This window comes from Ambystoma mexicanum, chromosome 9, assembly GCF_040938575.1.
Source record: "Ambystoma mexicanum isolate Mex_15411 chromosome 9, UKY_AmexF1_1, whole genome shotgun sequence".
In the NCBI taxonomy this organism is placed as follows: Eukaryota; Metazoa; Chordata; class Amphibia; order Caudata; family Ambystomatidae; genus Ambystoma; species Ambystoma mexicanum.
The window spans coordinates 413327593-413471771 of record NC_090931.1 but is presented as its reverse complement, the minus strand read 5'-3'; positions in this window follow the sequence as shown (position 1 = coordinate 413471771).

Sequence of the window (144179 nt, the reverse complement as noted above, 5' to 3'; positions counted from 1 at the left end):
TTGAACATGATACAATCACCGTCAGGCAGGGATGTTCTATAGGACTCATCATGCATCTACATGGCACTAGTACAAATGACATCCGTTCATGTAGATATTTTATGACATATGAGTCAATGAAGGACAACCATTTCTTGCTTTTCTTCTTCAATAAGAATTAAATAAAATGTAACATCACCATTCCATCTCAATGCTGCCTCTGTATACAGGTATACCTATAGCAGTACACAGACTGAATCCCCCACTCTTGTCTTCTTGTGTATACTGTTTTCTCATGTGAATCATTCATTCCCTATTTGTAATTTATTATGAATTCCCCAGTTAGTTGTGTATTATTCATAGGGAGGGGTAGCACTGCATTCAATCTTGCAGTGTAAACGCTGATGCCTGCAGGAAGTGCTTAATTTGCTGATCTATTTGTCCTATTTATGAGATAATCAGTTGCTTCTTTACATGGGCGATTGGCAGAGCGAGGGTCTGCAACAACGTGCTTTACACAGTGGATATATTGAGGCACGTTAGTAAGGATGACTTTTATTGCATTGTGTACGGGAAGCCTAGGCCTACATTGTTTGGGAGGGGAGATGCGGCTGGTGATCACATCCTGCCCTTAAAAAGCAGTGTGGCCACCTTGGTTTGCCCAGTGAGGCTATTGGTCCATCCACCCAGCAGGTAGGCTGATTGGGAGTAAGGGACGTTTCCAAGGTGGGCAGGCTCACAGACTGTGCAATGCACATAGCTACTTAGGTTTTGTTTGATGCTCCATAGGAAATGTTTATAGATAGTGGAGAATGGGCTCCCCTCAAGATAAGTCAGCGCTCCCCTCAGAGATGTTTCTATGTAAAGCTATTCCTGTTCTAGAGTTCCTGAGCTGCATTTACCCATTTCAGCTCAAAGGGGGTAGCAGTGAGGGATCTAAGCCCAAAATGTTTCTCTTTCGTCATGGCTGCCAGAAGACTAAACAGTGTTGCATGATGGAGGAATTACATTGGAATATTCTCACCCCCATATAGAAAATTACCCAGCATTCCATTACCTGCCAAAGGCAGGGTTTAAGATTTTCTCATAGGGTAGCAGGGAGAGTGGGTGTATATTACTAAACTCCTGAGAGCCGTGAAGCTCCTCTTGGAAGAGTAGACTCTAGTACCATCCTCATGCAAGGTTGCTCCCCTTTAAAGTGTGTTGCTTTCTTTGTATGGTGTGGTGCTGCTTGGCCATATATTTCCTCTTTATTTCAAGATATTATGTTTGTTAATGCTTATTTCTAGGCTTCCATTTTCTGATTTATTTTGGATTGTTTTATTCTGTTCTTTGTAATTGTATGTATTTCCATGTTATTTTCTGATTGGCACACTTATAACTTGACATCCACTACCCACCTCCTGGTGATGCACTCCTGAATGTGCCACTATCTCACCAGTTGATCTTCATGCACTACTCTGCCTCCTGATTGTGGAGTCAGAGAGTGCAGCACTCCCATCAAGCGCATGCTGAATGCAAACCCTGTGTTAGCCAGCAAGTGCCAGTTTATTTCCAGACTGGATATGACATGGTATGTTGATGTTCTGCCAATTGTAAGTGCACACAACCTAACCCCCACCCTCCCATCCTGGGTTAATCCAGGCAGTTTTGCTCTTTTTACTTAAAGAATACAAAATATGTTCCAAATAAAATTAAGAGATTTAGTTTTGATGTTAAAATAGACTTTTTGGCAACATTGTACATTGAGTTGTATATTCAAATGTTGTGTAAAGAGAACAGTTGAATATTTAGTGTAAATCAGCATTGTGGGGCTCACAAGATGCATACACAATTAGTCTTGTACATTTGACTTCAGTAGGTCCATCAATGAATTGTGTGGTCTTCTTTAAAGTTAAACTTTTCCAAAAGACTACATGTATATCGCTAGGCTCATCATTTGAACTGAGTTTGGTGAATGTATTCAATTTGGAGAGGTTATCTTTAAAAACGTTCTCATCTATTTTTAATTTTCTATGAACATTATATAGATCATTTTCTGATTGTATGGAAGACTTTAGAAGAACTACTGGTGGTGTTCCAAATCTGCATACATACTTTAAATACACATTTGCGCTTTACATCTTCAGTAAACAAAGAACAGATATGATTTCTAAATGTGATTACCAAAAATAAAGTATGCTTAATGTAGCCTTACATAGGAAACCTACAGAAAGAAACACTGCTCTTCCTTTCTTGACCCAGCATCCTAGTGCATTGAGACAGATGTACCTATTGGGCAGTGTCTCTGAACTTGGAGAAACTGTTGCATATCAGAGGATTGATACCAACTAGTAAATAGGATTACATCACCCCTGTGAAAAGAGGCTATCGTAGTCGTCTATTACAAGATCTAAGAAGTGAGATATTTTAACATATAGGGATTATCTCATGTATTTAATTAAACAGGACCACATAATCAATAGAATTGTTTGTACTACTTCATTCTGCACATACAGCAACAAACTATGAAATCTCATTTTGTGAAATTAGTTAGACTTCATTGAACTAATCTGTCAAAACCCCTCTTTGAATTACAAATGGAAAATAGTGTAAAACAAATACTTTTGGGGATAAGAAAGATCAGAGTGAACTTTGGAACTTAGAGTCGTTAAGGGGTTATCTAGCGTGTGGCTATTGTTCTGTGTATACATTTACTTTAACAGTAAAGAATTCAGACATTTTGATTTTAGGTGGGAATTACATACACACACGATCTGCAACAGTAGTTCCGTTATCTATGTAGTATGTAGGCAAGGCACAGGTAAATGCCTTGCATTGCATAATTGACATTACATTGCATAATAGAGCACACATCAAGGATAAACAGAAAATAATGACAGCAGTGTTAATGAAACATTTTGTTATTGAAGGACACAATTATGATGATTTACAGTAGTTGGTTATTGGAAATGTCTTCAAAGTTGCAAGGGCTGGATATCAGAAAAAATGAGACTTTTCCATAAAGAGCAATTTTTGGTCTATCATTTACGGACAGCAACATATGGTTTGAACCGTCAGGAGAAATGGATGGCCTAAATTGCATAACACCATTAACTGTAATTATTGTAAATAGTGTTTTTCAGAGAAGGGAGTGCGAATGCATCAAAAATAGCTTATTAAAGGAAAGAAAGATGACCACTGTGGAGCAAGGTGATGGTCTAATGTCTTGCAGATCGATTGAGATAGAAGACGGAAAAGTTAAACTCATTTCTGCTTCCCGATTCAGGTTTTGCGAACAATCTACACTCAGCGGACTGTGATCTAAAGAGACGAAGAAATGTTGTAAGCAACTTGAAATGTAAGTTTAATGAAAAATGAGGGTCTCTCGGAGTGGAAAGAAGTGATTCAGTATTAAGTTTAGGTTCATCCTCTCCAGGCCATACAGTGACCAAAGAAGTCGCGTTAGTGGAATACAGTCTACATTATACGAAATTGGATGTAAAGTACACTTTGTTTATGAAAGTGTGTGATTTAAAGAATTATGAAGTTTAGAGCGCACATGTTTAAATAGCTCCTAAATGACAGGTATTTTTTTAAAAATTTTATTTCATGCAAGTAAAGACTTTTGGAAACTTCACACAATAAGATGTGGTTTGGTGAGATTGTTAATGGCAAGCCTGTATATGTATGTATACTCAATAATAATAATTTTCAAATGCAATTCCTTTTCATGTCTGTGTTCTTTGATGTCTTTTCAGCCTTGAATTTTGAAACATGTATTTTGTATTAGTGATTGTGTAGTCGAGGTATGACCTTAAAGGTAAGGGTACTATAAACTGATAATATTCTCAAATATGTTCACAGCTTGGTGTGTTGCCTGATGAAGAGGAAGCCCTTTCTTGAATACATTGTGGGGCATATCAAAACTAATAATCAGTAGGTGGTAAAACACGAAGATTTAATCAGAAGAATTATGCATATCAGCAGATGGCCCAATAGTGATTCATTGATACCTGACATGTTTGAGTTGTGTGTATGTAAATGAATTAAATGTTAGTAGGGTTACAATTTGTGTTTTTGATAATGCATTTGCATGGTTTCAAGTAAATGCAGAGTTTTTTTTATGGAATTTTTAAATACATGCAGATTGTGAGCACTTAAGAAAGCAGATCCCTTTTGCATGTTTATGCAATTTCAGTGCTGAACTGGAAAAATATAAATATGGTGTGGTAAGAGTTGAAAGATAGAGGAGATGGAGGGCCCCAAAAGCCACGTGTCAAACCTCCTCTGACACTCTAACACTGACTGAAAATAGGTTGATCTGTAGGAAAGGTTATGTGCTAAGGATTGTGTGCAGCACATTGTATTATGTGTGTAGTGTAGTACATGGGTTACTAACATTTAGTATTGTGGACAACAAGGGGTGGTGACATTGGTTACTAACATTTAGTATAGCAGTGAATAAAATGGGCTAGCCTTGTAAGGCCACAGACTCTGAGTGTGCAACCACTGACTGATTACTGCTAATCTCGGAAAAAATACTAAATTCAGAGCTGGACAGCAGTGTTTTGTCTGAGGCAGAACTTGCAGTGTAACAATAATATGGGCCTTGAGAATAAAAATGCATTGTTTATTTATTTATTTAATGTGATATAGTTTTACATAGAAAACTTTACACGTAATATTAATAAAAGAGAACTAAAAAAAACGAAAAGAACATTCCATAAAATCAATTTCCATAACGATAATCAAAATGTGTTAATCAAATAAAATAATTTAAAATAACAATAATATCACCTAAGATGAAATCGACACCATAAGAAAAGAAAGAAGAAATATATTCCTAAAAACAAAATATATTCCTAAAATCAATTAATAAGCAAACATTCCAACATAGATATGCAGCAAGATCCCAATAATGAGCCCAAGGTATTGTTCATCATACTTCTTTTAAATTCATTGTAGGAAGCAGGAAGAGGGGAAGGAGATGGAACATTATCAGGAGGTTGTGGTATGCAGAATATTGTCCAAAGGTCATGAGGCCTGGGTGTGAAATTACATGAGAAGAATAAGAGGGGGCAGGATAGGTGCTGGAAAGTTCTGGCATGTGGTGTGACAGATGACGATACGAAAGAGGTTGGAAAATGGTAAAGGAAATGTAAGGGGACATAGCATAAGAGGAAGTTCCCAATGAAATGATTGAAAGAGGGTGTACAGAGGAAGGAGGGGTCTTCTTCTGGGTTCAAGCTTCCTAGTTCTTCCTGGTCTGCTGGACTGGTGTCCAGTACAGCTGCGAGTATTTCTCAAATCAGTGGCAGTGCCATGGCAGAGGTTGGCAAATCGTACTTGGCTTCGAAAAAGGCCTGACTGGCTGAAAAGAGGGTCTCTCACAACACAATGAGACAGGAGGTTTATTTAAAGACCTGAAGTAGTGACCACTCTACAGGATAATGCCCTTTCTGATACACAAATGCTCAAAGGTCTAATTGTTTCAAAAGAAAGGAATGACTCTCCTGCATATCTGTTTCAGAAGTTTTCTCCACTGTGTCACTAGTGTAGCTGCAGTGAGTTTGTGAGGGCCGTGTTCCAAATCAGGGGCAGTGTCTTGGCAGAAGGTGTCCAGCAAGTCAAGGGTGGCGAGACCCCAGTGAGAGTATAAATAGGTCAACAATAATCAGTTAGGACACCCTTCTGCAGGGTATTCTAATTGGCCAAGTGTCCAACATTTTTAATCCTTCTGGTACCAAAGGACTAACAAAGTAGCCAAAATCCAAAATGTTAACTAGAGCTTTCTTAATTCATGCAGAATGGGTCACAATCTAACAATCTTGTAATCTCACAATAGCTTAAATTTGCCACTAATCCCACGTTGGATAAGGGTAGGGGAGTAAATCTAAACTGTATTCATAGTGCATTGCTTTCATATACAAAATGTGCCAGCTAGGATGTCTTAGCTTAGAGGGAAATCACTTAAATTTGAGGTGCTATGCTGATCCAACATAAAACAAAATTTGGTGTGAAAGTGTGTTTTCTTGCTTTCTCACATGTGCCCAGTGAAAACACCTACCACAAAATATTCCATGTTTATGAACTGGTTTGATTATGTATCCGTTCCTTCTGATGAACATATATAACTGAGTTTAGCTGTGAAAGTGTGTGGTGGTTACTTATTATGTCTGGTTTGTTGTTGGTTTTTCTAAAATACAAATGCGCAGTACAAGGTCAGTATATATATATATAAAAACATATATACATATATATGTATAGTCAGTAAAAAAATGTTGTTAAAGGGACATTATGGTTAAGTTGCGCTACTAAAACCTATGAAATTCAGTAAAAAAATCTTTGTTAAAGGGACATTATGGTTGCAAGTAAAACCGAAAAACCCTTGAAATTCGCCAGTTATGGTAAGCTAAGCAACCATAACTCGCGCCACCACTGTGCACTGCTAAGACTAACACCCAGGACATCAAAGATGACATCACAAATGTCATTGATGACATCCCGGATGACATCACATGTGCATTTATTTTAATAAAAGGTCTGTACAAGGGATTCCTTATAGTAATGTTGATCAAAAAGTGTGAAAGGTTATTGGAATAAATTTCATGAGGTACGTAGTGCATTAAGTAATGCATTGATACGAATACCATTCTATTATCAGGTTCTTTCTTGACCCTTATAGCTTCAGTGCCATGTGTGGGCTTCCTTAGCTTGCAACCAAAAAATCAAAGCTGGTGACCTTCACTCAGAATCCAAATACATTCTCACTTTACAACAACATGGCTCAACGCATTCACGAGAACTGGTACTCGCATACACGTGCAGAGCCGCTGTTTCCATCAAACATTGCAGGTGGCTGCCTCAGATGCCAATCTCTAGGGTGCGCCAGTCTGACTCCAATATTATTTTAAAAATATTGTAACAAACACTCATTAGTCCTTCACCTGTACTTTACACACATTATATTGTGGAGCATCTCCAAATGTCTGGTATAACTTTCCTGACAAAAAACACCACTTTTTTACTTCTTGCTGCCACATCCCATCCCAGCCTTTTTAAACCCTCATCTTCCGAAACAGTGTTTGATACGTTTAACAAGCACAATGTTGTGTTTATTTATATGTTTTTGCTGCGATGTCCGCGGACATCAAAACACGGATGAAAGATGGCGGACGCATCGAAGCAATCTGACACACTTCATGCTCTTCACCATCCAATGAGCGAATGTGTCACATGTCCGCAGACATTACGTGCCCGATTAGCCAATTGATATCTTGTCCGCGTAGCGAACAAGGAAGTGTGACCGCGGAGCGGACAGAGATATCACTAATTTTTTTAGACCTACTTTTTGATCGTTTACAAAAAAAAGTACTGTACAGATTTTCACCAAATTTGCAAAAGCACGCTTTCGGGACCAAACCGCTGCTCATGCCGCAAATTTGGTTAAAATCCATCCAGCGGTTTGATCTGTAGCTGTGCGCAAAGTTTTTCCCCCATCCAGTCAATTGGAAAAAAAGAAATGTTGGGACCCCCCCTATAACTTTGCCCCCCTTGGACCAAACCTCACCAAACTTTGCAAACAAATTCAGAGTGGGCCATATACTTTGCAAAGTTTAGTGAGGATTCATCCAGGGGGATCGAAGTTATAAGCCGTCCAAAAAGTGCTCTTCCTATGGGATTAACAACTTAACCATAACTGCACGGCCACTACCGTGGCCGTTTAATATATATAAGATTCTATGGTAACATTCTGGCAGAAAATAAAGTGTCTGAATTTATCCTACAGATCCCTTAGAGTGATTTTGGTATATTTGATTGAATAACTGGGAAGAGAATGTTCTGTGTGTTGCATGATTGCCATGTAGGCTTAAAATGTGTGAGAAGCATGTCAGCCTAAAAGGTGCAGAGAATGAGGTTAAAACACAACTAAGGTGTTGGATGCCAGGATGCAGTATTATCTGTGTTGGTAACTTGTTACAGGGACTTGGTAGATTAAAACATTATGGTTTCATTAGTTTTACATCCTGCAGTTCTTGTTTGCAATCCGTAAAATATCACAGCTTCTGATGGTGTGCTGGCCCTGGAGCTGGTGAGTTTCTGACTCATGTAGATTGTTTGAGTGTGACTACTTTGTAGGTAGCTCAGGGTGTCTTGAACAAGATGCATGCTTGAAAGGGTAGTCAGTGGAACCTTTTGAGGATGGGAAGTTATGGTTCAAACAAGAACACAGACCATTAACTTCTATTTATATTTAAGAGCATGCAATCTGGCAGCATTGCACACATATAGATGCATTGCCTATGATTCTCTTGTGCAAGCAACTGTACATTAAAAGGAATACCTTTTCCTTGATTAAAGACTTGGCTAGACTCTGCATAATCCTTTCAGCTGTAAAAGGTTCTGAACAAAAACTAGATTTGTAACACTAATATTTACAATTTGTTCTACCTTTGCTGCAATACTTTGCTTCTCAAAAGACCTGTGCTCAAAGCAACTGCTTTCAGGGAGGACCACCACATTTGGTGTAACAAAAGTCCTACTGAACTGACGCTCATTATTTGAAAAAGAAAATTTAGAAATGTTAATATCCCCCAATAAAGCAATAGTAAATGTTAGCAATATATGATAGTCACACTTAGGAAACGCACAGTTAATTGTTAAAAAAGATGATTCGAGTGAGCACGTGTCTCTAGCTTAACTTTCAAGCATATGTGAGTGCACTGTGTCATGCTAAAAAACACATGTTGGGCCACATAAAGAGTGGGCCATGTGTCTGCTGCTTTCTAGATGAAAAGAACTGGAATCTTTAATGGGTTTTCTCTGTCAGGCAGGTGCAGAAATGTTAAAAAAGAAGAAAAAAGGATATTCTTCGGTGAATCTTTCTCTCTCGATTCTTTCGTAAAGGTGGGACCCTCTGGGTTAATTGGTTTGGGGATCCATAGTCCAAATGCACTGATCCGGGTGATCTTATTGTCCTCTAGGTCAGGTCATTTCATAGCCGACCGGTTTCTGTGGTAAGGGGTAGTTAGACCACATTCATTAGGGCTTAGATTGTGGGCATGTGGGTGAGTGCCCTCTTCGTTACTATTGCAGCATTGTCTTCATTAATACGGTTCCTCTACCCTATCCATGTAGATAGTAGTTTTTGCACAGAGGGGTGAGGTGGCCTGAGACCTGCTGCTCGTGTCTGGTGGGACTGGCGGGCCACGCGCGAGGAGTTGAGAACTCTAAGAATCATCTTTTTTAACAAAGAAACTGTGCGTTTCCTAAGTGTGACTATTGAATTGGGCAACCCACAGTAGGCAATCCCAAAACGGTCCTTGTTTTTATATATATAGGAATATATGATAGACTCCTTATAATGGTGTCATGTGCCATTAATGAAAATTCATACATTGCTGGTTATTTTCAATTTTTCCATTTTAATTCCTAAACCATCTGGCTGTTAAACTAATCAAACAATGCGCAATGTGTTTCTATCTATACTGCACATGTTGTGCCACATATTTATTTTTATTCAAGTAACAGGAAATACAATAACTTGCTGTGATAGTTGTTAATGGCATATTGCCATATGCATTATGCCTTATTAAATGAGCATACACCTTGTGAATTTCTGCAGTTATGATTAAAAATGTGAGAAATAACACTTGGCTCGGGTCCTGATTGGGTAATAAAGGAGTGCTTCATTGGAGACTGATTTATAGGGCAGGGGCGGTGAACACTGATGGAACAGTAGCCGGAGATGCATCCCATTTTTTAAAGGGTTGTTATAGAAGACACTACATTGATTTAACTAGATTTAATCACAAATATGTTTTGATAAAAGGGTGCGTGGTGTTGGTGTCCCGCTCCAGCCTTCCTCTCTGAACTGACCCTGGAGGGCCTCCATACCGTGGCAATCTTGGCCACGCCCCCTTCCTCTTTTTCTGGTGCCTTGCCAGCTCGCCAGGGTGAAGCCCGTGGGACAAGGGCGCGGGGTGTTGGCATCTCGTGGGGGTGTTCGCGGACTCATGGGTGTGTACCCCCTGGATATTGAGGTGTGACCCGGACTTTGAGGTGAGGTTGAGGTAACCACTGTGAGGAGGGCAAAACGCCTACACCATTCTACATTAGGGCTGGGACCCAACTACTCTCCTACATGTGTTTAAGGTCCGGCACAGCAGCCCAACAGCACATCAGTCCAACCTTTGAGTGTTGAGAACCTCTTTCCCTACCTGGAACTGATCTGTAAGACCCTAAGCCCTCTCTCTACCCCCCTCTTCTCAGGCTGCACCATGGTTGGCCTTCTCCTGGGTGTTGTTATTGGAGCAATGGAAGGAGGAGCCATTTCCTCACCTTTCTCCCCCCTCTACCTCTCCAAATCCTCCCTTTTAGCAAGTCTTCAGGGCACCCTAGCCCCACTGGTATCCCGGAAGCCTATCATGGACAGAAGGCTGAGGGGAGGCACGTCGAATAAAGCACTGGGAGTCACGCAGGGGGAGGGAGTTTATACTGGGACCCCATGTGGGAATGGAGCACCTGTTCAATCGTCCTCAGCCATTGCTTGTGATAAAGTGGGAGACTCAGGGGAGCCCACGCCCAAACTACCCTGCTCCTCCAGACCACAGGTGGGACCCCCACTATGGGGCTATGGGAACTACTGTGGACCTGCTTCACTTTCTCTCCCTATGACTGGCTCTGTAAGCACCTTCCTGGAGAAACTTGGGACCCCTGAACCTACTAACACCTGGAAGGGGTCTTAACTGTGTAGCCACAGCTGGACTTTTGGCTACCTTGGCTAATGGCTGTGAGAGGATCTCAACGGACATTTCGATACTGACTGGAGGGGATGTGTCACTGGCCCCTTCTTTGGCTCCACCTCTGTCTCCGATTTTGTCGCTGGACCCTCTCTATCCATCTTCTGGTCTAAACCATGATGCCACAGCCCCACTGTCACCACAGGCTCCCCCTGAAGCTGAATTGCACTCCCTCGCTGCTTCGGTGCCTGTGTCTTTGGATTCTGGGGCCTTGGTGCCAGATGGCTTGGGTGGGGGAGAGAAGCACAGCCTCTCGTCCAGAACTGGGAGTAAGTCTGCGTCTGATGTTCCGCCAGGGGGCCAGCTCCCTTCTCCGTCTTAGCCCTCTTTGGGCTTCTAAACCCCCCCAAAAAGCAGACCACTGTCTACCAGCCCCACCTTCCCCAGTTTTTGCAACTCTGCCAAGCTGTCCCTGCCACCTCTTGCTATCAGAGATGGCTGTGATTAAAAACATCTTACTAGTCTTGATTAAGTAGTTGCGGGGGCAGAGGCGAGGAAGGTATGGGTAGGGAAGGAGAGAGTTTAGCAGTGGCTGGCACAGGGGGGCTGAATCTTGTCTTTGACAAAGGGATTCATCCCCCAACCCCCTGCCCGTCCCATCTCCCATGGTCAAGACTTTCCCATCCATAAGGAGTCAACCAGAGATAGGTCTTCCATCATTGCTACCCCTACAGAGGGAGACCACCGACCTAGTCTCAAGGGCTAAGCCCCCACCTTTGCAGAACCCTGTGGGGAGAGCCTTGGGAAACATGCGCCTAGTGGGGTGGCGGGATTGTGCCGTAACCCCTGGTCAGGGGATGCCTTGGTCGGGGCATCGTACATCTGAAGGCTTTAGTAGTTCCACGGTCCTTCCCCATGGTGTCCCAAAACCTTTGACTGGCACAGGAGAACCAAGGGACGCCCTGCAGAATAACAATTACATTGGGTGCGGGCATTGGGGGAGTGTGGGTTTGTGTCCAGGGGTTCTCTGTTGGAGTGCTCTAGACTGTCCATTTTTTTAGCCAAATTGGCTATTGTTAAACTGGTTTTTGCAGATGCCCATTTGGCTAGGGACGTATTGGACAAATGCAATGGCCACGGGCGGGCGGGCAGGGAAAGGTGGCATCACTGTCAGCGCACCCCCATACATGTCCTTGTATGCCCCGCAGGTGTCCCCTCTGTTTTCAATCCCCTTTCAGGGGCAATTTTGACTGGCCTGGGCCCGAGGTGCTACGGGATCTACCAGAGGGAAGGGGAGAATGGTTCCTGATCATTGGCCAAAGATCTGTTCAGGGGCACTCATGGAGGGCCCGGTCTTCTGCATAGTCTTGTTGTTTTTTTTCTCTGATGTATTTTTTGTAATCATGTATTAGAACTGTTTTTAGGATGCACCTTGATGGCCTTTCAGGCTGAATAAAGGCTGAATAAAGTTGTTTGATGATATTATTCCATATATGTTTTGATAACGTTGGTGTGTTGAAACTATGCAGATATCTCCTCAGATTTAAGCCACACTACACCTCACCATGCATGAGGATACTGAAAACCGAGTGTTTATATTCAGTTCAAATACTTTAGTTGAAGAACCCTTAAAATAAAACAACCTTATTCAACAAAACCCTTGAAATCTGTCGAAAAAGAATTTTAGTTGGAGTGACTTTAAGGTGCCAATTTAATGCCACAAAACCCTTGAAATTCAGCAGGTGTTGGAAGCTGTGCCTCCTTAAACATGAGGCCCCCATTGCACGAGCCCTTCACACATGGGTGGCATTACAAAGGACATAACTGATGATATCACATATGACATCACATAAGGCATGATCAATTATATAGTTGGTACAATAGATCATGCATGTAAGTAAAAGAGATGCAACATTTACAAATCATGTTTCTAAACATAAGAATCGATTCAAGCACAAAGCTTGATTGTAGTTTGCATTTAAAAACAGTTTCCATTTGCAACCATGGTGTTCTAACACACCAAAGCTACTCTGGTACCTTTATCACCTTAAAGTCACTTCAACTAAGGTTGTTTTCAATGAATTTCAAGGATTTTGTTGCATCACACTGTTTTACTTTAATGGTGCTTCATATGAATTTCAGGTTTTTTGTGTCACTGAAGTTATTCACCTTAACAGTCCCTTGACTAACATTTCTTTTTGTTTCACTGAATTTCAAGGCTTTTGTTTTGCTGTACAGCCCACCACCTGTAATTCTGCCATTTTTTTCTGATAACATTACTGATGGCATATCATGTCTTATAATGTTCTGTTCTTTACCTACTCGGCATCAAGTTTGTCAAGTATTTCATCTTTTTTGTGTCCACTCGACTAGAAGGGATTGCTAATGGTGTTCTTTGATGAGGAAGAGTGAGTTGGGGTTAGTGAGGTACTGTGAGGAAGAGGACTGACTGTGGGTAGTTGGGGACCGTGATGAAGAAGAGTGAGGTGAGGGTAGTGAGGTACTGTGATGAGGAAGAGTGAGGTTGCGTAGTGGGGGACTGTGAGGAGAAAGAGAGAGGTGCGGAGGGGGGACTGTGTCAAGAAAGAAAAACAAGGGGGTCTATGGGAAAGATTGCAATTCAGTACTGGGACGAGGAAAATGGAAGTAAGGGTTGAGGAAGGATTACAAATTATGCACTGTAATGATTAAGAGGGAGGAAAGATAAGGTAACTATCTTTCTTGCTAACATCATGCGTGAATCGAGATATTCAGTGTTAAATCACATGAAAATCTTGTCCAATCAAAAAAAAAGGATGTAGTAAACAAGCATCAGCTTCCCTCAGTCTTAAATTGCACACTTTTTTTCCAAAGGAAGTACATGGATAAATGATTTGTATGCAAATGTAACACCCTCGAACACTAATAGAGCCCTAATACCTCCCTCAGAAACATGTTAAGTTAATTTAGAACGCTATCCTTGTTATTGTTTTATATTAAAAACATACATTGCTTCCTAAATTAACTTAAAATACTCTTCGTCTCCTAACTTGCAATCACAGTGATTTCCAAATACATATATATTTATTAAATTTTGAAGTATCTACTTTTTCTTTTTGCTACACAAAGAGAATCAAAATCTTGTCAAAAAACGTTTGGGAGAAAAAAAACTACACTACCCCGAAGACCTAAAACTACACACATCGTCTTTTCTTACCCTACCAACATGCTCCATAGCCTCAAAACATCCCTACTTACACTCCTTATATCATTGTATGCCATAACCAAATGTTTGTGTACAGAGACACCCTGTTCTATGCCAAATTAGAAAGAAAAAAAACCTACTGGACAAGGTTTGCCAAATCAACTAAGGATTTCCTTATTTGGTGCCAACCTGTCCATCGGTTTGTTCATTCACTTTGGGAATCAATTAGACATTTTCCCCAGGTGAAAATTAATGAAAAGATAAAAATACGCCTTTCTTTTTTACCCTTTATATCTTCTGAACCATAAAACAGATTTGCACAAGATATATTAGATTTTCGGGGGCTCAGATCACAAATTGCATTGCATTTTGTGATGATCCGTTCTACTGCTCAAAAGTTATTAGACATAGAAAGTTTGCATTTCCTACGCATGATACGTGTTACTTTAGATATTCAATATAATGTGATAGCATTGATGAAGTGCTAACTAAGTCCAAAGGCTTCAAGGCGCTGGACAACCAGTGAGACAAAAACCCTGCAGATAAAAAAGTAAAGGAAGAAAACAGTAGCAACTCAAAAGAAATGTTTTCAAGGCTTTGCGAAAACTAAAGGGGTCAGCACTTTCCCAGAGCTGAAATGGAAGAGAGTTCCACATATATTGTGCAAGAATAGATAACACTCACCCTATACCTCGCACGGCAGTCACCCTATAATATACATGACAAAGACCACGTTTAAAAAGCCTTGAAAAAAACCTTAAATCTGAAATGTGAAGCAGCATATTCCATTTGGCCAAGTCACATGGCACAACGCCACCTTGCAGTGTTTGCCGCCCTACACTTAAGGTGAAACCTGTTTACATAAATGTTCTCAAACTTCTATTGCTATTAACTTTTGACTTCTTTCTGGACAGAACTGCATGAAATGTTCTCTTAAAAAAGGCTGTCCCAGCACCCTAAACCAGGACATTTTGGGGAAAATTCATTAAAAGGTGGAAAGTTATCAGGAAAACAAAAACATGCTGTTATCCACTAAGTATCATTCATTCTCCCATTGAAAAAAAAGTGCTTTCGTTGAACACCGCTAGCAAGAAAAATCACTTGACCAATTAGCACCAAATAAGAAACAGGTTGGGCAAAAGCACTGCAGATATGCCTTTTGCACGTTTTTTTAAATAGTAGATGCAGAAAAGGTTGTACATGCTTTTGAAAACCTTTATATATCACGCAGTGTTTTTTAGCAGAGCAACCCAGAGGCATGTACTGTAGGAAAAGCTGCCATTTTCTTTTTTTTTACTAAATGCAAGCGATTCCCAAGATAATACAGAGGGAAGCCGAATATGACAAGTGCTCAAAATGATATGCAGAGGAGGACAAAGGCAGTATTAAAGTCAGGCTACAGTTGGGGTGGGGGAAAGATGAACACATGTGAAGTGGGAGACTTTGGGGTGGAATGGGAGCCTCCATGGAGGTGAACATTTTGGGTTTATCGGTGGAATCCGACTGGAATCTCCAAGATTAAGATAGTAATGCTGTAAAATGCGTCTGCTGAACCCAGAGAGTGAAAGAGGGTAATTATACTGGGTCAGGGGGAAAATACACATGGATGTTTGGGGATTTAGAAAAGAGGAGAGGGACACATGGTGAGTGCCAGCAAGGACAGGAATGACACTTTAATTTACCAGTGTTTTTCCATTACTGTAGTAATCTACAGACATTACGTTACTTCAAGAATCGCAGTGCATTATCCCAGGAATTAATTACTTGTGAAGAAAAGACAGCATCAAAGAAGCTATTCATTGCTTGCAAAATAAATCATCACAGGAATAAAAAAAGGGTGGAATAATGAATAGCCATAGTCTTTTAAACTTGCACAATGGTGTGATCTACTACATGAGTAGTATACACTGGCAGGTGCCGAATGATAGAGGAGCCTAAAGCCACGTGCATGGATGTAGGGCATGGCTTGTGAGATCTAGATAAGTACTTGGGAGGTAGGTATGGGTTTTGCCCCATTAGCCGTGCCGCTGGCCATGGCCAAAAGTCATAGTCAGTGGCCTTATATTTTTTTTAAAGTCATTGTTGCAAAATGGACAATGGTCACAGCCTTGGCCAGCAGCCCCAAAGAAAACATAGAATAACAAACCCCTTGAAATTCACTGAAAAGCAGTTCAGTTAGGAGAAATTTAAGGTGAGCTGATTTATCAGAACCAAGCACATGAAATTCTGTTGTTGTGGGAAGTGATGACCATCTTAACTTGGCGCCCCCCATTGCACAGCCCAGGAGCACATACCCATGTCCATTGCTTACTAACTTCTCTACCAAAACTCTAGTCTCCACTCTTGTGCTCTGCAAACTTGATTAATTCTCAAGCCTACTCTGTGGCCTTCCTCTCTACTCCTTCCTCACTCTAGATAAAGTCCTCAACTTTGCTACCAGCACTCTCTACAACCTACCCGGATCCTACCTCATGTTTACCTACTGACAACATGCTAATTGTCTCTTCATGCACAATCACTCTCTTTCAAAGTTCCTTCTCTTAGTGCACAAACCTATCAGTTCTTGCTCCTCAGTACAGGTCTGATTGTATCTCAGTTTCTTCAATAGCTTTTTCCCTCCAATCCTCCTCTGAACTCCACACCACTTTCCCATACGCTCTGTTCCTCCTCTCGCTTCCTTTCTTCCCACTCATCCCTCTCCACTGAAACTCACAACCCATAACAATCAAAGACGGCCCAAGTGTGTTTCTCTTCAAAGCTCAGCTTAAACTTCACTTACGTGTCCTCTACCCCATCCTCCCTGACTGACTCCAGTGGCGTTTAATATTGTCATTGTGTATATTTAAATAGCATTCCTATTTAGATTTGAAGCACTTGACCCCTTAGGTTAAAGTTACCTTTGTAAGAGGCCTCTTTATGTATTCATATTTTGTTCTGTTTGTTTTGTCTTATCCTTGGAATATCTCTCACTTGTTTACAACATTATACATTTCCTCACCACCTGTTCTTATCTCTGTGCTATTGTACTGGCACCCTCCATAGGAATGCTTCCACCATCTGTAAATGTTTTATAATAAGTCATTTCTGATGGAAATGTACATCAATGTTATTCAAATAAATTCAAATATAAATTCATGATATCACAAAAGAGATTCACAATGACATACAAATTTACATAATGCGGAACACCTATTGGGGGACGCTGAGTTAAGATGGTCCTCACTTTCTACACTTGCTGAATTACAAAGGTTGTGTTGCTGTAAATGAACTCACCTTAGCTGTCTCTTCACTTTATTTTTCAGTGAACACAAATGTATATCATTCAAGAACAAATCTTTAGTTAAAAGAGAGTGAAGGTCAGCTGATTTATCACAACAAAATATAAGTTGTGCTATGGTATTTAGTATGTGTAAAGTGCTTAACTGTCTCTATTGTGGTCTCATAGCACTGAGTGCTGCACTTTTTTAGTTGATCCCTCTTTTTGTAATTAATCCCAGAATTAACAGTTTGAACTTGAACATAAGGCCTTGGCGTGTGTCTTGGTCACAGGCAGCCCTGTGACAAGGCCTTGCAAGAGCCCTGAACCGATAGATTCAGTGGCATCTTTCTGAAGGAAGGGGTCACAAAGCCGCACTACAATGAATCCTTCCACCTAAACGTGACCATTTATCATCTCTTGGCAAAAATAAGATCTCAGAATATGCCACTTACCCAAGTTCGAAAGGGCTGCTTGCTGCTGTTTAAGACACATACATGCACCAATGCCAACACCATCACATGATGCTGTATCTAAAATGCAATACCACATAGTATATGTTGTAGTCATTTTGATGCATACATTTGAGGTCCAAGAAGTATTGCACTCTTGCCTAGTTGAACTTTTAAAGTTATTCAGTATTTATATTTTTGGATACTTCTTTCAAAGTGCTTTTCCACACTTTACATTGCATTTTGTTCTTAACATGGGACATTTAGGTCAAGCAGTATCATAATTACTAAGCCATACATTTAATTTGTTTTAAGGTTTTGAAATTATTTATAATTATTGCTACTCAAAATAGCAAAGTGGTCCAAAACACTTGCTCTGTACATTTATTCACCAAGATTGGATAGTTGCCACAAACTGGAAACAGTAGCAATGCCACTGGATTGTGTACCAACTGTATTTGATTCTATACAAAACACCATAGAAGTCTGGTTTCCAAGGATAGCCATCAATGCACGTCCATCATTGGTTAAAAAACAAAGCAGCCATCAGTCCCCCTTTTCAATAAAGAAATGCTGTGATGTGGAACCTAGCAAAACATAGACTCCCGTGATTCACACATATCTGAACGATTCTGTAGGTAAAAGATATCACTAACCCTTTGAAAACCTTTGACCCTGTTTATATTACTTTGACTGTTATAACCCTGATAACGCCAGGACCAGACTTTAAATACATACTAGACATTGTGACTCTGTGTTTGCTTCTGCCTTGACAATTATTATAATTATCAGCAGTCACTTATGACATATCCAATAGCATCTCGTGGTTTTTAGGTAGCTTAGCAGTGTTTTTTTTTTCAAGGGATCATACTGTAGGTGACCTTCTACAGTGCATTAGCATTGCTGACATGAGTTTGTTGTTTTACAAAAAATCAATTTTGTTTGACAGGAAGGAGATAGCAGAGCAAATCAGTGTGAATTGAATTAATGTTATTTTAAGAAAAGTGATGCCTTGGTCGTTTAAATAAAGCTGTAGAGGTATATGTAGCACCCCTAATGAGAAGGAAGAGCGCTGAAATGGAGGAGAAATAGACAACATCAAAAATGAGACAGTGATTGATAGCCCGTTAGGTTGAGATCATACTGTACTGTCCAATTATGCATTTTTTCTTGTCTTTTCTTCTACTTTAATAGTTATACACTATGAGGGAACAGGTTTGACTGAGATGGTAAAGAGGGACAATTCTTGCGAGAGAACAGATCTCACGCACAGTGTTATATCTTGCTAGACAGAGAAATACTTTGTAATGGGAAGACACCCTTAGGTGTTTGATTGAATGTCCTGGCGGAAGCACATTGCTATTGTACTAGGCGTGTTCCCATGAAGGGCCCTGCGTGCCAGACAGATGATTTTGAAAATTCAATTAATTTATTGACAACGATTCAATCCAGGAACAACATAGCCGATGTAATGTAAACTATGAGGCAAAGACACATGTGAGCAGCTGGAGAAAGGAGTGGAAATGATTATGGGAGCCTGGAAATGCTGCCTGCTATGCAAGATTGACAACAGAGCCTCTCCCCATCACCTCCCTGCTCGCCATATTTAAATATGCGTACTGTGAGGGGTCAGAAATGAGAGGTGGACACAAAGTTGCAATATTTTCAACAACCAACATCTTTATTAAAGAAGGGGGTTGGATAAAGTACTTTCTGTCCCAGTCCTAAAGAGAATTTCCCTTCCTAGGAAACTAAACCTAAAGATCACTCGGTGTCTCGTCATAAAAACTATGTACACTTTGCTTGTGTCCAAAACGTAACTGACCCTCACATTAAAACAGACAAAGGTTTGAGGTAAGTGTCTCTGTTTTGATTTAGCAAAATGTGTACAAAAACCAAATGAAAAATATAATCAAACAATCTTGGTTCGAGAAGGTGGTACACTTCCCCTCGATTGTTTCAGGTAGAATGGAAAAAGTGTCCTTTTCAACCAATGATTCCTTCAGAGTAGCAGAAATGTCTCTTTCACACAACACTTTCTTCAGGATGGAAACATTTCTTTTGGAAAATTAACAAAAGTGTTTCTTTTATACAATACTTTCTTCAGGACGGCAAACATTTCTTTTGAAGAAAAAATGTCTCTTTCATACAACAATTTCTTAGAAATGGTAAAAGAGTGTTTCTTTTACACAAAAACCTTTAAAGGATGGTGACAGTGGTGAACATGTCTTTTCAAACAATGACGCCTCAAGATTAGCAGAAATGTCTCTTTCACTCAATACTTTCTTGAGCAGGGTTTCCTGGTATACTCCACTGCCAGGAATCCTTCTGTGTTTTGCAGATCCCCATGTGTACTCCCCCACCAGTTATCTTTCTGCTAAAGGCTCACTGCCTGATTTGCTTCTTTCACCAGATCTTCTTGCAAAGTTCTCTTCAACATATTCAAAATTAAATACCTGGTATACGCCCCTGCCAGGAATCCCCTCCTGGGTGTTGCAGATTCCCTGATATACTCCCCTGCCAGGTATCTTTCTCCCAAAGGCTCAGTGCCTGATGTGTGTCTTTTGCCCGGACTTTCTACAAAGTTCTCTTTCAGTATAATGTTCATTTTCTCTCGATACCATTACTCCATGTTTCCCTATATTCACTTCTCTTATTTAGGATGTGTCTAAATGAAGTTATTTGGTTGGTATTCCAAAAACATTTTCAATTGTTCATATGCCTTTCTGCACGCGTCAGAGTCCCTAACACCTATGGGCAGACTCACTGGTGTTTGATGGCATTTCCAAATTGCAACACGTTGATGCAGCAAAGTTTTTACTTTTGGAAAGCTTCCCCTTTGTTGCAGATCCTCATTCAGTTCTCTTGCTGGCTCACTGTTCCTTTGCCGGTAGAACGGTTGTTGCTCAGCAAGAACGAATTTCCAATAGCGCTGCTGCTGGTCTTCTAGTGGTCCATTCAAGGCATCCACTGTGCTTCTCTCAGTCTCATGCCTCTCTAGTAAGTTATGCTTTCAAGCAGTTTCTTGGAAGCGCTTGACTCTCTCAGCACGTTCTGTTTCCCAGAAGCTGCTTCTTCCTCTGGTTCTTCTTCCGACTTCACCTGCTTTGCATCTCTCTTCTTCACCTTTGCCCTTTTATTTTAATTGCAGGTGTTCACAATGTCTAAATGTCCCATGCAGCTATTAGTCCATACGTTTGGCTTGGGGTTTAATGAAATCCACATTGGCTCCTTCTTCCTCTTCATCGTCTCACTACTTGAGGCTTTATGGGAGTTGGAGTGCATAGGATTTTGGATCTTTAAAAGTTACATTGTTTTGGGTCTTTGTTTAAATTAAATACACCAACGACCAGAGATGTTAAGTGAGTATTATGTGTACTGGAAGTATAAATGGTATTCTGCTTGAATTGATTTGCAAGAAAGGGTTTTGGGGGTTTACAATGAGAGGGATTTTTAAAGTGTCAACAAGCCATCAGGAATTTAGGAATTATAGGGTCTTCTTCATTTGAAAAGGAAGAATACTGTATCCCTCCTGATGGTGTCAACACGTGTTCCTGATAGCATCTCCTCCTATGTGATCTTCCCTCATAATTCCACCCCCCCTGGCTAAGGATCAGGTAGGGGCTGCCTTCCCTTGGCCACATGGGAGGAGTTCTTAGGCAGGGGTTTAGTGATGACTCCACAAGATTCATCAGAATACCCAGATTTCTTCAAAGCGAGAAACACAGAAATGTTAAAGACTTTAAAGGTGGATCACAAACTCACCTAGATCCCTACAGGGAACACTCACAAGGCTGCGTGGTCCTCGAGTAGGTTTCTATCATGGCAGTTATTCTCCACAGCTTGCCCTAGGCAGCAGAGAGACTGGGGCGGGGTACAGTGGACCCAAAGGACAAACAGGCAAGTAAGGGGAAGCTGTGGAGGAGTTGGGCAGCTGCCATGATGAGGCCAACACGTGCTAAAATGGTAGCCTCCCTATTTATCCTTTCAGCCCACAGAGCAGTAGGTCAGCTGGGAGTAATATCTCAGCATCCAGTATATTTATGGGGGACAATCCCAGGGTGTCCATTCAACAAAACAAGCCTCCAACAGAGGCCAGATGACCCCAGTGCCCCTCTATTCTTACAGGCCATTGTGTAAAATGGGTGGAGCAGCACAAAAGGAGGGAGTTTGGAAAAGAGCTCAGGAAAGAACAAGAAGTGAGTTAGGAAGAAGGAGGAGGAAAAAGCAATCATGAGGAACAGGCAGAAGGTGGAGGAGAGAAAGGCTGAAGAGCAAGGACGGAGTGCAAGCAAATGGTTAGAGGTGGATGAGGGAAGGACCAGGAAGAAGGAGTACGACAGTGTTTCAAAGAAAAGTTTGGAAACAGAGGCTGTAAAGATTAAGGATGAAGTACAAGGAATGACAACAGGCTGGATATGAGGGACGGAAAGGTCAAGGACGATGGGGAAAGAATGAGTCCATGGATGATGTTGCAGTTTAAAAAGGGAAAGGCTAAGGTAGCGGAAATAAGCAGAGTAGTGAGGAGGGGGCTGCAATTGAAAGAGAGAGAAGGAGAAAGCGTGAGAGGGAGAACAAGAGAGATAAATAGAGAAAGAGAGAGAGAGAGAGAGATAGAAAGAGAGAGAGAAAGAGAGAGAGAGAGAGAGACAGAGAGAGAGAGAGAGAGAGAGAGGGCAAGATAGAGAGAGAGAGAGAGAGAGAGAGAGAGAAAGAGAGAGAGAAGGAGAGAGAGAGAGAGAGAGAGAGAGAGAGAGAGAGAGAGAGAGAGAGAGAGAGAGAGAGAGAGAGAGGAAATCAGCCAGAATTTTAGTGGGGCAACTCAGTCTCTATTTCAACTGGAAAGACACGATCACAATGTTCTAGGGGTTTCAGCCCCATATCAGGGTTAATCTAAAGCCCAGATCTTTGAGGAAGTGAAAAGCAGAATAAGACTTGCTGGGCGTGGGGTGCCGAGATAATGGGAGATGATATGGGAAACCTGAGAATGGGTGAAAAAAAGGAGGGAAAAGGGAACCAGCAAAGAGAGGAAAAAAGGGCAATTAGACCTGGGGTAATACACATCAAATAATCCTTTGATGGTCTATTGAAGGCCATATCACTAGTGTGTGTAGGAGACAACTTTGGAGCCTGAGCCAATGGTGGGCTGCTTAAGGAACTTTAGTGTGAGTTTGTCTCTTGGTTGGTCTACACATATGTGTCGCTCCATCTCTGCATATTGCCATTCGCTGGCTGACGTTGGATAGGGTGTGTGTGCAGAAATGTATTTTTCAACACAATTGAACCTGGTCAGGTTTAAAAGAAATCAGCTGTAAGCTGGAGACTTCTTTATTTATTTATTTATTTATTTAAATTTATATAGCGCGCAAGCAGCCCACGGGCATTGAAGTGCTGTTACTTGTGAGAGCTTAGTTACAGAGGCACAGGAATGGTAGCAGTTGTTGGTACATTATAAGTATTACATACATAATACAATACTTACAGCTTCTGCGATTGGTCATTACATTCCAGCTTATGCAGTGGGTCAAATGTATAGTATTCATGCTGATGCGAGGGACCTTATGTGAAGAGGATGGTTTTCATAGCTTTACGGAAGGCGATGAGGGAGGCCTCACCTCGGATAGTGGGAGGTAGGGCATTCCAGTGTGTGGGTGCAAGATATGGGAAGCTGGAACCACCCGCTCTGGCTCTTTTTACTAGTGGCACTAGTGGCACATATGAAGCCCAGGAGAGTGAGTGTTTTCCATAAACTGCCACAGAAATGTCCCAAGCAATGACAATCTCATGGACCCATGAGTGACTTTGTGACAACCATTTAGGATAATACAGCCCTGAACTGTTTTAGAATAGGAAAATACATGGGATTTAGGAACACAGTCCTTTCTGAGAGTAGGGTTTTTGGAACATACCAATCACACTTTTGTTTCCTTCTGCTCCTGCACTGTTCTATGGAGATATTTTCATGTATTGTTGTAGCCACACCCTTATGGACGTACAACCTTTCTTCAACCTCTGTGCTTTGGCCTCCATAGATAACTGTTTTTTATACCTATATGGCCCTTTGCCATCTGTTGATCCCCCAACCCTGACAGCTGCTGGAAGAAATGATCTCAGATTAGTCCACTGATCATTGGAGCATTGTCTGGGCACTGAGCTAAAGTTCCTTTCTGCATTTTCATTTTTGGGTACACTTGGAGAGGAGGTTCACTTTGTATGCAGTATCTATCATTTACAATCTTCAACGCATAAGGTATTGAGATGCTCCCCAGATGGAAGCTTGAGTTTCTTAGACCGTCGGCACACGACACACGCTGCCATGAATGGCCACAACAAGCACAATCAACCAGACCTCAGAAGGTAATCCAACTAACAGTTAGCTACATAGAAACGGCCCTCGTTCGGCCTCTCCACCAGACACCAGCCCTTTCCCCTGCAGACAATCCGGGTCGGGACAGCCACCTGCCCGATACCCGGATTGGTCAGGACGGCTCGAGAGCGCCCGAGCACCACAACGAAGATGTAGTCGCTGGGCGCACCAGTTTGAGTTTTGTTAATAGTTTTGTTAGTTATACAGTCTTCACACCACTACCGCTGAAGAAGCACAGGATGGGTGCATGCTACAACTTGGGGGGCGAAGGACTTGATTACTCCTGTCTACGGTCTCATAACCTCAGATTGGCATTACTGCAGGCTCCAGTAGAGGAGCTGCCAGCCGGTCTCAAAACATCGACCCGATGGCGTCACAACTCAAGGTCATGACGTGGAATATGAGGGGGATGAGCTCATACTTGAGACGAAATCGAATAAAATCGTATCTCCACAGGAATAAGGTCTCGATTGCAATGTTGCAAGAGACGCATCTTACAGAAGACGCCATGTCCAAATTAATAGATTGATGGGCTGGGACTGGGAGAGGATCCCCCTACTCCAAATAGTCAAGGGGGGTGTTCACATGGGTGAACCCGAATGTGCCCTTCCAATTGCAAGGATTCAAGTCCGATAAAGAGGGAAGGTATGTGATAATGTGGGGCACTATCGAATAGACTCCAATTTGCCTAGTCAACTCGTACCTCCCGCAACACGGAATACCATCACACCTCAGAGCAATAAGCTCAAGGATAGCATGCCACCGAAATAGGACCTTTGTATGGGGGGGGACTTCAACTGCGTCATTGATGACTCTATGGACAAGTCAGCACAACCCCCCCATCCAAGCAACCCCGCAACATGTGCCCTGACGGAAACACTGCAACAACTTGATTTGGTGGATATTTGGAGGGAACAACATCCTGTTGAAAAGATCTATTACTATTATTCAGCCCCGCATAAGATCCACACGAGGATCGACTATCTGTTCATCGACAGAGAACAAGTACCATTGGCAGAAACCACGGCATACTTAGGAAGATCAATCTCAGACCACTCCCCACTGATCATGCAATGGCAATTAATGGGGCCTAGACCACCAATCCCCATGTGGAGGATGCCCACAGCGGCCCTCGCCGACCTGGAGTTCAGGGAGGACCTCGCTGAAAAACTAGAAGAATACATTGACATTAATAAAGGCTCAGTATCTACCTGGAGCACATTGTGGGAAGCCATGAAGGTGGTGGCTAGAGGAGAAATAATATCAAAAGCTGAAGGCACTCGTAAGCAACTGAGGTCTGAACTCGAAGCACAAGAAAAAGAGATCTCCCGCCTAGAATCCACCTCAAACATTACTCCAGAGGTTGAAACGAAGTTGAAGGAAGCCCGCGAAAAATGCCAATCTTCCTGGGACAGATTGGAGAAGTTTGACTTCGCGACATACACTACCAGGTCTCATAAGGAATCTGACAAACCCGGCAGATTGCTGGCCTGGCTATGTAAGCGTGAACGCCCCAGGCACCTCCCAACGGAGATACTGGACGAAAACGGGACACGCCACAAGACACAACTAGGAATCAATGAAGCGTTTGCCAAATTTTACTCCAGATTGTACTCCCACGAAACAAAAGTAGACAGAGACGAAATCAAAGAAACACTAGATGAGATAGTCCTCCCCAAAATGCCCAGTGAACAGAGAGAGGCACTGGAAATGGAAATCACAGCAGGAGACGTGAGAGATGCAATCAGATCGCTGGCCACCTGTAAGGCTCCCGGAAGTGACGGCCTCCCGCCTGAATATTACAAAACATACGAACCCATCCTCACCCCAATCCTCCACGAGGTCTACCTATAGGCCTACAAAAACGGGGTCTTAACTAACACTATGAATGAGACAATAATTATTCCCATGCTCAAACCAAACAAACCACCCACCGACTGTGACTCTTATCGCCCTCTGGCCATGTTAAATTATGACAGTAAGATTCTAACCACTATACTGGCCAGCAGACTCGCAAGGGTGGTAGGGTCCCTAATCCTACCAGAATGGCTTTGTCCCAGGATGCAACACCACGGCTAACCTGAGAAGGCTCCAACACATTATGGCCAAAACCTATGAGAATGAAGAAGACCTAGCAGTACTATCACTCGATGCCATCAAGGCCTTTGATTCTATCTTCTGGGAATGGCTCGTCGAGGTAATGAGGGGGTTCGGGTTTGGCAAGGGCTTTGTCAGATGGATCACAGTACTCTATAATTCGCCTATGGCAAGAGTAAAAACCGGCAGAACAGTGTCTGATTCCTGGAAAATACAAAGGGGCACCAGACAAGGGTGCCCACTGTCGCCCATGTTATACATACTGGGCCTGGAGCCGATTGCCATATATTTTAGGAATCAGTTCTTTGACGCTGGCATCAAAGTGGGCAACAAACATAACATAATATCCCTATACGTGGATGATGTCCTTTTATACTTGAAAGATCCCCAGGTCAACACACCAATCACATTGAATGTGCTAGATAACTATGCGAAATACTCTGGGATCAAATTCAGTAGACTGAAATCCTCTGCCTTTCCCTTGACTAGCCTGAGAGGCTTAGAAGAAACCAACCTCCCGAACATATTGATAAAGTGGCAACTCGACACGTTCCGGTACCTAGGAATTAATGTGAGCCACACCCCGATGCTCACACACGAGCACAACACGGAAGTAGCAATAACCAACCTTCGCAGATCCATGAAATTTTGGTCTAGACTCTCACTCGCAATGGTGGGCAGAGCAGCAATCGTTAAGATGATAGTCCTCCCCCGATTTCTTTATTTCTTCGTCAACATATGCCACTACGTCAGACCGCCCTTCTTTAAGAAATTATAGGCACTTATCAAGGACTTCCTATGGGGACCTACCAGGCATAAATTGACTTTGGCCACTCTATCCCTCCCATACAAGGAAGGGGGAATACAACTCCCAGACCTCCAGTTGTATTATCTTGCGGCACAGCCTAGCAACGTGACGAAGTGGCTCTCGGACGAACCATCTGCTGAGCTGGGGCTATTGAGACAATCTTCCTCCAGAATATTCCCTAGGGAAACTCTTTGGAACCCCCTACGACAATCCCCAGATGCCCCCCTGATCATCGAACTTGGCAGACAGATTTGGACCAGAATTTGCTACGTCAGGCAGGTGAAACACCCTTACTCTCCAGACAACCCCATCCTGGTTGACGTGTGCAGAACAGAATCGGATCTCTCCACAGCTAGGAGGTGGGAGGACTCTGGAATTTACACATGTGGTGATATGTTTTTGGAGGGCGAATTCAGGGATTTTGAATCACTGCAGGCTAACGAAGGGCTATCAAGCGTCCAGTTCCTCTGGTATCATCGGCTCAAACAAACCACCAAGAAGATCTGGTGCACCTGGCCGGAGGAACCCACCCCAGACCCACTGTTACAAGAGATGCACAACCTCATGGATGGCTGGAAACTGGTCTCTCGACTCTACAAGAGGCTCATCGACAAACCCAACCCCAAAAGCGAGACACTGAAGGTGAAATGGGAGACCAATCTTGAAACTACGCTTACGGACAAGGAATGGGAAAGAACGCTACTATACCTCAAGAAGGTGTCGAGAAACTCCAGATTCGGTCAGATACAACTAAACGTCCTGTATCGGACGTATATGACCCCACACAGGGTGGCCTCCTTCAACAAACAGGCCTCCCCGGCTTGCCCATGGTATGGGAACGACAAAGCTGATCTGATCCACATGTTCTGGACTTGCACCAAGACAATGGCGCTGTGGTCCAAAGTCAAACAAACGTGCACTGACGCCGGGATAAGCAGATATGAATGGACACCCAGAGACTGTTTATTAGGGGTCTACCCCAGAAAAAGCAAATACAAACATGTTGTTAAGTTGATGGACATTTCATGTATCCTTGCGAAAAGAACTATAGCCATGGCATAGAAGACACCAGGGGGCCCTAGACATGAACGCTGGCTGAAAGAATTAGAGAGATGGACTGCAGCCGAAACCAGAGCCTGTCAGGATGGAAACACCTCTAACAGAGACATTGCGAGTGGCACTCTGGACTCTTGGAAGGCCCTCCTGAGAGATATACCCTTCGGTGCAGACCACAAACCCCCCTGAGAAACCCCACCACTTTACCATAACTGATCCCTCGCACTCCCCTGGATATGGTGATCCTCCTGACCGAGATCCCTCCCACTTCCCGAGACGTCCGAACCCCAGTTGCACCCATGCCCACCTAAGTAAGAGGAATTGTTTCCCATGAAGACTGTTGTTGTTTATGTTTATTGTTTTAGTTAATTTTCTTGTATTTGTATGCATCCAATACAAATGCCAATAAAATAAGTTTAAAAAAAAATAGGGGTCATTACACGGTGGGAGGTAGCCGTGCCGCTATTAGCGGCGCGGCTGCCCCCTTACCGGGTAGCAGTTCCGGGTTCCTTGGGTGAGTAGTTGCGGGCCATTCCGACCTTGGAGGGACCGGTGGTTCCCCATTCCGGGAGCCCAGAGCCTGAACATCGCCATTCCCATTCGAGCCCCTATAGGGCTCAATGGGAATGGGGAGGGTGCTAACAACGGGCCCGTTAATAACGGGCCCATGGTTGGCACCCTGGTCTGCTCGCGGGGCCCGCTGGGGGCACCTGGTAAAACCAGGCGTCCTTGGCGGGCTCCCGCAAGCAGACTCGTAATAAGGTGGTGGGCGGTTGACGCCTCCGCCACCTTTACCGGCGGTGTTAGGCCCTTGCCGCCTCACTCGTAGTGAACCCCATAGAGTGTTAAACTTCACACTGTTAGTTTTTGTTTCATGAGGTTCAAAGTGTTTGTCTTCACACATTAGACAAATGTATTACATATTCTTAATTGAATCAGTCTTTTCTCTTTATTTAGACGGTATTCACAAATTCCTTGTATTGGTTGTTCAATTCCCAAAGCTTGCTTGTTACTTCCAATTGACCCCAACACGTGTTTCACCACAATAATTCGTATGGATCATCAGAAGGTTATATAATGTATTTGGCTGATATATACATATATATATATATCGATATAGTTGAATCTGTAATTGAATGCTTAACAGATTGGGTCTCTGTGTGAATAAACTGTGAATGTTTATGTTCTTCCTTCTAAAAAAAATCAAAAAAAAAAATCAGAGATGAGCAACTGGTAAGGCGACCTTCTCTTTCAGAGTTTCTCTTCCTAGCCCTAGCTGCCTTTTTCCTTGTTTTCTATGTATTTTTTGTGGCTGGGGCGGGCTCAAGAGGCAAAAGGTCGTATTTGATACTCTTTTCTTTACACTTGCCCTTCTTGCCAGTCTCCGTTGTTTCCGGGAAAAATAAACACACACTTAGATCTACGACGAGAGACAATGCAGGATCACAAATCATCAATATGGCTTTGGATCGATTGTGCTTTGTTTCCTCTATGGCTTCTTTGTCTCTAGCATTCAGAGTAGCCAGATTGATAGTATTTTCTAAAATACGGCCCCAATTTTTAATAAGATTTTTAGAGAAAACTGCAGGGATGCCATTTCTACATTTTGATTTCACAAGATACAGTTTTCTTTGCATTTGCTTTCTGAAGGCTTGTTATAGCTACAGTCAGTTTCTATACACAAGGATATGCTTGACAATGGTTTCTGTGTAATTGACATATAGCAGGAGAGAGAGAGCTTTCTTCTGAAGTATTTTTTCGTGGGTTAATGTGTTTCCAAAGTGAATCCTAGCCGTGCAGACTGAAAGGAAATTGCTCTTAACAGACTTTATTTGACAAAACAATGCCGTTCTGGCAGGGATGGCCCTCATTTGATGGTGCTCAACATGAACTAGATGGACTTGGCTTTGTTTTATTTAGAACAAAACTGTGAGATGTTTAAAGATGAAAATAGCACCAGTGCAAGGTCGTTTTAAATACAGGACATTTTCTTGTGCAGCTTTGAGTTTTTGAGATGACAGAACAACAGCGCAGAGCCATTCTGCCTTTAAGATATTTTCTTTTGGTTAACATGAAGATAACAAAATGCAGCCATTCTTGGGGTGGCTTTGTTTAACTCTCACCCCTTATATGCTCAGCAGACACAGTGTAGCCATTTTGTTTAAACTGCTGAAATACAGTTCTGTGATGGAGGGGATTTCTGTTGGGGCTGATAAATATACTTCACATCTCAGTTAGTTCTGGTTCCTCCACTTCTCATTGTAGAGGTCCCTACAAAGTAATACCTTCAAAGTCACGGCAACTGAAGAAGGGAGGCCAGTCAAAATTATGCAGGTTAAAGGCTTCCCCTGAACATGTGGGTGTATGCCTGAGGAATCTGTCGCTTTAGGAGAACCAAAGCCACTCTGGTTATTGCCTTTGATAGGTCTAGTAGCTAAGCTGTCAACAGTATGAGGGTGCAAACATTCAAAGCATTTAAATAATCTTGTGTTTGTCCTAATGTTGACCTATGTAGGGTTGCTAGTTAGGCTTGTTACCAGCAGGGCTGGTGTGCCATAAATTGGTGCATGCAACACATGGTGCCCATGGTGACTTGCAATATTTAGTTCTGCCTTGGAGGTTAGGGTTCAAATGTGCTTCCAAGTGTTTTAACAATGGGGATGTAGGGAAATCTGATCCAAAGTGGGTCATAAGATTACTTTATGTTTTAGCTGCTTTCAAATTGATCTTATTTGCCCCATTAAGGTTCAATCAATGACATTATTATTGTGGATAAAAAATATTAAATAAGTGGTATTGGAATCAATGGCAGGTTAACCAGAAACACTTGTTAGGTTTATGACACTGGCAGAACATTGACATTTCACATTGTGTTCCTACATCTGTGTTCATATATCAGTGATCAGTGTAAATGCTGAGTCTATAGGCAACCAGTTTGGGTTTTTGAGAAATACTGTTTAAGGCAAATCAGCTTGGTTCTATTTTCTAATACAACGCGACCTATGGTTTAAATGTATCCAAAACTTGGGTGATGGAAAGGAAACTAGAGGATACTGACATGCAAAATATCTTCTTTAAAAAGAAATGTATGTGCAAACTGTGTCCATAGCTTCTTCAAGTTTCTGTGAATAAATGTTCATTCATAAAAGAAAATAACAATCAAACCTTAATGGCACATTGACAAGATGTTCAGTGCTGATAACCACTTTCTGTTAGATCCAAGGGCTAAGTCAGAAGTGGTGGCTTGACACGTCGGGAAGCAATATAGTCTTACTGACAACATACCCCTCAAGAGTACAAAAGGACAGTTTGAGGTGAGTATTGCGCTAAATATGAGTTACGGCCTGGTACACCGCTGGCTGCCAAGGAAAGCAAAGGATTCGTAAAATGGCACTAAACAGATAAAAGACTTAGACGTGCATACAACAAAGTACTCACTGGGTTGTTGTTTAGATCTGTCTAGTGTCTCAAGCAAGGACATGAGGTGTAACCCTGGGAAACAGAACAGACTGTTACTCAGGCATAACAGATAACAAAGTAGGTATGAGCGAGGATGATACTCTGCTTACCAATGAAGAAAGATGAAATGACCTGAGGAATGACCCAAATTGAATCAGCAGCAGTTGAAGAAGAACAAGGTTCCAGAAGAATTGTGGCACCCCTATTCCCGCCAGCACGAGGACGCCTGTAAGGAAGTCCAAGGAAATAATACCTAACACCGCTGAAATGAGGACCCCTAAAACCATGTCCTTACTCCTTGCGCTGATGCGCCAAAGTCCCGAGAAAATGTCTGTTGCAATCCCAATGCTGATGCATGAAGTCCCAACAAAAGCAGAATTGAAGAGACTAAGGGGCCGATTCATAGAATTCAGCGCACAAGTGGCGCACGCGGCTGGCGCACAGTGTGCGCGTGCGAATCCCTGCGCCAGCCGCGTGCGCTAAAATCCATTTCTGCGCACAGCGTATTCATGGATACCAGCCACCAAAACCAGCCGTGGCGCACAGTTGCGCAGCGACCCTGCAGCAGCGCCAGTTACGCCTCCAAGAACGCCTCTCGCGCAGGGAAAAGCCATCAAAATCCCCAACCGAGCGCAAAGGGCAGCAGCAAACGCAGAGCTGGGAGCGTGTATTCCAGGGGTGTGCGGGTGTTTCCATGCGCGACTGGGCTGGGTACGTGTATTTCAGGGGTGCGCGAGAAAGTCTACACGCGATTGGCCTGGGTACGTGGATTTCAGGGGTGCGCGAGAAAGTCTACACGCGATTGGCCTGGGTACGTGGATTTCAGGGGTGCGCGAGAAAGTCTACACGCGATTGGCCTGGGTACGTGGATTTCAGGGGTGCGCGAGAAAGTCTACACGCGATTGGCCTGGGTACGTGGATTTCAGGGGTGCGCGAGAAAGACTACACGCGATTGGCCTGGGTACGTGGATTTCAGGGGTGCGCGAGAAAGTCTACACGCGATTGGCCTGGGTACGTGGATTTCAGGGGTGCGCGAGAAAGACTACACGCGATTGGCCTGGGTACGTGGATTTCAGGGGTGCGCGAGAAAGTCTACACGCGATTGGCCTGGGTACGTGGATTTCAGGGGTGCGCGAGAAAGTCTACACGCGATTGGCCTGGGTACGTGGATTTCAGGGGTGCGCGAGAAAGACTACACGCGATTGGCCTGGGTACGTGGATTACAGGGGTGCGCGAGAAAGTCTACACGCGATTGGCCTGGGTACGTGGATTTCAGGGGTGCGCGAGAAAGACTACATGCGATTGGCCTGGGTACGTGGATTTCAGGGGTGCGCGAGAAAGTCTACACGCGATTGGCCTGGGTACGTGGATTTCAGGGGTGCGCGAGAAAGTCTACACGCGATTGGCCTAGGTACGTGGATTTCAGGGGTGCGCGAGAAAGTCTACACGCGATTGGCCTGGGTACGTGGATTTCAGGGGTGCGCGGGTGGTGGGTGTGCGGGAAGTTCAAGACGTGAATTGGCAGTGTGGGTCCTACCAGGTCTCCCCTCTACCCCCTCCACGACCTCTGCAGGCATCCCACACCACAGGGGACTACCCTGCACCCCATGTCATGTCCCACAGGCAGCCCATCCACCATGGCCATGCCCCCAGCCAAGCCACATGTCCCCTTGTAGCCCCACCCCCCAGCACTGTGGGGCACCTGCCAGCAGGCCCCCACCCATGTCCAACTCCTGTTCCCCACCACCCCCACCCCCCAGCACTGTGGGGCACCCTCCACCAGGCCCCCACCCATGTCTCCCAGCACCCCCACCCCCCAGCCACCAGGGGCACCCTCCACCAGGCCCCCACCCATGTCTCCCAGCACCCCCACCCCCCAGCCACCAGGGGCAGCCTCCACCAGGCCCCCACTCATGTCTCCCAGCACCCCCACCCCCCCAGCCACCAGGGGCAGCCTCAACCAGGCCCCCACCCATGTCCAGGAACAGAGACTTCCATGCTGTCATGTGTGCAATCTGCACAGGGATCCCCATGTCACAATCAAACACATGCAACAACCATGCGGTTCACACATTACAGGTCGCACATGCATTACCATGATGTCCCTGCACACATACATGCGTACATGGCCTATGTCACACATGCAGGCAAGTATCAGACAACCAGCACACTGCAACATGCCCTGTCTCACACAGCAATGCTTGGCCACTTACCGCTCAACTCCAGACGGGTCTCCCTCTCAAGGACCTGGCTGTGGAGCGCTGGGTGTGCGCGTTCCAGGACCCTCAACTGGATGGAACTCATGCGGCCCCGGCCCCCCTCCACAAGGCGCCGGGCCTTCATGAGGGTCCTGGACCTCAAGTCCTCCCAGCGCTTCTTGACCTTCTGGATGGTGCGGGTTGCCACCCCCTCCGCGTCCTCTCCCGTCCTTCCCTGTTGGCGCGGGACGATCCGAAGAGGGCATCATACTGCCCCAGGACATGCTCCACCAGGACACCAACTTCGGTGGCAGTGAAGCTGGTGCCCCTCTGCCCCTCTGCCCCTCTGGCCGGGGGTTGCAACTGGTGTCAGATGTGGATGTGCTCGACATGGCAACCCCAGGGGCAGGAGTGGGTGACCAACTGGGTCCTGGGGCTGGGCTGTGGAGCGATGTCATTTGAGTCGGGACTCTTCTGTACCAGCAGGGGTGGACACAGCAACTGGACCCCTGCAGATGGCTGATGTGCAGGCACCAAATGGCAGGGCACGGTGGCAGCAGGCAGGCAGGCAGGCAGCAGCAGATGGCATGTGGGGGCCAGTGAATTGGCCTTCTGGGCAGGAGCGTGGTCTTCCGTGTGTTTACGCGTGGCCAGCTTCATACGGAGTGAATAGGCACGTGAAAAATCTGCACGCTGCGTGTAATGCGCGTAAGCGCGCGTGAAAAACTGCACGTCCGCGTGTAATAGGAGGAAAGGGTCCATGCATAAGCGTGCGTGCGTGAAAAACTGCACGTCCATGTGTAATGCGCGTAATCAAACGTGAAAAAGTGCACGTCCGCATGTGACGTGACGCGCGCGTGCGTTTCCCTCAGCACGGGTTAAAGGTGAGCGGGCCCAGCTGTTCGCTGTACGTGCCTTTCGTGGAGACCGACGTGTGTTGCTGCTTCCAGTCGTTTCGCGCGCCATCTACTTCACAGCTCTCAAGGACGTATCTCTTCTTTTGGCGGGGGTATTGGCTACGCGTGTTTTTCTGCATCGCGCTAGTCAGACGGTGAGTCGCAAACGCTCCTTTTCCCACTGCGGGTGCCCCTGTGTATCGCACCCATTTTCGATGTCATCGTAGCCTGCGTGTCCCACGCGTACGCGTTATACGTGTTACTGGGTGCCACCGCGTACTGCGGGAGGTTTAATCCACGCACGTAGGCTGCAGGGTTGCGTGCACGGTTTTACTGCCGTTTTGGGGTGCCTGAGCGTTGCGTGACCCGTCAACACATCACCGGTGTCACATACAGCCTTGCAGGTGCAGGGGGGCTGTTAACATCTTGCTTCCCACCCCCTTCACCCCAATTGCCCAGGTCAATTGTGCTGTACACCTCCCATTGGCACCACTCCATCTGTGCCAGCACTATTACATCTGTGCCATGGTAGGGAGGCTACCAAAGGTGAGGGGCGCCTCAGCTGGGCGTCCTCCTCGTGGCGGGCGTGGTCGGGGACGTGGCCGTGGTGACCAGGGAGTAGGGGGACTCCAGGGTGTCCAGGGCAGCCACAGAGGGGGAAGAGGCAGGGGTGCACCACTTGAGCACAATGTTGTGCCATGTGTTGGTGCAGCCATGCCACCACCCCCTGTGGTTCAGGGGGATGCAGCTCCTGCATCTGGCACTGGCACCCGTATGACCCGGCAGTCCGTTTCATCGACTGCCACGGGCCCAAGGGTAGCGGTAGCTGCAGGTGCAGTTGTGGACACCGCCACCCAGGCTCAGGGTCTGCCAGCGCAGGCTGCGTTGGCACTTGAAGAGCCCTTGGTAGATCTCCAACAGGCCAGGGGGGAAACCATTGGGGCAGGCCGGGCTGCTCAGACCAAGACACGTGTCCCTGGGGCAGTCATGTCATCTGCTGCCCCGAACAGCCGGGTGTTGGCAAGTGCAGGGGCAGATGCACCCAACAGCACCCCGGTTGTGAGTCTGCCAACCAGGACCGTTGCGGTCAATGACCCTGCCACAGCTGATGTTGCTGCGCAGGGTCCATTAGTGGGCACCCAGCTGCCACTGACACAAGTCAGGCCTTTGGTCATCCCTCCACCTGCCACTCCCTCGGCTCAATCCACCCAACCCACTGGCCATACTGGTCAGGGCGGCATTAGCCAGCCAGGGTCTGCGCCACAGTCCAAGAGGAGGAAGGTTGCATCTGCAGCACAGGCTGGGACCCCACACACAGCCACGACCTCCTGCACGTCGAGGAAGAAGCCTTTCTGTAAGCAGGAACTGGACTTCCTCGTGGACTACGTGCGGGGACACAGCCGTGACATGCTAGTGATTGCCAATAGTCAGACTACGGCTGCCCAACGTGACACCCACTGGAAGCATGTGGCGGAACATGTCAGTTCATTCGGCCATGAGGTGCGCACGGCGCAGGAGTGCAAAAAGCGCTGGAATGACATCAAGCGCAGCACTAAGGCCAAGCGTGCCTCAAATTACAACTTGACTCTGGTGACTGGCGGTGGGCCTGCACCAGAGGAGGAAGAACTCACTCCGCATGAGGCTCTCGTTGCGGAGTTCATACCACCAGAATTGGTCGAAGGTGTGGGAGAGATGCTGGACTTTGATGCCCAGACCAGTGAGTGTTGATGCGTAGTTGTTGAGGACGTGTGTGTTTCACTTGTGGGATGTGTTGTGCATGATTGCTGCTACATGTGACCTGTACATGGTTCTGATGTGTAAGTAATGCAATGCCACCGTCATGCGTGTCTCCTCTGCCTGCATGCGGGACTCCATGTGGCCATGCTCCCTTGCCCCTCCTCCGCCACTCTGCACCCCAGTTCCACCTTTGCACTGGTCTGCTACATTCTTGCCAATGTGTAGTTTCATGTTCATGTGTCCTGTGTAGATGCTAACATCCAGCTTAGAAACTGCCAGACATATGCCGTGTGGTACAGCCTTAGTACTCGATGCAGGGCATCCCACTTGTACTGTGCATGGGTCAGATGTCCCGCAGGGACATGAGTGCCCCTTCATGCTCCATGTGCATTGCACACATGCCCCTATGTGTCCTTGACTGGATGATCACTGTAATATGAGTCCTTGGTTACATACATTGCCTGCCATATCATCGGCCTCCCCATGTCAACTGTGGCTCAGTCCTGCGTTGCACACATGTTTAGGCTCTGACAATCTGTGTGGCTCACAGGCCTCAGCCTGTTCAATGGCCAATGACTCTGTCCAACTCTTGTCGTGTCTTCTTCACACGTGGCCGGCCTCCGGATCTTCCATCATGTGTCCTGCCCACTGTCCCAGCATCATTTGCAGTGTTGTAATTGAAATCACATTAAGCTGTTGATGCCAGTCAACACTGCTTGTCAATACACAGGTGTATGGTCAGCCTTTTGATACCATGCTAGGCATCCCTGCTTTGGTACTGGGGTGGAGGGGTGCTTGCCTTCTAGACATGGTACACATTGAATACACAATGCACGTGATGTCTGATTTTGACATTGCACTGCCTTCACATTTCCTGGCACACACCATGGAGTGCTTGTACATGTAGGTAGTGAGTGGCGTACACATTTTCTGCACTGCTTAGACCCACTTCCATGCAAACTGCCACCTTTCAACAGGTCTGATCACAGAAGCTATTCTAAGTAGACCCAGCATGCATGCAAGGTCATATGTTGTGTGTCACATGTCTGCCAGATGCCTTTGCTGTCGGTGTGTGTGTGTGTGTTGTGTGCTTCTGACATGTGTACTGACCTTTTCCTCTCTATTTTTCAGGTGATGACGCAATGGATGCAGAGGATGGTGTTGTCATGCCAGACACAGGGTTGGTAAGACCACATCAACCCGGCACTAGTGGGGGTCGTGGGGTGGTAGGCCACGAAAACCCCCAAGTGCTGCAGTCCATCCTGTCTCTGGCTGCCTATGAGTCCAGCCTTGATGACGACTCTGACGTCCATGTTGAGTTGGATGAGCATCAAGTCCATGTGTCAGGGGTGAGTGATTCTGATGTGGACACTCCTCTGTCTGCGACCCCTGCACTGAGGGATCAGACAGTCTTGGTTCCTCCGCCCGTGGTGGATCGGGACGCAGGGTCACCCTTCACACCAGTCACTGATGTGCCTGGGACATCACGTAGACGGGGGCATGTAGTCGTGCAGCCGCAGGCGGTGCCAACACAGCGAGGACCCCCGGTCCTTGGGTCCCGCAGGGGTCAAGCCCGGCAACGCGCTCGCCGCGCGCAACCGCTGTATACTGAGTGGGAGCAAGACATGACTGCCAATTCAGAACGGCAGGGGGCAGCAATGGAGAACATCGCTGACAGCATGGAGCGTGTGGCCCGATCTGTGCTCCCCCCTGCTAGGCAGGTGCTTCTCCAGCAGCAGGCGGCACGGTCCACGGCCCACTCACTCAGGCTGGGCATGGCAGCCTCAGACAGGGCACGCCAGGCTGAAATGTCGTCTCTGCGTCAAGCAATTGCTGCTCACGCAGAGGCGCACATGGATGCCCTGAGGGAGGAGTATGCCTCCCTCAGATCCACTCTGGGTGTCCTTATGATGTCCCAGAGGCAGCAGGCAGAGGAGAGGTTTGCACAGCTTGAGCGCACCATCTCGGCTGAGCTACAGGCTTGCCGGGAGGTGCAGCGGTTGTCCAGCCAGGCCTTGCAGGAGGAACTCCGTGTTACACGTGCTACCTTGCAAGAGGAAGCACGTGTATCACGTGAGGTCCTGCATGCAGACCTATGTAACATCGCCACACAGAACCAGGCTCACCTGTCCGGCAGACTTGCTGCCGACGAGGGGCAAGCTGCGGCTAGGAGTGGCCAGGCTACTGTGCCACGTCCTCCTTTTCAGGATGAGCCAGACTCGGACGACCATCTATCTCCCACATAGGTCGTGCTGTGCAGGCGTTGAGCCCATGGAGGTATTTTTTTTTGGCTCAGCATCATCGCATGTGGATGTTGAGCAGCACCCTGTACCTCCCCCCTCCTGGGTGCCTCCCCTCCCCCCCGGGTCGTATGTGGCCATTTTTGATTTTTCTTTTAGTTTAGTTAGTTAAGTTTCTGTTTGATAGTTAGTTTAAATAGGTAATGTAGGTTTTCCATAGTTAGTGTAATTAGTTAATAGTTGAGTTAGTTTAAAATGTGTAGTCTATTGTGCTTACATGTGACAGTGCGGTGCCTTGTGGTTTTTGAAGGCATCCACTGTCTGTTCCAGCTGGGCCCTTCATGGTTGTCTTGTGTATGTGTTTGCTGCTTGGGTTCCTTGACTCACATATGCCACTCCTGCCTCCCTTATCCATGGGCTCGCAAGGATGGTTCGGTGTAACAGAATTTTACACAAGGGCTTTGGACTGTCATATCTGTGGCATGTCTGGTGCTTTTTGACTTGTGTTGACACCCCTAGTGGGGATGATTTAGGTGTAATTGTCCACTGTTCAGCTTTTGCTAGATGGGGCGTGTCATGATTAATGTGGACATTGATTGCTATGCATTGTGTATTATGTTTCATATCTTTCCTGTACACGTGCTTGTTGCAAATCATGCTGTAGATAGTGTTCCACACTTTGGAGGTGAAAGACGGACTGATGGTGTGATTTGTGATGTGACTCTCTGACATGGTCAAGTAATGAGATGCATGATGAGACACACACAGATCACTTTGATGCATTAATCATGTGTTTCATGTACTTTCTGCAGGGGGATGAGGCACCAGAGCACCTTTGCCAGCAGACATGGCCCATTGGACGACGTAATTCCTGACCCGTTTGTTGGTGCCCACATGCACATGTGTGCACATGCAGAGCCACAGTGATTGCAGACCCACATCCTAGAACTGCTGACATGTTCCAAGGAACTCCAGGCAAGGTGAGCATCACAGGGGGGCCACTAGACAGCAAAGCTTGCACCAGGCGAGTTGCACGTGCAGGCTTAGTCACAGCACTGAGGGTGAGCTTAGACAAATATTGGTGTTGAAGCACACAATGCAGCTCAGATGTGTTTGTGGACTGATGGCTGTTGATAGTAGGGTTGTCTGGGACACATGCGGGGGCAGTGGCACATACCCTGCGGTACACCAAGGTTCATTGAGGCACTTGTATCAACCATGTAGCCTTCCAAGACATGGAAAGGGGCAGCTCACAGCGACATACAGCAAGGGACATACTCGGGTGCAGTGCATGTCTATTCCACGTACTTCATGATAAATGCACTGGCAACTTTGTTTTGGTCATGGTGGTACGCAACATGCTCTGTAGTCATGGCTTGCCATATGGGTCTGTCTGCTTACCCAGGGAACATTGCATGTTGTGTGAATTGTGACACATTGGTGTTCCATTTGCCACGCACCCACCAGCGGCTGACTTACTGCATTAACTGTGAATGACCCGTCACAGGGGTGATGTTATATATGGGTACGAAGCATGGAGCACAGATTGTCTGTTTGTAGAGTTGTATGTTGTTATGGGGCATGTTTTGTGTTGTGTTTTTGTGTAATTGGCACGTACAGGTTGCTGACTGTGTCTCTCTTTGCAGCATTGCAGTGCTCCTGTAACCGGACCTGAGAGTGCGCAGGCAGGAGGCCAGCACTCAAAACCAGAGCTAAGTGTCTTGTTGTATTTTCTTACAAACTGCCCTGCATAGGCTTGCTGGGGAGTGTACTGATGCATGGATGTATGTGTGGTCCTATTTGGTATGTTTTTTACCCTAATCACCCGTGATCCTATGCAATTTCGAAACCTGTACCCTCTACCCGGTGTTCCTGCTTCCCATGCCTATCCAAGCAATGTTCCCTGACCCTCTTTCCCCACTGGGGTTGCGGATGCCTGTGTAAGCCCCGAACTTGCAGGCGCCAAAACCCTAGAGGGGGTGGTTGGTTCGTACCACTCCTGAGCCTGGACTACAGAAGGCCATGACAATGATGTCCAAGTTTGTTTGGATTGTGCATGTGTTCATGCAGGTTGTACATTTTCGTGCATTCCCTGGTTTCATGTGTCATTCCTACTCCCCTCACCTGCCACGCATTCCAGTCATCCAGTGTGTCTACACCTGTCCCGACTGCATATCCCTGAACCTCTTTCCCCACCAGGATCTCAGGGGCCTGTGTGAGTTTGACCTTGCAGGCACCCGGGACATGGTGTGGGTGGTTCTTTCATGAGACTCCAGCGCCTGTACAGGGGATCTGTGACAGTACACATCCATTCATGGTGCATCATCCTATGTCATGTACCACACATGTCTCACATCCTGTCGTGACATTGTTTTGCTGTGCTACCTTGGTTGTTGCATCATTGTGGTAGTACTTGGCCTTTGAGACGTACTGCTATGTCAAGTCATCTACTGGAGGGTGTTTGGGTTCCTTTTCATGCCTTGGATTATGTGATTTTGGAAATGAGTGTGGATTCTGAGGGTTCAGGCATCTCTTTACACACAAGGTGGGAGATGGACACGAAGGGTAAAGGTGATCCTGTGGCCAGGTGGGAATGAGGGTTGGAGGCTCCATGACCCAGGTGCAGTTGTTCAGTGGGTCATGGTCATTTGCGAGGGGGGGGGGTTGTTGTTGATAGTTGCGTTGCCCTGCAGTGTGATGGGAACTCTGACATTGTAATGTTGTTGTCCTATGTACATGTTGTGTTCTGCTGATCAATGCCTGTTCATGTGTTGTGTTTTCCTTTCAGGTGCGAGGGGATAGTAGTGGTTTGACATGCTGGGGTGTACACATGGTGGATGTTCACATGTGATGTGTAGGGAACACTGATGGTCACTTGAGTGCACATGCATATGTGGAGTGCATGTCCTTGCAGAACCACACACTTGCACTCGGATGCACTCCATGTACTCCCACCCTTGCATATCCACGTGTACACTGTTTGCCTTCTGGTGCCCACTGTGTCCCGCCAGCACATGTTCTGTGACCGATTATGGTTCGAGTACATGCCTAATTTGATTTTTGATGTAGTCTGTCACTTAGATGTGATGCTCAGGGTGTGCATCACACGCAATGGCTGTTCACTGTGCTGTGCGCTGAGCAGTGTGATGCAGGAGTAGGACATTGCACACATGAGCTGCAGTGTTCATTTTGCAATGCATCATGTGCATATAGCCAGGCATTCATTGTGATGTTACGTCTACGACTGTTGTAATGCATTTGGAATCGACTTATTTTTGGTGGGACATTTTGTTGGTCTGTCATTTCATCGGATTCCGGGTCAGGCATCATTGTCCGATGCCACTGTACATTTAGGACATGGAAATGTGTACCTTATCGTTGCTGGGTCGGTGTATGGGTATTGCTTGCCATGTCATGTTGATGTTTGGGAGGGTTTGACTGACATGACAGTGATGGCCATGGCCTGTTTTGCAGGTGTGTGTGATGCACACCTTGCATGTCCAGGTCATCCGCTTCTCAAAGCAACTAGCTGGGGGTAGGTTTCTCTCCGCAGCAGGGCCCTCCCCCTCGAACAGACTTCCTGACTTGAACTTGAGGGGAACCATCTCCAGTTCTGGAAGCACCTCAAGACCTTCATCTTTGCTTCTGCTTACTCTCTGCCTCTCCCTTGCAGAATTGTTCACTGGAACTGCACAGGAGCTGCAACTGGGCCACTCTCACCAACCTCGGTCCCTGGCCCAGCCACTGTCCACTTGCACTGCCACCCTGGCAACCCCTGCACTGCAGTACTGTCTCTCTATCCCTACAGCCCTCCCTTCCCAGCACTCGTCTGCACTTACCTTAGCAGTTGCCACCAGGCGACCTATGTATAATTTTTTGGCCTACTTCCCCTGTACTGGACTCCCCCCCACCCTTGCACTTTTCCCTTCCCCCTACCCCTGCACTTGCACAATCACAATGACACCTGGCCTAGTAGTACCGTTCTCTGTGTTCCCTTGTTCCCCCCCCCCCCTGCCTCATTGTGCCTTGTAATACTTGTGTATGGCTCATGTCATGTCACATGTCATGTGTGCATTTTGGTTGCACAGGATAGCTTGTGTTTAAGTAGCTAGGGATGCAGACGATGTGGCACTTCCATGGCAACTATCTCAGGGTGGTAGGGTTGTGACAGTTGACTGTCACTTTGTCATCATCGATTGTCACCTGGTATGTGCCAGGCCTGTGTGCACTCCGCAGGGGTTGGAGTTTAGGTGAAAAATGTGGCCACAAGCTGGGTCCGGGCTACCTCGCCACGTGCCCTGTCCCCTCCCATGGGCAGCGCCTGTGCCTGTGGTTGGGGATGTGGGGGCACCACCATGTCCACCGGGACGCCCTGCCGTGTTGCAACATTGTGCAGGACACATGCTGCCACAATGATCCTGCACACAACTGCTGGTGCATAGAGTAGTTGCCCACCAGAGCGGTCAAGGGAGCGGAAACGTGACTTGAGCACTCCGAATGTGCGCTCCACTATGCCCCTGGTTGCAATATGGGCAGCGTTGTATCTTACCTGGGGTGGTGTGGTGGGGTTCCGGATTGGCGTCATCATGTGGTTGCTCAGAGGGTAGGCACTGTCCCCTGGGGAGGTGATAATTGTTCAGATTATTAGGGTTGGTATATTTGTCTGTGTGTGACTTGCATGCATGTGCAAGGGCATTTGTACTCACCTAGGAGCCATGTGTCGCCATGCTGCCCAGCTTCCAGGGCCTTGCTCAGGGCGGACATTCTGTATATGAAACTGTCATGGGTGGAGCCAGGGTAGTTTGCATACACAGAGGTGATGATTCCCTTTGCATCGCATACCACCTGTACATTGATGGAATGCCAGTGCTTGCGGTTTCGGTAGATGTGCTCAGTGGCCCTAGGTGGACGTAGGGCCACATGGGTGCAATCTATGGCACCGAGCACTTTGGGGAAGTGTGCCACCCTGAAAAAATCCAGGACAACGGCTTGCCTTTCTGCGGGTGTTCTGGGCATGTATATGTGCCTGCGGACTGAGGGGCGCGCTGTCATGATTTCCAGTACCTGGTGTAGGCAGCGTGACTGCGTGGCCTGTGAGACCCCCCCACTATGGCAGTGGTCCGCTGAAACGACCCAGTGGCCAAGAAATGCAAGACATTGAGCAGCTTCTCCAAGGGGCTCAATGCTTGGGAGCAAAGGGTGGGGGATGTGAGGTCATCTTCCCACTCCCTGACCAGGTCTAGGATGATATGGGGTGGAAACCTATACCTGCCGTAGACCTGGTCGTCAGGCATCCCAAAAAGGCCTGTCCGTGGTGCAAAAATGCGTGCCCTGGCTATTCTCCTCCTCCTGCGGTGTCCCACAATCACTGCAGCAACAAATGGGGCATTCATCGTCGCTGTATATACGCGTTTGTTGTTTGCGCGCACTTTTATGCTGTGCGCGGGCGCGGGACGCCTCCGTGTGGGCGGACTCGTTGGTTTCCTGTATTCGGGTGTCATCGCGTGTGTTTCGGGGTGCGCGGGTAGTTCCACACGCGATTGGCCTGGGTACGTGTGTTTCGGGGTGCGCAGGTAGTTCCACACGCGATTGGCCGGGGTACGTGTGTTCCGGGGTCCCGTGAACTTTCACACGCGATTGGTTGGGATCCACGTGTGTACTGTCATCACGTGCAATGAGGGATACTCCCTCGCACGTCACGTCACAGACGCGCTCACGCGCTGAGGGCCTTTGGTCCAATGAAAATGCGTATGCGTGCAGACGCGCTTACGCGTTAAGGGCCTTTCCTCGAATTACACGCTGACGTGCAGAATTTTCACGTGCCAAATCACTCCGTATCAAGCTGGCCACGCGTAAGCACACGGAAGACCACGCTCCTGCCCAGAAGGCCGAACTACTGCCCCCCAGAGCCCCGAGCACGCTCCCACCTGCCATCTGCTGCTGCCTGACTGCCTGCTGCCCACGTGCCCTGCCATTTGCTGCCTGCACATCAGCCAGGGGTGCTGTTGGTGTGACCACCCCTGCTGGAACCAAAGACTCCCGACTGGGATTCCATCGCTCCACAGCCCAGCCCCAGGACCCAGTTGCCCACCCACTCCTGCCTCTGGGGTTGTCATGTCGGGGCAAACTCCATCTGTGACCACTGACAACCCCCGGCCAGAGAGGCAGAGGGGCACCAGCTTCAGTGCCACCGAAGTTGGTGTCCTGGTGGAGCAAGTCCTGGGGCAGTATGATGCCCTCTTCGGAAGTTGCCGCGCCGACAAGGAAGGACGGACTCGGATCTGGACTGACATCGTGACTGCCATCAACGCGGAGGGGGTGGCAGTCCGCGACTTCCAACATGTCAAGAAGCGCTGGGAGGACTTCAGGTCCAGGACCCTGACCAAGGCCCGGCGCCTCTTGAAGGCAGCGGATGCCAAGGGGCGCCGGGGCCACTTGTCGGAAGAACAGATGAGGGTCCTGGAACACATATCCCCAGCGCTCCACGTCCAGGTCCTTGAGAGGCAGACCCGTCTGGAGTCGAGCGGTGAGTGTACATGCATCCTGATTGTGAGCAGTGCGTGTGGTGATTGTTCAGTAGTGTGCAGGTTGCACATCTGTTTGTATGGGGTCGAGTATGGGTGCGGGTGTACAGGGCCGTGGGGCTGACACATGCGAGGGCTGTAATGTGTGAGACATGGATGGTGCCTGTGTGTGTGGGCTTGCATGCCAAATGCAGTTGTGTGGGCACACAAGTTTGTATGAATGTGTATGTGAGTAGACATGTCCGTGATGTCACGCATGTATGTTGTTTTCAGCTGATTGTATCAGCGCTGTGTACATGTGCATGTGTGTGTATTTGACAAGGGTGCAACAGTGATGCAACATGGATGCATGTGACAGCGGTATGTGGAAGCCTGATTGGCAGATGTGACATGGATGCCCGTCTGATCACTGCGACACTTAGCAGAGGTGTACACATGCATGCAAGTGTGGTGGTTGGTGTGTACATGTGTGGTGCACTTCCTGTGTTGCATGTGATGTCTGGCTCACCTTTGGCTGCTGATGCTGTTGTATGTGTATGGATAGTGTTGGCAGTTGCAACATGGCTGTGGTATGGCTCGTGTGTGCAAGTTGTAATGACATGTGTGTTGGGGATTGTGATGACATGTCTGAGGTTTGCCAATGCCACTCATGTACAACTGTCATGTGTGTATGTGTCCATTGTACAGTGCCCTGATGCCTGTGTTTTTTTTCTCCCTGTCTGCAGCGTCAACTGATGAAGAGGGCGGAGAAGGTGCTGTGGAGCACAGCGGCGGGGATCCCACCGCCAGCCGGAGACGCAAGGCCCGGCTCCCCTCCCAGGTTGTCATCTCGTCGGGGAGTGAGGAGTCCGGTGCCGCGTCCCAGGCCGCAGCTGCCGGGGGGAGGTCCAAGAGGCGGAGGTTGCAGTTGGACTCCTCGGCAGCAGAAGGGGCAGCTGGGACCCCACAGGGCCCAACGGGGGAAGATGGCACAGAGTCATCCAGGTTGGTGGGGGGTTTGGTGGAGGAGGAGGCCGTGCAAGCACCGGAGACGTGGTCTGGGGGTGGGGATCCCACTGGTGCTAGTGGTGCAGTGCAGGACCAGGGACAGGAGGCAGCACAGGCCGCCGCGGAGGTGCCTGTGTGCAATCCTGTCCCTGATCCTGTCCCTGCATCAACTTGCACCAGCAGGGATGCCCATGTCCAGACCAGTTTTCAGGCAGGGGATGAGCTGACGTCAACTGGCCTTCCTCTGCCTGCGGACGTGGCTATCCAGGCCCGGGTTGAGCCTGTCCTGGCTGGAGTGGCGTTGCGTCAACGGGCCATGCGAGGTGACCTGCAGTCTTTTCATGAAGAGACTGCACATCATCTCGAATGGCTCGTTGACCACGTCAGCCTGCTGGGACAGGTCACCCAGGCCGGATTCCTCCGTCTGATGGGGCTTGCCACGACCCCCTCCTCAGCTGGACCCCCTACGCGCCAGTCGTCCTCTGTGCCATCTTCCCACCCATCAGTCACCTGGGTGCCCTGTGGAGCTGCCTCTGACGGTGCGGCCAGGCTGGTGGAGGAGGCATCCCTGCCGCAGTCGGGAGTCGGACGTCCAGCAGGGGTGGCCACGTCAACGACTGCACCCCAGCCGGCGGAGGATGTGCAGGCAGCAGGAGGCAGTGCAGGGGCAGAGGCACAGCAGCAGCAGCACCATGGTGGGAGCCATGAAGGCTCGGGGCCTTCGACATCGGAGGGGCAGGCATCGGCCGGAGGGCAGGAGGACCCAGGACAAAAAGTGTCTTCCGTGTGGCAGCGGTTGGGCCACGCCATAGATGCGGAGCGGCAGCGGGCGGAAGAGGCACGGCTCTCAATGGTCAGGGCGGAGAACTCCATGCAGAGGGCCCTGAGGCGGGTCGAGTGCCTCGAGGCAATCCGCAGGGCTTTGGAGGTGGACACGTCGACGGCCCTGCGGACCCTCGGGGCCATGGAGGAGGACCGCCTCCGGGACATTGAGGAGGAGTTCGATGATGCCCTGGCCCGGCACATCCAGAAGTGAGCCGTGGAACTAGCCCGCTGCCCTTGTACATAGTTATGTAGGTAGTGTTAAGTTTCATTTTTGTTTTTATTTCATTTGGACCTTTTGGACATTGGCCACATTTTTGTATATAGTTTTTTTTATTAGTTAGTGTAGTTAGTTAGGTTTCCTTTATTTTGTTGGGATGATGGACCCTGGCTTCTTGCATTGTACATAGTTGTGGACTTGTACATACTTTCTTTTTTAACATTATCCATGGATCAATGGCTTATAATTTTTTTTTCACATTGGATTTTGTTTGGTGGACATTGACTTTGTACTACATTACTTTGGATTTCTATATTCTTTATTTTTTTTTTTATTTTGAACGGACATGCTTCTTTTCATTTTTTTCCATTCACATTTCTGTTTCTTCATTTTTGTTTCTATTCATCTTTCCTTTAATACATTATTTATTTGTTGCACTTCAATGTGTGGTGTCTCATTGTTTTCATGCATTTCATGTTATGTGTTTAGAGAATCACTGACACCCATTGGGTGTATGTGAGGGACATGTGTTTGTTTTGGAACTTGCAATTGGTGTTCTGTGATGTAATTGCAGAATATGAGTGGGTGGATGCAATACTCGGGTGGGTGTTTTGCATTTGGGGGCTGACCATAGAGACCAGGGATCTGGACTGTGATGACATGTTGGGTGGGGAACATGAGTTGGACATGGGTGGGGGCCTGCTGGAGGCTGCCCCTGGTGGCTGGGGGGTGGGGGTGGTGGGAGACATGGGTGGGGGCCTGGTGGAGGGTTCCCCTGGATGCTGGGGGGTGGGGGTGCAGGGGGACATGTGTGGGGGCCTGGTGGAGGGTGCCCCTGCACTGCTGGGGGGTGGGGGTGGTGGGAGACATGTGTGGGGGCCTGGTGGAGGGTGCCCTGCACTGCTGGTGGGTGGGGGTGATGGGTGACATGAGTGGGGGTCTGGTGGAGGGTGCCCCTGGATGCTGGGGGGTGAGGGTGCAGGGGGACATGTGTGGGGGCCTGGTGGAGGGTGCCCCTGCACTGCTGGGGGGTGGGGGTGGTGGGAGACATGTGTGGGTGCCAGGTGGAGGGTGCCCCTGGATGCTAGGGGGTGGGGGTGCAGGGGGACATGAGTGGGGGCCTGGTGGAGGGTGCCCCTGGATGCTGGGGGGTGGGGGTGGTGGGAGACATGAGTGGGGGCCTGGTGGAGGGTGCCCCTGGATGCTAGGGGGTGGGGGTGCAGGGGGACATGAGTGGGGGCCTGTTTGAGGCTGCCCCTGCACTGGTGGGGGGTGGGGGTGGGGGGAGACATGGGTGGGGGCCTGCTGGAGGCTGCCCCTGGTGGCTGGGGGTGCAGGGGGACATGCGTTGGTGGGCAGTAGTGCTAGTTGATATGTGGGTTGGCTGGTGGGCATGGCCATGGTGGATGGGGTGCCTGCAGGACATGTGCTGGGTAGGCCCCTGTGGTGTGAGCCACCTGCAGGGGCCGTGGAGGGTGTAGAGGGTACACCTGGGAGGACCCACACGTGCAATTCACGTGTGCTGCTCCCCGCGCACCCCCGGAATACACGTACCCCGCTCAATCGCGTGTGGAACTTCCCGCGCACCCCTGAAATCCACGTACCCGGCCAAATCGCGTGTGGAACTTCCCGCGCACCCCTGGAATCCACGTGCCCGGCCAAATCGCGTGTCTCACTTCCCGCGCACCCCCGAAATACACGTACCCCGCTCAATCGCGTGTGGAACTTCCCGCGCACCCCTGAAATCCACGTACCCGGCCAAATCGCGTGTGGAACTTCCCGCGCACTCCTGAAATCCATGTACCCGGCCAAATCGCGTGTGGAACTTCCCGCGCACCCCTGGAATCCACGTACCCGGCCAAATCGCGTGTGTCACTTCCCGCGCACCCCCGAAATACACGTACCCCGCTCAATCGCGTGTGGAACTTCCCGCGCACCCCTGAAATCCACGTACCCGGCCAACTCGCGTGTGGAACTTCCCGCGCACCCCTGAAATCCACGTACCTGGCCAAATCGCGTGTGGAACTTCCCGCGCACCCCTGGAATCCACGTACCCGGCCAAATCGCGTGTGGAACTTCCCGCGCACCCCCGAAATACACGTACCCGGCCAAATCGCGTGTGGAACTTCCCGCGCACCCCTGGAATCCACGTACCCGGCCAAATCGCGTGTGGAACTTCCCGCGCACCCCTGGAATCCACGTACCCGGCCAAATCGCGTGTGGAACTTCCCGCGCACCCCCGAAATACACGTACCCGGCCAAATCGCGTGTGGAACTTCCCGCGCACCCCTGAAATCCACGTACCCGGCCAAATCGCGTGTGGAACTTCCCGCGCACCCCCGAAATACACGTACCCGGCCAAATCGCGTGTGGAACTTCCCGCGCACCCCTGGAATCCACGTACCCAGCCAAATCGCGTGTGGAACTTCCCGCGCACACCTGGAATCCACGTACCCGGCCAAATCGCGTGTGGAACTTCCCGCGCACCCCCGAAATACACGTACCCGGCCAAATCGCGTGTGGAACTTCCCGCGCACCCCCGTAATACACGTACCCCGCTCATTCGCGTGTGTAACTTCCCGCGCACCCCCGGAATACACGTACCCCGCTCAATCGCGTGTGTCACTTCCCGCACACACCCGGAATACACGTACCCCGCTCAATCGCGTATTTTACTTCCCGCGGCGCCACTTTTTTGATGCGCTGGGACTCTACCGCCTGCCTTCGTGTGGCGGACGTGTTTCAGCTTGTGCGCGGCTTTGGCTGTGCGTGGGTTTGCCCTATTCCATTCCATGAATACGTGTGGTTCGTGTGCGTGTGGGCGTTACCTCTGCTTCCGTGCAGTGCATCCCCAGTTACGCCCTTATTTTCGCGTGTTGTTCCCCATTCCGCGCGTTACGCCCCATGTCCCGCCCACTTTCTGCTGTGTGCGCTGAGGTTGTGCGCTTTCACTGTGCGCGTCGCGCACCGTCGCGCACGCCTTTCGCGATGTTGCAGTGACTTGTGCGCCATGCACGGGTTTGGCGCACATCCCGCGGTGAACACGCGCAGGGACTTCCATGAATCGCACGCGTGCGCGTGCGCCTGTTTTTTTCCGCTTGCGCATGCTTGCGCATGCTTGCGCCTAGATTTTCGGCGCACGTTGGTTCCATGAATCGGCCCCAAGATCTTCCCGGTGCCAGTGACGTGCGTGAGTAATAGCAATTGAACAGTAAAGGGAAATCCGAGGCAGTTCAAAGTAGCTGTCCGAAGTTAGCAGCAGATGGGAGCAGAAGCACAAAGAAGAACCACAGGAGTCTAGGTAACGTCTAGGTAACGTTCCGAGTCAAAACCAGAAATAATGTAGAACCAGGCAGGAGATAGAACAGGGAATCCAATAAACAGGCCTAAGAGTCAAAACACCAGGAGACAAGATTTCGTAACGTAATGCACCTTTCCGAAACAAACAGGGCTATGCGGGTTGGGTGGAGTTTAAATCATGAACAGCTGATTGCACGCACGGCGCCTCGCCGTACACCAAGGAGTAAATGTCTGTGTATTGGTAGCCAGCGTTTCTATGACAACCCATAGCAGTCTCTGAAAGAACGATTGCGCGCAGACAAAGCCATTCTGTGAGGCTTCATCCTGCGCTGTTTAACCCTAAAGGGTCGGGTCAGAAAAGCAGACTTCTTAGAGACATGAGGTTGTTTACTTCTGTGCGCAGATTGTCTAACACGTGCAAAAGATGATCCGAAGACACAGGGTCTCAATCAGGGCTGAACCCTGACAATATCGTACTGATAGTACTTCTAACTATTCATTGGGGGTATAGTTCTTGTAGCTGTCCTAAATCTTACTTTTTAGGGAAAAGAAGAGGTATGACAACAGGGATGGAGGAACACACGTATGTATTCCTTCTCTCCTCACTCTCCATTCCATTCTGCCTCATCCCTTTCCACTTCCTCCCTTTCTTTTCCCAACACTCTCTCATGACGTTCGGCAGCTCATGGAATTTCCCACTTAAAGGGCTGGTAGCATTCTCCATATATCTCCTTTGGACGTTCTCATATTTCTTCCACCATCTGGTGTGGCCTTTGATCACCCTGTAAGGTCTGCCCATCTTCAATCTGATGGCAGGTTCTTTGGAACTGGTCCTCTCTATACTCACATCCATTTCTGTCTCTTCTGAGGATTATATATATTCTCCAGGACTCTAATCTTGTCATTCATCCTCACTAGTTGCCTCCTCTGCTCCTCTCAGTAAGTGTTTGAAGTGTGAGGTGTTTCTCATTATCTCTTGACACTCATTCTATGATGTCACCCATGTACCTTTCACCTCTGCCACTTGGAGCGGTGTCACCACATGTTTGAAGTCTGTCTATTTCCATATCCCTTGTCTGACAAGTACTTCTTGCCCTACACAGAAGCCCTTTGGTTTGCCCACCTTCCTCTGATCTGTCCTCTCTCTAGTCTGCTGATTGTCCTGGGCATCCCTTCTTCAGACGTCATTGTCTCTCACTCATCTTTCAGTTGACAGTCTAAGTAGTTGTGTTCCAGGCTGGTAGGACATCATGAGTTCTGCTGGTGCTTTCCCAGTGGCATCATGTGGGGTGTTTCTATAGTGTCTCAGCATCCTACATGCTGCCAGTTGGATCACTCTTTGTATTGTTTTAATAATTGACAACATGAACCTCTAGTCCATTCCATTGGGTTGTGGCTAGAGAGTTGTTATCTTCTGGTCTACAAACCCCATGTGTTGAGCAAATCTTGCAAATTTGTTTCCATTGAATGTTGAGCCATTGTCCATCTTGATGGTGTGTGGAATGCCACGTTCAATGAACACCTCATTGACAACCCCAGCCATGTAAGCACCACTAACAAATAGTCTCCTGTTGCCATGCCCCCATAGAAATCAATGGCGACCATGGGCCACAGGGTTTCAGGTATTGCAGTTTATTGCAAGGCTCTGGGGGTCTCTCTTGGGCGTGCATTGGCACTGAAGGCAGCGATGTATTGTTTCCTCCATTAGTGCGTCCATATATGTAGCCTAAGCTTCTTCTTTGTGTTTCGATTCCTCTAGATCCTTCATGGGCCGTTTTCACTATTCTGCTTTGTAACAACGATGGGACTACTAACTACTTCTACTGGAAATACCGATTCATCAATGTTCAACTTCACTATGACTCCTTTTAGCCTCACTAGTCGATGGACCCATTGTGGGAATCTCTCACGCAAAGTTTGTGATGAGATGGTGATTGCCGGCATGGATATTGCCTGGATCTCTTCTGTTGGTGGTGTGTTTTACTGTACCACATCGGATTTGTGATAGTGGACATCTATGGGGCCCAGTTCTTTTGCTGAATTGTAGCTTAGTGAACATTGCACTCTAGGGCTTCTCAGCACATGGATGATGGCAGTGGCCAACCATCCCTTGCACATGAGTGTCTGCTGAAATTGACCAATAGACCACTGAAATATCCTTGCTGTAGACCAGCAGAGGATCCTTCTGTCTGCTGTTTGAAGGAAAACTTGTTCACCCATTATGTTAATTGTTGCACCTGTGTCATTGACAAAACAGTGCACAGTACCTCCCATGTCAAGTATGACCCTGGGTGCTTCTTCAACTTAGAGGTCTCCATGCATTGAATTGGCATATTCATCTGTATGTTGTTGATACAGTTCATGTGGCACATCCGTGGAGTCTGTGTAAGGGTTGTGTAGCCTGCTGTATTGGTCAATATTGAAATTCAGGACATCTTCCATCACTCTCACTACTCTCTGTGGTTCCTGAGGCACGGAAGAAGGTGCCATCCACAAGGTTCCTTATGTTGCTTCGGGCCCAGTCCTCCACATGGTCGATTGTGGTGATCCCATGATAGGAAATGTTCTGCCCTCTGTGCAGACCATCTGGAAATTTCCCTCTCTGTCAAAGTTGGTGCATTGTTGATTAATCGCAGTGAATGGCCCTATGTGCAGGAATGCAAACCCAAATCTGTTGCACATTTGCAGCAATGTATTAGGCAAATGGGCCTGAATATTGTATGGATGGCTGTGTATTCTTAGTGGCACGTGTAGTGCTGCCAGGTCTATTGTCGGCTTCTTGTCAGGACTGTTGGAATGCTGCAGTGCAGCCACATAGTCTTGTGCTTCATTTTTCCTCAGTGATTCCATAAATGAGGCCTGTATGCCTACCGTTCTGTGTACTTGCGCTTGCTTGTTGATGTCATCTATGGGTAGGTGCTGCTTTCGGAACCATTTCCAAAAATTGGATGAGGTACACCCTCAACTATTATGAGACATATAGCCTCCTCATCTGAGAAGTTTCCAAACTCGCAATGTTATACATTTCTTGTTGAGTGCTTCAATGAGTGTATCATAGTGTGTCACTTCACCCTCAGGAATTGTTTTCTGATCCCATGTATCTCCTCTCATGCTAAATGCGTAAAGATGTCTGGGATGACTGGTGTTGTGTCATCGCCCACAGCCCTAATAAAGTCTGTGAATTCCCCTAAACATTCCACACTTCTGGGTTCTTTACCTTGATGTGGCTGTAATTGGAAGGGCAACAGGGTTTCTTAGGCATGCAGCAATTGTACATGCACTCAGCGGGACGTGTAGTCATTGTGTGGGTCTGTCAGGACACTTGTTAGGTAGTTGGTGGTGGCCCCAGAAGGTACTGGACGTTCTAGTGTAGTTGGAGGCAAACTGGACAACCTACTGTTAGCTGCAGGTGGTACTGTGTGTGCTGCTCCTTGTTGGAGGCACCGGGTCAGGAAATCTGTATGCAGCGCTACCACTGTAGTGTATGGAAAACCCGTGTGTGTGCAGCTGTTGTTCCTATGGCCTCTGGCAGCAGTAAAGGCTTGGCAATGTTGGTGAGAAAACCAGGTATGCCAGAGGACTGAGGGATTGCTCCCAAGGGCCCAACAACCCTCTCCCCAGAATAACGGAGGACTCAGCCAAGGGCAAGTCAAACTGTTGCTTATTAGAAGAAATCGACAGGGATCATACAAGACAATCACAATTCTCCAGTACTTCTCCACTGCCCAGGACGCGCTCCACAGTTTTGACCGCGAATGGCATCATCACCTGGGCCCACCTCTCACAGACTGATTGGGTGCTTAGAGTGGCACCACCTAGAGCTGGCCAATATGAGGTCATTCTACTGGCTGACCTGCCCCGTCCCCAAGAAACTATTACATTGTTGCAGGGTCCTAGACTTACCATTGGCCCTTGCTCTTTTCCATCCACCCCTGGATTTCCATCTCTTGATTGGTCATATCTGGTCTCCTCATGCCTGGAACCCAGTTCGATTCTCAGCCCCTCTTCAAGGTGATTTGAATTGACTATGCGTTTCATTGTATATGGTAGTAGACCACCTTTGCCTATGACTATGTGCTCCCCGTTGCAACATTTATTTCACTTCTCATCTGGGCTGCTGAGAAGAGCTCATCTTCCCACCACGAGTGAATGCCCATTTCCTAGTTCGGCTGCATAACATGGTTGTGCACCACAAAATTGAGCTTTTTGGGTCTGCATTCATGAGGTTTTATTCTGTTTTACTACAGCTAGCACCTTGTCATTTGGAGTTTGGAATGTGCTTTTAATTGATGCAGTCCATTATAGTATTGGGGTCCATGATCTCCGTCAGGTTTCCTGGATCTTGAAGGATATGCAATGGACATGGTTGGAATGGCTGTCTGAGGGGATACCTCTCTGTATACATGTCTATCAGTGGTGCACTTGGGGTTTGTTAAAAAATGATGAGTGACTTTGAGCGTTCTTGACTTTTCGGCCTGTCATGTTCATGGGCATGAGTAAGGGCATTCCCCTTCAGCAGCAGCAGTCTGGAATTGCTGTGGACGCAGGCTGGAGCCGCATTGTATGGCGAGCATCCCCTTTTTTTTCATCGATGCACAATCTGGAGCTGTTGTGGACGTGGGCTGGAGCCACAGTGGATGGCAAGTGCATTTTCCGGGCTGCTCCATGGATGGCACTCAGATGTATAAGTGTTTGTTTCAATGCCTTGTGTATGGCATGAAGCATGGACTGTGCATTGTCCTTCTTTGACCGTACGGCAGATCAAACTTCAGCTGGTTGCTGTTATTACCTTCTATGGAAAAGAAGAGGCACAACAACAGTGATGGACTAGCACATATATCCCTTCTCTCCTCTCCATTCCTGTCTGCCTCCTCCCTATCCTCCCTCTCTGGATCCATCACTCTCTCATGACCTTCTGCCCCTCCTGCATTGCCCGCATAAAGGGCCGGTAGCTTGCTTTTGACACGAACTGCCTGATTCATGGAATTATTTGCACCGAAAATGCAGATTTGCACGCCTTTCTGCCTGAAAATCCCTGTTTGAAGTATGGGGATTTTCGGGAAGAAAGGTGCGTAAATCTGCGTTTTCGGCACAAATAATTCCATGAATCAGCCCATAAGTATACTGCTTATCTTCGTGTTAAGAATGTGATAGGAAGCAGGTGGAGTCAGCGTCAGAGGAAGACACGCAGAATGGAAAATCCCCGCAAAGCTGAAGACAACCAAATGAAAGGGATGATAGTCACAACAGTGGCCATCATTCGATTATAGCCAGTGATCCGCAAGAGTGGATGAAGGAGCACTCAGATCGCAACAAGCACTCTGAAGTGAAGATAAAGGCCTTCCAGGCTCCTGTGTTGGAGCACTCCTGGAAAGGATCTTGCACTTTTGGCCAAATGCATGTGCTGCTTGCGATCCCTGATGCAGATCATACGCCAATGTTACTTTCTGCTGGCTGAGACTTTTGGCCTCCATCTTTCTACTGCAGGTTTTCGGACCATCATAGAGTCACCCCATCCATAATGTCGAAGAGGTCAGAGCACAGTGGGAAGTGCTATCCTAAAAGGATACCTCTGGTTACCAAGTAGGTGCACCGAGGGCTGGAATTAGAGGAATTGGGAGGACCAAACTCATGCAACAGTGTATCTTGGGACAGAACGCCATGCCACGAGGCATGTGATAAAATGCGGTGCGGAGTGGCCCCGACTCCAGGTTGTGCCGATGGATTGCTTTTCTTTGGGTAATGCACTGAAGAGTCGAGCGAGTGTGGTAAGGATGGTGGGGAGACACATGGATATTATTACTGAAGATGAGGAATTTTGGCCAAATATGTAACCCTAAAAATGGGAACCAAAATCTGAAGTGGCACATTTCTTGTCTCCTGAGATGGGCTAATGTAGAGGGTGTCACAAGTATGCATCCATGACAGACGTACCATTTTCACAAAGGATCAAGTCCTAGTCAAAATTCCATTGCTCAACAACAAAATCGAAACACGAACAGTTCTAGCTAAGTCTAGAAGGATCAGAACAGGTATCTACTGAAAGAAACACACTTCAAGGATGCACTGTGCAGTGGTATAATACTGGCATTGTACCTCCTTAATGTGTATTCAAAATACTAAAAGAGCACACTGTTTGTCTGCATATGAAAACATTCATATCTGCCTTTGGAAAATAAAGTACTTATTAAGGCTCCTTACTGCAGCCATATGATGTTTAAGTCGACACTTCAAGTTAACAAGCTCACAGCTAAACTTAGAAGTCCAACCATTCTTTGAAGAAATAATTGCACTGTGGCGTGGTTTCCTAGAAACTACACTGATCTGGGAAGGTAATTTCAATCAGCCCTGGATGCTGCCACTGACAGATATTTGGAAACCGTGCAAATGGTTGTCTCAAGTGGTAAGAAGGTGGAGGAATGAATGACCTACCGTGAACTGACTGTCTCCTGGATATGCAGGAAAGGAGGAGGGCAACCTGGCTTGAATTGTTCGGCGGCCTATAACTGCTGATTGCGATATAGTCAAACCCTTGCTTCACAAGATCACGACTGCGAACTGCTGAAGCGTATGTGTTCTGAGCGCTGCTGTATCATAATCACCCAGGAATGGACAGGAGCATGCACAGCCAGAGTGCGAGGCTCACTGGCCAACTTTCAGATCCGACGTACTAAAAAACAATTCACTGTTGACATTTCGGAAATGCAGGGCTAGTTGCTCATGGGGTCTCCACTGAGGAGTGCTTTTATTTTCACGGAGTGAACGTCCTCAAGGACACAGCAGCAGACTGACACGCATTGAAAAGATTGTTCCAAGAAATGCATACATAGCTGAGAATTTGTGTATGGAATGTGGGTAACAACCCGCTGCTACTTCTAAGTTAAATACCGAGACAGCAATGTCACACTGAGAAATCGCATGAGTTACAATTCCCAATGAAGCACTTTCTTGTGTGTTGAGCAGTGAGTGCCACAGAAAACACACAGATTCGACTGTGGTGCTGGCAAAGTTAATCATAAATCACCCAGACATATGTTGGGCCATTGGGATATTTCATGATTGGTGGACCCACCAGCAGATGCAAATGAAATGTCGAGATTTCTGGAGGAGGGCTTTAGCCTCCATGATGCCACTCCTGCAAACATCAATATCTCGAGGACATTGTTGAAGCTTCTGATTGTAGATAACAATCCAAGCCTCCAGCTCGGGAAGTCTCTCCTCACTAATGCACATCATGGTGTTTGCGATCATTTAACTAAGCTGTTGGAGGTCCACTGTGGTGGTTAACAGCAAGATACGATTTGATAAACGAATGGATAAAAACAAAAACAAAAAATCTTGCTAAGAGTTTTGCCTTGGAGCCTGGAGAAAATATTGCACGTAGCATGAAAGCTAAGAACATCATGTATTGTATTAGTCCGAGGAGCATTGAATGCCCGGGATATACTTTCAATGAGGCAAATGGATTATTTGACCGATATCATGTCTTGTTGGTTGCAATCTGTCTCCGCATAGGACGTAGGTCAGTCAGGGAGTCACAACATGAGTCCTGGAATCACCTGCATTACTGAGTTGTACACTGCACGCACCACACTCTGCCTATAAGGTAGATCTGTAATACTGCATGCACCCACTCTGCATACAAGGAAGATCTGTAATACTGCATGCACCACACTCTGCCTATGAGGTAGATCTGTAATACTGCACACACCACACTCTGCCTATGAGGTAGATCTGTAATACTGCATGCACCGCACTCTGCATACAAGGAAGATCTGTAATACTGCATGCACCGCACTCTGCATATAAGGAAGATCTGTAATACTGCATGCACCACACTCTGCATATAAGGAAGATCTGTAATACTGCACGCACCACACTCTGCATATGAGGTAGATCTGTAATACTGCACGGTCCGCACTCTGCATATGAGGAAGATCTGTATTGCTGGTCACACCTGTTGCAAAGCAGACTAACACTGGAGTCCCTCCACCTCAGTCATGCAATGCCCCAGATGATGCAAGGACTTTGCTAGCAGGGTAAAGCCATGCACTATCAGTTTGAATGTGTCTACTAAGGGGAAGCCAGAATATCTACGCTTCTATTCATGGGGAGCCATAGACTATGCATGGGGAGGAGTTCACATATGTATGTTGGCCCTTCAGACATCAAAGCACTGAATGCATGGGTTTGTTTGTTTTGTTTGTTTTATTTGCTTATATAGTGCGCCAAACCCAAGGGTAACTGGGCGCATTTCTTAGTACATAGTTGCAAGAAACAGAATGTGATACATTAATATACAAGAAGATAGATACGAAAAATTTGCAGGATTTACAGAGGATTGCAAGGAAATAGAATAACAATATACATTATAATATACAGGAATATACACATGCGCAGATGGTACAGGTGTCTGAGCAAGTTAAACTAAGGCAGAATGAAATTCAGCTGGGTAGTTTGTCAGTAATCATGTCGGGAGGTCGCAGGACAAGGAGTCAGAGGACCACAGTGGTAGCATGATCAATTTGAGAGTGAGAAGAGCCAAGTTTTATTTTGTTCTGAAAAGAGAGGAATACTGGATCAGTCCTAAATGCCAGTGGGACCTTGTTCCAAGTCTTGGCTGCAAGCACTGGGAAGCTGGAGCCCCCAGCTTTAGTGAGCTTAAATTTAGGAATGTTCAGTCAATGAACCTGGTTAGATAATACACGAAAGATGGTACCAGGAGGGGAGGAGACTCTAAAAAGAAGGGTGAATGGATGCAAATTCAAATAATCATTTTCATTTTATTTTGAATTATATAATACATAGTACTTAGAAAATATTTATTTTACTACTCATACATTCAAACACATTCATTCGAAGTTATTTGCACATCTAAAAGTTATATAAATGTAATAAAGTGCCATAAAAAGAATAATTCATTTCATTGGTACATTTCATTATAAACCTAATTACTGATCATAGTTCATTCCAGAAAAAATATCGACTATTGGTGCTTTAACAGATAGTTCTTTTTTTCGAAAAAGCTCCCCAGATGGTGAATAGTTTCGACTTGACCAATTTAAGTGTCTTCATCAGGATTGGATGAACATTTAACAGATACTTCTAAAAACAAAACAAACATACAGTTATAAAAAATCATTTTTTTTAAAAAAACGTGTCTAAAATTGCATACCTAAGTCACCCCTCTCCTAGTGCCTCCTCTCAAAAACAACATGTTATAACACCTCAGGGTATAGAGCATCCCTATAATTTTAGTCCCTCGATAGGCATCTCTCTTATCCACCGTGTTATTAAACATCAAATCAACCTAACCTGTTATAACAGAACCTCTTAATTGACTTAATCAATCTGGTTTCATCTCTAGCATCTTAGGTTTATAAAAGGCTAAAGGATATCAGAGAAAACTAGAACGAAAACACGTTCCTATAATCTCCGTAATATGCACTTCTTAGTTAGTGCTGAACAAACCCTTCTCGTCACACTCAAAAGCCCCACTATCGTCAGCATCAGATCGCAGTTTCAAAAAATAGACCAGATCCTTCCTACCTGCAAACCCCATTTGGTTCGCCCAATGGTATGAGTTCCAGCAGCCTCTGGTAAAGAGCTAAGTGCTCAATATCCTAAAGAAAACATAAAAAATGAAAAATATTTTTAGAAAATACCGATAACAAACATAAACAGCAACAATATTACTGTATGGAGAAGGCAAATGTTAAATACCTTCTTTCCCAAAGAATATCTTCCACACTAGTCCTTTGAATAATATCAATTTGCCGTAAGTGCCGATTCTCTTCTTGCATTCAAAAAACGGCCGGCTAACATGGGTTAGAGAGCATCGATATAGTTACACCTCTGTGCCATTTCATGAGGAAGTAGCAAGATAAACAAACTAAAGTTACTACATACCGAAATAACTCAAAAATAATGATAATGGGGGCCTACTAAGCCTCTCGCTTACCTATAAAGCCCCAGAGGTACTCTACTAGAGCCTACGGCTCTGTCCTGGATATCAGTAAGAACGGTATGCCGGTTTCACAACTAGCCGCGTATCTTTCCCACAACGGTGATCTAAACATAATATGGAAACAATATAAAAGCGACCGTTCTAATCTGATTCAACAATACATATACAACTGCCCAAACTAAACGAACAACTCTCATACTGGCTTACCTTAAGGTCATCTAGCACCGATGGTGTTTACGTCCGCCATTTGTCCACAGTGGTCCGAATCTAATACAACGTGGAAGTCCCTCTTTTATTTCGAAACGGAGTCACTAACACGGAAGAGAGACTGTGACTCCGGCCCTAATACACGAGCTAGAAAAAGGACTCTAGGAGTCTCAATAAATATATGGACAAAATCTTCCATCTCAATGAACTAAGATATGGAGGGAACCAACAATATTTCTTCCTTCTTTCAAGGGAACAAGGGGATGGGAATCAATTCCATTCTTCTTGTTGATTGAGCCCTATGTTTAAGCTGTTAGTATGATATATCCACCATTGTTCCCTTTGCGCTAATCGTGCAGCAGTATTAGCTGCATCAGTGCCTAGAACCTTTTCTACTACCCACCATCTCATATCTTCTGGCTTGTGGTTGAGTTCTAAAAAATGTAACGTTAGGGGAGCATTCCGCTGGCCCGTTCTAATCTTGGATTTATGCTCACCAATCCGTAATTTCACTGCCCTAGAGGTCTTCCCTATATAAGCTTTCTTACAGGGACATATAATGACGTAAATCACGTTAGCACTAAGGCAGGTGGAATGCTGCCTCAGTTCCCAGCTTCTTTTGTGGATCTCCACCGCCATAGTGGCTGTGGTACTAGAGCAGTTCGAACAGCTCCCACATGGGTAATGCCCCTTAATCGGTGGCATACCCCACGTGGCAGTGATGGTAGGTTGACTATCATGAATCGAGATTCTGTCTGCCTTAGACACCCAATTCTTAATATTTTTGCCTTTCTTGAAAGCATAGATGGGTTTTGCTAAATCCGGCATATTAAGTTGTAATAGGTGCCAGTGCGTGGAAATAATCTTCTTGATTTTATTGTGTTGGGTATTAAACGTGAGGGCACAAACTAGTTGGTCCTCACCCAACTTTCTCTCTTTCGAGTCCTTTTTCAATAAACTGTCCCTGTGTTGGTATCTTGCGCGTTTTTTCGATTGTCTAAGCAATCGCTTAGGGTACCCTCTTTCAGACAATCTATCTTCAATTATCGAGGATTGTTTAAGGAAATCTTCAACTTTAGTGCAGTTTCTCCTCGCCCTCAAAAACTGCCCATATGGAATATTGGATTTCAATGACTGAGCATGAAAGCTCTTATGATGCAATATAGTATTTCTGTCTGTGTCTTTCCTATACAAATCTACGACCAATACTTTTTTGTCAACTTTGATCAGAAGATCAAGGAACGGAATCTCCTTATTGCTAGTCTCAATGGTAAACTTTAGATTGGAATTTAAATTATTAATCCAATTGAAAAAGGCCTTATGGTCGCCTTTAGAGCTATCCCAAATGATGAAAATATCATCAATGTACCGCTTGTACATTTTTAGAGCTGATCTAAAAGGGTTAGAATCTGTCATTATGTTGGTTTCTTCAAAATCCCACATGTAAAGGGTGGCATAATTCGGTGCAAAAGATGCACCCATGGCCGTTCCCTTAATTTGCATGTAGTAGGAGTTTTTAAATCTGAAGACATTTTTGGTGAGCGCAATTTCCAATAATTCCACCAAGAATTCGCTCGGAACTGAGATGGTATCGATCCTAGTCTGGAGAAACCTCTTAATAATCCCCAGTGAATCCTCCTGGGGAATGTTCGAATAAAGCGACTCTACATCTAGAGTTATCAATAAATCTTGGTCGCTATTGAATGGAAAAGCCTCTACAATTCTAATAACATCACAAGAGTCGGATAAATACGTGGGGGTGTTCTTAGCCAATGGTTTCAAAAAGTAGTCTAAATACTGCCCAACTGGTTCCAAAATGGACCCACTGAGGGAAACAATGGGTCTTCCTGGAGGGGCTGACATGCTCTTATGAATTTTAGGTAGCATATAGATGAGAGGAGTGCTAGTGTTCTTGGGGACAAGAAAATTGAGTTCTTTCTGGGTGATAATTTCCCTTTCTAGAGCATCCTTCCCCAGATATTCAATTTCTCTTAATATACTGGGGGAGGGATCTCCCTGCAGTTTAACGTACACCTCTCGGTTATCTAGTTGTCTCATAACCTCAAGGTCATACTTAATCGCGTCCCACACTACCACTCCTCCTCCCTTATCTGCTTTTTTGATTACCACAGATCTGTCAGAATATAAATTCTTGAGACCTGCCCAGTCCTCTTTAGAGAAGTTATAACATTTGGTTCCTGCATTCTTTTTCTCTATATTGCCATACATGACACTAAAGTCTCGGAGTACTACCTTTTCAAAAATGGCAGTCTCTTTAGAGATCATGTTGAGAGAAGGAGTAAATCTAGATGGAGGTTTAAATGGGGTATTCGCCATATTCTCACCCAAGTCTTTGGATTGCCCACTGAAAAAATCTTTTAATCTAATTTTCCGAAGAAAAACCCTCAATTCTGTTTCAATGTCCATTTTACTCGGATTCTTCATGGGAATAAAAGAGAATCCTTTTTCCAATATGGAAATTTCTTTAGTAGTCAAGCTCCTGTTGGACAGATTGTATACCGCTGATGGAGCGTTTATCTTCTGTATGCTCGCCTTCTTGTTTCGAACACGTTTCCTAATGGGGGTGGGCCTGCCTGAGGTGGAGGAAAAGGAAGTTCCTGAGATGGATATGGTTGCATGGGCCCCGGGGGAATAAACCCTTGTGGGTAAAAATAGGGAGGATATTGGAAAAACATATTCTGTCTTCCTCTCCTCCCTCCTCTTTGGAAGCCTCTGTTCTTTTGCCTTTGTTGGTTACCTCTCCTTCCTCTATGATATCCATCTCCTTCATCAGACGAAGTGTCTGAGAAAGTGACTTTTTTTCGAGCCGGTACACCTACATTACTATCTGGATCATTCCAGTTCGCTGGACCCTGATAGTCTGCATGTAAGTAAGGGTAAGCCGTCTCTTTGGAGAAATTCTTAACATCTTTAATTAATTTCTCCATTTTCTTAGCAGTAGTGATCTTGATAAAGTCTATCACTTGATTTTCAATTATTTCCAGCTTTTCTTTGATATTGACAATCGTAGTGTCAGCTTTAAAAGCCAATTCTGCTTTCTGGATCTCTTCTCCTACTGCCATACTTTTCTTTAAGGCTGTGTTTATGGTGAGGAGCATCCAGTCCCTGCTACATTTAGTTCCTATACCAGAAAATGCATGTTTGTATTCAACATCATCTACAAACAGGCAAGGCTCGTTACGGACGAGTAAACCAGTTGGGATGATGTTCTTTGTTAAATATTCTGTTAACAAATGGCTATGCATTTCCGTTCGAAATTTCTTTTTCTTTAATCGCAATATGCTATCGCTAGTTATGTTTAAGTAATCCCCCGTAACATTGTCCAGCTGTAGCTTGTCAAAAAAAGAGGGGATCTTAATCACCTCTGCCAACTGTTCTTCACTGAACGAAACTGAGTCTGACGCCGACATAGTAAGGCCCTGGTTGGCCAAGGGAAAAATAGACAAAATACCACCGCCTAAACAAGAAAGGAATAAATCCCTCAAAGGCAGGGGGAAGCACAACTTCCTTAATCCCCACACAGCAACGTGCTGCACTTAATAAACAAAACCCAAAAGAAGTGGGAACCTCAACAATCACTGGTACCTTGAGGTAAGAACATATGATAATACACGAAAGATGGTACCAGGAGGGGAGGAGACTCTAAAAAGAAGGGTGAATGGATGCAAATTCAAATAATCATTTTCATTTTATTTTGAATTATATAATACATAGTACTTAGAAAATATTTATTTTACTACTCATACATTCAAACACATTCATTCGAAGTTATTTGCACATCTAAAAGTTATATAAATGTAATAAAGTGCCATAAAAAGAATAATTCATTTCATTGGTACATTTCATTATAAACCTAATTACTGATCATAGTTCATTCCAGAAAAATATCGACTATTGGTGCTTTAACAGATAGTTCTTTTTTTCGAAAAAGCTCCCCAGATGGTGAATAGTTTCGACTTGACCAATTTAAGTGTCTTCATCAGGATTGGATGAACATTTAACAGATACTTCTAAAAACAAAACAAACATACAGTTATAAAAAATCATTTTTTTAAAAAAAACGTGTCTAAAATTGCATACCTAAGTCACCCCTCTCCTAGTGCCTCCTCTCAAAAACAACATGTTATAACACCTCAGGGTATAGAGCATCCCTATAATTTTAGTCCCTCGATAGGCATCTCTCTTATCCACCGTGTTATTAAACATCAAATCAACCTAACCTGTTATAACAGAACCTCTTAATTGACTTAATCAATCTGGTTTCATCTCTAGCATCTTAGGTTTATAAAAGGCTAAAGGATATCAGAGAAAACTAGAACGAAAACACGTTCCTATAATCTCCGTAATATGCACTTCTTAGTTAGTGCTGAACAAACCCTTCTCGTCACACTCAAAAGCCCCACTATCGTCAGCATCAGATCGCAGTTTCAAAAAATAGACCAGATCCTTCCTACCTGCAATCCCCATTTGGTTTGCCCAATGGTATGAGTTCCAGCAGCCTCTGGTAAAGAGCTAAGTGCTGAATATCCTAAAGAAAACATAAAAAATGGAAAATATTTTTAGAAAATACCGATAACAAACATAAACAGCAACAATATTACTGTATGGAGAAGGCAAATGTTAAATACCTTCTTTCCCAAAGAATATCTTCCACACTAGTCCTTTGAATAATATCAATTTGCCGTAAGTGCCGATTCTCTTCTTGCATTCAAAAAACGGCCGGCTAACATGGGTTAGAGAGCATCGATATAGTTACACCTCTGTGCCATTTCATGAGGAAGTAGCAAGATAAACAAACTAAAGTTACTACATACCGAAATAACTCAAAAATAATGATAATGGGGGCCTACTAAGCCTCTCGCTTACCTATAAAGCCCCAGAGGTACTCTACTAGAGCCTACGGCTCTGTCCTGGATATCAGTAAGAACGGTACGCCGGTTTCACAACTAGCCGCGTATCTTTCCCACAAAGGTGATCTAAACATAATATGGAAACAATATAAAAGCGACCGTTCTAATCTGATTCAACAATACATATACAACTGCCCAAACTAATCGAACAACTCTCATACTGGCTTACCTTAAGGTCATCTAGCACCGATGGTGTTTACGTCCGCCATTTGTCCACAGTGGTCCGAATCTAATACAACGTGGAAGTCCCTCTTTTATTTCGAAACGGAGTCACTAACACGGAAGAGAGACTGTGACTCCGGCCCTAATACACGAGCTAGAAAAAGGACTCTAGGAGTCTCAATAAATATATGGACAAAATCTTCCATCTCAATGAACTAAGATATGGAGGGAACCAACAATATGTCTTCCTTCTTTCAAGGGAACAAGGGGATGGGAATCAATTCCATTCTTCTTGTTGATTGAGCCCTATGTTTAAGCTGTTAGTATGATGTATCCACCATTGTTCCCTTTGCGCTAATCGTGCAGCAGTATTAGCTGCATCAGTGCCTAGAACCTTTTCTACTACCCACCATCTCATATCTTCTGGCTTGTGGTTGAGTTCTAAAAAATGTAACGTTAGGGGAGCATTCCGCTGGCCCGTTCTAATCTTGGATTTATGCTCACCAATCCGTAATTTCACTGCCCTAGAGGTCTTCCCTATATAAGCTTTCTTACAGGGACATATAATGACGTAAATCACGTTAGCACTAAGGCAGGTGGAATGCTGCCTCAGTTCCCAGCTTCTTTTGTGGATCTCCACCGCCATAGTGGCTGTGGTACTAGAGCAGTTCGAACAGCTCCCACATGGGTAATGCCCCTTAATCGGTGGCATACCCCACGTGGCAGTGATGGTAGGTTGACTATCATGAATCGAGATTCTGTCTGCCTTAGACACCCAATTCTTAATATTTTTGCCTTTCTTGAAAGCATAGATGGGTTTTGCTAAATCCGGCATATTAAGTTGTAATAGGTGCCAGTGCGTGGAAATAATCTTCTTGATTTTATTGTGTTGGGTATTAAACGTGAGGGCACAAACTAGTTGGTCCTCACCCAACTTTCTCTCTTTCGAGTCCTTTTTCAATAAACTGTCCCTATGTTGGTATCTTGCGCGTTTTTTCGATTGTCTAAGCAATCGCTTAGGGTACCCTCTTTCAGACAATCTATCTTCAATTATCGAGGATTGTTTAAGGAAATCTTCAACTTTAGTGCAGTTTCTCCTCGCCCTCAAAAACTGCCCATATGGAATATTGGATTTCAATGACTGAGCATGAAAGCTCTTATGATGCAATATAGTATTTCTGTCTGTGTCTTTCCTATACAAATCTACGACCAATACTTTTTTGTCAACTTTGATCAGAAGATCAAGGAACGGAATCTCCTTATTGCTAGTCTCAATGGTAAACTTTAGATTGGAATTTAAATTATTAATCCAATTGAAAAAGGCCTTATGGTCGCTTTTAGAGCTATCCCAAATGATGAAAATATCATCAATGTACCGCTTGTACATTTTTAGAGCTGATCTAAAAGGGTTAGAATCTGTCATTATGTTGGTTTCTTCAAAATCCCACATGTAAAGGGTGGCATAATTCGGTGCAAAAGATGCACCCATGGCCGTTCCCTTAATTTGCATGTAGTAGGAGTTTTTAAATCTGAAGACATTTTTGGTGAGCGCAATTTCCAATAATTCCACCAAGAATTCGCTCGGAACTGAGATGGTATCGATCCTAGTCTGGAGAAACCTCTTAATAATCCCCAGTGAATCCTCCTGGGGAATGTTCGAATAAAGCGACTCTACATCTAGAGTTATCAATAAATCTTGGTCGCTATTGAATGGAAAAGCCTCTACAATTCTAATAACATCACAAGAGTCGGATAAATACGTGGGGGTGTTCTTAGCCAATGGTTTCAAAAAGTAGTCTAAATACTGCCCAACTGGTTCCAAAATGGACCCACTGAGGGAAACAATGGGTCTTCCTGGAGGGGCTGACATGCTCCTATGAATTTTAGGTAGCATATAGATGAGAGGAGTCCTAGTGTTCTTGGGGACAAGAAAATTGAGTTCTTTCTGGGTGATAATTTCCCTTTCTAGAGCATCCTTCCCCAGATATTCAATTTCTCTTAATATACTGGGGGAGGGATCTCCCTGCAGTTTAACGTACACCTCTCGGTTATCTAGTTGTCTCATAACCTCAAGGTCATACTTAATCGCGTCCCACACTACCACTCCTCCTCCCTTATCTGCTTTTTTGATTACCACAGATCTGTCAGAATATAAATTCTTGAGACCTGCCCAGTCCTCTTTAGAGAAGTTATAACATTTGGTTCCTGCATTCTTTTTCTCTATATTGCCATACATGACACTAAAGTCTCGGAGTACTACCTTTTCAAAAATGGCAGTCTCTTTAGAGATCATGTTGAGAGAAGGAGTAAATCTAGATGGAGGTTTAAATAGGGTATTCGCCATATTCTCACCCAAGTCTTTGGATTGCCCACTGAAAAAATCTTTTAATCTAATTTTCCGAAGAAAAACCCTGGTTAGACCTGGTGGGTCTGGAAGATTCTTTTCTGGAAAATGTATTAGTGAGGTTCTTGGGTGCTTAGTTGTTAAGGCACTTATGGGTGATCATGACCGTTCTGCAGGTAATCCTGACTTGTATGGGGAGCCCATTGGCATTACAATGAGTCTGAGCATAGTGGTTGGAACAAGGAATTTTAAGGGCTGCTCGTAGAGCATTAATTTGCATTACTTGTAACTTATGCAAGTTTATCTGACTAGTACCTAGATAGAGAGTATTGCAATAGTTCAGTTTGGACATTATTAGGGCTCTTGCCAGAGTAAGACAGCTGTCAGTGTTCAGGAAGGGTTTATAGCCATTAGTTTAGTTGTGTATCCCGTAGAAGATAAGGTGGCATTGATTTGTTTTTGGAGAGTTAGTGCCGAGTCTAGATAGAATCCTGAGCTCTTTGCTTCTTTGTCAACTTTGATGTTGTTACCATCAATAGCGAATGAGGAATATTTCGGACCTAGCTTGTTGAGTCTTAATTTGGACCCAATGTGAAGGATCTCGGTTTTGTTGTCATTGAGACAAAGGCCATGATTGGCCATCCAAGCTTGTATTTTGCTGTAAATGTCATTTAAGAGTGAGGAGTCTGCATGTTAGTTGCCTGATAAGGTGATCAGAATGTGCGTATTATCCGCATAATTTGTGTATGAAACGCTTTGATCATGTAGGTAATTGAACAGGATGTTAGTAAAGATGTTGTAAAGGGTGGGGGGGACGCAAAATCCTTGTGGGACTCCTCATGTGATGGTTGAGGGGTTGGCTGAGGCAGAGGATTGAAAGACCCTCATGGATCTGCCGCTAGAAAGGAGTTAACCCATGCAGCGGCCTTGCTGGAAAATGAAGCGGTTTTGGTGAGGTGGTTGGTTAGGATGCTGTGGTCGACTAAATCAAACACAGCCAATAGATCTAGTAAGAGGAGTAGCGTGGGCTTGCCAGAATCTCTAGCTTCATCCATTTGGATTTTCAGATCCAAGAAGGCTGTTTCTGTCCCGTGTCTTGGTTTAAATCCCGATTGTCTGAGGCCTAAGAGATTGTTGGATTTCTATATATGTTGCCTTGTCCAATATTTGTAGTAAGAAAGGACACTTATTATAGGCCTGTAATTAGTCAGTATATTCGGGTCAAGGTTAGGCTTCTTGATGAGTGGCATGACCCAGGCATCTTTTAGGTTTTTAGGTACTATACAAGAGGCGAAGGAGGCATTTATGAAGGAGGTGATAAAAGGAGCACATTTTTTGGCTCCTTCATTATGATGGAGGCTGGGCAGGACTCTCCTTGGCACCTGGATGGCTTGAGGCTTTTAATTATAGATACAACCTCCGCTGGAGTGACAGGGGTGAATTTCAAGACTTTGTATTGGTCGGTAGGTGTTGCGGAGTGGGAGTTCAGATTTGTCTGTTTCGTATTAAGGATGTTAGTATTGGCAGTAGTTGACAGGCTGACTCTTTTGGCTTCAATTTTTGATTGAAGTAAAGACATATTGTTAAGTAAGGCTTTATGGATGATGGTACACCATAGGGTGTCTTTTTTGCAGGAGTCGGGGGGAGAGATCGGAGATTCCATTTCTTTGAGGATGGAAAAGAGCTCCATAGTGCTAGATTTGGCATTACACATTCTAATGTTATAATTTTCCTTTTTTGTCTCCAGGATGGCGATTTATAGATGGTGAAGGCTTTTGAAAATGTGCTTTATTTTGAATTGACGTTTTTTTTTTTTCAAGAGGCCTCTGCTTCTCTTTTAACTTTGTGTAATGTTTTTAGCTCAGTGGTAAACCATTTGTTATGGTGAGCTAGCGGTTTAGTTTTCCTGAGTTTGAGCGGGGTTAATTGATCCAGGGCGTTTAGTAAACCCTGGTTGTAAAACTCTACCATTAGGGATGGATCTGTGTCCAGGGACAGTTGTTGTTGGATGATGGGTTGAATCAATGGCAGTAGGTGCTCTAGAGAGATTAGGTAATTATTTCTTGTAAGTGCTGGTGGGGCTTGGAAATCTTTAGGTCATGGGTGTTTGGCGTCAGAGATTTCAAAGGTGATGACATTGTGGTCAGACCATGCGCATGGGGAGTTCTTAAGAATTTTGGTGTTACAGTTAAGCTCTGCAACCCAATCCAATATTCTACCTTTTTCGTCGGTGGGGTCTGATATTTCTAAGGAGAAGCCTAGTTTTGAAATTATATTTTGGATAGCTAGTGCATTGGTGTCGAGGTTATCATAGAGGCCGCGATTCATGTCTCCTAAAAGGAGAATTTGTGAATTAGGTTTAGTGTTTTGAGTGAGTAGATTGGTTAGGTCATCCGCAAAATAGGAAAGTTGGCCCAGAGGTCTGTAGATTGTGTGGATGAGGTGTGTTCAGTCTGGGGAGAGTGGTAGTTTCATCAAGAGGTGTTCTCCGGAGGGGAAGGAGGTAGTGACACATTCTCTGATGGCTAATGAGTTCCTTGCAATAATGGCCACTCCTCCTCCTCTCTTGGTGGTTCGGGCTGATCTGAAGATATATTCATCAGGGACTGCTAGAATGAGGGCGGGCTGGGCGCTTGGTGGAGACACGTTTCTGTGACTGCCAGGAGATCTAGTTTGTTAGTGTCAGTATTTCCCAGGTAACGTCAATAAATCATTGCTTCGTTCTGGCTCAGAATGCACCTGTCTTCAATTGATGGGGGAGGGGACTGGTATCATGCAAGAAGTGGTGTCCTTTTAACACTGGACATTTCCCTGTCTTGGATTTATTGTCTAGAGTTCATACCAGTGTTGATTGAGCCAGTACTGTTACTTCTAAATAAGTATATCATACATTGGCACAGTTCCCAGACTCTCCTTAAGTAGCATACTACATGGCAAGATAGCAAAGGGAAACCCAAATTATCTGACAAGAGTCCCGAGGCCGGATTAACCATATACTGTGTTTCTCTAGATAGTGGATGCGCAGGCTGATCCTCTGGCACATTGAAGGCAGCCCATTAAAAGGAAAAATAATGTATTGTTTTGCACTGGCCAGTCGGTATTGATTAGTCTGGATATACAATCATTGTACTCAGTGATTCCACAAAGAGCTACTCTGGAAGTTGTGGAGGATATTTTGAAAAACAGAGAAGATGGTCACCCAGTCAGCAATGCCTTTATCATGTTGTGCGCAGAGTTTGGCCTGACAAAAAGGTTTTTTCATTTCCAGGGGGCTTTCCTTAAACAGACAGAAGGAACCACCATGGGTGCAGCCATGACCCCAATCTGGCTAATTTATATGTAGAGCATTTTGAGAAATCAGTTATCTATTTTGGTACCAATCCCTACAAAAAACATCTATTGAAATGGCTGCACTATATAGATAACATTTTCATACTATGGGAGGGTACTGTGGAAGAGGCTAACATCTTTGTTGAGTGGCTGAACTTACAGAATCGATTTCTAAAGTTTACTAGGGAGATTAGTGACCAAGAGATTAACTTTTTGGACATCACTATTTTTCATCATTTGGGTTTTTTGAAAGTCAAACCTTACAGCAAAAAAACAGACAACTATGCTCTCCTTCACTTCTCGAGTCATCATGCTTGCCATATCAAAGCTAATTTGCCTTTCGGCAATTCCTCAAATTTAAGAGAAATAGCAGTCTGAAACAGGATTATTGTGATAGCACCAACATTCTGTCCAGAAAATACGCAGTAAAGGATATCCGGCCAAACTCGAAAATACTCATCTAAAAGAGCATATAATAACAACCGGGAGGCTCTACTGGAAAAAAAGAGAAGAGATAACGAGGAAAAGAGGATCGTATTTGTGGATACCTTTTCGAACTTGTCATATAAAATCAAGGGCATCATCAACAAGATCTGGAAAAAAATGTACAACGATAAATCTACACTACCCCCCCTTTGTGGCCTTTTGGAAGAGCCAGAACATTAGAGAGATGTTGGTCAGGAACGACATATCTGTTAAACATACACCAAAACTCAGACAGACTACTTTATGGGGGCTTTCACCTGTCAAGCGACATTTTCCATGTGGGCAGTGTGTGATGTGTGTCTTCACTAAAGAGACTTAACAGATTATGCTTAATACTACTCTGACTTGGGTAAAAAACGAGATGACAAACTGCAACGCTGAGAATATGGTCTATCTAATTACGTGTCCTTGTGGACTACAGTATATTGGTAAGACCAATCGGAAGTGTTGAATACATATGGTAGAACATCAGAGTTGTATTAAAAATCAAGTCATAACAGAACCAATGGTTAAACATTTTGTTGAAATGAAACATACTCATGAAGATTTTAAATGGGTCATTTTAAAAAAAGATCTGTGTGAATAACAAAGAAGAAATAGATCGGAAGTTGATGTGTTTCAAGCAAAAAATGATTTTCAAATGTAAAAGCCATATCACTGGTCTTAACGAAGAAATAGATTGGCATCATGCAAATGTCTAATCTGGGGGTATCAGGACTAATACATGTACATGCAATGTTTCTGACAACCCTCAATCACTTCTTACTCCCATATTGCAATGATCTGTTTTTACGAATTGTTGACAGTTGTTCACTACTTTTGACACACTAATTGCAGTTTGTACTATTAATGATCTTTGGTAGGTCTGCTATGTGGGGCTACATATGTTAACTTATTTCCATCGGATCTGGACCAATGCACCTTGTTATGTAATAACACTTTGCCTTTCACACTGTCAATGCGGTTTTTTAATCAGGTGTGTATAGGTGTCTTGGGTATTAATATGCAATCCAGCGCCTTCCATAACCACCTGATCCATTTTGTCTTTAAGGCAGACTTTCATTTGCGCATCTTTTTTCAGACGTGACCCGGCTACAGCAAAGGTGTCCGTTTTTTATTTTCATTTTTTTTACGCTGTACTCTGGGTTTCACTAACCAAGTACGCGTTTATTTGAGATCCCTGATTATGATTTTCGCACACTCATTTAGAATCCTGGTTAGTAATTCACCTAACTAATATAGATGTTGTTAAATTGGTGCCCAGTGGATGTAGCCGTAGAGTCAGGCACGCATGGATTCTATCCTTGGTGATACTAGTCCTCTGTTTACGTTACGCGCACCAGTCCTCTTTTTATGTCTAACGGATGTTGCTGTTGTGATACTAACAGAACGCGTGTGTTTAACGGTAGCGTTCGGTGTGGTTGTTTCCAACTCTTAAGCCCCAGCATGAAGGTATGTAGCAATGTCGATGGGTTTTTGATGATGCAATGCAGGGTGAACTTTAATATACGGCATTCCATATGTATGCTTAATCTTCCAGTTACACTTCGAATGTTGCCAATAGTGTGTAATCACAGTCCAGCAGACTGGACCACTTTGCTGAGTCCTTTGTGCATCATTTGCATACTAAAAGGTATGCCCTTGGTGATACTGGTGTTCAATGATGGTGATAGGTTGTCTCCCCAGTATTCAGTGATGTATTCCCACTTTAAATGGTACACACTATGGTGACGGGATACAATCTTTGGTAGTTGTGGTACCCCTATGATAAACAACCTTTTGTGTTGTTTCTTTGTGTTTGTTGCAGTTATTTTGGACCTTTAGCTAGTAATAAGCATTTGGAAAAAATTGAAACCAAAGTTGATACATGAAGTCTGCAGCTATTCATGGTGGATTTGGACGCTAGCACTACGAATACCAGATTTTGGAGGTATGTAGTTTTGTTGAGAATGTGTCTGCAAGGTTTATGTTGACCTGTGGACCTAATCCAGCGTATTCCATTTGTGGTTATATGAACGGGATTGTGCAGCTATTTTTTTTATTTAGCTTTACTGACTATATGAGATAGCTCATGGTGGTGTATGTTTACTGTCCCACTCTTTTTAGGCTAATCCTTTGTTGAATCTGGAACCTTGTATGTGGCCCGGGATTGCATGGTGGTAACCAAGATAATCGTGTTTTCCCTGAAGAAAGTTGATGCAGTTGTAGCTAAGAAGAACTGAAACATGTTGGGATGTAGATGTTTTTAATTATAAACACCTGTAGAGTTTACTAGTTGCCAAACGCATATGTGTTTTTTCAATTGTAAATGTGGTTAAGTGAATGTTACGTCAGTGAATAGGTTCATTTGATATCTACCAGGTGTGTTTTATTTTGGGTCATGCTTGTTTAGAACATTTTTATGAGTTTTTTTAAAATCTTTTGTAAATCAAATTAAAACATTTTCTAGAATTTTGTATATCATTTATGTACTTGCTCTATTTTTTCAGGACTACAAGGTACATGTTATTGGTATAGATCAGTGAATCTGTGAAAATTCAATTGTCGTTACCTTCGCCTTTGTATATGAATATTTGTGGTCTGCCTCCGACTGTGTGAGTGAGGTAATATCCAAAGGGCTATTTAGCCTTTAGTAAGATTAATATTTACTGCAAAGGTACTCCTACTCAACTTATTCACGGTGTCAGAATTAAGAGAAGAGTTGGGTTACTTAGTACAATATCTTTATTAAGATTAGCAATAGAACGTCTTGGGTTGAATAATTATCTCTATAACAGAGAAAGTGCAACCTATTCTTTTGAGTCTTATGTCTAACCATAGGCTAAAACATGTCCCGGTTTTAGAAAATATTATATAACCTATTCTTTCAAAGCCAGTCCCTAGTCCATGTAAAATGCTCAAGTGGTTAGATCCCTTCTGAGGTTACTCAAAGTGTGTGTTATATTCAGGGCTCTAAACCCTTTCCTTAGCTACTGCAGCTTCAGATTCTCCCTACCCTTCATTGCCCTGGGAGTCTGGTTTTTAGTATACTTGCTGGAATGTTTTCAACAGACCTCCTATCAGGTCCATCACGACATTGGGATCATGGGTTCAGTGTCTATTTTGTTTTTATAAAACACTTATTTTGCAAAATATACTACTATAATACAAATAACATAAAATCATAATCAACTGGTACAAATCATTCATTAACGCATGCCTCATTGCATTCTTCACCCTAACAGTCGCACCATTGTTTCTACCACCCACCCCTTCCCTCCCTGTTGAGTCTCTGTCATCCAGGGAAACTCAAATCTTCACCCCAACTGCCCCCCCCCCCGTGCTACTTGACCAGACCCCTAATCATGTCACTGCTATCCATTGGCCCCATATTTTATGATGTTTCTGGGATATCCTCTTTCTCAGAAAACTCTGCTCTCCAGTTTGCAACATTGGTCCATGCCCTCTCGCCATTTGAGAATACTAGGAGTCGGCAGGCTTCCCCACTCCACTGCCAATCCTCTTTGTGCCACCATCAACGCTGTTTTAATCAGGCTCTTTTCTTTGAGGTTAAAATATGTGTCTCCCCAAATGTGTAAGAGCTCCAGTTTGGGGCATTCCGGTACCTGGTTCCCCAAAATCCTAGACATTGAGCCCTGTACAGAATCGCAGTAGGGCCTTATCTTAGAGCACTCCCACATAGTGTGCATAAATGTGCCCACCACCATCTTACACCTTTGGAAATATGGCTCTGCAGCTCTTCCCATGCGATGCAATCTATCCATAGAGTATTAAACTGGATATGCTAGCGTCCTTTGGAGATCCGAGTGTCTCCAACCAATCCCCCTCTTCTGTGGCTCCCAGATCCCTTTCCCATCTATCCCTAATCCTCTGCACCCATGGTGAGTAGAAGCTGTTAATCACCTTGTAGAGTAGTGTAATGGCTTTCCTGGAATTTTCCCCTCCAAGAGGTTAGCTACCAGGGTTGAACTTTCTGGGCACCCGACTCATCTCTATTGATATTGATATTTTATTTGTATCACGCTTGTACACAAGTGCCTCTACCCTCGTACTTCATTGCATGTTGCAGCCGTAGATATGTGAAATGGTTGTGGTCTTGTAGACCATAGGTGTCTACAAGATGTGAAAAGGTGACCAGCTGCTTTTGGCCGATAATGTGTCTTGTTTTCCATAACCCGGGCATGGTCCATCTGGGCTGATGTCCCAACTTACTCACCTCTGGGTGATCCCGGTTCTCCCATATTGGTACTTCCATTGTCACCACCTCACCCCAGCCCATTGTCCTAAGTGCTTCTTTCCATGTTTTGAGTGTGTGAAGGCCTGGCAGCAGCGTGAATCTATGAGGATCTCTGTGTATACTTGTGTAGGTGTGAGGTTGCCCATCATATCTTTTCCAATCTAATATGGGCTTCACCCATGTCATCCAAGGCCCACAGATTACGGCTACCAATTGGGACACCATGTAGTATTTCCAAACATTGGGGTGGTTCCCAGCCCCCCTTCAAATGCCGATCTGGTCATGGCTGTGAGTGCAATTCTCAGGCACTTCCTGCCCAATATTAATTCCCGCTGTATGTATTCTATAGTTCAAAACACCCTTTTAGGAATCTTACCCTGAGTATTTTGGAGACCATAGATTGACCGTGGGAGGGTAATCATTTTAAATAGATTATCCCTGCCAAACATTGAGATCGGTAGGTCTGCCCAGTGTCTGGGGTCCTCCTATGCTCTCAAAAGGGGAGGGTCAAGGGTATTTTGAAAGCAGTTGTTCCCCTCTGCCTTAAATCATACCCCAAGGTATTTGAATGTACCCCTGGCTATAGTGAGGAGGCAGTTTTCTGGGATGGCACCCCGCCCTTGACCTCTAGGAGCTTAGATTTCTCCCAGTTAATGCAAAGACTGCTGTATTTCCCGGATCTCCCCACCACCTCCATCAGTACTGACCCAGAGCTCTTAGGAACCCTCAGGTATATCAGAATATCATCTGCATATAGTGATATATTGTCCTCGCTCTCCCTGGCCATCCAGATCCTTTAAAGTGGGAATATGCTATGATCTTCCCTGACAGGGGTTCTAAGGACAATAGGAACAGGAAGGGCGACAGTGGGCACCATTGCCTGCATGGCTCCAGTTTCTTCATTCAGCCCTGCTCTCCTTAGTTTCTTCTCACTTCTCCTTTATCAGAAGTAGCCTTGTAGGTGTTTGATGAATTGTGTTGCATTCACCAGGGAGATTTTATAATGAACGCCTATGTATTTAAAACCAGACCGAGAGAACTGGTTTGGTTAGACACAAGGACAGAGGTGTGCCAATACCGTATGCATAAAAACCTGGCGTCCACTGAGAAAAAAGAGTTTTACCCGATTACTTAATAAAATTCCCAACGCACAATTTAGAAGCACCTTTTTGAGATTCCACTTTAACGTTCTCCCAATAGGGGAATTACTTGACATCTGGAAAAAGCTGTTCACAAACAATAATTCCTGTAGATTTTGTAACTTGCAATTGAAGGAGACTTGGAGACAAATTGTCACAGAATGCAAGGGTGTTCTCCACTTGCACTGTCTCCAAATTCGTCCTCTCTTCCATTGTGATGACTTGTGCAGCTCAGAGCTTAATTTGAATTGTATTTTTGAAGGCTACTATATGCCACTGTCACTTGCAGTAGTTAGATTCATTATTGAAAACCTGGCCACTACCGCTGATAAATTGGCTCGAAATTAAATCTGCCACATTGTTTTATTTGTAAATTTAATAGGTAACCAGCTTGATCTGTAGTAGAATGGTGTTTTAACTATATATAATTTTGTTGATACAATACCATTTATTCTACTTCGCTTTTCTTTTTCTGAACATGTTGTATTTTTTTAGTAATTAAATCATGAAAGATTATTTTTCTTTAATAAACCATATTACAAAAATGTTTTAAAAACAATTGTGATTTCGTTCAAGTGTCACCATGACCATGTGTTCTCTGCAGTTCTCTTACAACTGTTTGCATCCTATGGTTCCTCTCAGGATTCTCTTGTGGTTCTTGAACTTTTTCTCTCTCGCAAATATATCTTTTTTTCTCAATGTCTTGTTCTTTGAGGTTTCACATAGGCCTCTCCAAGAGCCTTGGTTCTCACACAAGTCTCCTAGGTCTCAATGGGCTTCTGTTTCTCTCAGAGTTCTCTTAGGTTTCTTTATGATGACTGGTTCTCTCAAATGTCTATGTGGTCTCTCCATGACCATTGGGTCTCTCTGTATTCTGTGACTGATGTCAACCATTTCTACCCACCTCAATCACAATCATTTTCAGGCCAACACCATTCTCTCCCTCCTTCCACAGGTTCTTCTTCGTATGCTCCTTAAGATAGTGGCCAATACTCAGACCTTCCTTCTTGTCGCAGCTCTGGCTGGTAGAACCTACCTCCTGGTTCTTTGTTCAATGTACCACTAGCTCTTGAGTAGGAAATGTGCATACCTCTACTAGAGGAACCACTGCATAGCTGACAGCAGGTGAACTACCATTACGCAGGTAGAAGTCTCTGTGGGTAAACAACTAGTGTTTAGTAGCATGTCTTTCTTCTCCCAGTCTTCAGCCATTTCTTTCTTTTTCCATCCTCCTTTCTTGTACTTTCTAACAGCATTAGTATTTCAAGTGAGTGAATTCCTTTAGGTTTCCTGATTTTTTACATGAAATCTTGTCTTATTATTATTTTGCTTTTGCCTTTCGGTCAGAACGTTGTGTTCAACTGCCATCTGCACCATCTTGGAAGAGGAGATGGCTCTTAATGCAGCTGTGTTTCTACAATATTTGGTTTTCTCTGAGAACTGAGAATTTGAAGTTTAGCTCGACGGTGTGCAGTCTTTCCCACCTTTGTCTGCCTAATCTGAAAATACAGTGCCTCAATGGCTTCCCAGATCCAGGGAAAAGATAGACTGCCACAGGGTAGCTGGGCGCAGAAACGTTCGGGTGGAGATAAGGTCCTGAATAATAGCTTGGAAAAGGGAATTATTTGGGTGAGAGAGCCCTGCTGACTAGCCTGTGCATGGTCCTGATAAGCTATGATATGATAAATGCCATATCGCCATATCATATCATATCAGGACAATGCCCAGCCTATCAGCAGGACTCTCTCACTCAAAAGCATTTGATTCACCTGTTTTTGCGCAGCTATAAAGCACCCTCATTGAGCTGGCATTCCACATCAGCCAGGAAGTCCTCACACAAACTGGAACATTGATTGTTGTGTCTAGTCATTGCCAGAGACCAAAATACCCACGTATGGAAAAGGGGCTAGGCTTATACCCCTTTATAATGATAATGGCAATCATTACGACCCGGGCGTTAACCATGGCGCTATTAGCGCCATGGTTGATGCCTGTACCCTACCGATTCTGCCATGGTGAATTGTGGAATTACCGCCCCATTCCAAGTTTGGGGGGCGGTAATTCCCCATTCACCATTGGCCCTTCCCCATTCCCATTTTTGCCCCATAGGGCTCAATGGAAATGGGGAAGGCAGTAATTACTAGTACGGTAAAACCAGCCATTAAGGGAGGACCCGCAAAGGGACCTCAGAATTGGGCGGTAAGGGATTACCGCCACCAGTGCCCTTACCAGCACCGGTAACCCCTTACCGCCGAGTCGTAATGAGGCCCAATGATTTATAATGATTCTCTTATTGTACCACCTCTGCTATGGAAATAAAAGGCAGCAGTTCACCCAGGTAACAGCTTTGGGAGAGGATTAATGGAAGTGGAAGATTTAGGATAAACGGGAAGACAGGATGCAGGAAGGAAAGGGTCATTTGGGTGAGGTCAAGGGTGGATCAGGATGGCTAAAAGACAGTTTGAGGATGGACGGAGCAGAGGAGCATGGAGGAGAATTTCTGAAGGAGTGTGCAAGGTGAGGTATTGGTTGGAGGGAGAGACTGGTACTTTGGGTTGAGTTTCTGTGAAGGGGCTGGAAGGAAAGCACAGAGGCTACGTGTTTGTCTTGGAAGCGAGTCAGGGATGAGCAACACGGGTTGGAATCCCATTCCAAGCTTAGAGACTGGTCTTTAGTATTAGGAGTGAATAACATTGTCCCTGGGATAGTAAAAGTAGTAAAGGGAATGTGACTGTGATCGTAGGTGTGGATGGAGAGAAGTGAGAAGAGGGGTTTGGGGGTTTAGGGAGAGATGAGCAGAGGGGTGTGAGTATTGGTAGTGTGGAGAGGGGAGTAGTTGAATGCAGAAGGGAGTATTTGTTTAGTGATGAGGGGAGTAGTAGTAGTTTGGAGTGGGGAGAGTAGTATGGAAAAAGGGAGCAAAAGAAGTAGGCAGTAAGATTGAATGGTGGAGGTAGACAGTAAAGAGAAGAACAATGGAGGGAAAGAGGAGGGAATATCATAGAATGCAAATAGATATGATGGGGGAAGTAGGAGGGACGAGAGCAGGAGGAGGCATGGGAGAATGACAGATGCATGAGGGAGAGGAACCTTAGAATGTGGAAGGATTAGATCAAGTGGGGCCTTAGTGCCTGAGAGGCTAAAGCCCCTAACTTAGATTTAGATAGCTCCCCGATGGAGTCTTAGATGTTTACATTTAGACCATCACACTTTGCAAGATAGTTGATAGATAGTAGGGGTTACCGATCTCTAGTGACAATCACTTGGTTGAGGAATGCCTGCATTAGGAAAGGAACACCCATCTCTAGATGAGCTAGAGATGCATGGCCCAGCCCTTAGAAAGCCCCTTGAATACTAAAAATATAAATCCTTGAACTGTCTTAAAAAGCTGTTTTTTTCTTGAGGCCATGTGTGACACTTGGCAAACCATTATATAGTCATTTACTAGGCATGGCCATGATCGTCCATGGACTAACACCATGTAGCAGCTGTTCTCAGTATATGTCCAGGTAATGTCATTACCACAGTACCTGGCAAATGCTTGTCCCATGCTGATATAAAAGCCCCAACTGTTGACTTTGTCTTTGGTTGTTTCAAATGTCTTTATATGCATGTGAGGAGGATCAGGAGTGCGATCCAATCAGCATCAACTTATCCTTAAAGTCAGATGTCTGGTTCAAATTGGATGCGCATTACATATTTTGTTAGACATCTGTCTTTCCTTTTTTGAAGAAATTGATTGGGCCCCTGACTGAGCACAGGAATTTGTGGAACTTATCTTCCTCCCAGGAAGATTGCAGTCATGTTTACTTAAGTTTCCCAGTTTTTGGATATAGTAGGCAATTAATGCCAGCTCTTTTCAACCAGTTCCCGGGTTTGGTGGTTATCGGTCCACATTTGAAAACGGCACAGGGAGATAGATTTTGTTGCTTATCTCAAGATCAAAGAGAATTGGAGACCCTTAGGCATCTTCTTACCCAATGTCTGGTTAACAGGCCATGGTGTGCACAATAGTGACACTCTGTCCACATTGATGGTTTGGGATAGATGCATGGCGGGCACAACGCCGGGGCTTACGACTGCCTTAATTAAATTCTGGGCAGTTATACTACCCGTGATAATTAGTGTTCCTTATGTGTAAGGAGAAATATAAATTGCACTTTACTCGAATATTAAACTTTAACTAAAGACTGAACAAAGAATTATATCAATAAGGTATTAGATGAATTTCTGAACATTTTTAATTTTGTACGTGATGTTCATGTATATTTCATGTTGTATAATATGTCATTATTTTAACTGTACTTTGTTGTATTTTTGATAAATTGGTATGAAAATCGTATTGCTAAAGCACACATAATAATAAAAAGAAATACAAAAATGATTTAGTGTTAATTCTTAATATTTGAAATTTTGGAAATCAAAATAACATGTTCTATTGAAGTTCTATCCAAATTACATTTACAAAGATTCCTGAGAAAGACATTACACCTAATTTCCCTCATGTAGCAACATTTACAGTAAATTCAGTGAAAGGTTTAGCAAGTGTGGGGTGTTGAACAACTCCCAATCCTTTTTAATGAGGAGACTGATCCACAAGGGACTGGGTTGGTCTGGCCGCTACCCGATGTTCCTCACAGAGGGTGGATGGAGCAGGTTTTCCTGGGCTCTCCTTCTTATCTGAGAGGAAATGTTCCCTTAATCCATCCATATCTATTGTTTCCTAAAAAGATGACCCGGGACTACAAGTGCCAACATGTACCAGAAAAATCAGATTGTATTGATAAATAATAGAGCAATAACAAATGGTTCTCATCTCCACAACATGAATAACATTAACATTCCAGAATGCAAAAAACAGATATTACAAAGGCCAATCTAAGCAAACTCCTTTAACAGAGTTGGATGCCAAAATCATGGAATGCAGCCAGAAATTACTCTGAATTTATTGATTTATTTTTTGCATTTATAAAGCACACACAAGCCCTCAGGCATCAGGGCGCTACAATCTAGTTACTTGAGGCCAATTGGCTAGGGAAGTTCTTGGTTCAAGATTGGAGAGTGGTACATAAGTATTAACAGGTACAAACATTTAAACTGCCATGGGTTTTCCTCCCCAGTGCCAAGGCCTTTTTTGGGTATTTTGGTATTTTGCCATTCAATGCCTTCTAACGTTTTCTGTTTCATTAACCCCTTTAAGTGCCAAGGACAAGGTATCTCGTCCTTGGAAACAGGGAGGTAGTCCCAAGGATGAGATACCTCGCCCTTGGCACTTAAGGATAATGTTACAGAATAGGCAGTGTGTATCCATAAATTACAGAGACAGTACAATAGCCATGCCAAAACTGCTGATGTGGTCGGTAATGTCTATCATCAAAATGGTTCAGGTGAACAGACAGGTTTTTTGAAAGGCCCAGTATGAGTTTTCGGCCCTCAGGGGCTGAGGGAGGGTGTTCCACTGTTTTGCAGCAATGACATGGAAGCTTGACCCTCCTGCTCTAGTTCTTTTGAATTTGGGTTTGATCAATCTCTGTGTGTAGGGAGTTCTGGTGGGCCTACCAGTTTGATGGGGAACACTTTTTTGAGCTAGGTATGGTGGGGCCACTTTAGATATACACCTGTGGGTAATGGTGAGTATCTTGAAGAGGATTCTTTGATGTATCAGAAGCCAGTGTACTGCATTTCTGGCCTCAGATAAATGGTGATGTTTAGGCAAGTTTAAAGCCACTCGAAGGGCATTATTATGAATCGTCTGCAGCTTATGTATGTTGTGAGAGAATGTGCCTGCAAAAAAGACATTGCAGTAGTCCAGTTTACCTTTTATCACTGCTCGTGCTATAGTTAAGCAATTATCTTTAGATAGATATGGTCTGGTTGCGATGAGAAGTTTAGTAGCATACACTGTAGAAGAAGATATGGCATTGGCCCTCATTACAAGTCAGGCGTTAAGGGTTTAACGGCGCCGTCGGCGCCGTTAACCCTTAACGCCTGATTCACACTTTAACGCCTGCTTTTTGCAGGCGTTAAAGTCCAAGGCGCTAAGCGACCTTGGTGCTAATTACGGCACCGTAATTTACAGTGCCGTAATTAGTGCCTTCCCCATCCCCATTATGCCCTATGGGGCAAAAATGGGAATGGGGAAGGGCAAATGGTGAATGGGGAAATACCGCCCCACTCACCTTGGAATGGGGCGCTAATTCCGCCATCCACCATGGCGGAATCCGTCATGGACCATGGAGCTAATAGCACCACGGTCCACCGCCTGACTTGTAGTGAGGGCCATTGACTTGACCGGAGAGGGAGAGGGTAGCATCTAGGTAAACCCCAAGGGTCTTCAAAGCCGGTAATACTGTGATCATAGTGCCATCTATGTTGAATGCAGTGTAGTCTGCGTTCAGTTTGTTTAGGAGTGAGAGTGGACCAACCAGAAGTAGGTCCATCTTTTCATCATTAAGGTAGAGGCCACGGGTTGTCATCCATGCCTGGCCGGTGGTGTATGTGGTCATTAGTAGGGCAGCGTCTTGAGTGTAGTTACCTGATAGTGGGAGGAGGATTTGTGTATCATCTGCGTAATGAATGTAAAGGATGCCCTGAGCATCTAGGAGGTTGAACCGAGGCGTCTTGAGTGTAGTTACCTGATAGTGGGAGGAGGATTTGTGTATCATCTGCGTAATGAATGTAAAGGATGCCCTGCGCATCTAGGAGGTTGAACCGAGGCGTCTTGAGTGTAGTTACCTGATAGTGGGAGGAGGATTTGTGTATCATCTGCGTAATGAATGTAAAGGATGCCCTGCGCATCTAGGTGGTTGAACCGAGGCTTAGTAAAGGTATTATAAAAGGTGGGAGAGACACAGTTGATGGGAGCAGGTGCTGCGCTAGCTTGTTCTGAGAATACTTTCATTACTCGCCGTTCAAGGAAGCAGGTGATCCAAGCTGCTGCTTCGTGTGAGAAGTCGGCTGCAGAGGGGAGATGATGACATAGGATACTGTGAGTAACGAGGTCAAATGATGCAGAGAGGTCTAAGAGGAGCAGTAGAGACAGTTTTCCCTTGTCTCTAATGTCAACCATTTTTTTTTTTAGATCCAATAGGGCTGACACGGCGCGGTGGCCCAGACGGAATCCTGATTGTCTAACTCCTAGGATTTTATTAGATTCTAGATGGCGTTGAATCTGAATATAGGCAGCTCTGTCCAAACTTTTGAGGAGGAATGGGACAGTGGTTATAGTTCTATAGTTATTTGGGATGGCAGGCTCGAGGGAAGGTTTTTTCTTTTTAATAGTTGTAGGATCCAAGCTTCTTTCAGCAAGGATGGGACTACCCCTGTTGAAAATGAGGCATTGATGAAAGTTGTGATGAACGGGGCCAGGACTTTCACGTAGACTCTGATCAGTGGGGCTGGGCACACATCTCCTTTGGATCTTGAGGGCTTAAGGATTTTCAGAATATGCAATGTGTCTAATATGGTTATATGTTAAATGTGAACTGAGGGGTGTCAGATGTCCTACTAATGACGCTTTGGTATTTGGTGGTGTTTTGTGGAGAGATTTTTGTATTGGCTTGTTTGATTGCTTTTTTTTCTGTAGCATTTCAATTTTTTGCAGCATGGCATTTTGTATACAGGTGCACCAGGTGAAGTCTTTGTTCTCGGGTGAGGCTTGAGGGATGGGAGATTCTAATTATCTGAGGATGTCAAATAACTCACGTGTGTCAGAGTTGCCATTGGTTATCCTGGCGTTGTACATAGAGACTTTGACCGCCGTGATACCCTGTTTCTATTGTTTAGCCAGGGTGTTAAATTCCTGTTTGAGGGTGTCTGTAAGTGAGTTTTCCAGTATGTTTTTGCTTGTTTTTTTGTACCTGAGGTCTGTGAGCTCCTGGGAGCATGAGGAGTTAACGTGCATGGAGTTTTTGGCTCTCGTGTGTGTCTTTGCCAAAGCTCCCTGATAGACAGACCTATGACAGGCTGCTGACCGGAGACAGGGACTGCTGCGGAATCCCAGAGAGGAGCGCCCGGACTGTTGTCCGCCACCATCGACGACTCCCATCGCTGACTGGAGCCACTGTGCTCCCTTTGCCTAAGAATATTTGATCCAAGGCCTGGCCGTCAAAACGCTGAGGAGTATCTGCCGGTGGGTTTCCTGCCACCCAAAGACCACAGAGACGCCGATGACTCGATGCCCTTGCTGGGCCACAGTTCTTCAAACTCTTTGCGGTCCAGAACTATCAACACCGAGGTGCCCCGCACGCCTCTTCCTTGCAGGACGTTTACCCTTCTCCGTCGACGAGCACTGCTAGGAAAGAAGCTGCCACTTCACTGCCGTAGTTCACCCTGTTCTCCGTCGGACGTTCGACGACCCGTGACTCCTGCCTTAAAGGGAGTACACTCAAGAAGGGCCATCGATTCCCCGAAAAGGAACGCTACAACGCCAGGTACTTTGGGGTTGGAGAACTATTGGAAAGTCTCTTGTGAGCAATATATGGACTGGGCTTGTGATATATCTTTATTCTACAGGTTGCCCTGGTGGGAGGATATCCACACAGAACTGTGTCTAGGTAACAGGGCCAGTATTCTGCTAATTGTTCTAACCAACTGTTTTCCTCGTATATCTATTGTTGGTTTCCTTTACAAACTGATTTGTGTGACAAACAAACAAACAAACTTTTAACCGTACAGTTGATGCACTTTAAAGAGATCTAATAGTAATTGTGGTACCACGTAGAACTGTATATTTGCCATTATAGATAACCAACTACAAAGTGAGTTATCGTGATATTGTACATAACCTTGAATATTAATTACATAAAGACTGTGTTTTAACTAATAGTGTGCAGACATACCTTTGTGGGTGCTTGGGGACTACACCGCATTTAAGAACCAGCCTGCATCACCTCCTGAGAAGCTAGGCCTTGATTGCTCGACAACATATAATAGAGAATCTTGGCTGGGGTCCTCTGTGCCTCTCCTCTACCATATAAAGAGCAGAAGTACAGACACCCCCCTCCGGTCTTTATCTTCGTTTAATGAGGTGTTGAACTGCCTGATGGGCAGGCGTTTCTTGGCTATAAATGTGGTCCCATCACCTCTGGTGGAAAGTCTGTCGCTTCTGAAAATAGTGTAGTCAGGGGGGATGGCCAATGCTAGGGTAGGGCCTGGGGCTGCATGGAGCCAGGTTTCAGTGATAGCAAATCCATTTAGGTTGTTCACTGTTAGAAGGTCATGGGTATCTAGGGTGTGGGCTGTGAGTGAGTGTGCATTGATCAGTGCTAGGGTGAGGGTGCTTCTGTGGGTGTTAGCACACTTATGGTGTGAGGTGAAAGTTGCCCTGGCATGAGTGTGAGGGTCAGCTGGGCATGAACTCCCACTAGGTGTGACACAGGCGGCCTTGATAATTGAAAGGCAATGGGAAATGGTAGAGGCAGGTATGCATGGAGTGGCAGTAGGCATAAAGCTAGTGCATGGGCTATCAACAGGTACACATGGTGTAGCAGTAGGCATAAGGCTAAGGCATGGACTAACACCACCTGACCAGGATAGATGTGTGGCTCTGTCACTCGCCTCCACCCTTTCTCCAATGCCCCCCTCCTCTCTTCGGAAGCTGATATATTATCCCAGATGTTGTTTCGGAACTTATCTCCTCCCCAACTTTTCTACTCCTTGCTACCCAGTGAGCTTGACAAAGAGGTATTTACGGTCAATTATTCGGAGATATGTCCCCAGGGATGTCATTTCACCAAAATGCTAGGGGTAGCCAACTAACATCACACAAAGCTTGACCGCTGATGAAATCACAGCAAGTGATGTCATTTTAACCCACCCCGAAGTGGCTCCAAAGGAAGCGAGGGAACACAACCTTTCACCCCTTGACAGAACAGGAAGTGGTATCACATAGCATTGTTCCTAAGTGCACTACGTAAAATATGGTTACTGTAGTATATGTTATAGTGCTTTGAATTATAGCACCTCACTGAATGTGATAGCATTCTATTGACAGCAATGATGTGGCATACACATATAGCCAGGCCTATTTTGCTAGCATAACGTATGAGTATACAGATGGAGACAGGCTGGAGGATTAAAAGTGCACCAGAATTGTTTTTTTCTTTATTTTCTCTTCCTTGAAATGCCTCATACACAAGAGTACATTATTTATCTAACTAACTGACTTAATTAACAAGTATTAATCACTAGTGCTAACTCATTAACATTATAATGTAATCTCTATGTGAAAAATGAGGTGGAAGTACATGTTCTCAAATTCGTTTTTAAACGTGCACTAGGATATATATTTTTTTTCTCTGTGTTTGCAGCAAGCAGAATCTGCATGCCAGGAAATGATTTTAGTTACAGTTTCTTACTGTAAAAATGGGCTATTGTGTGGAAGGAAGGGTGATGCAGCCTTTTTATTTTGATTGGTGCAAAGTATCTGCAGTGGCCCCACGTCGGAAAAGGGGAAGGTGCAGAGGATTCCTGGGAAAAGAATGACAGAGAGAGTGGCAGTTCGCTTTTGCTGAGCTCGAGAGACAGATGATCTTGTTGTCTTAGCAATGGCTTGAGAACCCTATGTTTTCGCCACACACACTTCAGAGACTGAGATTACGAAGGCAACCGATGCCGACAGGGCTGCTCTTCTGAAGGGGGTCGCCTGGGGAGGAAACCACAGATCTTTTGGTAAGCAGTTCGAAGTGAGGTCATTTTTTATGTGATTGTTTGGTGAATTTGTTCTAAAAATACTAGGCAGTTAGGATAGCAAAGCAAAGCAAAAGAAAAAGAAAATCCCTTGCATTTTTATTTGTCATGTGTTGAATCCTACTTTTAAAAAAAAAAATGATTTGTTTGTATCTGTGGTTTTGTTTTTCTCTTCTCATTTGTTTACAGGTAGAGATGAAATGCATATGGTAAGAAATTGTATCATAACTTTGGTAATGTAGTCACCCATTTGTTCATGCAGATGGAATAATAGATAGAATTAGCGGTGATAAATAGATGTATGCGTGTGTTCCCCAGTGCATGGTGTCTGGGGGCATATAATATTATATATAGATTACTGGGGGTCCATGAACCAGTAATGAATCAGTAATGAGGCTTATGGAAGCATAGTTCACTGATGTAGATAAATCAGTGATGACACCACGGGTTATTGGTGATGCTCTATGTGAAATTGTGGTGTCTCTGAATGTAGGTCCAAGGCTCTCTATAGATCACAAGAATATTATAAGAATAAGGAAGGTTTTGTGTATGATGGGGTCATAAATAGAAAAGGAAAGTTATGCCCACCACTAAGTAATTTGCCACTAAGTAATTTACCACCAGAAATTACCACCAATAGTGTATATTACTAGATTATCCAATATAATGTAACAAAGCATGGTCACTGGAAGGAGGTAAGACTAAACCCAATCTAGATGCAAGGACAAGTTATTACCAAATTACCACTTTTCATTTGGTGGTAAGAAAATACCACCAGACCCCAAATCTATACAAAATATCCTACATGTATATGGTGCGTTGCAGGCCGGGAAAGTGATTATAGAGCACCAATTGGGCGTGGCAAGTGTGTCTCACACTACCATCCGTGCATTAGAGGGAACACATTTCATAATAGCAGTGTGACACTAAAAGTGAATTTCAGAATGTTTCAAATAGAAGCCACATTCGCAGAACTAGTGCAATATCTGGAGGCAAAGCTATATGCACATGGGACACGGTCATCAAATAATGCCACAGAATGGCATGACCACATTTATGGTGAAGTACAGAAAGAACCACTAGACAGTGTTTTTGCAGAAGGCAGCATAATTCAGGTCTGCCTTCTGAGATTATTAAATGCAGCTGATAAACATGCAGAGAAAGATTGTTTGATACGGCTATGCGCCAAGACATGGTTTATCTTTAATAAGTCCCTGCAAATGCAAGAACATGATAATAAGCTGATTAACAGGTTAAAAGCTGATCTAGATAGGGCAAGTAAAAAGGAGGAAATGTTAAGAGCAGAATTGGAGGTATGTCAAAAAGACATGCAGTTATAATGTAGGGATCTTGATACTCAATTGTCTAAAAGCAAGAATCAGTTTGAGGATAGTGAACAAGAATTGGTACATTTAAAAGCGTTGGTAGACCATATAAGACAAGACAAAGATGAGGTTGTTTTGGAAATGCAGATTTTACAAAAAGAACTTTGTGAAAAAGAAAGTGATCTTCAAAATGCTGAACAGGAAATGGTTAAAATGTTTCAAGAAAGAGACAAGAGAAACAAATAATTCAATGAATGCCAAATGCAAATGTGCAATATGCAGGAGGTAATTAATAAAATGAGTGATGAAAACAACTATTTGCAAAAAGAGGCAGACAGGCTCCTTAAGAAGTGTAAGGATTTGGAACAGCAAATGTGCATTTCCAGGTCCCAGGATAGACAGCAAGGCACCACATTCAATGGAGTTGAGGTGAATCATATTTCTACCCAAAGAGCTAGTGCCCCAGTAAGTGGGCCAGTGACTGAACTTGGTTGCAGCGCCCTTGGGGGATTTGATACACCCATTGGGGGCCACCACCAATCCCATACACCTGAAACCAGGTTTGAATCAGTAGTAGTGCAATTCCATGCATTGCAACAAGTAGCCCCATAAAGATAATAAAATCCATCAAAGCCCTGATCAAACCATTTAAAGGGGGAGGGGAATGCTGCACTGAGGATCACTTAGAAGCGGTTCATGACATATTTAAAGCCCTCCAGATACCTAAGGAACAATACAGACAGTATTTTCATTTAACTCTAGATGTTCCCACAGCCAGTATCATAAGGGGATTAAATGAACAGCAGAGTATGACATGGGCAGAGTTTGAAAAAGAGATTAGACGTCTTTTTTCTCCTTTCCAGTCATTACAGGAGGTGAAGAAAGTTGCTTACACAATCACTTACACAATCACTGATGGACCTAATACATCCCCTCACCAGTTTTTGCAAGACTTAAAAAGAGCTTTTTCTCGTTTTGATGTGTCTTTTGACCCCAATTCCAATGAGTTTAAAACTGCCTACTTCTATGGGATACAGAAAGACATCATATCACAATTGGTCCGTGAATTTGACCGTGACAAATCACTTGAATGGATTGTACACCAAAGCACACAACTATATGAGGTACTCTATTGTCAGGGTAGAGAAAATGATAAAATAAAATACACTAGACCAAAATCTAAAGAACCCTCAGCAACAGTGATGGAAATTAGGTCAGCCAAAATGTCCCTTGAGTCTGCTCAAAGTCCAGGTAAAAATAATTTGACACCTGAACAAAGGGGTAATCAACCAAGGTTGTCACTTCCTGCACCAATGTTTCAATCACATGATCCTAGTAATAGGGAGAGCTACATCAGTCCTAGGTACTTAGGAGATAGGCCCCGGGCAGGCTATCGGCCTGATATGTCAGGTATGAATAATAATCAGAGACAAAGGGCCTCATTACACGGTAGGCGGTAGCCATGGCGCTATTCGCGCCATGGCTACGCCTTACCGCATTCCGGGTCCGTGTTCCCGGAATAGAGACTTACTGGGCCATTCCGACCCTGGAGGACCCGGTAAGTCCCTATTCCTGGAACCATTTCCCATTCCCATTTGAGCCCCCATAGGGCTCAATGGGAATGGGGAAGGAGCTAATAACGGTACCGCAATTTGTGGTACCGTTATTAGCTCTGAAGTCCCTTAGCGGGTCCCTCCCATAACGCCTGGTAAAACCAGGCATTAGGGGAGGGACCCACTAAGGGATCTCGTAGTAGGGCAGTAAGGGATTACCGGCACCGGTGCCCTTACCAGTGCCGGTAATCGCTTACCGCCTATCGTGTAATGAGGCCCAAAGTCAGGATCAAAGAAATAATGGTCCCTACCAGACATTGGGGATACAGAGCAGATTTGATCCCAACACCATGATATATATCAGGATAGACCCCGATATGTGTATCAATTTACTGATAATGGGAATCAACATAGGGGTCAGTACCACAACATGAGAGACAGGACATGAGGCAGAATATGAATTACGCTCCACGTCAATACAATGATTCACCATTTCATACAAGAATGAATCACAATATGTATTGTTAATATCAGTCTGTATAGGCTAAATGATAATGATCTGTTATTATATAGCACTTACACGTAAGCGCTTTATATAGAACAAATATACATACAATATCACCCAACCTGTGTTTGTACTCATTTATCAACCTCAAAAAGATGAATGGCAGAGTTGGCTTTGCCGGGATTCAAACCCACACACATTGCAGCAGTGAGCAATCAACCCACTGAGCTATCTTACTGGCTATAGCTATCTTCCAGGCTATAGTAAAATGAGCAATTACAATCTGAATCTTAACAAAGTCAGAACGGAAATAACACTCTGTAGTGGATACCATTAAACTGGTAATGAGATCTATCAGCATGTCAGTTCATCTGCAGGTCTGGTGCAAAGTTGGCCACATGTCAAGCCTCCGTGGATCTACTTTTCGTGCTTCAGAGGTTGGCAAAATACATTCCATTGGATGGGTTCATAACTGTGTATTAAAGAATTTAAAGTTGTGCAGGGAAAGCAGCGCACTCACACGGCATCCCATACTCGTGGCACTCATTACCTCATAGATGCAAAGAGACATCCTGAACAACATGCCATGCAGATAGAAAATATAGACACATTACAACAAAACATTCATTGTGGCACAATGAAATCAAGGGCCACTTTATGTGCTATGACCAAACATGTCTACACTGTACACAAGCTTTTAGACAGAATGATTTTGTCAAGAGACTGAGGACACCGATATGGAATGTCTTATGATGATCATAATAGAGACCACGGCAGAAAAAAAACATGTTATAACTGCAACTTGCTAAAAGCAAAATACATAGTCCAAAATGGATGCTTATTCTACTCTAAATGCTTTTTGAACGTTTTTTGTCTGCATTGTGAATTTGAGGTGTTTATGAACAGTCAGTCCCTGAGGTGTGCCTGAAATAAACCTTTAATGAGTCTAGCAATTATTGTATAGAATTCCATAAGACAAGTTATTCCTATTCTTTCTTATTTAGTCACTGCTCAAAGTGTTACACTTGTGGTACCCCCTGTTTTCTTTAAGCGGTCTGAAAAAGAAAGCCAGCCACACGTTGCTGGCCACAGCTCAGGAGCTTACATTTTTATTTTATAGAGGTAGCAAGGGAGACAAGAGGGGTAGCAAAGCGACCCCTTATGATTCCCAAATGACATCCCCATCTGCCCCGGTTTTCCCCAGGGAGGGCACCTAATTGCTTGGTTCACACACAGAGCTACGATGGGCGCGTCTTCATATAAAAATGCAATTTTATAAATGTAAAGGGAAATAGACTATGGGCCTCATTACGACCCAGGCGGTAAGTTACCGCCTGGGTCGTACCTTTACCACCATGGCGTAAACTATGTTTACGCCATGGTGGTTGGCGGACTTACCGCCCCATTCCGAGGTTGGCGGGGCGGTAAGTCCCCAATCCCCATTTACCCTTCCCCATTCCCATTTTTGCCCCATAGGTCATAATGGGAGTGGGGAAGGCGTTAATTACGCCACCGTAAATTACGGTGGCGTAATTAACAACAAGGTCCCTTAGCGCCATGGATTTTAACACCTGCTAAAAGCAGGTGTTAAATCCTCCATGGCGCTAAGGGACCTCGGAATCAGGCGGTAAGGGTCGGCGCTGTTTACGCTGCCGTAAACCCCTTACCGCCTGGGTCGTAATGAGGCCCTATAACAATACGTGAGGATTCCATTTCGTTTCAGTGATTCTGCCATTTTTTTTTAATTAGGTCTCATTTCTGCTCCATCCAAGAGAACTTGTAAAGTTGCCAGTACACGGCTGGATCGAAAGACTATGCAAATATTAATAATTGTCTCAAAGAAGAAGACCCTGTTATCCTCTCTCAAAATGTTTTTCCCAGGGAGGTCAAACACACAGAATAATAACGACTTATGTTTTTAGCATGAGCCAAACTGAACAAATAGTTGCAAAAGATATGCTCCGATGTAAATTAAACGTCAGGTTGAGGCGCTGCCAAAATACTGAATGAAACTTTGGATCTACTGCCCTCTAGTGAAGTCTTAGGACTGATGAGTATGTGACAGAGTGGTCTGGTAATACAAATAATACACAAAATTACTCATCAAATGTTTTCTCTATGAGTTCTCTCATCGGTCACTCCCACTTTCGAAGGTAAGATGAACATCCCATAAACTAACAGTTTCGGTCCTTAGTCTCGCTAAGCAATAGGGATTGCAACATGTAGCAACATGGTATTCGCAAAGAGATGTTGCAGGGTGAAGAAGTCACAAGGCCTCGGAACAAGGCAGAGTGCCAAGCTGTCGGTTGTCATGAGAAAGGGTGCTATTGTAACTACTGTTCATTGCCACAAGGCAACATTTCCCTAATTGCCCCATTGCCTTTTTAGGTCACCTGCGGGGGGATGAGATTTGGAATATCACATTTAATGTACTAACCAATAGAGCAGAGTAATGAATGTCGATCTTTAGGTTTGTAAATGGTGGAAAGCTATTGTAATTTTATGGTTTCTGTCCATACAAACTGTAAACTGATGTGGTCTGGTTGAGTGTTCTCAGCCTGTTTGTCACTGGAGACTGATTAATTGCATGCATAAAAGTGCTGTTTTTCTGCAAATTGTGCACCTCGTTATTTTTTCCTAGATTTATTTGAATTCAAACAGCTGGTGACCTGCCACCAAGATCTCCATTGCACCCAAAGAGGCCAGGGGCCTCCCGCCACATTCCCTGTGTTCTTGAAATGTTGTGTTTTCTCTTATTGCTTGTGAATTGCTATTAGTTAGGAACTAATGAAATAGAAGGGAGAGCTCCTCTAAAAGAAGAAAGACAACGTTGTACACTATGGTATGAGTATTAATGAAGTGTTGAGGTGAACTGCCCTGATGCAGGGAAAGATGATATGATAAAGTGATGAAAAGTGATAACTTAGTGTGGAAGATCATCTTAAAACTGGTAAAAACAGTGCTGTATATAGAGTGATGATTCTACCAGGAAAGGACAGGTTAACCCTCTTTTCTAGAAGACAGGAAGGATCTACAGCATTGTGCAAAGAATCGTATTTTAATTGCGTGCCTTGCTAGTCGTTGTATAAATAGAGGTTTTTGTTGGGAGGCATTGTTAGGACATTGTGTATAAAGAGGTGCTTGTACTTAAGGTTTATTTGGCAATTACACAAGTACAGGTGTTCAAGATTTTGGTGTTTTCTCAGGGTTTATTGGTGTGCTTTGAAATTTCAAATAAGAAGCCGCTGATCCAATGTTTGGGGATTTTGTTTATTTAGAGTGAGGTTGGAACCTTGTGATATTTTGAAGATCCCATTGCAGCATATTTATTTATTTATTAATTAACTTTTATAAAGCGCACAGCAGCCAGGGGGCATTTCAGCGTTGTTACAGAACAAAGAGCAAATGTTGTTGGCTACAGAGCTTGGTTAGAGGAGAGAATGCAGGTAAGTCATACATGGTTACAGATAAAAGTGTGGTTACTGTAGATTAAAGCAGATAAGTCATACATAGTTACAGACGGTAATGAGTAAGCAGACAACTGGAGTGGGTGAAGAGAGGGGGCAGGTGGGACTTAGTTAAATAATATGGTTTTGAGGACTTTGCGGAAAGCAGTGAGGGAGGTCTCAGCCCTAAGAGCTTTGGGCAGGTCGTTCCAGAGTTTGGGAGCTATGTGAGGGAAACCAGTCCCTCCTGCTTTGCCTCTTTTGATGGGTGGGATGCATAGTTGGTTGGCGTATAGGCTTCTTTTGGGGCGTGTTGATGATTCTCTGGTAATGATTTCTGACAGGTAGGGTGGGGTGGAGGAGCTTTAGCATTTATGTTTTAGGGCGAGGGTCTTAAAAGTGATTCTCTCTTTAACAGGGAGCCAATGGGCGGAACCTCTGGCCTACGTGATGTGGTCTCTTTTGGGTATACTGAGGGCAGCTCTTACTATGTTGTTTTGGACTGTTTGGAGCCTATTTAGCTGAGGTGCCTGATAGGAGAGCATTACAGTAGTAGAATTTAGCTCCGATGGTGGCTGTAGCGATGGAGAGGCAATTTTGGCTACATAGGAAGTGTTTCATAGCAGTTATAAGTTTAGTGGTGTGGGCTAATGCTGAGAATATAGTACTGACCTGTCGTGACATGGACAGGGAAGAGTCTAGATGGACTCCAAGGGTCTAAACCGATGGGGAGACGGATATAGCAGTGTTGTCAATGGTAAAGTTGCAGCATTGTTGGTTGAGTTTAAACAGGGTTTTTTTAGGGCCTACGAGTAGGAGCTCAGTCTTGTCTCTGTTAAGGCAGAGTCCATTGGCTGCCATCCAGGTTTGAATGGAGGAGTAAATTGTGGGAGGAGGACTTGTGTGTCGTCGGCATAGTTTGTGTAAGCTATGCCAAGGGATTCAAGTTTGTCGAATAGAGAGGATTAGTAAGTAGGTTGTATAGTGTAGGTGCAGTGCAGGAGCCCTGAGGGAAACTGTGGAGGATGGTGGCTGGCGTGGGGTTTGCCTGGTCAGAGAAAACCTTCATGTCTCTGCCTTCTAGGAATGAGGTTATCCAGGAGTTGGCTTGTTTGGAAAAGTGGGCTGTGTTGGAGAGGCGGGAGGTGAACATTTTATGATCAACGAGATCAAACGCTGCTGAGAGGCCCAGTAGCAGCAGAAGGGCTGGTTTGCCTGTGTCTTTTATCTTGATTATTTGGTTCTTAAGATCTAGCAGGGCAGTTTCCGTGCCATGACCTTTACGGAAACCTGATTGCCTTTTGCCTAGGATGGTGTGGGACTCTATGAAGTGTTGGATCTGGTTGTGGGCTGCTTTATCTAGGATTTTGAGAAAGAAGGGAAGGGTAGTGATCGGGCAGTAATTGTTAGGGGAAGTGGAGTCCAGGGATGATTTTTTTAGGAGGGGGCAGCCCCAGGCTTCTGTGAGGTCAGATGGGACTGTGGCTGAGGAGAAGGAAGCGTTGAAAAATGCTGTGATGATGGGAGCCAGGGGCTCGGGGCAATCCTTGACAATCCTTGACAATATTGGGGGAGTGGGCAGATATCCCCTCTACACATAGATGGTTTGAGGTGTTGGAGTATGTTTATGGCTTCCGATTCGGAGACGTATCTGAAGGAGTAGGGAGGGATGGAGGGTATAGGGGGGCAGTGCTGGCCGATGCCCGATGTGCGGATTTAGGGAGTGCGTTATATTGAGTTAGAATCTTGATTTGGAGAAAGTTTCATTTTGTTTAGCATGGCTGCCTGAATGCTCGAGCACCAGGCTTGGTCTTTGATGATCTCATCGGAGCTGGTGGAAGGCGTGATGAGGTCTTTGAAGATAGAGAATGTTTCCTTTGATTTGGAGTTGGCATTGGTGATACGGTGGTTGTAAGTGTCTGAGTTAGCTTTGAATATAGCCTTTTTGTATTGTGTTGAAAGCCTCTTGAATTCTTCGCATGTTGAGTCACTAGGCTTAGCCTGCCATTTGGAGAGGGCTAGGCATTTGCTGGTGCGAAAGGCTAGAAGGTCTTCCGAGAACCATGCATTGGTGTGCATGGATTTCTTTTTCTTTTTTGGTTCAAACAGGGCTATAGTGTTAATGGTTTTAGTCAGGGTATGGGAGTAAATATCCACCAGTGAGCTGGGTCACTTGAGAAGGGAGGTTTAAGTTCTGGGACATCCAGATGGGGGAGTACGTTTTTGGAGCTTCTAACCAAGGTAGGGGGAGCGCGAGAAAGTACTTTGGTGGTGGGGTCGGTGTGGACTGAGAATTGAATGCAATTGTTGTCAGTCCATGGGTATGCAGTGTTAGATAGCAGGGTGGAGGAGCAGTTGAGGTCTGCCACCCAGTCGAGGGTGCAGCCTTTACTTGAGTTGGGCTTGTGCCTTTTTTGTGAGAATCCAAGGTCTTTGAGTTCTTTGGTTAGGGCTAGTGCTGTTTTGTCTTTTGGGCCGTTGAGACCTAAGTTGAAATCTCTGAGCAGTATAGTTTTGGTGGAGCTCTTTAAGTTTTTGCCTAGAATATGTAGGATGAGCCCTTGGAAGTCGGGGTCAGTGCCCGGGGGCCTGTAGATGGTGTTTACGTTTATAGAGCAGTTGGGGGATAGGGACAGTTTGGCTGAGATGAGATTGGTGTTGCCTTCTCATGGGTGATTGCATCTCCGAATGGCTAGATTATCCTTAGATATAAGGGCTATGCCTCCACCTTTTGCAAGCTGGTGGTCCTGTCGCAAGATGGAGTAGCCTTGCGGTAGTGCAAGGGAGATGGCGGGGCTGGATGCATTATGGAGCCAGTATTCTGTGACGGCAAGTATGTCTAGGTCGTGGGTGGTGATGAGGTTGTTGATCTCGAGGGCATGGTGGGGAGGGAGCGAGCGTAATTGAGAGCAAATATGAGAGGCTGGGCAGGTGCATGCTTTTTGGAGTGGCGTTAGGGTGTGGGGCAATGTTTTGGCTGGGGGGGTGGGGGCTTGTGGACTAGCAGTGTGGGCAGCTGCGGTGGAGGGCAGGAGAGTGCAAATGGGTTGGGTGAGCGGACCCATGGATGGAGGTCGGAATACGCGAGCTAGCTGGTTGTGATGGAGCTTGGTTAAACAAAGGTGTGGTGGTGAGTAGGTGAAGGTCGAGCGAGAGTCTAGTTTGTCATTTCTGGAGGCTGTAGAGCTGGTTGTGGTGCCGGATGGGCTTGGTGCGTGCCCTAAGCCTAGAGAATCTGGAGTCTAGGTTGGTTTGGGGAATGGCTGTAGGGAAGCTTGCAGGGGAGGTGTTGATGGAGCAAGCGTATTGATATGTGGAGTGGGTTGAGAAGAGTGTGATGGGTAGACATTGTGGCTGGGTCAGTGTATTTGTTGATGGCTAGAGTAGGGGTTATGTCAGTGAGGAGGTACAAGAGGAGGATGATGCTGTGTGTGTGCTAGTGGTTAGGCGTGTGGTGTGGAGGGGAGCGTATGGCCGGATGCATTGATAGGCCGGAGAGTGCAGGAATGCTATGCAGTGGGTGGCGTGTGGTGAGAGAGTGGAAGAGTAGCTTGGGGTAGGTGGTGATGACTGAACAGATAAAGCAGCAATCACTTTTATACAACAATGGGGGGTGGAATACACAATGGACAGGGTTGCACCTGCGGCTTGCTTCCAGGCGTCTTGTTTCTGGCACAGATATCACAGGTTTTTATGTATTGTATAATGTCTTTCTGCCATGTAGGCCACCAAAAATACTGCCGGATCCTTGCCATAGACTTTGTGATTCCCAAATGGACTTCTGTGAGTGTGTCATGGTGGGTCTGGAGGACTTGATTATGCATTGAGGGACTCGGTAGATACAAGCGCTTCTGGTAATATGGGAGACAGTTATCTTCTGTTCACTGAGATCCCTGTGAAGTCCATACTTGCACTTCTGACTGCATCCTATAACTCAGTTAAAGAGGGTGAACTGACGCTAATGGCTCCCAACAACTTCTCTTCGGGTATTATTGGAACGGGTGCAGGGCTTGCATACACATCTTCGTCTTCGGGGTCCCAGCCTATTTGAGAAAGTTTATCTGCTTTCCCATTTCATACACCAGGGCGGTAAGGCACTGTGAAGTCGTATTCAGAAAAACAACTGTGCCCAATGTAGTTGGCAGGGAGATTGTGCCTTGGCCGTCCATAGAAATTGCAAGTTGCAGTGATCAGTGAGCACCGTGACTGTGTGACTTGCTCTGAGGAGGTGATTTAGCCATTCCTTGAAGGCGGCATTGATGGCGAGCAACTCTTTATCAGTCACAGCATAGTTTATCTCAGTTGCATTGAATTTCTTGGACCAGAATGCTACTGTATGTAATTGGTGGGATTCAGGGTCTTGTTGCAACACTAGATGCATCGATCTCGACCAAATTACGGGACTTCAGGATCTGGATGCTTGAGTATTAGAGCAGAGGTAAACTGGTGTTTCAGTTGCACAAAGGCCTGTTCGGCATCGGCGGTCCAATTGAAAGTCCTATTTTTCCGAAGTAATGCAGTGATGGGATGTACTATGTCTGAAAAGTCTGCGATAAATCACTAGTAAAAATTGGCGAACCCAGGACGCTCTGGACTGCTTTGACCGAGGTAGGTGAAGGCCACTAGAGTATTACTTCAACCTTGCGGTTGTCTATCTGGATCCCTTGTGGAATAAGGATAAATCTTACGAACTCTACCTCGGTTACGTGGAAGGCGCATTTCTCAGGTTTTGCATACAGATGGTGCTGGGGTAATTTTTCCAGGACTGCCTTCAAATGGTGTACGTGTTCTTCCAGTGTTGAGGAGTAAATCAGAATGTCATTTATATATGCCATAGCACCAACGTCCAGTAATTCCCTTAAGACATCATTCATAAAAAATTGAAATGCCCCCGGCGCATTGCATAGCCCGAAGGGCATGACACTGTATTCGAACAACCCAAACTTTGTGCAGAAGGCCGTCTTCCACTGATCTCCGGCCTTCACGTGAACCAGATGGTGCGCTCATATAGATTTTAGCTCCCTTCACTTGATCTAGTAGCACCGGAATCAGCGATAGAGGGTACCGTTTCTTGATGGTGATTTTGTTGAGCCCTCTGTAATCTATACAGGTTCTGTAAGAGTGCTGAGGAAGTGTGTGATTTAGATGTCGAATAAACCCATTGGCCAGATACTGATCTAAGTAGTTGAGCAAATGTTTGTTCTCCTTTTCCGTATGCGCATACATGTGGCTGTATGGGATTTGGGCTCCTGGGATCAAGTCGATTTGGCAGTCATAGAGTCTTTGGGGTGGCAGGGTGTTGGCCTGCTCTTTCTGGAAGACGTCTTGATAGGCCTTGATGTCCGGCGGCAATTGTCCCATGATACCGATCACCACCTTGTGATCCTTGTTTTGTGTTCCGGGTTTGGGCACCTGACTGTCGATGGGTTTGGATGGCTAGAAAGTCTGCACACACTCGGCGGAGAAGGTCCAGCCTATGGCTGGGTTATGACACTCCAACCAGGACATGCCCAATATGAGCTGTAACTGGATGCATTTATCAGATCAAAAACTATATGTTCCCGATGCCCATCATGGCATAACAGTACAACTTTTCCGGTACACTGGGTCACAGATCCGGAGGACAGCTGTGTTCCGTCTATGGAAACTACATTGTCGATCTTGTCTCTCTTCTGAATGGCAACACCTACCTGTAGGGCCACCGTGATGCCCATGTAGTTCCCTACTGTTCCACAGTCAATATATGCTTCTAAGGCATTCATCCGTTGAGGCTGTTTGGGGCAAAGTAGGATTGCCACCGTTATATGATGCAAGACCGTTGAGGTCTTCTCCTCTTCCGACAAGCCAATTTCTACTCATTTCGAACCGTAGAGTTTTCCGATGACTCCTTTGGTTCTGTTGTGCCTATAACAATAGTTACCAGTGGTTTTCAGGTTGTTTTACTTGGGAAGTCCTTTAGAAAGTGTCCTGCTTGCCACAATACAAACAGAGTTGTTGACGTCTGCGTCTCTCTCTCTCTTATTTGATTAAGGATCCTCTAACACTGCCCAACTGCATGGGCTCAGGCGGGTTCTCTGGATATGACACCTCCCGGGGAAGGACATACAAGGGACAACCCTCTATACAAGAGCAGTCAGACTGTCCCTCCTGTAGCCGGTGATCAAGCTGCACCACTATATCTATGTACTCTGCACAGCGTTCGGGTGGATTCACTACCTGCCCCAGGACATCCTTCAATTCACTACAGAGACCCTGGTAAAATAGGGTGGTTCTCTACTCTTCGGGCCAATTGGTCTCGTCTACCAGCCAATTGAAAGTGGTGATGTATACTAACAGGTCTTGGGATCCCTGTCAAAGGAATAGCAACTCCTCATCTAAAGCTTGCCCCTGACTTCTGCGGGCAAACAGCTTATCTAGTTCCTGCTGAAAAAACGCAAAGTTATACAAGATGGGGTCATCTTGGTTAACCAGCAGTACTCACCAACTGGCTGCGTGTCCCCCTAGGTATGAAAGAACAAAGGCAACCTTAGTTTGGTCAGACAGGAATGCCCCTGGTCGACACAAAAAGTGAAGCCCACACTGGTTCATGAAGACGGCATACTTATGTGGGTCCCCCAGGAACTGTTCAGGAGAGGCTAAGGGAACAGTGACAGGGGTGGTTACTTGTATCTGGGGTGGTGCTGCTGCAGCGCCATCAGGCGGCCTGGTAGGGGACCCTGACCTGCATGTGTTCTAGTCAGGTGTTGGCCAACTCTTCGGTTCTTTCTCGATTTACTACTAACTCCTTCCTCATGGCGTTACTTTCAGAGCAGTCGGCGTGTTCCTCTGCCCACAACCCGCCTAGCAATGCTGCTAACTTGTCGACTTCCGATGCCATGACACTCGGGCGGGGCATTGCACATGGGCTTAGCGTTCTATAATGTTTACCTCTGGTGCCCTGCAGGAGTGCCCCAACCGGATCATCGGAAGTGTGCTGCTTAGCCCAAAAAACTCTCTTCCCACTGCTGCACTGCAAGGCTGTTTGCCCAGCATACAGTACGGTTGGCAGTGATTCAGTAGGGTTCTTGGCAAGATGAATAAGTGCTGGACCCTCTGGATGAACCAAGGGATGGATAATGAAATAGGGTAAACAACCGTGCTTCTACTTCCCCCTACCTCCCGCACGTCTCCCCAGGGCATGCTGGCTGGCTGTGCAAGACTCCTGCTCACCTTGGTACCAAATCTGTGGTCAGGATGTAAGGCACGCTCTGTTTCCAGTTTCTTCACTGGGGTCGGTGGCCCAGACCAGCTGCGGCGCATGTGATGCCTGTAGGTAAGTGTATTTGCTTTAATGTCTCTTCTGTGCCATTAAAATCCTCTCATTCTCAGTAAATATTGGTTGAGCTTGAACTCCATGCACACTGTATAATTGTCTGGTAAGCGGTTTGTTGAAAGTGTCTCGCCTACCTTGTGAACGTGTGTTTAAAGGTGTGTGTTTCTATCCCTTTCCGGTACTGCAGCATAGTGAGCCAGATCGGTACTTCATTTAAGTGCCCCCGCTGCATAGAGCGCTTGAGGTTGGGATCTGCCAGATTAAAACTAAAACTAAGCTGACGTGGTGGGGATGGGGCGGAGTGGAAGCGTTGCACTCCAGTTCAACTTACAATGTTCTTTCTCTTTCTCTCCCCAGGTGCGGCGGAATGCTGCAGCGGAAGCAAAGAGCCTCAGAAAGTCCAGGAAAGTCCAGGCTCTGGTATGGTAAGTATACAGAGGACTGCTGAATCCACATCAGGTAATCAGGAGGCAAGATAGACTGGAGCCATAACACGTGGACGTTGACAGGATGGCAAGCCTTACGCTGCCTGCATACTCAGCTGGAGAAAATGCTAAGCACTGGGTGATGCCCAGGATGGGGCTTATATAGCCATGGGCTGCACCTAGCACCACTAGATCACCATTGATACTTATGGCATGGTTTGCCAGGGCCAATACCACAAATAAAGACTGGAGGGTTATTTAATGACCCACAACGAATAATCCCCCTGAAAGAACATTCCAAAATGTGTACAACGAATTCCTGTGGGTCAAGCATTGTGAACCCACCTGTAGTCGGATCAGTATAGATGTCAGAAAGAAAACCATCAATCTTCTTTTATCAGTAAAAAAGAGAGAATTTAATCCATCATTCCATTTGAATAGATCACAATAATATTTATAAACAACATTCATAATACTATATACCTAGTGAATATAACAATGGTGTTAAAGCAAAAGGTGGTTCCTATTTTCACACCAATTGGGCTTTTGATTAGAACCGTTTGGCATCTCATACACCTTCATATATCCCGACATGTTTCGCTCCCTTACATACTCATTCAAAACAGTAGAGTTGGAGTTTCATCAGGGGAACACCACCTCAAATATTCACATAGTTGATACAAGTCTGTAATAGATACATGGTAACAGCATCAACATTCTCTCTAAACTTATTTTGTGTCATATAAATTGACATTTCGAGTTCCAAATAACTCTTCTGTGGCCTTTCTTGTCTGTCTTCGCCGGCTATCACTGGGTCTACAATACAAAAACAAACAGTATTTATTCCCCGTTTATTCAAGCAATGATTCACTGAGGCTACTTTACTGCATTTCACTACGCAGAAACAGAGTATAAATCTCTAAACTTAAATGGCAACATTAATTGGTGCAAGCTGTGCTCACTCACCTAACATGTAACAACATCTTGAATATGTTGTACGACTCATACTGGGTCTTATAGCTGTTGTTTCTGTCATTTCGATACGGTCATGGTGCGGCTTAGTCCGTGTACCGTTCCCAGTTGACAAGCAACCTCGCTGTGAGGGCCTCTCACCGGAGACACGGTTGCCCATTGTTAAAAGGTGCCGCTCTGGGGAATAATCAGGGGGGGAGTAACGTTAGTGTGTGGTGAACAGCGGAGGTGAAAATACTTCTAAGCCGCTGTAAACACATATGATCCTAATACCCAGCTCACTTACTTCTGTAGACGTCTTGTTATTGTTCCTGGTGTACGCCGGTCGATTGAGGTAGATTACATTCACTCGATCTCCCGGAAGTTAAAAGCAAACGCCCCCTAATAGGTCCTTTCCTCTAACTATAGTCGCAGCTACATCCTTATCGAGTATATAAGATTCAAATGTTATCCAATGGAGCGGCAATATGTCCCTGGAGTAGTTACACTCCCCTGCATAGTAAGTAGTATAAAAGAAACCCCTCTGCAAACCCACCTGCAGCCACCTGCACCTAATACAACTAGGTCAAATGTCAGTGAGCCCCAGCTTGCACTCAAAACATGTTAGCCATATGTCTCAAGGCAATGCTGCCGTACATAACGCCAATACCACAAATAAAGACTGGAGGGTTATTTAATGACCCACAACGAATAATCCCCCTGAAATAACATTCCAAAATGTGTACAACGAATTCCTGTGGGTCAAGCATTGTAAACCCACCTGTAGTCGGATCAGTATAGATGTCAGAAAGAAAACCATCAATCTTCTTTTATCAGTAAAAAAGAGAGAATTTAATCCATCATTCCATTTGAATAGATCACAATAATATTTATAAAAAACATTCATAATACTATATACCTAGTGAATATAACAATGGTGTTAAAGCAAAAGGTGGTTCCTATTTTCACCACCAATTGGGCTTTTGATTAGAACCGTTTGGCATCTCATACACCTTCATATATCCCGACATGTTTCGCTCCCTTACATACTCATTCAAAACAGTAGAGTTGGAGTTTCATCAGGGGAACACCACCTCAAATATTCACATAGTTGATACAAGTCTGTAATAGATACATGGTAACAGCATCAACATTCTCTCTAAACTTATTTTGTGTCATATAAATTGACATTTCGAGTTCCAAATAACTCTTCTGTGGCCTTTCTTGTCTGTCTTCACCGGCTATCACTGGGTCTACAATACAAAAACAAACGGTATTTATTCCCCGTTTATTCAAGCCATGATTCACTGAGGCTATTTTACTGCATTTCACTACGCAGAAACAGAGTATAAATCTCTAAACTTAAATGGCAACATTAATTGGTGCAAGCTGTGCTCACTCACCTAACATGTAACAACATCTTGAATATGTTGTACGACTCATACTGGGTCTTATAGCTGTTGTTTCTGTCATTTCGATACGGCCACGGTGCGGCTTAGTCCGTGTACCGTTCCCAGTTGACAAGCAACCTCACTGTGAGGGCCTCTCACCGGAGACACGGTTGCCCATTGTTAAAAGGTGCCCGCCTGGGGAATAATCAGGGGGGGAGTAACGTTAGTGTGTGGTGAACAGCGGAGGTGAAAATACTTCTAAGCCGCTGTAAACACATATGATCCTAATACCCAGCTCACTTACTTCTGTAGACGTCTTGTTATTGTTCCTGGTGTACGCCGGTCGATTGAGGTAGATTTCATTCACTCGATCTCCCGGAAGTTAAAAGCAAACGCCCCCTAATAGGTCCTTTCCTCTAACTATAGTCGCAGCTACATCCTTATCGAGAATATAAGATTCAAATGTTATCCAATGGAGCGGCAATATGTCCCTGGAGTAGTTACACTCCCCTGCATAGTAAGTAGTATAAAAGAAACCCCTCTGCAAACCCACCTGCAGCCACCTGCACCTAATACAACTAGGTCAAAGGTCAGTGAGCCCCAGCTTCCACTCAAAACATGTTAGCCATACGTCTCACGGCAATGCTGCCGTACATAACGCCAATACCACAAATAAAGACTGGAGGGTTATTTAATGACCCACAACGAATAATCCCCCTGAAAGAACATTCCAAAATGTGTACAACGAATTCCTGTGGGTCAAGAATTGTGAACCCACCTGTAGTCGGATCAGTATAGATGTCAGAAAGAAAACCATCAATCTTCTTTTATCAGTAAAAAAGAGAGAATTTAATCCATCATTCCATTTGAATAGATCACAATAATATTTATAAAAAACATTCATAATACTATATACCTAGTGAATATAACAATGGTGTTAAAGCAAAAGGTGGTTCCTATTTTCACCACCAATTGGGCTTTTGATTAGAACCGTTTGGCATCTCATACACCTTCATATATCCCGACATGTTTCGCTCCCTTACATACTCATTCAAAACAGTAGAGTTGGAGTTTCATCAGGGAAACACCATCTCAAATATTCACATAGTTGATACAAGTCTGTAATAGATACATGGTAACAGCATCAACATTCTCTCTAAACTTATTTTGTGTCATATAAATTGACATTTCGAGTTCCAAATAACTCTTCTGTGGCCTTTCTTGTCTGTCTTCACCGGCTATCACTGGGTCTATAATACAAAAACAATCGGTATTTATTCCCCGTTTATTCAAGACGTGATTCACTGAGGCTATTTTACTGCATTTCACTACGCAGAAACAGAGTATAAATCTCTAAACTTAAACGGCAACATTAATTGGTGCAAGCTGTGCTCACTCACCTAACATGTAACAACATCTTGAATATGTTGTACGACTCATACTGGGTCTTATAGCTGTTGTTTCTGTCATTTCGATACGGCCACGGTGCGGCTTAGTCCGTGTACCGTTCCCAGTTGACAAGCAACCTCGCAGTGAGGGCCTCTCACCGGAGACACGGTTGCCCATTGTTAAAAGGTGCCGCTCTGGGGAATAATCAGGGGGGGAGTAACGTTAGTGTGTGGTGAACAGCGGAGGTGAAAATACTTCTAAGCCGCTGTAAACACATATGATCCTAATACCCAGCTCACTTACTTCTGTAGACGTCTTGTTATTGTTCCTGGTGTACGCCGGTCGATTGAGGTAGATTACATTCACTCGATCTCCCGGAAGTTAAAAGCAAACGCCCCCTAATAGGTCCTTTCCTCTAACTATAGTCGCAGCTACATCCTTATCGAGAATATAAGATTCAAATGTTATCCAATGGAGCGGCAATATGTCCCTGGAGTAGTTACACTCCCCTGCATAGTAAGTAGTATAAAAGAAACCCCTCTGCAAACCCACCTGCAGCCACCTGCACCTAATACAACTAGGTCAAAGGTCAGTGAGCCCCAGCTTGCACTCAAAACATGTTAGCCATACGTCTCACGGCAATGCTGCCGTACATAACGCCAATACCACAAATAAAGACTGGAGGGTTATTTAATGACCCACAACGAATAATCCCCCTGAAAGAACATTCCAAAATGTGTACAACGAATTCCTGTGGGTCAAGCATTGTGAACCCACCAGTAGTCGGATCAGTATAGATGTCAGAAAGAAAACCATCAATCTTCTTTTATCAGTAAAAAAGAGAGAATTTAATCCATCATTCCATTTGAATAGATCACAATAATATTTATAAAAAACATTCATAATACTATATACCTAGTGAATATAACAATGGTGTTAAAGCAAAAGGTGGTTCCTATTTTCACCACCAATTGGGCTTTTGATTAGAACCGTTTGGCATCTCATACACCTTCATATATCCCGACATGTTTCGCTCCCTTACATACTCATTCAAAACAGTAGAGTTGGAGTTTCATCAGGGGAACACCACCTCAAATATTCACATAGTTGATACAAGTCTGTAATAGATACATGGTAACAGCATCAACATTCTCTCTAAACTTATTTTGTGTCATATAAATTGACATTTCGAGTTCCAAATAACTCTTCTGTGGCCTTTCTTGTCTGCCTTCACCGGCTATCACTGGGTCTACAATACAAAAACAAACGGTATTTATTCCCCGTTTATTCAAGCCATGATTCACTGAGGCTATTTTACTGCATTTCACTACGCAGAAACAGAGTATAAATCTCTAAACTTAAATGGCAACATTAATTGGTGCAAGCTGTGCTCACTCACCTAACATGTAACAACATCTTGAATATGTTGTACGACTCATACTGGGTCTTATAGCTGTTGTTTCTGTCATTTCGATACGGCCACGGTGCGGCTTAGTCCGTGTACCGTTCCCAGTTGACAAGCAACCTCGCAGTGAGGGCCTCTCACCGGAGACACGGTTGCCCATTGTTAAAAGGTGCCGCTCTGGGGAATAATCAGGGGGGGAGTAACGTTAGTGTGTGGTGAACAGCGGAGGTGAAAATACTTCTAAGCCGCTGTAAACACATATGATCCTAATACCCAGCTCACTTACTTCTGTAGACGTCTTGTTATTGTTCCTGGTGTACGCCGGTCGATTGAGGTAGATTACATTCACTCGATCTCCCGGAAGTTAAAAGCAAACGCCCCCTAATAGGTCCTTTCCTCTAACTATAGTCGCAGCTACATCCTTATCGAGAATATAAGATTCAAATGTTATCCAATGGAGCGGCAATATGTCCCTGGAGTAGTTACACTCCCCTGCATAGTAAGTAGTATAAAAGAAACCCCTCTGCAAACCCACCTGCAGCCACCTGCACCTAATACAACTAGGTCAAAGGTCAGTGAGCCCCAGCTTGCACTCAAAACATGTTAGCCATACGTCTCACGGCAATGCTGCCGTACATAACGCCAATACCACAAATAAAGACTGGAGGGTTATTTAATGACCCACAACGAATAATCCCCCTGAAAGAACATTCCAAAATGTGTACAACGAATTCCTGTGGGTCAAGCATTGTGAACCCACCAGTAGTCGGATCAGTATAGATGTCAGAAAGAAAACCATCAATCTTCTTTTATCAGTAAAAAAGAGAGAATTTAATCCATCATTCCATTTGAATAGATCACAATAATATTTATAAAAAACATTCATAATACTATATACCTAGTGAATATAACAATGGTGTTAAAGCAAAAGGTGGTTCCTATTTTTACCACCAATTGGGCTTTTGATTAGAACCATTTGGCATCTCATACACCTTCATATATCCCGACATGTTTCGCTCCCTTACATACTCATTCAAAACAGTAGAGTTGGAGTTTCATCAGGGGAACACCACCTCAAATATTCACATAGTTGATACAAGTCTGTAATAGATACATGGTAACAGCATCAACATTCTCTCTAAACTTATTTTGTGTCATATAAATTGACATTTCGAGTTCCAAATAACTCTTCTGTGGCCTTTCTTGTCTGTCTTCACCGGCTATCACTGGGTCTACAATACAAAAACAAACGGTATTTATTCCCCGTTTATTCAAGCCATGATTCACTGAGGCTATTTTACTGCATTTCACTACGCAGAAACAGAGTATAAATCTCTAAACTTAAATGGCAACATTAATTGGTGCAAGCTGTGCTCACTCACCTAACATGTAACAACATCTTGAATATGTTGTACGACTCATACTGGGTCTTATAGCTGTTGTTTCTGTCATTTCGATACGGCCACGGTGCGGCTTAGTCCGTGTACCGTTCCCAGTTGACAAGCAACCTCACTGTGAGGGCCTCTCACCGGAGACACGGTTGCCCATTGTTAAAAGGTGCCCGCCTGGGGAATAATCAGGGGGGGAGTAACGTTAGTGTGTGGTGAACAGCGGAGGTGAAAATACTTCTAAGCCGCTGTAAACACATATGATCCTAATACCCAGCTCACTTACTTCTGTAGACGTCTTGTTATTGTTCCTGGTGTACGCCGGTCGATTGAGGTAGATTTCATTCACTCGATCTCCCGGAAGTTAAAAGCAAACGCCCCCTAATAGGTCCTTTCCTCTAACTATAGTCGCAGCTACATCCTTATCGAGAATATAAGATTCAAATGTTATCCAATGGAGCGGCAATATGTCCCTGGAGTAGTTACACTCCCCTGCATAGTAAGTAGTATAAAAGAAACCCCTCTGCAAACCCACCTGCAGCCACCTGCACCTAATACAACTAGGTCAAAGGTCAGTGAGCCCCAGCTTCCACTCAAAACATGTTAGCCATACGTCTCACGGCAATGCTGCCGTACATAACGCCAATACCACAAATAAAGACTGGAGGGTTATTTAATGACCCACAACGAATAATCCCCCTGAAAGAACATTCCAAAATGTGTACAACGAATTCCTGTGGGTCAAGAATTGTGAACCCACCTGTAGTCGGATCAGTATAGATGTCAGAAAGAAAACCATCAATCTTCTTTTATCAGTAAAAAAGAGAGAATTTGATCCATCATTCCATTTGAATAGATCACAATAATATTTATAAAAAACATTCATAATACTATATACCTAGTGAATATAACAATGGTGTTAAAGCAAAAGGTGGTTCCTATTTTCACCACCAATTGGGCTTTTGATTAGAACCGTTTGGCATCTCATACACCTTCATATATCCCGACATGTTTCGCTCCCTTACATACTCATTCAAAACAGTAGAGTTGGAGTTTCATCAGGGAAACACCATCTCAAATATTCACATAGTTGATACAAGTCTGTAATAGATACATGGTAACAGCATCAACATTCTCTCTAAACTTATTTTGTGTCATATAAATTGACATTTCGAGTTCCAAATAACTCTTCTGTGGCCTTTCTTGTCTGTCTTCACCGGCTATCACTGGGTCTACAATACAAAAACAAACGGTATTTATTCCCCGTTTATTCAAGCCATGATTCACTGAGGCTATTTTACTGCATTTCACTACGCAGAAACAGAGTATAAATCTCTAAACTTAAACGGCAACATTAATTGGTGCAAGCTGTGCTCACTCACCTAACATGTAACAACATCTTGAATATGTTGTACGACTCATACTGGGTCTTATAGCTGTTGTTTCTGTCATTTCGATACGGCCACGGTGCGGCTTAGTCCGTGTACCGTTCCCAGTTGACAAGCAACCTCGCAGTGAGGGCCTCTCACCGGAGACACGGTTGCCCATTGTTAAAAGGTGCCGCTCTGGGGAATAATCAGGGGGGGAGTAACGTTAGTGTGTGGTGAACAGCGGAGGTGAAAATACTTCTAAGCCGCTGTAAACACATATGATCCTAATACCCAGCTCACTTACTTCTGTAGACGTCTTGTTATTGTTCCTGGTGTACGCCGGTCGATTGAGGTAGATTACATTCACTCGATCTCCCGGAAGTTAAAAGCAAACGCCCCCTAATAGGTCCTTTCCTCTAACTATAGTCGCAGCTACATCCTTATCGAGAATATAAGATTCAAATGTTATCCAATGGAGCGGCAATATGTCCCTGGAGTAGTTACACTCCCCTGCATAGTAAGTAGTATAAAAGAAACCCCTCTGCAAACCCACCTGCAGCCACCTGCACCTAATACAACTAGGTCAAAGGTCAGTGAGCCCCAGCTTGCACTCAAAACATGTTAGCCATACGTCTCACGGCAATGCTGCCGTACATAACGCCAATACCACAAATAAAGACTGGAGGGTTATTTAATGACCCACAACGAATAATCCCCCTGAAAGAACATTCCAAAATGTGTACAACGAATTCCTGTGGGTCAAGCATTGTGAACCCACCAGTAGTCGGATCAGTATAGATGTCAGAAAGAAAACCATCAATCTTCTTTTATCAGTAAAAAAGAGAGAATTTAATCCATCATTCCATTTGAATAGATCACAATAATATTTATAAAAAACATTCATAATACTATATACCTAGTGAATATAACAATGGTGTTAAAGCAAAAGGTGGTTCCTATTTTCACCACCAATTGGGCTTTTGATTAGAACCATTTGGCATCTCATACACCTTCATATATCCCGACATGTTTCGCTCCCTTACATACTCATTCAAAACAGTAGAGTTGGAGTTTCATCAGGGGAACACCACCTCAAATATTCACATAGTTGATACAAGTCTGTAATAGATACATGGTAACAGCATCAACATTCTCTCTAAACTTATTTTGTGTCATATAAATTGACATTTCGAGTTCCAAATAACTCTTCTGTGGCCTTTCTTGTCTGTCTTCACCGGCTATCACTGGGTCTACAATACAAAAACAAACGGTATTTATTCCCCGTTTATTCAAGCCATGATTCACTGAGGCTATTTTACTGCATTTCACTACGCAGAAACAGAGTATAAATCTCTAAACTTAAATGGCAACATTAATTGGTGCAAGCTGTGCTCACTCACCTAACATGTAACAACATCTTGAATATGTTGTACGACTCATACTGGGTCTTATAGCTGTTGTTTCTGTCATTTCGATACGGCCACGGTGCGGCTTAGTCCGTGTACCGTTCCCAGTTGACAAGCAACCTCACTGTGAGGGCCTCTCACCGGAGACACGGTTGCCCATTGTTAAAAGGTGCCCGCCTGGGGAATAATCAGGGAGGGAGTAACGTTAGTGTGTGGTGAACAGCGGAGGTGAAAATACTTCTAAGCCGCTGTAAACACATATGATCCTAATACCCAGCTCACTTACTTCTGTAGACGTCTTGTTATTGTTCCTGGTGTACGCCGGTCGATTGAGGTAGATTTCATTCACTCGATCTCCCGGAAGTTAAAAGCAAACGCCCCCTAATAGGTCCTTTCCTCTAACTATAGTCGCAGCTACATCCTTATCGAGAATATAAGATTCAAATGTTATCCAATGGAGCGGCAATATGTCCCTGGAGTAGTTACACTCCCCTGCATAGTAAGTAGTATAAAAGAAACCCCTCTGCAAACCCACCTGCAGCCACCTGCACCTAATACAACTAGGTCAAAGGTCAGTGAGCCCCAGCTTCCACTCAAAACATGTTAGCCATACGTCTCACGGCAATGCTGCCGTACATAACGCCAATACCACAAATAAAGACTGGAGGGTTATTTAATGACCCACAACGAATAATCCCCCTGAAAGAACATTCCAAAATGTGTACAACGAATTCCTGTGGGTCAAGAATTGTGAACCCACCTGTAGTCGGATCAGTATAGATGTCAGAAAGAAAACCATCAATCTTCTTTTATCAGTAAAAAAGAGAGAATTTAATCCATCATTCCATTTGAATAGATCACAATAATATTTATAAAAAACATTCATAATACTATATACCTAGTGAATATAACAATGGTGTTAAAGCAAAAGGTGGTTCCTATTTTCACCACCAATTGGGCTTTTGATTAGAACCGTTTGGCATCTCATACACCTTCATATATCCCGACATGTTTCGCTCCCTTACATACTCATTCAAAACAGTAGAGTTGGAGTTTCATCAGGGAAACACCATCTCAAATATTCACATAGTTGATACAAGTCTGTAATAGATACATGGTAACAGCATCAACATTCTCTCTAAACTTATTTTGTGTCATATAAATTGACATTTCGAGTTCCAAATAACTCTTCTGTGGCCTTTCTTGTCTGTCTTCACCGGCTATCACTGGGTCTACAATACAAAAACAAACGGTATTTATTCCCTGTTTATTCAAGCCATGATTCACTGAGGCTATTTTACTGCATTTCACTACGCAGAAACAGAGTATAAATCTCTAAACTTAAATGGCAACATTAAATGGTGCAAGCTGTGCTCACTCACCTAACATGTAACAACATCTTGAATATGTTGTACGACTCATACTGGGTCTTATAGCTGTTCTTTCTGTCATTTCGATACGGCCACGGTGCGGCTTAGTCCGTGTACCGTTCCCAGTTGACAAGCAACCTCGCTGTGAGGGCCTCTCACCGGAGACACGGTTGCCCATTGTTAAAAGGTGCCGCTCTGGGGAATAATCAGGGGGGGAGTAACGTTAGTGTGTGGTGAACAGTGGAGGTGAAAATACTTCTAAGCCGCTGTAAACACATATGATCCTAATACCCAGCTCACTTACTTCTGTAGAAGTCTTGTTATTGTTCCTGGTGTACGCCGGTCGATTGAGGTCGATTACATTCACTCGATCTCCCGGAAGTTAAAAGCAAACGCCCCCTAATAGGTCCTTTCCTCTAACTATAGTCGCAGCTACATCCTTATCGAGAATATAAGATTCAAATGTTATCCAATGGAGCGGCAATATGTCCCTGGAGTAGTTAGACTCCCCTGCATAGTAAGTAGTATAAAAGAAACCCCTCTGCAAACCCACCTGCACCTAATACAACTAGGTCAAAGGTCAGTGAGCCCCAGCTTGCACTCAAAACATGTTAGCCATACGTCTCACGGCAATGCTGCCGTACATAATGCCAATACCACAAATAAACAGATTTGATATCAGAACAGATACAAAGGCACACGGGAGCAGCAGTGGTCAGCCTTGAATCAGGGGAATATAAGGTATTGGCAAAGGTGCGCCTACCATCAAGTTTGCCAGGGACCATTTGGTTTCTATATGGCATGCTGCTGTGGGGGCCATCTTGGTGGAGGCTTTTGCTATTGTTTGGCTGCCAATGTTTGCAAACTGCAGCCTACACCAGCCAGCAACCCTAAGAGACCAGGCCTTGCCTACATTATGTACCTGTGTACTGCTAGGGATCATGACAGCGGTAGACAGTGGACCCAGAAGAAATAACACAATGGGGCCGCAGGCTTAGAATGCGGCTTGGGCAAATGGCCCTAGCAAAGAGTAAGAAGCTAGGAAAAGTATCACAGTATAAAAAATAAAGAGCACAGTTCCTGTTGGACATAAGGGTCCAGGAAGATCTCATTATGTACCATGGTCCCACATGGATTGGGATAACTTAATGAGTACTTTGCCCTCCCTCTCAGCGGGAGCTGGCAAGTGAATGTATGCTCTAGAAAAACACATCGCAGGATTAACTTTAGCAGTAGTAGATATAAAGTGTTTTTCTTGCCTCCTTAGTGGGAGAGCAGGCTAACGAGATATGGAAAAGGGCAGGGTATGGGGGAATGATGTAGTGCAACACCGGCCAACAATGTTGCTTTGTTTAACAATTGTTGAGTATAAATATGGAAACTTTTGAGACCTGTACCATAACAGTCCTGACATAAATTCTAACATGGCTCGCACAATAAAGAGAGGTGAGGAACCCACACTCTATATCCAGCAGATACAAGAGATGTGGCGGTTAGAGATGGGAGAGTTTGGGGCAAAAATGTTGTAGCTTTCTATCACATGTTGCACAAGAGGCTCCCCTTAAAGGTACAAGCAGATTTAAATAAGGTGGTTGGGATCTAAGCACAGGCATGGCCTGAAATACTGGCACACATAAAACACTATTGCAGACAGAAACAGGAAAAGCATAAGGATAGGGCGGAGCAAACCCAGAGGGCAAAAGCAAAGCTAGTGCAGAAAAAAATGGCTAAACTGAGCATGGAGGGGGTGGTAATAATGAGAACCACGGAAGGACAACATGTAAATAGCACCATGCAGGGAAGGACATATGACTGAGAGATGGTAGAGGGGAAATTGAAGGTTTTCCAGGGGGATCAAGAGGTTTTCAGAAAGGTAGAGGAGGAGGATTTGTTGGCATGAGACCCATATTTGGGTATCAGTCTTGGTCCTGTGGGAGGTTAGGCCATTTTGCATGGGAATGCAGAAGTAGATTGAGCATGCCCCAGCACCCTAGCACCCTAGAGTATCACCCCACCTTATGACCATAACTGCAATTTCCACAGTCTCAGTTTGCGCCATATGCCCTGGGTGTTATGCAGCAACAGCCAGTACAATACCCAGCACCAAATATCATTCATGCACTTAACAGTTGCCCACTCAGTAATGGAATCAGAATGTCTTACCACAGGAAACAATAACTCACTACACAGCAGCAAGTGTGTTTGGTGGAAATCCCTTCCTGCTGCCAGGTACGAATTGCCAACCATAATGGGACAGCCTGCAGGGAGCTCTGATGACCAGGCACTAACAGTAACTGCTGACCCGGATGAGGAACCTTGAGTGGGAATAAAGATAGGAGATAGAACAATTTTTTGGGGTCGAAACATGGCTAGCAAATTCTGTATTAGGACAAAATAATGGACACACAGGGATTTACTTGGGCTATTGTATCAGTTCCTTTCACTGAAGACTTACCTAGCAATATAGGAAAACAGGAAGTGTCAGTACCTTTATTGTATTTACGAGACACCCTACTTAACCTCTTGGGCAGGGAACACATGGCCAAGCCGAATATGACCATCTCATTCACAGAAGAGGGTATTCTATGTCTACCCTAGGAATGTACCATACTAGGGCTGTAGCACTAACACAGTCACTCTGCAGTGGTAATGTCCTCCTTCGCATGCCACTCCATCTATATTTGTTCCTTTATAGGGTAGCGATTGTGTAGTTTGAGTGTCAAGGATAAAGGACAATATTTGGCACATACCTACCAAGTTTTTAACAGACCACCTGTCCTCCAGGAAAGGGCACCAGGTCCCATTATCAAGATATATTTGGAAGCAGTGATCAACAATGTAGAGGTTTTAATAATGTCTAGTTTTGGCTAAGATGATCTTGAGTGGAGCACAGGTTTATGCATTGATCCAAAACAGCAATTGCCGAATCTGTCCGATGAACGGCTGTTTGATGACACTGAAGATGAGGGAAAGATGGTATTTGAAATGTCTGTACCCTGCCAGATAATATTAGAGCACATAGGCGTATCCCACACCATGCACCTTGTAAAAACATAATAACCACCACATATGCATAAAGATTTAAGAAGATGACCAGTAAGTTATGGACGAGTGACCCCCGCGATGAAACCTGGTATAGTGTTGCCACATTTAAAGCAGTATGCCATGTGAAAAGAGGTGGAAGAAGGGATCTACGAAACCATTGTAGCCTTATGGCCGCAGGGCATAATACAGCCATCAGAATCATGATATAACATGCCCACTTACCCTGTCAAAAAAGCAAAAGGGTTGTCTTGAAGGATGGTCAGAACCTGCACCCATTGAATAACATTATAGAGGCAGAATTCTCAGTTGTCCCCGACCCTGCCACCATCCTTTGTAACATCCCCACAAAGGCCACTCATTTCACTGTAGTAGAGCTCAAGAATATATTTTTCTCCATCCCATTACAATCTGAGTCCCAGCCCCTAACAGAATTTACTTACAGAGGTCCGAGATTCCAACATACTCGTTTGCCACAACCGCGTTGTGAATCCCCTAGCATTTTAAACAGAGTATTGCAAATGAACTTAGAAAACCTACATATACAGAGCACAGTGATTCAGTATGTGGACAACTTACTGGTCTACAGCCGAAGAGAGCAGCAATGTAGGAAAGATTCAGTAAAGTTTTTGACTTTATTTTCAGAAAACGGATACAAAGTGGACAAACAGAAACTATAGATTTGCGTGCGAGAAGTTGTGTACCTAGAACAGAAAATATAGGCAGGAAGGAGAGTGACACTAGAAAGGACAGCAACAGTACAGCACACACCACAACCAACCACAGTCAAACAAATGCAACAGTTTCTAGTGTTATGCAACTACTGTCGAGCATGGATATTTTGCTATTCTGCTTAGACTAAACTCCTATTGCAAGGGTTGAAGGAAGCACAGAAAGTTAAGAGCCAATTGTTCGGACAGATGTGATGATCCGATTATTTCAGGAGCAATAAGAATGTGATCAGTAATGCACCAGTTTTAGCAACACTAGATTGCAAAAAGCAATTCTTCTTATTCTCACCCAACGGACGTCAATGGAGAATAAACCTTTAGCTTATTAGAGTGGACTCCTAAACCCAGTAATGTCGGGACACTTCCCATGTGAACAATCACTGGCAGCAACAGCTTTTGCAATGCAGCAATCATCCACCATCAACATGGGATGCCCAGCTATTCTTTATGTGGAGCATTCATTTTTTGCAATATTGTAAAAATCTAAATTGACTCTCATTCCACAATGAGCATCAGGGTATGGGGTAATTTGTTCCAACCCCTTCATTCACATTGGCAGGTGCCAAACTGGAAATCCAGCAAAATACATTGCAGAGCCAGTAAAGCCAGATGACATAGTTCATGATTGTGCTACATATGGTGACACTACAGGTGACACTATCCACATTAGGGAAGGCACACACACGGAAGAAATAGTACTGGTCATTGATGTTTCATCAATGATCGATCAGAACAGATACAAAGTTACACGGGAGCAGCAGTGGTCAGCCTTGAATCAGGGGAATATAAGGTATTGGCAAAGGTGCTCCTACCATCAAGTTATTCTGTTCATGCAGCTGAACTACAAGCCCTTATTAGAGCATTAGAATTGTCCATAGGATGTCCCACAGCCATTTTTTCAGATTCAGCATATGTCACATGTTCGGTACATTCAGGTCCAGATGGCATAGGAGAGGGTTCAAACAATAACATGGCACGCCAGTACAGAATGCAGATCTAATCTCAAGAGTAATTGACGCACTAGCACTATCTCCAAAGTAGTGGCAGTAGTTAGGTGCGCAGCCCATACAAACAACACAGACCCAATTGCTCATGGCCACAATGCAGCAGACAAAAAAGCATAAGAGGCAGCATACTCAGATATTTCCAAAAATATAGTATATCCCTTCCTTGAGTTATCAGTACAAACAGTAAACAGCACAACTCCTTGCAATGCCCTTCCCCTAACTGAGCTTATTAAATTACAAGCACAAGCTCCCCAGCAAGAGAAAGAGTTCTGTACAAAGAGAAGGTGTTCAGTGTCCCCCGCAGATCTAATATGGAGACAAAGGGCCTCATCACAAGTTGGGTGGTAAAGCCGGCGCTAATAGCACTGGCGTTATCTGCCCTACCGCCAAACCCACCAGTGCTATTAGCACCGGATCACGGGTTTGGCATAACGGGAAATCCCCATTCCCCATTGAGCCCATTCGGGAATGCCCCATTCCCCATTGGGCTCATTGGGGAAATGTTGCGCTCTTACCGTGCCGGCGGTATGAGCGCGAAATTTTGGCAGATTTCCCCCCAGCTAATAGCTGGGGGGAAATCAGCCAAATCCATGATTTGGCAGACCCTTAAATGCGGCAGTAGTAGCGCTACTGCCGCATTTAAGGGTTACCGCCAAACTTGTGATGAGGCCGAAATATTTTAGGGAATTCAGTGATGTGCCAAGCACTACTGAGCAGTTGCATTACCTTGTTTTCGAGCAGTTGCACTACCCTGCACACACAAACAAAAAATAGAAAAAGAAGGAACACAGCCAACACAGCCTCCCTGAAGAGAGTTTGAGACTTGAAAGTACTTGGAGGAGTAGAACTATTGTGCATTTGAACTGCAGCCGTTGGGATTTAATCCTGGTAATTTTTGAACATTGTTGGGACTATTTGCATCTGGGATTTAACCCTGTTATTTTCTGAACTTTGTTGGGATTTAACCCTGTTATTACTCACATCAGGATTAAATGACTTGGGAACTAAAGTGCGCACCTGACCTTCTTTTTCTACTTAATGTTGCAGGAGACGGGGCTCCAGAGGCAGCAGCACCGGGGTTATCATGATCCCACTTTGGAGAGCCCTAGACATGGTTTTCCCCCCACCCCCAATTTTGGGTAAGATTTGTGTGTTTGGAGGGAAGTTGGTTCCTGGTCTCCTGAATGAAACATGTGTGCCATCACTACAATAACCAGAATCCCTTGAGACTGAAATTGAAAAAGTAATTAGCAACACCTGAAAAGGAACACAGCCAACACAGTCTCCCTGAAGAGAGTTTGAGACTTGAAAGTACTTGGAGGAGTAGAACTATTGTGCATTTGAACTGCAACAGTTGGGATTTAACCCTGGTAATTTGTGAACATTGTTGGGACTATTTGCATCTGGGATTCAACCCTGTTATTTTCTGAACTTTGTTGGGTTTTAACCCTGTTAATACTCACATCAAGATTAAATGACTGGGAACTAGAGTGCGCGCCTGACCTTCTTTTTCTACACAAACAAAAAGTGAATTGCAGCAGATTTACAGGAAGAGCAGTTCATTCCAAAGCTTCAGGAACATTTTGATGATTTTGTTTCCACTTATACCATGTGCAAAATGTACACCACAGGTCATACTCTTGGGAGCCTGAAATCCGCATTGTCCTGCCCCTCAGGGGCTTTTTGACATTTGTGCATTGATTACGTAGTCATGGTTAACAGGTGCAGTCACTTGTGTTATTTAATTATTGTGTACCCATTCACCCGATAGCTTGAAGCAGGTCCATGTGTCCACCCTATTGCCAAATCGGCGCCAATATTTCTGGTGCATGAAGTGTTTCCCCAGTGGGGGATATGTGATGTCCCGACATCAGACAATGGAGCTATTCTTATCAATGAAATGTTCAAAGAAATCTCATCTCTATTGGGCATAAAGCACAAACTGTGCTCAATTTACCACATCCAAGCCAATGGAATAGTAGAGTATGTAAACAGTTTGCTATAACAAAAGCTTGCCAAGTTATGCAATAATTTGAAAACGAGCTGGCTACAGTGTCTTTTGCTTGCCTTATTTGCATTATGCAACCAGCCTGGTTCTGATCATCACCTTACACCGCATGAGATAGTGACTGGCAGGAGGCTGCCCAGACCTCTCAAACCCACATGCACAGCCTCTGATGTGTATCATTATGCTGACATTTTAAGTGATGAATTTAGGGGGTATCTTAGGGAGCTAGCCAAATATGTCAAACTTATATTTCGCCAGATTGGACTTCACCAAAAGGAGCATGCTCGAACAGTTGCCCGACTCAGCACAGCAACAGCAAAAATCGTCAAAGCAACAGCCACTGCATCTCTTCCTAGGTTATCGAGTATGAATATGGAACCTTGTGTGCAAGTGGAAGGAGTTGATGTTTGAAGGATCATACAACATCATCTACCGTATACCCACAGCCATCGACATCACCAGAAGACGACCATGTATGCACATCAACGATATCAAAAAAGAGAAGAGCCATGTCTTCCCTCCCCAATAGCAGCAGGAAGAAGAGGCAGGATTAATAAGATGAGTGACATTCCTTTAGTTCTTTTAAAAGCAATACGTCCTTTTGGGCAGTTGGACAAAAACATATCTCCACAGCCTATAAAGATGTTGGATAATATGGGAAAGTATACGCCTTACATTGTTCTTCTCTTCTGTCTTATATTTTTATCTTCCTTCATGGTCAAATTCATATGGTTTCTTTATAGGTGTGGGTCCAATTTGATATTAATATTGCAAATGTGACAGTGAATTAGTGTTTCCATGACTAGAATTGGAGGGCTGTTCCTAACCCAAGCATTGTCTTAGATAGAGTAAAGATGTGCATCACCCTGGAGATGACAATGGGCCTCATTCCGAGTATGGCGGTAAGGGATAGCGGCCACCGCTAACGAGAGCGGTGGCGGTAATCCCTTACCGCCATACTCCGAGTTCCCTTAGCGCCATGGTGCTTTTAACACCTGCTTTTAGCAGGCGTTAAATACCATGGCGCTAAGGGACCTTGATGTTAATTACGCCACCGTAATTTACATTGGCGTAATTGACGCCTTCCCCACTCCCATTATGCCCTATGGGGCAAGAATGGGAATGGGGAAGGGTAAATGGGGATTGGGGAATTACCGCCCCGCCAACCTTGGAATGGGGCGGTAATTCCGCCAACCACCAAGGCGCTGCCGGTCCGGGTACGGCGTCAACCAAGGCGTTAATAGCGCCATTGGTTAGCGCCGTACTCGGAATGAGGCCCAATATGTGGTACCACCATATGTGGTTGGTGGGAAAGGAGAAATAGAGCAAACTTGATTTGTTTGTTCATTGAACCCCCAACCAACAGCCACTCCTAGATTGGTTATACCACAAGAAATACCACCTAGTGCACCTTACGTTATGTAGGGTACAAGGGCTGATTGAGGGACACAAGGTTCAAGTACAGTGGGTAGAAGTTATCGCAATATCCTCATCAGGAATACCCAGTAATAGCAAATTGGGCTCCATTGGTATCGTTCTCCCCAGAGTTTCTGACAATTTTTTACAGCACTGCCACCAGAAGCACCGTATCTGGGGGCATTCCCACAAGATATGGATAAAAGTACCCTCTTTTCTTGCCATCACAAACATTTCCAATCAGAGGCTTGGATCCATCGGTACAATGGAACCCTGGGGTAGTACACTCTGGGCCTCATTACGACCCTGCCGGTAAGGGGTTTACGCCAGCGTTAGCTGCGCCGACCCCTTACCGCCAATTACGAGGTCCCTTAGCGCCATGGCGCTTTTAACACCTGCTTTTAGCAGGTGTTAAAATCCATGGCGCTAAGGGACCATGGAGTTAATTACGCCACCGTACTTTACGGTGGCGTAATTAACGCCTTCCCCACTCCCATTATGCCCTATGGGGCAAAAATGGGAATGGGGAAGGGTAAATGGGGATTGGGGACTTACCGCCCCGCCTAGGTCGGAATGGGGCGGTAAGTCCGCCTACCACCATGGCGTAAACGTAGTTTACGCCATGGTGGTAAAGTCACGGCCCAGGCGGTAACTTACCGCCTGGGTCGTAATGAGGCCCTCTGTGTAGAATCTTTAATTGTATCAGGCGGTGTCTGGAGCTAATTGCAATTTCTCGTGGGTGCATTAGGGCCAATATCCAATCTTCAGGGTCTATGGTTCCCACATCTACTTCCCATTTCAGTTTAAGATTAACCAATTCTGGAGTGGCAGAGGCAGTTATAGCATTATATGAAATGAAAGTGACTCTAGTGGGTATGTGGTCTACTAGGAGGTTACATTCCAGAGGATTGGACTGAGGTATGTTTATGAGTGAGGGCAGATGACTCCACAGTGCGTCGGCAATTTGCATGTAGTGATATTGCTCTGTGTCGGGGAGTCCAAAGTTCTGTTGCAGTGTCTCAAATGGAGTAATATCTCCATCTGTGAGAATATCCCTGATTACTGTGATTCGGTCCTCAGCCCATCTCGGCCATGTTGGCAGTGTACCTATTTCTGCAAGATTCCTGTTATTCCAAAGACGTTGCATCTGGATCACCCTGTCTGCCCACCCAATGTATTTATGTGCTTTCCTCCATATTAATAGTGTGTGTGCTGCCATCATCTGCGAGGCGGGGGTTAGAGAGGTGCTGGTGAAGCATTGCAAGTGGTGACACATTCTGTCTTCCCAGCATCTCATCTTTGATGTGTGGTAGTTCTTGGTTACCATAAAATATATCATTAACTGTCATTTGACTTGCCCAGTAAAATGACTGAAGGCGTGGCAGTCATATTCCTCCCTCCCATATTGACCTCTGCAGTGTGTGAAGGGCGATGCGTGAACGTCCCCCTCCCCATATAAGTCTCCGGAGGAGACTGTCTATCTGGTGGAATTCTGAATCAGGGATCCAGAATGTGGCATTTTGCAAAATGTATAAGAAGCATGGTAGGGCCAACATTTTGAATAGGGCCGCTCTGCCTAGTAGTGTCAGAAGCATCGAGTGTCAGACATTGCTAGAGAACAGTTCCGTGATCGGGTGCAGGTTATTGCATACATAGTCTGGGATATCCCAGGAGATCTAAATTCCCAGATAGCGGAAGCTCTTGCATTCGACCCGATATGGGCAGTCTGGTGGTATCACGTGTTCCCCCCCTTTTACCGGGAAGAAAATACATTTTCCCCAAATAACCTGCAGTCCGCTGAATGCAACAAAGCATGCCAGCATCTGTGTAACCATTGGTCAAGAGCGGGTTGGGTCGCCCATGTACATCAAAAGATCGTCGGCATACAGGGAGAGCCTATCTTCCCATCCGTCTGGCCAGCGGAAACCCAACCACGTGTCAACCTGGCGAAGCCACAGTGCCAGGGTTCAATAGCAAATGCAAAGAGTAGCGGGAACAGGGGACACCCCTGATTTGTTCCCCTCCCCAATGGAAAGGACCTGGAGGGCCATCCATTGACTCTGACCTCCGCTTGCAGGGCTTCATATAGTTGTTTCACCCATCCCATAAAGGTCTCACCGAACCACATTCTACGCATAGTTTCCCAGAGGCTTTCCCATATTATGGAGTAAAACGCCTTCTCAAAATTGATGGATAAAAGGGCTAGGTGTGGATCAAATAACGCGGCAGCTCAAAGAGCAACTGAAGACATCTTATATTCATGCGTGTGGATTTGTTCGGCATAAAGCCACATTGGTCTGGATGGACTAAAGAGGACATAAATTTTTGTAGTCTAGTGGCAAGAAGTTTTGCAAGAATCTTGGCTTGCCCGTTAATCAAGGAGATTGGCCTGTTTGAAGAGCATAGTTATGGGTGTTTCCTGGGTTTAGGAATTACTACAATGATGGCTCTATGCAGGTCTGGGGGGAGGACACCCTGGGCGTTGCTGTGGAGAAACACTTTGTGAAGGGGGCTTGCTTTATTTCCACACTCAATTTCTTCCAGATCTCCACCGGTATACTGTTGGGACCCAGTGTTTTCCCGGAGTTCAGCTGGGCGATTGCCTTTGCTATCTCCCATTCCGTGAGATCTTTATCCAGTTGTGTGCGCTGCGGCTCAGAGAGCCGGGGATTTCAATATTGTCTAGTATGGGGAGATCTACCGGGTATGTTGGGCCCTGGTAGAGCGCAGCATAGTAACACAGAAATGTCTCTGCTATGTCTGAGACTTTACGAACCAACTCATCTTGTGCATTTTTGATTTCACTGATATGGCTGTGTCCCTCATCTCTTTTCTCTAGACAGGCCAATATCTTACCCACCTTATCACCCTGTTCGTATATGCGTGCATGCACCTATCAATGGGCATGTCTAGTGTAATCCAGCACCACATTCCAAAGGCATTCCCTAGCCTTCAGGAGGGATCTGTGTGTATCAGGAGTAGCATTTAGTACATATTTGGCCTCCCAGTCACCTGCCTCCCTCTCGGTCCCCATCACCCTTTGTAGTTGTTTCTTTTTCTTAGCTGATGTCCAGGACATCCATTCTCATTGGATCACCGCTTTATAAGCCTCCCACAGTACTGCAGGGCTCTCAACCGTGGTGGAGTTAATCTCTCAATGTTTTCCATGGTCTTACTATGACTATGGTCTACAAACTCGGGAAAACTGAGGTAATAGCTATTTAAACTCCACGATCTGGGGGGGGCGGGCACATTCGAGTATAATTCTCCCAGGAGGTGAGTGATCTCAGATGCCGCGAGGGATGCTCTATACACCTCTAGGGCCGGGAGAAAAAAGTAATCTAGCCTGAATAAGGAGGCGTGAGCCATCGAGTGGAACGAGTAGCTACAGTTCAGTGGGTGGAGTTCTCCCCACACATCGCAGAAGCCCAGGCATGTGGGTTTGGTCGATTATGGTGTCCATCACATCATTAATGTTGCCCCCTAGGATCTATAGATCCGGGTGATGTTTTGCAATTATGACCACAATATCCTCCATGAGCTCTCTCCCCAGTGCTGACGGGGCATATACAGCCACAATGCCCAGATTCTCTCTCCATAATGTACCTTACATCACCACGAACCTCCCTCTGGGGTCATGCTCCACCGAGGTCAGTTTGTATGGAAGAGGTTTTTGTATCAGGATCTGAACCTGCCGGCAACCCCTGGTAAATCCGGCATGTAGTGTGGTATGATAATTTGTCCTTCGAAAGAGGGTACAAGCTTTGCCAGCCAAGTGTGTTTCAGTACGGAGGGCAATATCAGGGGTGCGTCTGTTAAGAAATTGAGTGACCAGGAGTCGTTTCATCCTGGATTCCAGGGTGTTCACATTCCAAGTGAGGAGTTTAAGGGACTTGCAGGTAGCATCGGCCCTCAGCGGAGTATGGGTGTCCCTGCCATGCGTGTCTATGGGTGTTCAGCATTATACAGGTATTGCTTTCTACATGTGCAACTTGGTTTGGACTAGTGGGTGTATGGGATTCCTTGCTCAAACACACAACACATTTAAACAAAGAACTCAAGTAACCTCCCTCCTCTACCCCCTCCCTATACGAACCATCTGGTGCCCGAACATTATCTGTCAGTCATAGAACTCCTCTGACAGCGCTAACCAAGAACATAATCAGCCCAGGAGCCCATCTGGGGGCTGTGGGTGATAAACCAGCAACTGGCTCGGACACCGTAGTCAGCCTAAGGCAGAGCGAACAAGCAAAAAGAGGGTGGGGGGTGAAAGAAAATTTCACCTGGAATTCACAGTGCGAGCTGCCATGACGGTTTTGTGGCTGGTTCAGTGTTGGGTTTCTGGAGAGCATGTTGAATAATTCACAGATGTGTATTCTCCCGGTTCTCATTTCTTCCCATGTACCAACAGCCCCTTAGTTATTACCATCAAGGATGTTCCACTCATTCAAAGTCATTCTGCTCTGGTAGCGCCGGGTGTTTCTTCAGAGGGGCACTATCGGGGCACGAGCGGGGTCTCCCACTCGAGCCTTTCATCTCTGTTCCCAGTCACCATAAATGTGTCTCTCGGCCCACCTCCAGGCCTCTCATGGATCAGTAAAGTGCACCATGGTGCAATTATGGTAGATTTCCAACTGGGTTAGAAAGAGTAGTCTGTATTTTACATTCATGTAGTTTAGTCACCTCTTCAGCTGTTCGAATGATTGCCTGGCGCATTGTACCTCGCAGGCGTAGTCAGGAAAAAAGGCAATCCGGGAGCCATTGTATGTGATCGTACCTTTCGTGCGGGCTATCTGGAGAATAGCATCTATGTCCCTATAATTTAGTAATTTAGTAATTACTGTTCTTGGTGCTGCACCCGGTGTGGATGTCCCGGATGGCATCCGATACACTCTCTGCACCGAGAAGAATTTTGAAAAGGATTTGGGGGTGAAGACATCTACCAGCCATTGCTCCAAGAAAGGTTTCATGCTGGGCCCTTTGTTTTTTTTCAGGAAGTACCACGATACACACATTATTGTGGCGCAACCTGCCCTCACTCTCATTGACCAGGGCCTCCAGGGTCTTCAGGCGGGTCATTGCCTGCGAAAGCTGTTGATTAACCCCTCTGAGCCCATCTTCCATTCCAGAGATACAATGTTCCGCCTCCTCGGTACCGGAGGACAGTTTCTGCAGGTCATGCCGGAGAAAGGAGACCTCTGCCGTAATGCCGTCCATTTTTTTCAGGAGGAGCAAGAGTTGGCTATAGCAGCCATTACGTCTTTCAAGGAGGCGGGTACTTCTGTGGTCGGTGTGTCTGACTGCGGTGCATGATCCATTGCCGCAGTCATAGGGCCTCATTACAAGTTTGGCAGTAGCCTTGCCGGTAAAACCATCAGGCTGCCGCCAAACTTGCAATTTTTCCGGCACCCGCAAATGGGCAATTACCGGGTCATTATGGGCCTGCCGGACACAGTAATTGCCCATTTGCGGGCGTCGGAAAAAAGATGCTCCCCATTCCCATTCGGCACCATAGGGTTGTCTGGTAGTGCAAATAATACAAGAAATTACTAATCAAATGTGGGGTTTCGGTTATATGTTTTCTCTATGAGTTCTCTCTCTCACATCTCTCTCTCCCTCAAGTTGAACATCCCACAAACTAACAGTTTCTCTCCTTGCTCTGGCTAAGTAAATAGGGATTGCAACATGTAGCAAAGTGGTAGTTGCAAAGAGATTTTGCAAGGCCTAGGAACAGGCTAGAGTGCCAAGCTGTTTGTTGTCATGGGAAGGATGTTAGTGTTTCTAATATTTGTTGCTACAAGGCTCTGATTTCACTTTTGCCTAATTGCTCTATTAGGTCATCTACAGGGGGATGGATTTGGAATGTCACATGTAATATTGTAACCAGTAAAGCAGGATAATGTTTGTCGATCTTCAGATTTGTAAATGGTTAGAGCCAGCAGGAAATTAGGGATCTGAATTTACTTAATATCTGGAATATTATTGTAATTTTGTGGTTTCTGTCTATAAAAAGTGTAACCTGATGTGCGCGGGTTGATTGTTCTCAGACTTTTGGTTGCTTGACACTGATTGACCTCCTGGCCGATAATTACATGCATTAAAGTTTTGTCTTTTTGCAAATCTTCCTGGATGTATTTGGAGTCAAAAAGCTACAGAGCCTTAATTTTGGTGGACCAGGTGTCCATGTATTTCCTGAGCCTGGGAACACACTGCCCAATACCAGATACTCTGGAAGGGACGGAGGATAGCTCAGGGGCAACATGTTCATCATGGAAGCAAGACAATGCATAGCAACAAAGGTTTGAATTCTGGTCTTGCGCTTAGAAACTGGTCTCCAAAAGACCAATTATAATGATAAAGTTCTTTATTAAGAAGATTTGGTGTTCCACATCGTATCCCCAGTTGGGTTTAGAACCCGTGTTGTATTGCATGTCAACAAATATCTCTGTATACGAAAGGTGATAAACATTCTATTAGGGTCCAGACTGTCTCCCTGTGGATCCAGACTGGCACTCAGAAGGTCCGCTCAAGCAGGTCACTCTGTACATAAAGTTGTTGATTGTGGGAGAATTCCATTGCAGGTATTCTGTTAAAGGCGCTGATTTTGGTAGCAAAAGTGGCAGATTCACCTCTGGCTTGTTGCTGGAGGTAAATCCTCCACTTTACCTACAAACATCGGGCGAATTTGCCATGCAGTAATTCCACTGCCTGTAAATCTGCCAAAAGTCCCTATGGAGTCCTATAGACACCACAAATAGGGATTTATCACCAGTTTGTTGGGATGCAGTTGTAACACCCCAAACATGGAGGGAAGTACAAGCTGCAGAAAATCTATTAGCATAAAGATTTGGTAATTTCGAGTGTCAGTATTTCTGTCCTATGTCGCAGCATTTCAGGCTATTTTCGAAATGGTATTTTTGAAAAAAACAGATGTTGCAGCCAATGTCGGCTTGAGTTCCTATCTAGAGCGAAGCCTTTGTGCCTCTCTGGTTCCTTTCTCAGATGGCCAAGGGTCTGCACCAGGGGTGCCTGTATTGTGGCTGCAGCAATATATGTACAATTCCGAGAAATAAAGTTGGTACCCTTTAGTGCGCTCCTTGGGAAGAATTACTCAATCACTTGGTTATGTTAATTCCAATTTGTTTATTCAGTATAGGTTCTGGATACTCCATACACTTGAAGTTTCAATAAACAAACTTTGTCTCCCAAATTGTCTCCCAACACGTGTTTCCCCATGACTTTAGCCACGGTTCCTCAGGGGAGATTCTAAAGTGAAAAAAGAACCCAAGTTCATACATTGTATATAAACAGAGACTTAAGTGCATTAAACCTCTAGTTTCATAACCACTTCTATCTGAGAAGAGGACATACACTCACCCTTGTCATGTTTCTCAATTCTGATTCAGTATTGATTGGTATTCAATTTTCTCTCTCATCGGCTCTCTATTTGTCTTCCTTTTGTTCTTTTTTCCTTTTTTTTCCCTTTTTTTCTTTTTTTCTCTTTTTTTTCCCCTATAAGAAAAATGCACAAAGCTCATATGCTTTGGTTCACATTCTAATACTGGCTATTAATGTGTTATATTTCTCAACAGCAAAGCTGTCTTTGCTGTCCTATACAGTGTACTGTGTCCTTCCTAGCCTATATAGAATGGCATTTTAGTATTGGTCCATTATTACTACCCAATTTAATGGAAAATAATGCCATAGATCTTTTTCAAAAAGCTGTAAGCAATGATTTACGAAAAAAATACCTTGAAAACAAGCAAACCAACATCAAATACAATTTAACGAAAGCTGAGAAAAAGGCAATAGATACACTCTCCAAAAATGAGGAAATAGTTGTGAAGTCAGCTGATAAAGGAGGGAACATTGTGCTTATGAAGAAACAAGATTACATAACAGAAGGAACCAGACAACTAAAGGACACCGAATGTTACTCATTACTACTAAATAACCCAATTAGAGACCTACAAGCTCAATGGAATCAAATGGCAAAACATTGGGAAGAAATGGGCCTACTGACGGAAGAAGAAACAAAGTATTTGGTAATAGACAAACCTGTCATGCCAACAATATATTTTCTTCCAAAAATACATAAAAAGTATAAGACGTTTCCACCATGTAGACCCATCATTAATGGGATAGGTTCTTTAACAGAAAGAATCTCAGAATATATAGACTTATATCTACAGCCCCTAACAACAGGGCTAGCTTCTTATTTACGAGACACGAAACACGTGATACAACAAATGGAGTGTATACCGTGGGAAGCAGAATATTTATTTGTGACGTTGGATGTGGTGTCACTTTACACCAGCATCCAACACAAAAAAGGAATGGAAACAACGGAATTCTTCTTGAAAACAAGGTCTATTTCATTTCTTAATCAGAATAATATGATTCTAGAGATGCTAAACTTTGTTCTGTCAAACAACATTTTTTTGTTTAATCAAGTCCTATATAAGCAGGAACAAGGAACTGCCATGGGGGCGAAATTTGCCCCATCATATGCGAATTTATTTATGGGCCATTTTGAACTAATCCATGCCTGGCAACATGAGGCATTCATAGAAAATAAAATTGTCTACTGGGGTCGTTACATAGACGATATCCTTGTGATATGGCATGGAAACAAAACAAGCCTCCTGAAATATATTGCCTATCTTAATGACAATAATCATAATATCAAATTTACAGAAAAAATCAGCTCAGAAGAAATAGAATTTTTAGATCTACAACTGTACACAGGTGGTGACAAGATACTAACAGACTTGTATATCAAACCCACAGCAGTCAACAACAAGCTACATGCACAAAGCAACCATCCAAAACACACCATAAAGAACATCCCATATAGAGAAATACTTAGAATAAAACGCAACTGCAGCTTGAATACCAGGTACCAAAAACACCTAACAGATCTAAAAGAAAACTTTATACAGAGAGGATACAAAGAAGACTCTCTTAACCATGCAATTCAGAAAGCAGAAAAAGTAACAAGAACCAGCCTATTAATTGAAAAACGAAAAGTAAAGAATAAAGAAATGAAAACCCATTTCATTACAACATTCAGTAGTGAAATATACAACATAAAGAAAACTTTGAATAAACATTGGAACATTCTATTCACAGATGATACACTCAGCACCATTATTGAAGAAAAAGCATCAATGGTATTTAGAAAAGCTCCAACTCTGAAAAAGAAATTAAGTCCGAGTCATCTAAGGAACCCAGTAAAGGACTCCTTGAGTAGTTTTTTGAAAGTGCCGGCACCAACAGGATCCTACAAATGCAGCAAATGTTCAATTTGTTCACACATGATAAATGGAATCAAACAAATTAAATTACCCACTGGAAAAATGATTGACATCAAACAATTTATAAACTGCAGAAGTCAATATGTAATCTATGCTATACAATGCATTTGCAACAAGAAATACATCGGGAGCACGATAAGAGAAATTAGAATACGGATATTGGAACATCTTAGAGCAATCAAGAACGGGGATGCAAGGTACCCAATGGCCATACACTTTGCGAAAGAACACCAACAATCAGACATCAAGGACATCAAAATCATTGGACTGGAAAAAATCGAGCAACCTGAAAGAGGAGGAGACAGAGAACTTATATTAAGGAGAATGGAGTCAAAATGGATTTGTATAATGGATACATGCCAAACTGGTCTAAACACAGATCCAGAGATGGCAAACTGGTTATAAAAACACTATTGATTGTATATGTGCATCATCCTAAGTACCTCTCTGTCTACCACTGAAAGCATGTATAAGCAACTTGTTGTTCATTTATACATAGAGCCTATATACTCTATACCACATACACTGAAATATAGTAAATGGAAAGCTGGATCCAACGTGTTGATGCTATCACATACGCATAGATACAACAACATTTAGAGACACAATTAAATTAAAGAAGACATTAGTGTTAGCTTAGGGGTTCTTTGAAAATAAATCCATTCTTTTGCAAAATAGCAATGCAACCTGAAAATTATTTGTACAAAAATGAAGGCTACAACATAGAAACACAAAAAAAAAAAAAAAAAAAAAAATTTTTCACAAAAAACAAATTCAAGATGGCCGCCGCACGTTTTTTGACGCGTATGACGTCATCGCGGCACATTACGCGATGACGTCATCACGCGACGTGCTCCGCGATATATAAACAGAAGCAGAATTGAGGTAAGATGCATCCGGGAACCACGGATGCACAGAGGCAATCGTACCGAGAGAAAGGAACATCTTTGAATCCACAAGAATCTACACACAAGGTAAACTCTATAGCAATTTAAAATAATTTTCTCTAGAAATGTAAAGGGCTACCTCATAGAGGGTGCATAAATTCAATCAAACTGAATACCAATGCAAATGCAGAATTTATACTAGTAATAATGGACCAATACTAAAATGCCATTCTATATAGGCTAGGAAGGACACAGTACACTGTATAGGACAGCAAAGACAGCTTTGCTGTTCAGAAATATAACACATTAATAGCCAGTATTAGAATGTGAACCAAAGCATATGAGCTTTGTGCATTTTTCTTATAGGGGAAAAAAAAAAAAAAAAAAAAAGAGAAAAAAAGAAAAAAAGGGAAAAAAAAGGAAAAAAAAGGGAAAAAGAACAAAAGGAAGACAAATAGAGAGCCGATGAGAGAGAAAATTGAATACCAATCAATACTGAATCAGAATTGAGAAACATGACAAGGGTGAGTGTATGTCCTCTTCTCAGATAGAAGTGGTTATGAAACTAGAGGTTTAATGCACTTAAGTCTCTGTTTATATACAATGTATGAACTTGGGTTCTTTTTTCACTTTAGAATCTCCCCTGAGGAACCGTGGCTAAAGTCATGGGGAAACACGTGTTGGGAGACAATTTGGGAGACAAAGTTTGTTTATTGAAACTTCAAGTGTATGGAGTATCCAGAACCTATACTGAATAAACAAATTGGAATTAACATAACCAAGTGATTGAGTAATTCTTCCCAAGGAGCGCACTAAAGGGTACCAACTTTATTTCTCGGTATTTTCGAAATGGGTTTAGTTTAGACATATCCTAGAGGAACACAAGGCTACCAAGTACGTGGTGGAATGATGGACAGCAAAAGATATTGTTACTGGTTTCCATTAGCATAAAGGACTCTTGCCGCATTAGCCAGAGTCCTGCCATTTTGGACTAGGCCTCATTAGAGTTTGTAGATTTCTGTCATTTAGGGCACTGGGCTGTAGTTCTGAGTCTCTATCCTTTCCATTTAATTAAACTTTATTCCTGCTCCTCCAGCGAGTGTTCAGCGTGCCACGACCCTTGGAGGAATGCTGAGGTGCAGCACACATATTAAATATTGTTGCACTGCCAAGCTGTTCTCAGGAGCTGTGAGTGAAATGTAGGATAGAGGTTTGTATTCTTGATGATAGATAAGAACAATAATTGAGAAAGATATATTTTGGTGTGGATGAAGTCTAGAGTGGAGACATTGCCATCGCATCAAACTAGATTGTAGTTGTACTGCCGCTTAGGGAGTGTTGGAACAACTGATTCTGTAATAGAAATGCTTGGTAGCATGAATAAGTATGAGAAATTAATTTCCAAAGAGTGGAGACTCAGCTATTTATTTTATGAAGCCATCTGGTTCCCAAGAGATAGCCAGAATAATGTGTGCTAGGAATAGCAGCATGTTGCAAAATGGGAGTTGCAAAAAGTGTTGCATAGAAAACTGCGACAAGGCCTGAGGACTGCCTGTGATTGCCAAATTGGTTGAGCTGATGGGACAGGTGAGATGAATCCTGACAAATCATCACTAAAAGCTGGTATTGGCTTCCGATCATTTCGCCAGGGGAAGGCAGCAGCTACCTGAAAAGTGGTAACTCCACTAGCTCATGATTCTTTCATTCCCCCTAAAACATTGATGGCTTATTGTAAAGTGTAACCAAATAACGTAATTGCTATTCACAGAACATCTCCTGGTTCTGATAGCATTCAGTTACAAAAGCAGTTGATACAAAATAGTCTTGGAAACTCTAAAACCCTTATGGTCTTCAAGACACATAATGCCTATAGTAATGGGATGAGGAAGAGGAGAAAAGAGCTAATGTTGATAATAGGACTGCCAGTGAGACTTTGCGGTCTAGTTGTTTCAATACCAATCCTGCACACAGGTCATTTAAATTTGGAGATCACCCGCAGGTTAGAGAGACCATAGAAACCACAGAAGTCGGGAAAGCAATGGAAGTCAGTGAAGCAGAAGCAGAAGTGGAAGCAACAACTGAAGCCGACACTAGATGAGAAGTCGGGTGGTGGTGTAGAGAAAATGCAGCAGGAAACAAAGTCGTGGAGGACAGCAGTGGGTAAAGAATCCCAGCTGGAAGGGAGAGGTGCTCCGGAGCCACAGCAAGTTGATCTGGTGTGCTGGAGGAGACCCGACGGATCCTGGTGTGCCATACAGGCAACGACAGCCTCAGGAGAGCTGTCATCGGTGTTCTGAGACGTCTAAGGGTCTGACAGTTTACTGAAGACCTGACCACAGCAATTCTGCATCACAGCACTGAGAAGTGACAAGGAGATACCAAAAGGCTCTCTATCTCTCATGTCCTTTCTATCACTGTGGCCGCCATCTATAGACCACCTGGCCAGTTTGCCCTCTGAGTGGGCCAATCTCGCCTCCTTTGACCTTGCCTCTACCTCTCAGCTTCTCCTCCTCAGAGACCTCAACATAGACCTGGATGCTTCTAACCCATCCTCTGGGCTCTTTTGCAATCTCTGCAACTCTTTCTTTCTATTCTACCCTCTGTGACACACTCTGCCGGCCACAACCTGGAGGTTCTTATCTCATCAACCTCTACAATTCTCTATCATTCTCTCACCACACCTCTCTTTTGGGCTGACCACTTTCTTCTCTCCTCTCACCTAGCATTCTCTGTCCCCCAGGTAAAGCCGACCCCAGCACTGCCAACCTCCTTCTCGGTTATCCAGCAAATGAAGTGTGTGTCAGTGGAGGCCCTCACTGCTGCTTTCTCTCCTCCTCCTACACCTGTGGCTGACACAGCCCTCTCCAACCTGCATCTCTCTATCTCTAACACTCTTGATGTCCCTAGCCCTGTCATGAGGATCTGTTTGTAGCCTACAGCCAATTGCAACTCTTGGTATGATTCCGACCTCACCACCCTTAAACACAAGTGTAGGGTGGCTGACAGTAAGAGGAGGGCATCAGGCTCATCCTCAGACAAACTGGCCTGCTGCCTTCTCCAAAGGCAATACAGACTCTCTGTCCTGTTGAAGAAGCGAGCTTACATCCAAGTCCACACCTCTGCAGCCTATAACAACACAGCCAAACATTTCTGAACCTGCAAGGAGCTGGCTAATCCTACTGCCTCTTCTGTTCCCTCCTAGGTCCTTTGCACTGCACTGGCTTCTCACTTCTCCACTAAAACTCAGGACATCCTGTCCTCTCTCTCCTCTTTCTCTCCCTCTCCTTCTCTCAGCCCCTCTCCGGCCATCTCTCCTCTTCCTTTCTCCTCTTTCACTTTGTTCTCCCCTGACGTTGTTTCTAGACAAGTTTGATCTATGCAAGTCTAGTCCAAGCAGGTGCTCCCCTATTCCTCCAGAACACTAAAGGACAACATTGACAACCTTGGCCGATGTCTGGAATCACTCTTTTGCCACTGGAACATTCCCCTCTCCACTAAAGCACTCCCTTGTGCAAAACCTCCTTAAGAAGCCCTCTGCTGATCCTTCCTCTCCGGCAAACTACTGCCCGATCTCTATCACTCCTGTGCTGGGCAAACTCCCGGAAAAGCTTACTCTCCATACTGAATCTGTTGGTTGTCTCCATGACCGCACGTCTGGCTTTACATCAGCCAGAAGCACAAAAACTGTTCTCCTGAACACCAGTCAAGACTTGCTCTGTAATCTTGACTCTAACCGACCTTCTGTCATCCTCCTCGATCTATCCTGTGTTTTCAACATGGTCAAACACGCCATCCTGATCAATCATCTCTGTGAGAACCTGGGCATCACGGTCAGCCACTAGCATGGTTGACCTCCTTCCTCTCCGATCAACCCTCCCAGGTCCAACATGGGTCCTTTCTCTCCACAACCTCTCTCTCTCTACATGTGGTGTTCCTCAGGGCTCTAACCTCTCACCCTGGCTCTTCAACCTTTACTTGACACCTCTGGCCCACCTCATCTCTACCTTCTTGTGAAATTGTATCTATTCAAGTTAACCTTAAGCTACTCCATTTTGTCCAGAAACAAACTCCACTTTGTGATCTTCTATTTAAAGCTTGAAGAAATGTGTTCATGCTAAGGAAATGCTGAGCTTTACAGAAAGACTTGTTGCAAAGAATGGTTAGCTCAGTGTTTGTTCAGCCTTGGGCCTTGAACAGCCGGGACCAAATAAGACAATATGTAATGAATGACTTCCCATATGTAGATGCTAATTGTGTGGATCACAAAATGTATTTGCTAATGATTTATGACACAGGAGACATTCTCTACATACTAGGAAAGGGTTATCCTAAAGAAATTGCAGATACAGAGTAACCTTCGGTCGTGCAAACAAAGATAAGAAGAGCGGGAACATCTCCTCAATTAGGGGAACAGTCTGTTATCTTCTAAAGTGTACAAGCATGGAACCACTAACAAATGTATGTTTTCTCAGAAAACTCTATACGTATCAGGAAACCATAAACTGTCTGGGAAATGACAACCTCAGTAAGCCAATATTTATAAAAAACAAGGTCTTCTTTCTGTAATGTACTCACTTCACTACGACTATGGTTGTGGTTGAACCTGGGTCCACTTAAGTGAATAACCCGGTTGTTTGTATTTTACTCAATGTCTGATGGTCTTATTTTATTTGCAGTTACCCGTTTTGGTCTTACATTCTCTTCTATATTTCAGTGTTATGCAGTTTACACTCAGCTCTCCTTCAGGCTCCCTGCAGCCTCCTTGGCTCTCAGGCTCATTCCTGACTGTCTATCCGCGATTCAGAAATGGTGTGCCTCCAATGATCTCTGCCTTAGTGCCAGTGAGACTAAGAACCTTCTCATTGGTACCACTGCTCCGGCTTTCCCTCTTTCACCCTGGCCGCCCTCCTTGGGCCCTCTACTCGCACCTTCCCTTGATGCAAAATACCTTGGTTTTATATTCAACTCCACCCTCTCCCACTCCCCTTACATGTCGAGCATCTCAAAGAAGTACCACTACCAGCTGGACCTCCTCAGAGGTATTCTTCCTTTTCTCACTTTACCCCAGAAGCTCACTGTCTCCAGAGCCCTGGTTCTCTCTAAGCTGGACTACTGCAATAGCCTCTTTCTAAATCTGCCTGCTTCTACTCTTCGCCTCTGCAACTAATCCAGAACAGGATGGCAAGACTTGTCTTTGGCCGCAAGCCCAGGGATCATATCTCTTCTTTCCTGAAATCTCTCCGCTGGCTCCTGGTGGCTGCAAGGATCAAGTTTAAGACCCTATGCATTGTCCACAAGGCTTTCTGGGACGGGGACAACACTGCATCCAACTCTCTCTTCCTACGCATCTTTCTTCTCGAGCACTCTGCTCATCCACCTCCCATATTCAGAGATTTAGACACTACTCCAGGCAGAGAGTGGGGGGTAGATCTCTGTCCTCGGCTGAGGCCTCCCTCTGGAACAGCCTCCCTACCTCTCTCAAATTGAAGCAGGATGACCTAAGGTTCCGGTGACAACTCAAGACCTTCCTTTTTGATTGTGCTTTCTCTCTCTCATGCTGATGCTCCTGGCTGCTGCACTAACTGGTTACCTTGCCACCCTCTGAACCTTACGGTCACCAAGCTCCCAATGACCAGTAGCCCCTTGCACATCCTCTGGGCCTCCCACGGACTTGCTGACTGTATCTGCAACCCCACAGTGCCGTGCCTCCTTGCACTTACTTGATCCACAACCCTAGCAGCACTTACCTGAGCTTTGGCCTACAGCACTCTCCCCCTACCCTGGCACTTCTCCTCTCCCTTTCCCCTTGCACTTGCAAGATCTGAATGACACAAGGCCTAGTAAGATCATTTGTTTTGTCCTCCCTTTGTCTTGTCATGCCTAGAAACACTTGTGTAAAGGCACGTTTTAAATTATTGTATATCATATAATAAAAGGTGAGTTGTCCTAAGGAAAGAAATAACCTTGGGGGGATCCGAAAAGAACAACTGCAATCAGAAGACAGTTTTGAATACCGACCAAATAGAAAAGAGGGGCAAAGATGTCACCATTCTCCTTACATTGGATATCAGTTTAGGGGAAACCTGAAACCTGTATTGCCATCAGTCAAGAGATTATAAAGAAGAGATAAAGGGCAAAGAGGGCAACATTCTCGTACGTGGGATATCAGTTTGGTGAAACCTGTAACCCATATTGCCACCATCCAAGAAACAAACATTGTACAAATCTCCTAATATGAGATATTGGTGTAGAGAAACTTTGGCCCAAACATTGCACCCAGTCGCAAAAAGCAGTTACAGTTGTATACATTTACAATCCTTCCTGGCAAGCGAGTAAACCAGGAAAGGAACAACTTGTGTGAAGAAAAAGTTAATCTTGGCTGGCGAGTAAACCAGAAAAGTGATAATTGATTTAAAAAGAAGGAAACAAGGTTGTGGTAAAATGTGTTGTTGAAAGAAATTATTTACTTTATCAATCTGACAAACTATTGCATAACAAGACAAAACTATGCTGAAACTATACTGATGTGCTGTCCTGACAAAAGTACTCCACTGAAAGAATGGTTGTTAAAGCCTTCTAAAAAATCACTTTTATCTTAGGAAGAATACTTAGTGTAAGAAACAGTTTCTTTGGTTTGAACAAGTTTTTTGGGGAAGAGCCATTTACTTTGCTAATTTGAAAGATGTGTTGATGAAAATACATTTTTCATTGAACTGAATAGAACACTGTTGAAACAAACCTCCTTCAAAAGGCTTCCTGAATTATTCCAAAGGAAGGGAATCAAACCCTGGATGCAAGGATTGCTTTGGGGAATTATAAATTTGAACTATGCACATTGGTTGGACTCAAAGCAGATACATTTACTTTATGCACTTTGGTTGTATATGTTAGTGTGAGCATCAGATACATTTGGACATAAGGTCATTTTTCTTCAGTTTTAGTTTGTGAGATAGGAACATTCTCACTAGGTTAATGACAGATAGGCTTTCATCCGGGGTGTTTGCGAGTGTTCCACATTCCATAATGACATTTTGGTCTTGCTGCAGTCCTTCTACAGTGGTTGCTATCCACTGCTGCTGAGAGGAGGAGTCATTTAACTTAAAACCTTCACCCCCGGCGTGAGCGTAGCGTGACTGGCGTGTTTGGGAGTTTTAACGAGTCAGAATGCCAACGGCTGCCTTTGCCTTGGCTTCTTTGCCCCTCATTTTGTCACACGAGTCTCGCTGTGATTGCAGGGTAAAGTCTGCAGTGCTGGGAGAGCTGTGCGTGCCCTCCCTGTTCGCTGCCGGACTCTGACTCTCCTTGGTCTATCGTTGCTGCGGTGGAATACCAGCTTCCTGAGGACCTCTTACTGGCGGTCCTTCCGTGCAGCTGACTATGCGGTGCTAGCCACAAGTATGAAGGTAAACCTGCTGGCCTCTGACATTATTCTACCTGTTAGTTACGTGAAGCCTGACGTGCCCATGGGGAAAAGTTTGCAGTCCAGGGAAAGTTGCCTGTGCTGTCTCTGCTTTCCTTTGGTCCTTGCTGACATCGTAGCTCCCACTGCGGTAAGCCTGCAGCGCGGAGAAGGCTGCTTGAGCTACTCGTCCCGTGTGATGACCACGTGGTAATTATTTAGTTTTGTAACCCCCAGCATGAGTGCACTTGTCATCTCTTCACTCACTTCCGGGACTTGGGGAGTATCGGCCCATGAAACTCAGTGCAGTTGTGAGAGTGAGGATAAGTCAGCAATCCCTTACCCTCACATTAAACCTGCTGCTTGATCTGGAGCTCAGGATTTGGGGAGAAGCTGGATTTTGGAATTTACTGTCTACCTTGGTGGCCCTAGAAAAGGGCCCTGAAGAAAGAGATAGAGCCTGGATTGGAGTAAACAACATCACTGGGACAAAGCATTTTTGATGAGTGTCAGAGTCTGTGCTGAGTCTTTAGGAGTCTTCAGGAGACGCAAGGTGGCTACTCCAAACTCTACATCTCCTACACTGATAACTCAGCACAATGGTCTTGCTGATAGGGCTATGTGCCAAGAAAGTGACCTCCTTGGAATCAGCAGCAGTGATTGATTCGAAGTCACTCTCCATTCCTATCCACTCAACATGCAAAGTGTACAAAACAACAACGAAAACAAAGCACCAACAACATACCTCCAGAAAGGTAAGTGGAGACGTGTGGTGCCACATGCCATGCCATTATGGTCTCAATTGAAGATGCTGTACAAGGCCAAGCGCAGTTAGCAAATGACGTAAAGGAGAGAGAAGTTTCTCTGAGACATAAGCAATCAACCTCTAAACCCATGCAGCGAGATCATACTGCTATAGACTCCATAATACTATCTAGGAGTATAAAGCCAAGTCCATTAACTGTTACACTGAGCGCAGGGGAATGTGGACCTATAGAAGAATCAGCCCGAAAAGCTGTGATAGATGAGCAAAGACAGGAATTAATTTTAACGTCTACTGCCAGTGATGGCATGCAGAACCAACTGGAACAAGAAATTATATTTATGTTGTGCCTTGAAACACTTGTCTATAGGTGCATTATAAATGCCATATCATAACATATCAAGGACAAAAGTAAAGAGAAACCGATACCCCTAGAAACAATGGGCTAGAAGACGCTAATCTCCCAGACAAAGTCGGACCTTCGATACAATAATGCCCAATGAAATCTCTATTTGAGAAGGCAACCTTTGCCAAAGTCCAACAAAGAAGATCAAACAACTGTTGACAGTCGAAACAAAACAAAAGCAGAAGGAGAACTATATGACCCCACAAATGTCTCAACACAAAAAAACAGCGCAAGCCAAATGACTATGGTACAGAAATTCAACCACAAGATGATATTTACCAATAACTCAAATGAAAAACCCAGCGGCGCAAGTCGCCGGATGGCTAGACTCACATTGGATATAACAGAAATCGAATTGTTGATACATAATCATGAAAAAAGACACGCATTATTCAATTATCCAACAACAATCCCTGACAAATTGCGACAAATAGAGATGACTTCAACGCCGATGCATGAATCCAAAGCTATGCCACAACAAAAGATATCCAAGAATTGGACAGTTAAACCTCAGTTTAATCAAGAGAGAATCCAACCTAATCGGTAGCCAGACAGAGAGCCAACAAATATTCCTGAACAGCAACATTTGAGAAGGGACAAGGAGGCAAGCGCGTTGTCCCCCGAACACTGCCAATGTGACAGAGATCAACACAAAATCCACCCAGCAATTCCAACGATGATGCTCGATTTGCAAAATGTGCTATTGACAGCTTCAACCCATGCCATATTGCCTTTCCTGAAATTGTATGAAAAAATTAACAACACTCTAAAAGACCAAGCCACACTGTTAGCACTCAAACACACAAAGCAAATCTTCCTGGAATCATTTGCAATGAAAGTCCAACAAAGACTGAACATTGAGGCAGAAACTTCATTACAATGGCAAGCTCGTCTCTTTGATGTCCCGAGAAATGACCGAGCAGACAAACCTCTTATGACATCATCGCTAACAGATATGGTGATATCTACCCATAAAGAAAATCTATAATATCATGAAAAGATATTGAGACAAGGATTACAAAACTTTCAAACAGCAGAGAAGTCGAATGATCAGGTACCAAATAAAATTCACCACGGCAAAGTTGGTATAATGCCGAATACTGAAGCCTGTATGAACAGCCTTGATAAAAGGCAAACCCTACTAGGGTGAGCTAGTAAACGGCAAAATAGCACAATTATGCAAATGCTGGTGGCAGATGGAATTGAATTAGTGCCCTCTATAACAGCCGAGAGCACAACTGCTGCTGATAATACTGCGTACAGAGACTAATAAATCATCCCGCTGAACCATCCACCCAAAGGAAAGATGTCCTGGGAAAAGGAAAAGCAGACATACTGAACAAGAATGTAGAAAATCTAGCAGACCATACTTTGCCAACTGCTGAGAGTTTTGCCATATTTGACCCTAGATTAAGGAGATTGAAAACCACAGAGTCTAAAATCGTAAAAAGACAGGAAAATAAATCAGCAAAAAAAGGAAGACAGACAGCAAGGTCTCAAGAGCACCAGGCCCTTACGGCCTTAGTAATGCGATCATCAAAAAAAAAATCCAGAAACATGGGTTGAGAAATGCCTACAAAAACTTGGAAAACCCCACCTCTAATCCAAATCTATAAACAAGGAAATAGGATATCACTTTCCAACTACCGTCCAATAGTCTTCCTGGTCCCATTGGGAAAAGTGTTTGTGGTAATTTTGCTGAAAAGACTAACCGAATGGCCCAAAAATACGTGGCAGTTTGATCCAAGACAAACTGGATTTACCAAGAATGTGGGCACAAATGTTAATCTAATGCTCCTCAATGCTCCTCAATCTCTTAAAACAGGAAGCCAATAAGAAAAAAATGCCTCTATATGCATTTTTTGTCTTTTTACAATTGGTATTTGATACAGTTAATCGACAGAACCTATGGAAAAAAACTGTCACTCTGGAAATGCCCCAATGAAATACTAGCACCAATAAAAGCTCTGTACTCTCAAACTTCGATCCGGGTAAGGCTATCAACAGAAGGTGTCTTGTCATTGATAATTCCAACATGGAATGGCCTAAAGCAGGTCTGGCCTTTGGCTGCTTTGTTATTTCATCTGTACACATTGGATTTGGGAGAGAGCCAAGCGATGATAACTGCCAAGCCCCCGAAACTGAATGACACCGAAATCCCATACATGATGTTTGCAGATGACATTGTCCTCCTTGACAGGACTCAAGTAAGACTTCAAAAGCGACTGACCAACCTAGAACAATACACTGAGCTGAATAAGGTAACGATCAATATAAAAAAAAAACACAAGCCATGGCATTGACATAATGCCCAAATCCTAAGAACAAAACCCTGCCAATTTTCATCAAAGTGAAAAAAATTGAGCTTGTAAAAACTGTTAAATATGTAGGCGTCTGGCTGAATCGATCTGAAATTAAATTAGGATGGTCTGAATATTTAAAAACTAAGTCTCTCTCATAAGCTCGACAAGGACTTGCAATCCATAAAAAATATGGTAAGTACTCTCTAAAACCGGTGATTACATTCTATCGTCAAAAGGTGCCAGCCATTTTGACATATGGAGTGAGACCATGCTTAATCTCCTGAAACAAACTTGGATTCTAATAGAAGGCATTTTTTGGAGGAATTGTCACTACCGGTGTCCTATTCAATGCCATGAATCCGATTCGACCTAGCCCTACAATCGCTGGAATCAGTGGTTAACTGGAAACATCTGGATTTATACAGAAAAACGCTTGTAGATGACAACATCCCCCCAATAGATATTCTTCGTGAGAAGCTGACTACATCAAATGATGCTGCAATAAAGATTTGGAAAGAAACACGCATACAATTATGGCAGAATGCTGAAGCAACGCAAGAAATGCTAATGAACCGGTCATCAAACGTAAATACCAAATTCCAATGCAACGACTGGATCAGTACTACAGCAAAAAATGCATTATATCAGATGCACATTAAATCAAATATCAAAGTGAGAGCATTGAACCATTTGCCACACTATTTGATACTGTTCCCAGACCACCGGATGAGGGACAAGTTTATGAGATTAAGATTGAATGTTCTACCCACTCGAGAATACCTCAGTAAAACGAAGCAAATGTCATTGGAAGAAGCCTTCGGCAGATTCTGTAAACAGCCTGCACAGAGTGAATTGCTTTGCCATCTTATCATGGAATGCCCGGTGGTAAAAGAGAAAAGACAGCTATTTGCATCCATGCTCCAGCAAGAAGCTAGACAACTAGAATGAGAGGAAAGCTGGGCACAGATAGTGTTAGGCAATAATAATGCGCTCACCTACAGAGTATTGCAATTTTGGGACACAATCTTGATTGCCGGTGGCGAAAGTGAAGATAAGAAGAAGGATATTGACATACAAATTAGAAAGATGAAGAAAACAAAGCTATAGGAATACAAATCGATTAAGTAATTTTTAAGAGACTTCATCAACCTGGATTATTTTTTTCTTCTTTCTTTTTTTGATTACAGTAAAAAGTGAATAGGCAATGACATTTATTATGATGTATAATGTAAAATTTGTTATCAAACTAAATCATTTTAATTAAAACATTTATTATTTTTAAATAGCCGTTCATCTCACCTCCATTTTATTTCAATAAATAAATATGGCAAACACTACAACTTTGTGTTTGTCTCTCATTTCTCACCCCTCAAAGTGGATATTATTGTGTCTAATTTGCTGACTTCACTGTTCACACTCACTACATGACTGGGTCATTTTAGTGGGACTGCACATCAAAAGTTACATCAATTTGCAGTAACCAATGAGGGTAGGTCATTTTACTAACTGTTACATGCATCATTTTTGCCCATCAGGATGGAGTATTTTCTGCTGCCCATAGAATTAGGTCATTCGTAGGGGGCTGCACTTAGGATGGTCAAGGGTAATGTACTAATCAATGGGGCGTATTAATGTTTTGAGCTTTTATAGCCCTTTTGGTAACACACGTGCAATGGATGGGATGCAGAATAACTCTGACACCAAATAATCAAACCAACTCAGGAAGATGGCAAAGTAGTCTGTGTTAATATCAATAGTCTAAAACAGGAATTTACAAAGGACATCAAGGGACGTTTGCTAAATTCATCATATGTAACATCATACTATGTGGCAAATACAAGAAACCTGTGAGGGATTGTGATGCGC